The sequence below is a fragment of the Callospermophilus lateralis genome, chromosome 17, assembly GCF_048772815.1.
Source record: "Callospermophilus lateralis isolate mCalLat2 chromosome 17, mCalLat2.hap1, whole genome shotgun sequence".
Lineage (NCBI taxonomy): Eukaryota > Metazoa > Chordata > Mammalia > Rodentia > Sciuridae > Callospermophilus > Callospermophilus lateralis.
In genome coordinates, this window is record NC_135321.1 from 70,016,134 (window position 1) to 70,141,960 (window position 125,827).

Below are 125,827 nucleotides of genomic sequence, written 5' to 3' on the forward strand. Positions count from 1 at the left end.
TTGTTTTATAAATGTGTAGAACATCCACATAGTTTCAAAGTCAAATTTACTAAGGAAGATGTATTGAGAAAAGTCTTTGAGTTGATCTTAATGCCCTCTATTCTAATTGCTTCCTCTCTCTCAAGGTAACCTCAAACTTTTATTCAGTTTTTATTATTCATCCATTTGTGAATACACATTCATATTTATAAGAACACATATTCATATGCATACACATCTCTATGAATACAGATGAGTCATTCTGTGTAATCCACCCACATGGACATACAAATTTTTACTACTTGTCTATATTTTTAAAAAACATTTAATTAGTTGTTGATGGACGTTTATTTGTTTATATGTGGTGCTCAGGATGGAACCCAGTGCCTCCCACACGCTAGGCAAGCGCTCTGCCCCTGAGCCACACAACCCCTGCCCCTGTATTTTTTTTTTTAATGAACTCCAGCACCACATTCTTTTCTGCACCTTGCTGCTTTTTACCAGTAGATATAGATTTCTTCTTCCCTTTTGGTTATTTTTACACCCTCATAGGACTCTGATGAAGATGCACCATACTCCTGGACACCCCTACACATTCTCTTTGATCGTCCCCAGTCTTTTGCTAATACAAATAGTGCTATGATCAGCGGCTTCGGGCAGTCCCCCTGGGAGGAAAACTGCTGGACCCGAAGGTAAGTTCTTATGTCCTTAAGCTAAATATTCAAATATGTCCAATTTTCCTTCCTGTTGAACTTTGTGTTGCACATGAATATTCACAGCAACTTTACTTATAAAGGCCCCAAATAAAGAATGAGCCAAATATTTTTGAACAGGTGGATGAGTAAACAAAAATAGAATGTGACTTATAATTTAGATAGCAAACTGGGAACACTCCTCAGCGAAAAAAATCAACTACTAGTACACACAACTGCACAAATACCCAGAGCATTATGCTAAGTTGAGAAAGCCAGGCACCAAAGAATGCTCCCTTTATGCTCCCATTTAAGTAAAATTCTAGAACACGCAAAACAGGTCGGGTGATGGGTAACAAAATAATGGAGGCCTGAGAAAGTGGCCAAAGGAACTTCTTGGGGTGACGGAGACTTTCTCTAAGTTGGTCATGATGATGGTCACACACAGGTGAATTCATTTGCCAATATGCACTGGACTTACAATCAGTGCTTTTAGGACACCATTATGCTTGCATTTAATTTATATCCATTTATATTGATTAGCTGAATTATGATTCAAAATCAACAGCGGCATAGGTCATCGTTGCAGAAGTTTAGAAATATTTAGAGGTGAGAGAGTCCGGGAAGGGCTGCAGGTTTCACGGGTAGAGATGCCGCTTCTCTCTGAGTACCGTGGAGAGCAGCTGTCCTGGCCTGGGACCCCTCTCTGAGCTGCTTCCTCTCAGCTGACTCGTACTCAGATTGTAAATGTCTGAAAGATGTTTCTCTGTTGGGCTAGAGGTCAGACGGGAACCAGGAACCGAACAAGAAGAGAACTCGTTGTGTCTGGTCAGAAAGCAACTTAAAGAAGCAACTTTAAAAAACCAAACTTGCTCCTGAGCTGCAATCAGGCTGAATTTTGAATCCTTCCAAACAGTAGAGGAGGGTAATCTATGGCCCTGGCCATAGAGTGTGGTGTGAAGCTGTGGGGTTTTTCTCAAAGGGGAGAAACAGCATACGATGTTATTTTGATTTTAAACTCTTCCTCCGCATCCGCCCCCGGTGATACTGGAGATTGAACCCAGGGGTGCTCTAACACCCCACTCTTTTTATAATCATTGTTTTTAAGAGAGTTTCTCAGGCCAGCCTCAGGCTTCGGTCCTCAGGCCTCTATCCCTGAGTAGCTGGGGCTACAGGTATGGGCCACCTCATTCGACTTAAATTATTTTATTAGTGGAGTGGAAGATATTTTCGTAGGTCTAAGGGCTGTTTGCATTTTTTCTCTGTGTTGTTTTCTTTTTCCTTTCCCCTGGCCATTTCTCTGGGTGGTTTTTGCTATTTTCCTTCTGTGCACAGATTAAGTACTGATTATCCAAAATGCTTGGGACCTGTTTTTCTTTTTTCTTTTTCTTTCAGATTTTGGAAAATCTGCATGTACAGAACCATATATCTTGGGGATGAGACCCAAGGGTAAACATGAAGTCCACCTTTATTTCATATATTCTATGCAGAGCCTGAAACCACTCTACCCAGACCTCCTTAGCACACTCCAGTTAGACTGCCACCGTTCAGAGTCGGGGTGGAATCTACCACTTGTGGTTTCCTGTCCACACTCAGAAATTCGAATTTGGAAGCATTTCTGGTCTGGGAGTTTTGCATTAGGGGTGCTCAACCTGTATTTCTCGTTGTTGTGTTGTTGTTGTGTTGTTGTTGTTGTTGTTGTTCACCTCGGGCTCAAGGCCTCCATATTTCACTATCAGGTCCCTGTTCACTAATTCTCCCTTCAGAGGTGCCTGGTCACTGCTCAATCAGAAATGGTCTCAATTTTGTTTCTGAAAGTTCTTTTTCTGCCTTTTCAAAACTGGCTCTTTTTTAGAGGATGTTGCTTTTTTCCACGGAGGTACATTACTTTTGACTTTCCCTTATTCAGCACAGTTGAATCCTAATCTGGTCTTTCTGCCGTGGTCTCCTGGCTCTTCTGGCTCCCACCCAGGGTGCCCTCTTTCCTGGTGCCCAGATGAACCACCAGTTTGGACCCAATTCAAACTCCATTTGTGGCTTGAAGGCCTGGGTTCTTCTTTCCTGCCTTCCTTCTCGCTCTTTTACCAACTCTGGGAAGTGAATTTGGTCGGCCCAAGACAGCATGGCGGCCTGGGTGGGCAGACCCGCAGATGGCTTCCTGGCCCCCTCCACCCGCGGCTCCGTGCCATTTCCTTACAACCCGCGTCCCTTCTGAGTCGCTCTTAGCCTGAGAGTACGAAAGCCTCTGGGGCCTCAGCCCCTGGAGGGAGGGTCTCACGGTGGCCTCTCCCTGGCCTCAGCTTCGGCCTCCACACCATCAGCAGCACCGAGGCTCCTATTCACCCCCTCGGCAACCGCGGATCTGCCGTGGCCGGGTGCCCCCTCGTCTCCCTGGGTCACCACTTTCCCTCACCCTGGAAATGTTTGCTAGAATCTTCACAGGAAACGAGGCACCAGATCTATGATGTGCCTGGGGGCATCCCAGGAAGGGGATACCCAATAACCCAGTGGGAGTTGGAAGCGCATAGGCCCTCTCCCGGGGAAGGGGGGAGCAGGCAGGTTCAAGGAAGAGTGAAAGATTTTCAGGGGAGATGGATGGACTGGAAAATGGTGATCATTTGGGACAAGGTCTGTCTGGGCTCCGGACACAGGGTCAACTCTTGCTTCTTGGTCTTCCTTCTTGCCACAGGTTTCAGTCTCTTCCCGTTGATGAAATATCTGGGGAGGGATTCCCAGCAGTCAACTATCTGCTGGAGAATCTGGCCTCTAGATCAGTAGAGAACTTCAGAGAAAGGCTCTCCCCATAACTGCTGTTTTTCCAGATTCCCTGTTTGGAGGAATTGGCACACCAGAGTGCCATGTTTAGGGGTCTTGTTTTCGGATCCCCGACAAAGCCAAACACCGAAAAGCACTGCTTTCAATATCTAGGTCGTGTAACAAATCAACCCAAAACGTAATGGCTTAAGAGAAAGCCATTTATCATCTCATGGCTTCTGTGGGTTGGGAACCCAGAAACACAACCCACAGACCAGCTGGTCTCTCTGTGGCCCCAAGTCTTCCAGAGGCGCTGGTAAGGGTGGAGCCAGGGCTGAGGTCTCTTAAAGTTCAGCAGGGGCAAGAGCTCCTCAAAGCTCTCTGAGGTGTTTCCGGCTTGGAGCCAATCCCTCCCCAGGTACTCCCTAGGCCTCTTCATAGAGTAGCTCACAAAATGGCGGTCACCTCATCCCAACAGACAGGTGAGAAGAGTGAGGGAAAGAGAGGGGAAGGACAAGCGCTCCCCTCTCACATTAACCTAATCTTGGAAGGGTCATCTCCTCCCTTGTGCTGTATTCTAGGCCTTAGAAGCAAATTTCTAGGTCCAGCCCACACCCATGGGGTCAGGGTCAGGGTTAGAAAGTGAGGAAGCAGGATCACTGAGCGCTGTTTTAGAAGCTGCCTACCACAGGAACCCACTGCGAACACGTGCAGGCAAATCTGGTCTTCAGCAAAACAAACCAGAACCCTGGTTGCCTGATAGAGGCGCAGAGATTGGAGAGTCTTGAGGACGTATTCCATGTGGATGGAGATGCTCTGCACTGGGTGACTTTGCGGTCGTGGGGTATACCCTCCTCAAAACACATCTCGCTGTACATTTTTCTGCATTTTATGATATCTGTACTTTAAATAAATTTTATCCTGCAGTGATTTGGTGTGGGGGAGTGGGTAGCTTAGACTTCCCTATTACCAGGGTCGGAAGGAGCAACTCACTTGCACGCTGGGTCTCACACCAAGATTTCTCCATCTTCACTTGTCAACACCAAAACACGTATCCAGTCCCATAAAATAGACAAATCCCAAGCAAAGCTTTTGGGTAAGTTTGTACTCCACTACGCACAAGACACAGAGGGTGGAATGTGTCCTCACTCCCCCTAGATTTGTTATGTTGAAGCTCTCACCCTCAACGTGATGGTATTTGGATATGGAGCCCTCAGGAGGCCACTGGGTCCTGAGGCTGGGCCCCTCGTGATGGGTCAGTGCCCTTGAAAGAAGACACACGCCATCTCTCCTCTCCCCTGCCCTCTTCCTCCTCCTTCTCTCCTCCTTTCTTCCTCCCTCTACCACATGAAGACAGAGCAAGAAGACAGCCATCTTCAAGCCAGGAAGAGGACCCGCATGAGGAACCAAATGGGCTGGCACCTGGATCTTGGACTTTCCCGCTGCAGAACTATGAGAGAAAAGAAAGATGAGTCACTCCGGCCACCAGTCCATGGTGTTTTGTACAGCAGCCCCAGCTGGCGCAAGAGGACCTTGACCAACTAAATTAAAACCACACCTTCACTGGGGATACACGTGACTCTGCCAGACAGGGCAACGGCTGTTTTCTTCCCTACTCAAGAAACGCAGCCGGACGGACATCAGCCCCCATGGGAAACTTTCGTTGTTGGAGTTCAATGGATCGTAGTTAAAAATCTCTCCTTGGCATGCATCTGGCCACTCTCCACGGCCTTCTGGAAAGGATGGCAACCTCCTGACCTGCAGTCAAGGACGGCAGGCGCCACGCGAATCCATGAAACAGACCTACGCGGAGCCCCTTCAGTACGGACACACAGTAGGTACACTTGTCACCTCCACAGTCACGCGCATTCTCTCCCGCTCTCCTAGGCTCTCTTGATTATTCAGCTTTTCTTTTCTTCCCGACTCTACTATAAGAAGCACACTGATTGGTGGAGAGTGACGTCGAGCCTGGGCTTCGGGGACACGGAGAGCCGAGCACAGGGGGACCCAAAGGAATCCCTCTCCGCCCCAGCTGGCCTGAGTCCTGTGGAAATTCTAGACCATGAGATAAATCGTGATTTTTTTTTTCTTCTTTTAGGTGATACCAAAAATCCAGGTTTTAAGGTGACATTTCTCAGTCTGTATTAAAATTGCTTCTATTAAAATGACAAGTCTGGCCTAGAAAGCGACAAACCAGTTCCACACCACAGAGGAAATGACAGGGCACATCTGCAGGACTGGAGCGGCTCGTGGAGGCCGAGTAGACTCGAAGCCTCAGATTGGAGGCAGTGGATTCATTCAGCCCCTGCAGCGGGCACGTGTTTGGTGGTGATGGGGAAGAACAGAGGCTGAGGGGAACCATGAGCAGAACTCCATCTCCAAGGCCATGGCGTGGGTGCTGAGCGCCCCCAAAGGCACGCTGTCGGAGGCTTGATTTCCAGGTGGGCACTATTGGGAGGTGGTGGAAATTTTAAGAAGTGGAGCCTGGGCAACAGGTGTAGCTCTCACCTACCATGCAGGAGGCCCTGGGTTTCACCCCAACGCCACAAAAAAAAAAAAAAAAGAAAGAAAGAAATGTGTCCTAGTGGGGGACACCTGGGTCAGTGGGATTGGGGACCCCAGCCTCTTTTCTCTCTTTGACATCTGGTGATGATATGAATGGTTTTGCTCCATCCCATTCCCACCAGGTCCAAAGCAGCACACCAACCAGTCATGGACTGAGACCTCCAAAACTGGGAGCCAAAATAAACCTTTTTTCTTTGCAAGTCGATTATGTCAGGCCTTTGTTACAGTGATGGACAGCTGACTCACACAACCAGGTTCCCCAAGGAGCCTCTCTCCATCACAGGTTGGGAGGAACGGAGGCAGGTATAGATACACACAGAGTAAGTCAGGTAAACCTAGGCAGATATGGGCCCCAAGCAGGGGCCAGATTCAAGACACAATGCACCAACTCTAAGATCAAAAGACATCTGGAAGTAAAAGAAAGCGAAAAGCCAATTAGTGTGCAAATGAGTGGAATATGGGACCTCATGTGTTATTAGAAATGTCAACTGGATGAATAAAATACTACAGACACACAAAGGAGTAAATACAACTGGAAGTTGTTCTTAGTACTCATAAGGATACAATGAAACCCACGTTTGCCTTCACGCCTCTGTGGCGGTACAGTAAACTGAAGTGTCTTTATACGAAGCAGGTTAGCGGTTGCCCAGGGCTGGCTCTGGAGATGAGAACTGACTGCACGTGGGTGGGAGAGGTCTTTGGGCCATGGTGGGAAATGTCCTAAAATTGGGTTGTGGTGAAGGTTGCCCAACTCTATGAATTTTCATACATACACCCCAAAAAATCATTAAATCGTACACTTAGAAATGGCAATTTATTTAAATAATACCCCATTACAATGGCTTTTTTAAATTGTCAGAGGCAGGATGTCAACCCAGGTCTCGGGATTCCAGAAGCCACCATCACACAGCCACGGCTCCCTACATTATCCCCACAGGAGAACATTGTCACACCTGGGAGAGTCCAGTGGTCCAGATGTCGCCAATCCCGCCGTCTGTTTTCTAGACTAAATACACAAGCTCTGGGCCACCTCCTCCACCTGTAACCATGGTAACCTCATCCACCTCCCACTCTCAAAGCCAATGTCCTGCACTGAGACAGAAACGCATGAAAAAACTCAATCTAAAGGAACTGTCCCAAACTAAAGTCCTGAACTGCTCGCGAGTTCCTGAAAACAAGAATACTGGCCACCCTCCAGTTATTTTTAGGATCCCCCGCAAAGCCAAACTTCCAGCACAGTTTTCCAACTCCAAGCCACGAAGGCTAAGAAAGATGCACCCATTCTCCTCGCTTTGGCCTAGAGTTCAATCAAGTCGGTTGGTCGGCAGCGTTACTCTCATGCAGATGAGACGCTCTGATTGGCACGCACACCGTTTTGATAAAGTCCAAAAAGCACATAATAATACTTTATGATGCTTTTGAGTCTAATTTTATTGTTCTTTAATTTTTCAAAGCCTTCAACTGTGGGAGCAACACCTAAGGGATACTTGGGCTGAGGAGTAGCACAGGGCAGGCGCCTGCCCAGCATGTGGGAAGCCCTGGGTTCCATCCCCAGCCCTGAAAAGAAGAAGAGCCGGAAATCAGTGGGAGAAGAGAATGGAGGCATCAACTCCCACAATTTTGTGTTTCCTACAACAGGGAGTAAAGAAATGCTAGTTGTCACTAACAGTGTTACCCTGCCAATGTGATCATTATTAAGGAAACCTGGGAGGGTCATTTACAATGGCAGAAAGGGTGTGCAAGCTCAGACTGCTACCCCCAAGGGCCCCCTCATTAGCAGCTGATCAAGAACACCCTGGGAATACAGGAGATGGGGTAAATACAGGTGTCTCTCTCTACTGGGGATCCTGCATTCACAGAGCCAACCAACCACGAATCAAAAACATTCCCCAAAATGGCACCTGAACTGAACATGTGCAGATTTTCTTTTTCCTATCATGATTTCTAAACAATATAATATAACAAATACTTACATAGCATTTATACTGGACCAGGTATTGTAAGTAGGCTAGAGATGATTTAAGGTGGTCTACAGGAGGCTGTGCACCAGTTATGCGCAGATACTATGCCATTTTATAAAAGGACATGTGTCTCCTTGGATTTGGGTGTCCCCCAGGATTCTAGAAATAATCCCTGTGGATACCAAAGGATGATGGTACTTCTTATTGCTCCTTTCTATTACCTTCCAAGGCCATGTTGGCCTTCTTTCAGCTCACCATGGCCGGTTTTACCTGTCACCTCAAGTCCCCAATTGTCCTGGATATGCACTCTTCCAGGAAACAACCTACAGGCAAACCAAACCCTAGAGAGAACAGAGGGAGGGAGGGAGAGAACAGAGACCCACACCCGGCTGAACAGACTCTTGTGAACGTTCCAAGTTTAATTTATGTTTAATTTACCTGGAAGAGAGAACTCAGCTTCATCTACGTTTTATGGAAGTACATTAGGGAAAATGGATTGGAGAAAAGCAAATGAGACCATCGTTCAGCTTGCCCCCGGATTATATGGTTCGTTCAGATCTGTAGTCAACAATTATGTCTTGAACGCTCCCTATTTACCAGGTCTTCTTCTACTCAATTTAGATTTTTTTTTTTAGACATGGTTCACGGACATAAATTCCACTTTAAGAATCACGGTTTTATTGGGAATGTGGCTAAGTGGTAGAGTGCTTGCCTGGCATGTGTAAGGCACTGGGTTCAATTCCAAGCACCACTTTTTAAAAAAATTTTAGCCAGCATGGGGGGACACAGCTGCAATGCCAGCCGCTCAGGAGAATCATAAGTTCAAAGCCAGCCTCAGCAACATCCTGTCTCCAAATAAATAAATAAATAAATAAAATGAAAAGGGCTGGGGGTGTGGCTCAGTGGTTAAAGCGACCCTGGGTTCAACCCCTGGTACCCAAAAAGTAAATGAGTAAAAATGTGTTTTTAAATCGTTTTTAAAAGAAATCAGGGGCTGGGGCGGTAGCTCAGCGGCAGAGCTCTTGCCTAGCACATGTGAGGCACTGGGTTCGAGCCTCAGCACCACATAAAAATAAACAAATAAAATAAAGGCATGCTGTCCATCTACAACTACAAAAAATTTCTTAAAAATCAGTGCCTTCTATGCTAGACTTGGTAAGAAGCCAATTAGTAACAAGACTTTATGTAGCAAGGGCTGCTGACCTTCCCTCCTCTCTTCTTTCAGGGTGATTCATTCTTATTCATGTTGAAAATGCTCATTAACTAAGGCTTGCAGGCTGAGGAAGACGAGGTCCTGGTTACTTGCAGAGGTCTGTTCCACCCGCTCCCCACCCACTGCTGTTCACGCCCACCAAGGAGCAAGTGGATCAGGAGGCTGCAGACCACCCCTGGAACCAGAGGCAACTCCCTGAATGAGAACCACCTCAGCCAGCTGCACTGTGAAATCCCTGGAGAAGGTGTCTGCCCCCCAGTAGGTGTCACCAACCCATTTTGAGGTTCCAGAACAAAGTCTTTTGCTTATTATTTCAATACTAAAGAATAATAGTAATCATAATTTTGCGAATCATGCTGTTGTAGGCACGGAATGCATGTATTGCTCTAGTACGCTGACTTTAATTCTTTTGGATGAATGTTAAGAAGTGGTACAGCAGGCTCATATGGTAGTTACCTTGCTAGTCTTTTGAGAAGTCTGTACTTGGTGGTGATTCTACCAATTTACAATCCTGCCAACAGTGTAAACGTGTTTCTTCTTTCCTTACATCCTCACCAGCATTTAGTATTTTTTTGTATTTTTAATGACTGCTATTCTGACTGGGGTGAGATCAAATCTCACCATAGTTTTGATTTGCATTTCCCTGATTACTAAAGATGTTGAACATCTTTTCATACATTTGTTGGCCATTTGTATTTCTTCTTTTGCAAAATGTCTATCTAGTTCACTTGCCCATTTATGAATTGGGTTATTTGGGTTTTGGGTATTAGGCTTTTTGTGTTCTTTATATATTCTATTAAACCTCTGTCAAGGGACTAGCTAGCAAAGCTTCCAAGTATGGGATCATAACATCTGAAAATAGAGATGACGTGACTCTTTGTATCCCTTTTATTTCCTTCTCTTGCCTAATTGGTCTGGCTAAAATTTCAAGTAGTATATTGAAGAGGCTCAGTGAGTGTAGAATCTTGTCTTGTTCTTAATTTTAAAGCAAATGCTTTCACTATGATGTTGGCCTTGGGTTTGTCATACAGAACCTTAATGAAGTTGAGATACTCTCTTTCTGTCCCTAATCTCTTCAGTGGTTTTAAGATGAAATGGTGTTGAATTTTTCAGAGGTTCTTTCTGCGTCTATTGAGACGATGATGATTCTGTCTTTAATTCTTCTTATGTGATGAATCATGTTTATTGATTTGCATATGTTGAACCATCCTTGAATTCCTGAATGAAACCAATTTGATCATGATGTACATTCTTCTTAATGTGTTTTTGGGTAAGAATTGATGATATTTTATTAGGGATTTCTGCATTTATGTCCATTAGAGATAATGGTCTGTAATTTTATTTCCTTAATGAGTCTTTATCTGGTTTTGATATTTGAGATGCTGGCTTCATAGAGTGGACTGAGCAATGTTCCCTCACTTTCTATTCTGTGGAGTAATTTGGTTTGCTTTGGAATTAGTTCCTCTCTTACAGTCTGGTAGAATTTGGCTTGGATCCATCTGGTCCTTTTCTTTGTTGTTATTACTGCTTCCATCTCATTGCTTATTATCAGTCCGTTCTCTATATCCTCTTGATTCGAATTTGGTCAATTGTAACGTAACTACAAATTATCCATTTCTCTTAAATTTTCCAGGTTATTGAAATATTTTTAAAGTAGTCCCCAATGACCCTCTGGGTTTCAGAGTTGTCTCTGAAGATATCTCCTTTTTCATTTCTAATTTTACTAATTTGTCTAGGGTCAGTGACCATAGATGGAACATCCCCAGGGCTCCTGGGTCTCACATGTCCACCAATGCCACCAAGCTGAATCTTACCCTGAACCCACGGCCCACCAAGACCAGCACAACACTGAGGTAGTGAAACCAGAGTTGGAGATCTCGAAACTAGACTCTACTTCTGCTGGTGGGTAGTCTCTGTATGAGCTGCAGGCCTCTGCAGCTGAGGAAGCCTACTGTAGTGTGAGCAGCTAACCAAGGCAGGGGATGCCAGCCGGTGTCAGCTCTGAGGGTCGCAGCTGGCAAACCTTTGAGTGGCATGTTGCAGCTCCTAATGGCAGGCTGTGCCCCCCAGGCCTGCAGCAGACTCCAGAAGCTCACCACCAATTTCCTCCCAGGTTCTTGTTTCATGAATACGAAAATGGAAATAGACAGATGAGGTTGAGTGAGTGTAGGAGCAGGATTTATTCAAGTGTGAATAGAAACAGAACTTCCACCAGGCAAGAGGGGACCCAAGAGGTGTTGCGTTTGAGTGCGCTAGTCTAGGGGTTCATACAGTACTTGGGTCAACGCTATTGGTTGAGATTTATGCTAATTGGGATTTGGAAAAGCACTAATGCAATTGGTCAACGCTTGAGCCTGAACTTCCACTCGGGTCTGCCCTGTTTCCGTTTTCTGGTGCTCACCTGCAATCCCAGCTTCCCAGGGGTTGAGATTGGCAGATGGTGGATGCTCAGAGGTTCAGAGTGAAGGCACTGTGTGGGCAGTGTTCACATCGGGCCCAGGATGGGCTGCCACAATGTGCCTCAGGCCCATGCCAGCCTGGTGGACTCCACATGACCAGGGCATGCTCCAGCCCACCAGGGCCACTGCTCCACCCCTTTGGGACAAGGGCTTTTGTGGACTGCCCATCACGGAAGTGGACTCACAGCCCAAGCTGCTACAACCAGCCACACATGGCACTAGCTAGACTAGAAGTCCAATAGAACGGGCTACATCTGGCACTGGAGCTGTCCCAGAGACTCCTCTGCAGCCAGGTCTAGAGAGGGGGCTCTGGGGCCTGCCCGGTATTGGGTGTCACCAACCCAGATTTAGGTTCCAGAACAAAGTCTTTTGCTTACTGTTCCTTCCTACCCCAGCAAATAAGGCCTTATGCCACACTGTGTTGTGCACTGCCTAAGGTCGGGGCACTGCCTAAGGTCGGGGCAGTGCTGGTGAAGGCGGACCCTTGGCCACCAAGGCTGACACTAAGTTGGCCGTGCTGAATGCACAGCCACAGGGACTTGCAGGGTCTTGGGGTATGCCAGGGCCTTCGGCGGGCAGTGATGCAGGCCCGGACGAGGCCCTCCCACTGGAGTGCAGGTCTCTCTCTGGCACGCAGCAGTTCTAGAACCCTGTCTGTGTGCACTGGCCTGGCAGCAGCTGTACTGCCCAAGGCCAAGGTGGGGGGGGGGGTGGAGATAGTCCCCTGGCTGATGATCATAAGCCGGGTTATGCCTGAGTCTCACAGCTGCAGGGGCCTGCACAGTCCCAGGAGCAGGGTGGGTGTGCCTCAGGCCCACTCCGAGACTGGCACTGATGTGGGCCCAAAGCAGAGTCTGTCTCACTGATGCACAGTCTCCACCTGATGCTGGATGGGCTTAGGCTCCATCAGTGGGCTCTGGCCTGGGTAGGGGCCTTCAGCTTCTCCTGGTTGCAGGTCTCACTGCAGTGGGTCTGGCATTGAGCTCCAAGACAAAACCCAATGCTAACTCTCACGCCGCCCAGTGGGTGGAGTCTGGCTCCCCGCTCTGCTACTCCATGTCAGAGCAGAGGGGTGGATACAGTCAGCACCTGGCCCGGCCGAGTTCCAGTGACTGGGTCCACAGGTATTGACTGGCCTGGAGTAGGGGATGTGGGCTTTGCCCGGCCCTGGGTTTCATCATCCTGGGCCTGGAACGAGGTTTCAACCCTGAGGCCTGGACTTGATTCTGTATGTCCCCACCAAGGGAGAGGGAGCGCCCTCCCTTCTGTCTGTTCAGAATTGGGGAAGGGATGACACGGGCAGTTCTTTCCTTCCTGCATTCTTCAATGTGTCATTTTGTTTTGTCATAGAAAAGAAAAAAAAAAATGAGCAGGCACTTTGGTCTCTCACCTGATTTCCTTGGCTCTGGTGAAGGTGTTTTGGTGGATGAATAGAAGCCCAGCTTGGTGTGTCTGTGGGGAACCGTCGTCAGAGGATCTTAGCTGCCATCTTGCTTCTGAGCTGAGAACGTCTTCATCCAGTCGGAGAAGTTTCTGCTCATGTTTCGTTGGAATTTATTCTGCCCATTTCTCCTTTTTCCTCTCCGGGTGGTGCTTCCTTTGTTCATCTTTCGTCATTGTCTTGGTTCTTGGGATTGTATCACTGATTGCTTTGGAGTTCCCTTAGCCCCTCTTCTGGGAGTCAACATCTACAGTCGAGCCTCTCTAATGAGTGTTTGATTTTGGTTCTGCATTTTCCAACTCCAGAATATCCTCTGGGTCCTTTTTAATACTTCCTCTTGATTGAATCATTTGATGAGACATGGTCTTCAGACTTCATTGACTTCTTTAATCATGTGTCCTTCGGTCCTTTGAACCTATTTACAATGACTACTTTGAAGTCTTGTCTGTTAAATATGATATCTGGTCCTTCTCAAATACTAGGTCTGTTGCCTTCTTTTATGTCACTTTTACGACCCACGCTGTTTCTTTGAATGTCTTGTAATTTTTTTTTTTTTTTGAAAAATTTCCATCTTAGATAATATGGCAACTCTGGACACGGGTTCTCCTCCCTGCTCCCTGGGGCTCACCTCTGTCGCTTGTGGTCTATGTCCTAGCCGGGTCCCGGGCTGCGCAGATGCAGTCTGGCTCTCCTTTGGTGGCGTCCCTCTGAGGGTGAGTCCTCGTGGCACATGTTCACCCCACGGTGTCTGGGTTTCACGGGGCTCCGACTGTCAATGTCCCTGATTTTCATTTGAAGTTGTCCCACCCCCTTGGGCTCCGGCTGACAGTGCTCTGAGGCTCAAATGGCTCCCCGGCCTGATGGGGTCCAGTCAGGTTCTGATGGGGTCGTTTCTGAGGCCAGCTTCTGAAGAGCTCATCTCAGCTGAGCTTTTCCAGGTTCTTCCCGGCAAACTAGTTGATTTAGCTTGTTGCTCTTGATTGAGAAGGCCATTGCTCTCAAGAGTTTATATGTCTGTTTCAATTGAAGCCCCCCACTCCTCCCTTCTCGTGTGCGTTGTGGGGAACTGAGACACCTGAGGTGGGGGAGCCCTCCAGGCAGCCCCCTGCCTTCTGATACCAGCTGCGAGTCTGAGCCGCTCCCCAAACCAGTCTGTTTGGATCCTTTGCTAGGAAGACTCACAGACCCCACGGGGAGCTGCTGCATTTGGGGACACAGTTGACAGAAAGGACACAGATTAACATCAGCCAAGGGAAGAAACGCTCAGGGCAGACTCTGGGTAAGGACCAGATGGGAAGCCAGCACCATGTGACAATGGACATAGAGAATACCAGCCTGGGGAACCCCTGAGCCTCCGTGTGCAGGGTGCTTCGGGGACTTCACTAGATAGGCCCTCGTGGGTGCCCTCAGTATCCTGCACCCCCAGATATCACCTTAACCCCCCTCCTTGAACCGCATTGCTGGTGGTTAGCCCCGACTCAGACACAACCACCCTCCATCCAAAATCACATTTCTAGACCATTCAAGGTGACCCAAGTCCCCAGGTAAATAGAAACCCTGTTAGGCATGATAGTCCAAGACACTGAGGTCAAAGGTCAGACAATTCTGGAGCAAGATTAAGTTCTGCGCAGACTGCTCCTTCCCCTGGGCAAACTGTGAGCTGCTCCTCCATGTGGGTGAGGGCTTGGTAAAGGAGATGAGAAATTCAGAGGAGATGAGAAAGTCTGGTGGCCTAACCCTCCCAATCAGATAAGGTGACCCTGGACTGGAAGCCAAGAACAGAATAAGCCACACTCACCTGGAGTAGAACATGCCCCAGGCTGAGCTGCAGGACCTTTGGAGAGACAGGGAACTGGTCAAGAGTCAATGCCACAGATTCCGACTGTCCTTACCAAGTTTTACTTGGTGTTCTTGAATCAACGTTTCTTCATTTGCCTTATGGCCTTACAATTTCAAGAAACTTTAAGTGCCTTTTAAAATAGCTTTCACCAGGCTGGGGTTGTGGCTCAGCGGTAGAGCACTCGCCTGGTACGTGCGAGGCCCTGGGTTCGATCCTCAGCACCACATAAAAATAAATAAAATGAGGGAATAAAAAATGAGTTTTCACCAGCTTTATTTATTTATTTCACTGTAAAGATCTCTTCACTCTGCCATTCGACCTTTCCCTAGGCTTTTTTTTTTTTGGGGGGGGGGGGTGCGGGGAGGGGTGGTACTGAGGATTGAACCCAGGGGCACTTAACCCCTGACCTAACATGTTAATCTGGAATTTTCTTTATCCATCTAAGTCAGCCAGTAACCACAATGGTAGCCAATTGATGGCTTCTTTCTTTGAATAATGTTTTCAAAATTCATTAAATAAAGTATACAGAATTATAAAGGAAACAAATTACCCCCAAAAGTTGTCACAATATTTCTTAAAGTTCTTATACTAAAAAATATGCTGGGTTTTTTGTTGTTGCTGGTTTTGCTTCTTGTGGTGCTGGGAATCAAACCCAGGGCCTCCCGCATGCTAGGCAAGGGCTTGACCACTGAGCTAAGCTCCCTTCTTTCCCAAATTTTATTTTGAGAAAGGGTCTTACTAAGTTGACACATTGGTCTCAAACCTGTGATCCCCTTGTCTCAGCCTCTCAAGTAACTGGGGTGACAGGTGCACACAAAAGCAAAAATCTGCTTTTTTATAAACATGTTAAATGATAAAAAGTCATGGGAATCTAATAACTACCAGGAGGGTATAAACGGCTTGTTTGTTAAAAAACAAATAAAACTATAACTTGACATAAAAATGTTTTGAATTCTATTTGGTAATGAAGTCACAAGCACTTCCATTCTATGATGGCGTTGCTACATTCACATGGGAAGAAATGCTACATTGTGGTTAAAGGAAGGGAAAATCGAGATGTGTTCTTTCCCCACTAAATTCCACCCATGGGCTCCAAGTTAAGAGCTCTGTTGCTAAAGTGCAGTCTGGACACACAGCTTGGGACAGAGCACCCTCCCACCACCTGGCCTCAGGTGCAGATGCCAGTTCGGTGAGTGCGCCGAGAGTCTGTGTTCTCAGGGAGCCCCCAGCTCACGGTGCTGCTGCTGTGAAGAATCCTCAAGGGAGGCAAGAGGCTCTCACTGGAGTGGAGGCGAGGCCCAGCGTGCACAGAGGCCGCCTTTCCTGACGCTTTGCTATAGTTTGGATAAGTGTTTCCAAAGGCCATGGTTGAAAGCCTGGTCACCAGCCTGTGGGAGGTGGGACACCTTTAGGAGGTGGGGCCTAGGGGGAGGAAGTTAGGTCTTGGGGATGTGTCCTTGAAGGGGATACTGTCTCTTTGCTCACCAGCTGCCATGAGGTGAGCAGCTTTGCTCCACTCTCTACTCTCCTCCATGATGTTCTGCCCAACCACAGGCCAGAAGGCAACAGAACCAAGCAACCATGAAACCATGAGCCAAAATAAACCCTTCCTCTTTGTAAGTTGTTTATCTCAGGTGTTTTGTCACAGTAATGGAAAGCTGACTAGCATACCCTGAAAACCTCCAGGAATGGCTCAGGGCTTCCTGGCTGAATGCTACAGAGGTATGCTTTCCTTTTCTATATGCTTTAGTAACTGACAACAGAAGGAGAACTTAGAGATTCTGAGCTCCTGGGCACCCTGGATACTAAAAGCTCCCACAAAGCACCAGCTAACAGTCAGGTAAGTTTCTGACCCTTGTCAAGTTCCAGCACCCAGAATGTTTGTGCAGATACCCATGTCCATCCACGGGAGACAAAGACTCACAGCCCCGACAACTGACTGTGAAAGTGGAAATGACAATTCAAAACAAAATAAGCAACTGAAGACTTAGAAATTATTGACGAAATCACCTTTGCTATTTTCCTTAAGGCACTGAACATATATTTAAAATGACTCTTCTGTTTTTCCAGCAACTTTGGTTGTCTAAAAGCTCTAGAACCCTGAACTTGAGATACAGTCATAGAAAAAAATTAAAACAGCAGAGAAAAGTCCAAGTCAACAAAAGGTGTAATTACCAATACAATAGCCAGCAGTATACAAAATATCAAGGAAATTAACTTTCTTTGTCCCATCTAAGAGCTGTTTTTATGTTTTTAGTAAGAAAATGATTCTTTTTTTCAGAGACCTAGGTCATTGGGCAACATTTCTTCTTCAGCCTCCTGAGGCTCACAGATCTCTTCTAGAACCACCTCTCAGCATCCAACAAACTTTAATTCAAAAGCTCCCTTCAACCCCACCTCTTGGAAACCGGGATCTTTAAGATATAGGAAAAAAAAAAAAAAAAATCTCAATTTTCACCCCAGCCACGGAGCTGCTGTGCTGCTCTTAGGGTGCCCCCTACTGGCCACATGTGGAAGGAGGCGGCAAAGTCAAACTAGACCATCTCCTTCCAAGGGGAAAGACTGGGAGTGACATGGGCCAAGTCGTGTTGCTGTATGGGAGCAGGTATGAATGTGTCACAGCAAATCCCACCACAACGAACAAGTGCCATGCACCAGTAAAAACAATATGAAAAAATTCCAAGAATAAAAATTAGAGGGCTGGGATTGTCGCTCAGTGGTAGAATGCTCGCCTGGCATGCATGAGGCACTGGGTTTGATCCTCAGCACCACATAAATGTAAAATAAAGATATTGTGTCCACCTAATACTAAAAAATAAATATTTTAAAAGAAATTAGAGGTAAACTCTCTCTCTCTCTCTCTCTCTCTCTCTCTCTCTCACACACACACACACACACACACACACACACACACAATAAGGCAAACGTTAACGTTTCTCTGTTTTTTCTCAGCACTTTTGGTCTCTGTTGATGAACCAAAAGGCAGTAATGTCAACGGTTGGGAAGCCCCAAAGTCATGCTCTAAACACCTTTTAAAAGTAAACGGAAAGAATAAAGAACTCCTACAACTCAACAGCAACCAAACAGCATGATTAAGAAATGAGCACAGGACTTGAACAGACATTTCTCTTAAGATCACAGTGGCCAGAAAACATGTGAAAAAAAAATGTTCCACATCACTGGTGAATCAGGGAATTGCAAATCAGAAACAGGCATCTTTCCTCTTAGGAGCATCATAACCAAAACCCAACAAGACAAAACATGAAATAGAAAATACTTCATTATCAAGGATGGGAAGAAATCAGAGCCTCGTGGGTGAGAGTATAAAGGGGTCAGTCCAGGGCTGCAGCAACGTGGAGGGCACTCGCCTCCCACCTGTGGGGCCCTGGGTTCGATCCCCAGCACCACATTAAAAATAAATAAATTGCTGGGGTTGTGACTCAGTGGTAGAGCGCTCACCTAGAACACACGAGGCCTGGGTTTGATCCTCAGCACCATACAAAAATAAAGAAATAAAGTTATTGTGTCCAACTACAACTAAAAATATTTTTTAAAAGGTAAATGAGTAACAAAGTGGTGTAGACATGAGGGAAAGCAGTTCAGTGTCAGTTTCTCCTCCCCCCCAAAATCAATTAGTGTTAGTTACATTTATGTTGCTGTGCCACCAATTTCCAGAACTTCTTCATTTTGCACAAGGGAAACCCTACTCCTGTCAAACGACTCCCCACTTTCCTTCCCTCTGCTCTGGCAACCTGCATCCGACGGTGTGTCTCTGGGAATTTGCTTCAGACAGCTTATCTCACTTAGCGAAATATCCTCGAGGTTCATCCATGGGGGAGCACCTGTCAGAATTCCCTTCCTCTTTGAGACGGAGTGGACCGTACCTGCAGACTGCGTTCTGCACAGCCATTCGCCTGTTGAGGGACACTTGGTTTGCTTCCACGTTTTGGCTCTTGTGAGTAATGCTGAAGGGACACCTCATCGAGACCTTGCTTTCAAGGATTGTGATTTCATGGCCAAATGCCCAGAAGTGGACTGGCTGGATCACCTCCCCTAAGAGTCCACTACCCTCCAACTGCTACACTCCACTTCCCTCTCCCCGTGAGGGGGGAACTGAACTGGAGCCACCTGGCCCGGGAGGTCCATGCCCTGTGGGGCTGCCACACATGAGCATGTTAGTAAGTGTGCCTGCCTTTCTCCTGCTGCTCTATTTCCGGATCGTTTGGGGCAACAACACAAACCTTTAGAGAGGGAGGGAGAAAGTCTCCTGTCCCCACACCTGCATCACTACGACGGGAACAGCCCGTGTTCTGATGGAGAGGGTAAAGGTGACACTACCCATTCAGGTGCCTTCCCATACTCCAGCCGTCTGGGTGGTAGGGGAGCCTGGGAGGAGACACCCCTTTGCTTAAAGCCCACCTGGTCCGAATTTCAAAGTCCCTTGAACAAACATGGAGGGGGATGTGAAGGAGCAGGCAGAAAAGCCACTTCCATAGTGACGGGTCAGACCCTGTGCCTATTTCTCCACTGAGTTACTCTGTCATTTTCCCAAATGTGCATCCTAAAAGGAGGCCCCATTGTGCCTTTCAAGATAGAGAAACCGACCATTTTCTGTCTACAATAATATCACAGCAGGACACATACATAGAAAATGGCTTTTTATTTTATTTTGATAAGAAGGAAAAGACCCCAGCATAGCTTCAATCAAAGCTAACGATTTTCCTGGCAGTTCATTGGGTAGTTTTATTAAAGCAGATCTGCTTAAACTAAGAGGGAAAAAAAGGTCTCAATGACCCTTGAAATTAAGGCAAAGGTGCTGGTAAGAAAAGTCACCAGCGAGTGTCGCCCTCCCGCCCTCCAATAGCCCAGGGCAGGGAAGGGCAGCCGGCCCCCGCCAGGGAGCGCTGGTGGCCCTGCGCTGGTGGTCGGTCTGAACAGCCCCGCGGCCAGCTGCTCAGGTTCTGTGCAGAGCCCCAGGGCTCCAGGCGCAGTGCGTTGAGGTAGCTGTCTTTGCATTTTGCAGACCTTCCTGTGGGTGCTCTTTGACCACGGGGTGAACGTCCCCCGTAGGAAACTTCTGGTTTCGCTGCCCTGCTAGGAATGCCCTCCCTGTGCCCCCAGTCTGCATTCTGCCCCCGACTCTAAGGCTTCAAATCCAGGGGGCTTGTTTTCTTCATCCACGGGCTGCTTAGGTTTCAACTGGCCGCTGAGTGTCAAGAAGGAGTACCTCAGGCCACCTGCCATGCTGGAGGAGAAACAGTGAGAATAAAAAGCTGGGAAATCCATGGTGCTGCACCAGCGGTCGCTGACACTCTTATAAATAGAGTGAGCTTAATTTGGAGGACTTTACTCAGATCTGGGGGGCGAGAGGCTTCCTTGAGTTTGGGCATTCCTTGATGAGAATTTCTCCTCTTATTTACAAATCTTTGGTAGCAGGGAGTGGAGGGTCAGGGGTCTGATCTGACAGAGAACATCAGAAACAAAATAAATGTGTTTTTTTTTTTAAATAAATAAACTACATTCCCCTGCGTTCCATTATCCTAAGCCAACAGCACCTGTGCCTGGCCCAAAATACCTTTCAAAAGGCAGCTAGTAAATTCTCACAGCATCTTTTGAAGTACAACACTTTGAAGGCACAAGTTCATGAAGCCACTGGGCAGGAGGAAGACAGGTAACTTAGGGGACGTCTCTTTGAGGAAGATACGTGAATCAGATTCAGATCCTGGCCAGGTGAATTTTTTGTGACATATGTCCCCGTGAATCCACACAAGGGATTAACTCATAAAAATAGAGGAACTGGGGCTATAGCTCAGTGGTAGAGCATTTGTCTGCCGTGAAGAAGGTTCTGGGTCTGATCATTAGGGGAGAGAGAGGGAGAAAGAGAGAGAGAAAGAGAGAGAGAAGAAGAAGAAGGAGGAGGACGACGAGGACGAGGAGGAGGAGGAAGAGAAACTGAATGATTCAAGTAAAACTAGTCTAGAAACTGTAATGTTGTATACTTGCTGGCTTAAAATGTAACATCTCTCTTGGATCTTTTGCTTATTACATATCAATCTTTAAAAATGTGATTTTATTGAAATAAGTTCATTTAAAAATATCACTCACCAAATATTTAACCCGATGAAGTTTAATAGGGAGAAAATGTAGTCTCCACCAACTAACATTCCAATGTAGGCGACAGACACGTTCTGCAAGAGGATAGAGAATCTGTCATTCCAAGCGAAGGATGGGGTGGGGGGGATACATAAAACAGGAAAAATCTGAAGCTAGGCAGTCTACTTTTCATAGTTTTGAAGAGAGTAATTTTTCATGAATATCCAATAAATGAATTAAAAAGCATCACAGGTGGTTTTATAAAGAAGTAGAGCACCTGCCTGGCACGCTTGAGGCACTGGGTTCGATTCTCAGCACCACATAAAAATAAAACAAAATAAAGGTATTGTGTCCACCTACAACTAAAAAAATACAAAAAAAGAAAGGAAGTAAAATATGATGTAATAACAGAAAACTGCATTATTCTCTGCCCCTGTCTGAAGAGTTGAATTGTAATCAGCTTGCCAGATCCCATCTTTTGAGTGATGAATTTTAGTCATATTGAACCTAAAATTGAACAGAGTAGAGGCATCTAATAAATTCCAAGCAGCACTCTGTCCACTGTATGTAGGAGGCCTTGGGCAGCTGACAGTCAGGTCTACTGCCCCTCACTCCAGGAAGTCAAATGAATAGAAAACCAAGAACCTGCAGAAGAGAATTCAGAAACTGCAGCCCTGTTCATTCCTGTGTGTGTTCAAATGCGCATGCACACACACACACACACACACACACACACACACACACACGGGCTGATCCACAACTACAACTGAGCACAGACCTGGCTGAACACCGTCCTTCCCAGGGTCCCCTTCTTAGTCGCCAGTTCTTCCAGAAAACTACACTGTAGCTCACTTACAATTCATAGCTTGTTTTCCTTTCTGAATTAGCAAGTCCTCCCTCTGTTGGATGCATTAGGGGATTGGAGAGAGTGAGGCAGGGTCACCCAGACCCAGATGCAAATGGCACAAGAAGCCCTTCTCACTAGCCCTCAAAACCAAGCTCAGCTTCCATGTATGGTTTGGGCTTAGCCCCGCTCCCCACCCCCACCCCACCCCCCGCAGCTGTTCACTGCAAGGCCCCTCCACTCACCTTGATGGCACCAACCACCGCCGTGGTCAGGGCTGAGTTGTAATAGCTGCACAGAACCGTGGAGTACATCAGGAGGAACCTGGGTCAAAGAAAGCAACAGCTGAGTTTGTGCCTGCGCGTGCTGGGGGCCACAGCAGGCCAGGCAGAGAAGGGAAGGACAAGTACCAAGGTCGTACGACCCACGCCCTAAGACACCTCCACCAAAGACATCCGTATCCCAGGAAAATGGCCCAGCTGAACTGCAGCCACACTCCTAACCTGTGTTGTTCTCATGTTCTCCACGCATTTTCCAATAGTCTTTCCACAACATGGAAAGGAGATTTTTTAAAACCACCTGAATCTTTCACTTAGCGGCTACATTACCCCAGTGGTGTGGACCCTCCGGTGGACTCAGAATCACCTGCTGCACTTTGCACACACACCATGATGCCCAGCAGAGGCTTCCATTCCACTGGCCTGAGGTGGAGCCCCAGCCACAGGTGATAGGAAAGTTCCGCAGGTGACTCATGTGTGCAGCCACACTGAGGATGTGGGTGTTAGAAGAGAAAACCAGCTGGAGAGTGCTGGCTTTAGACAAAGAAAATTGGAATTAATAGATTCCACTTGCCATGGTATTCCTGTATCCTCTTACCAAAGTTAATTCAAGCACTTACCACTGCCAGTTAGTACTGGCACTTACTTGTCAGTAAAATGACTGCAGAATTGTGACTAAGTGCCAGACAGGAAAACATATATACACAGCGAAAAAAAAAAAGGCCGAATCCAGCCAGAGGTAAAGAAGTGAGTTGATTCCTATCAAGTACTGAAGGAAATTAGCCAGGACCTAAGTGGGGTGCAAAATTCCGCTCACCCACATCACATGGTTAAATGTTGAAGGGATTGATATCGAAACTAGCTGAGTGGCCAGGTGTGGTAGCGCATGCCTGTAATCCCAGTGGCTCGGGAGGCTGAGACAGAAGAACTGTGAGTTCAAAGCCAGCCTCAGCAACTTTGAGGCACTAAGCAACTCAGTGAGACCCTGTCTCTAAAACAATACAAAATAGGGCTGGGGATGTGGCTCAGTGGTCGAGTGCCTCTGAGTTCAATACTCGTTACCCAAAAAAGAAAACTGGCCAAGTGAAATTTGAAATGTACATGGAATGCATAAGATGCGTGGGGTTGTAAAGATAAACCCCAGGTGGAAGGTAGGAGCTTGGGTCCCCTGCTAACAGAGCAAAGTGAATTTGATTCCAAGAAAGCGCTGATGCACCTGGGGCGGGGAAGCTCTTCCTGCCAGTCTTAAGTGCCGGGCTCAGCCTGCTGCTTGTTACCAACAGAATCAGCGTCACAGACCTTCAACGCTGGAACCCCGCTTGACCTGAGTGTGTTTTCTACTAGGAATGGTAGAGGGAAAAATCTTAGAGCTAAAGCCCATCAAAATCTACAGGAGGAATAAACCACAAACCTGAAGTCTGTGACCTTCAGAGGAACGTGTACGCTGGTTATGAGGTAATGAGAACAAGTGGGCAAGTTCGAGACCCCTGTGGTTTTAACTTGAAATGTGTAACTGATACGAGACTTGCAGTTTTAATTTGAAAGGAATAAGAGTCTGATAAACCTGTACACAGCATTCAAATGTTAGCTTTGAAAGCTGACAGACAGACTGGGGACGTAGCTCGTTGGGAAGAGCGCTGCTTGCCCGGCACACCCAGTCCCTGGGTTCTGTCCCCAGCAGGACAACGATGAAAAACTGATTGGCCACATTTCCAAGTTTGCTTTATTAGATTTCAAAGAGCTGCCTAAGTGCTTAAAGAAACCTATTAGCTCTGACAGCCAGCCTCAGGGGTTGGGGTAGTCGGGAAAAACCCAGCAGATCACAATTGTAAATGCAGTTTAAAACATTTAAAATGGTTGGGGGTTCACTAAGTTGTGAATGGAACGAATTCACAGTAGAATGTCTAGAAGATGTAAGTCAGTTAAACTTGAGTTAATAAGCCACGAATCAAATAATGGAAGCTGATGTCTTTACCGTTATAGAAAAATCACTAACTTTAGGAGCAGTGTATTTAGACGATAAACTGGGAAGATTCAGAAAAACCTGTGTTTTAGACTTGTTACAATTTAATGAATTCAACATTAGTTTAGAGAACTGCAATAATCCTGCTCAAGCCTAAAATGAAAAGATTTAAGAAGTCAACGAGGCACCACCGAGTGCAGATGCACCTTGGCCTTGAAGAAGCTAATCCACAGTGTCAGCCCTGGAGGGACTGGAGTCCAGAAAAATAAGACATGTCCAGTCCAGAGAGGACAGGGCCGGCGGCTTCCTGCAGCCTTCTGAAACCTGAGCACAGCCTTCAACCAAGGAAAACCATGAATGCCCTTGTTTTTATCTTGGCTTTAAAATCCCAATTCTCAAGTTCTAATCATGCAACACAGGAGACCAACTGCACCTTAATGAAAGCAACCTGGCATGCAATCAGAACCTGTGGATGGGATCTAAGACCCCAGTACCCATCTACCAGGAGTGTGGGTGGCTAGAGGAAGGGGATCCCTCTCTGACAGCTGTCTTAGTGACAGAAGACTTCCAGTCACACAGGCTGCATTTCACACTATGGCCACTAGATGTCCCCAGAGAGAGGGCCTATACACCACCAGGATCAAAGTAGAACACAGAAATTATTTTTAAAGACACGGTCTATTTCTATGTGCAAGTAAGTACCTGCACTGCACGTTGGATAAGACCAAAGCTTCGAACTAAAAGAGCCTCTTTTAACTCCACACAAAAGAAACCACACCACTTGTAACATCAAAAACATCAACCTCCATGTCAGCAGTTTTGATTTTTAGATTAACAAAATACAAAGATATTTTAAAACACTGCTGAATTCTAATTTTTTTCCACTTTAAAACATAATATTATCTGTGTACATTTGAAGAATAATGGCACATTGTTATGCACAGTTTTTCTGGTAATAACTACCAGCTGAGTGTTGTGGCTTATGGGGCCCCCAGGAGTAGGGTGCCCAGGTGGAAACCCAAAGGCTTCTTTCTGCTTCTAAAAGTGACCTAAGAAATAACTGATTTACCCGAGGTGAATCTGGCCCAACCACGCCAGTCACCAACAACTCACATGACCTCGCTTACTGTTACTGGTTACCTTTCATGCACCAGCACACACAGAAATTCCACTCAAGTGTTCAGATAATAAAAGATCACTTCTGCATGCCTCCTACCAACCTTGGATGAAAACACCTGTGTTTTCATCCAAGGTTTCGGGTGCAGAGCTCCCTCCCCAGCATCAGCCACGGGCACTAGACTCTATCCTCCCAGGGCAGGCCATCTACTCTAATCTCCCCGACACTTTCCTGTCCTGGAGATGGCCACCAAGGCCCTGCCCCATGTCCAGGGGGAAGGCGGGTTGCACAGAGGCCAAAGGAGCCTGAACCTTGCTGGGTTTCCTAGCTGCCCCATCAGCATTGGATTCTGTCCTCTGCCCAGGCCCATTTCTACAGGGTTACCGTTGTCCACAAATGAAGTCACTGTAAGAATCCAAAAGGACAGGACTCACAGGGCTTCTGCCCACCGGAGCTCATGGAGGCTCACAGAAGGAGACCAAGAACAGACTCGCCCACCTGGCCATACCCCAGCTGCACAGCGACGGGTAGGAGATCCTGCACTGGGGGCCCTTCCAGACCTCACCAGTGTGTCCATCTAGTCTGTCCAGTTGTTTATTTGCATCCTTTAAAATAAGCTGGTCAGTACGCAGAGTTTCCCTGAATTCTGGGAGACATTCTAGTAAATTCCTCAAACTCAAGGAGGGGGTGGTGAGAACCCCAATTTTAGCCAGTTGGAAGGCCTGGGCTTGCTGCCAGTTCAGAAATGGGAGAGATCCTGGGGACGGAGCCTTCAACTTGTCAGAATTTAAGTTAATCAGGGGACACCGGCTGAGGTCCACTGCAGACTCGATGGCTTACTTGCTGGTGAGGAGACACTCCCACACCCTAAGAGACCACAGACCTGTGTTGTGAGGGGACAGTGGGAGAAGCTCAGTGTGAATCTGTTTTTTTCCACCCAGGACCCAGGCACATTTTCTGCTTTAATTCTAGATTTCAAAGAATTTCAAGTTATCCCAGCTTCCTCGTCTCTGGGAAGAGCTGCATCCAACTCAGGACCTTGTCACATGCCAGATGCACACGGTCATGGGGTACAATGAAGCATCTTTCTGAAGCTCAAATCTTCCACTACATCTTCCCAGTTATGAGATGGAAACATTCACACCCAGACGGGTTTCCGTTAGCCCCCTGACCGGGAAACCAGCAGGATCCAACTTTCTCCTGTTCCTACATCTTCAGAAGAATGAGTTGAAAATACAGAAATAGGGCGTTTTGGGGGCTGTGAATAGGCAAAATTTGATACTTTGGGGTTTCAATTAAGGAATCCATTACTGCTTCAATAGAATCAAAGGGCCTGCCTCTGGGGCAGAAACCAATTAGGATAATCCTCTTGGGGCCCAGGGGACAGTGCCAGCCACTGGAAGAAACGAACTGGAAGCTGTAATTTCTCAGCAAGATTCAAAAGACCTGCGGAGCTAGCTTCTCAAACATCTAGTCTGTCGACCTAAATCCCATTCTGTATTTTACCTTAGCACTAAACCATCTTGCTTCTTATAATCCAGTTCACTTTCCTGAAGTAGTTTCACGCCAGGTAACTCCATATGCTATTCTTACAAACCCCTGGTGGCACAGAGTGCTGTTTCTAATACTGAGTCCTCTGCCTGATCACAGAGTGCTGTTTCCTAATACCGAGTCCTCTGCCTGATCACACAGAGTGCTGTTTCCTAATACTGAGTCCTCTGCCTGATCCCAGAGTGCTGTTTCCTAATACCGAGTCCTCTGCCTGATCACACAGAGTGCTGTTTCCTAATACTGAGTCCTCTGCCTGATCACATAGAGTGCTGTTTCCTAATACTGAGTCCCTTGCCACAAATCGAAAGGAAATCAAACATCCATCCTTCTACCATTTTAGCAACTTCTTAGCATACTTTTTTAAAGAGTGTAATAATTTCTTAATTATATTTTCAGCTGAGAACAGAGGTTTGGTTATTTAGGAAGGCAAGTTTGACATGCAAACTTCAAAGCATTGAGATGAACCCAGTCGTTGAGCCCGGATCTCAGGGAGTCCCTCGCTGGACATGCCTGTGACTAGCCCTGAGATGCCTGCTGAGCATCCATCAGGAAAGAAAGGACTGCCCATGCCCAGGGCCAGTCCCCAAACACAAGGATGTGGTCAAAGCTTGCAATGGCTTCCAGGGCTTTGCAAATGCAGATACTTCAGCCCACGGGGTGTCCTTTGAGAATCCACCAGGCCAGAATCAAAACTTCCTTCCACAGCACTTCCAGAGTTAAAAGGTAACCATGAGAGGTAAAGTGTACATAAAAGAAGAAAAACGTTTGAAACCATGGGCGGTATATAGGGAGAGCCAAACCTGCCCGGCTGAAGAGGACACCAGGCTCAACAGGCTGCCTCCAAGAACAGATCATCTAGCTCAGGAGGCTGAGGCAGGAGGGTCGCAGGCTCAAAGCCAGCTTTAGCAACTTAGTGAGGCCCTAAGCAACTCAGCAAGACCCTCTCTCTAAATAAAATACACAAAGGGCTGGGGATGTGTCTCAGTAGTTAAGCACCCTGGGCTCAATCCCAGTACAAAAAAAAAAAACACAAAAAAACAGCATTTCCTATTGCACATGTTCTCTGTGTTTAGCATGTTCTCTTTACTATTAAATTACTCAATTCATATAACTTCATTTCTGTAAATCGTTACTTTAGCTCATTGTTCCCATCTTAAAGATAAGACAACTGAGGCTTGGAAAGGTTATACACCTTGCCCAAGAGCCCACAGCTCACAATGAGTGGTAAAGCTAGAGTGCAAGCTCAGTCATCTGAGTCCACAATTCAGGTCCTCAAATGCTAGGATGGCACCAGGATTTGAGTGTCCCCTTAAGACCCACTTCAAAAACTGGCATCTCCTTAGTTTTTATCCTTAGAATTGGGAGGAAGCTAAATTGTTGATGATTTTATCATGTTCCCTGACTTATTCACCATCCCTTGACCTTGGTGACATTCATGGATAATGACGACTGCTCATAAGTTGACCAGAGTCTACTTGTTTTCCAAGAAGCCCTTTAGTAGACGGGGAGGAAAGGCATGGTCTCGGGCACAGACAGAGTCTAGCCCCTGAGGGACAAGCCCTTGATTGACAGCTCATAGCAGGGGCTGCCACCACATTACCACTGAGGTGGCTGGCTTCAGAGGGTTTACCTCTTGACTGCTTTCATGCCATGTGTTAGGGTTTGGATATGAGGTGTCCCCCAAAGCTCCCGAGTTAAGGCAGGATTTTCAGAGGTGAGATGATTGGACTGTGAGAGCTGGAACCTAATCAGCCCTCCAGTCTGATTGGACTGAGTGGTCACTGTAGGCAGGTGAGGTGTGGCTGGAGGAGGTGGGTCACAGGGGCATGGCCTGGAGGGTCAGCTTCACCCCAGCCCCTGCTTCCTCGCTGCCATGAACGGAGCAGAGGTCCTCCTCCGCCACCTTCCGCCATGATGTTCTACTTCACCTTGGTCCTGAGCAGTGCACCCACCATGGACTGAACCTCTGAGACCAAAATACATTTCTCCTCCTCTAAGCTGTCCTTGTTGGGTATTTGGTCCCAGCACGAAAAGCTGATTGACATGCTGTGACTGGATGGTAAAGGGCCAGGCAGACCACAAAAGCAGATTCTTATCAAGTTTATGATGAGATGAGAAAGACTGAGTCCTCAGCAGGGGAAAGAAGCTGGGCTGAGTTTATGTGTATGACTTGGGTTTTTGGGTTCGTCTGTTTTTGTTTTGTTTTTTTCATCAAAGAGGAAAAACACAGAGGGAGATGGCTTGACAAAGGGTGACTCACAATGTGGCTTTTTTTTTCCTCCCTACGTTAAATGTTCTTCATCAACAACAGGAAAAAATCCACAAATATTTAATTCAACTGATGCTTCCAGCAATGGCTAAGTACCTAAGGACCTTCCCACTACTGAAAATCAATGTCTGGAGAGTACACGTTCTTCAAGATATTGTCGGTCTTGAAAGAGTCACCTCATTATAAAGCAGGCAGTAGGAACAAGGGGGGGACCTTAAGGTGGGGACCATGGTGGAATAGCTCCATCTGGAACCTGATACCAGGTCCAAACCCAGGGGGGAAGGGCCACAGAGCCAGGCCCTCAACATGCTCAGGCAAGTCCAAGGCAACCCCTGGCTACAAGAAGAAGGAAAATCAACTTGTCCCTGTAGAAAAGTTTCTAAAGTTCCCAATTTCAGAACGCAGGGCTGATTAAGATAAAGCAATATGCTCACAATTGCAGGTCACCAAACACAGGAAAGCAAACAACAATGACAGTTACCTAAGAGGAAAACTCATACTGAGTTTCTCAAGAACTGAAGGTATTTATTCTGTGAAGCCAGTATCGCACTCATACAAAACCAGACAAGGTCACATCAAGGAAAGAAAAACTATAGACCAATATCCCTGAGGGACTTAGATGCAAAAATTCTTAATAATATGTTAGCAAATTGAGTTCAACAACATATTAAAATCATATACCACGGCTCAGTTTTATTCCATAGAATGCAAGGAGGGTTTGATATACACAAATCAATAAATATAACTCATCACATTAACAGAATTCAGGACAAGAATCACTTAGTAATCTCAACAGTTGCAGAAAAGGCCTTTGACAAAATTTGAAACCCATTCATAATAGAAACACTGAAGAAACTAGGGATAAAAGGAACCTCGCATAACATCATAAAGACGACATACAGAAAACCCACAGCAAACCTCCTAGCAAATGGGAGAAAACTGAACACATTTCCTCTAAAATCAGGTCAAGACAAGGATGTCCCCCGTTACCACTCCTATTTAACATAGTCCTAGAAATTCTAGCCCCAGCAGTTAGGCAAGACAAGGGAATAAAAGAGATTTAAAAAGGGAAAGTATACCTAGAAGACCCAAAGAACTACACCAAAAGACTGCTAGAAATTACAAACAATTTTGGCAAAGTAGCAGGTTACAAAATCAACATACAAAAATCAATAGCTTTCCTAAACACCAGCAATGAATCTACTGAGAAAGAAACCAGGAAAACAATTCCATTTACAATAGTCTCAAAAAAAAAAAAAAAACAAAACAAAACAACAACCAAACAAACAAACAAACAAACAAAAAAACCTAGGAGTAAATCTAACCAAGGAGGTGAAAGACCTCTACAATGAAAACTATAAAACACAGAAAAAAGAAATTGAAGAAGACACAAGAAGATGGAAAGCCATCCCGTGTTTGTGGATAGGCAGAATTAATATTATTAACATGGCTGTATCACCACAGGCAATCTGCAAATTCAATATAATTCCCATCAAAATACCAATGACATTCTTCACAGAACTATGAAAAAAATAGTCCTAAATCTCATTTGGAAGAATAAAAGACCCAGAATAGCCAAAACCATTCTAAACCAAAAAGCAATGCTGAAGGCATCACAATCCCTGACTGGAAATTATACTACAGAGCTACGGTAACAAAGACTACATGGTACTGACCTAAAAACAGACAGAGAATAATGGTGCAGAATAGAAGTTAAGAGATAAACCCAGACACCTACATTCATCTGATCCTTGACAAAGGTGGCAAATACATACACTGGAGAACAGACAGCCTTTCTAACAAATGGCACTGGGAAAACTGGTTACCCCATGGAGATGAATGAAACTAGACCATTATTTCTCACCCTACAGAAAAGTCAGCTCAAAATGAATCAAAGACCTAGAAATTAGATCAGAAACTATGCAACTCCTAGAATAAAATATAGGATCAACATTCCAACATATAGGCACAGGCGACAAATTTCTTACTAGGACCCCAAAAACTCAGGAAATAATGCCAAGTTAATAAGTGGGATGGCATCAAATTAAAAAGCTTCTGTACAGCAAAGGAAACATTAAAAATTGTGAAGAGAGAACCTACAGAATGGGAGAAAATCTTTGCTAGCTACTCTTCTGACAGAAGATTAATATCTAGAATATATAAAGAAAATTTACACCAAAAAATCAAATAAATGGGCAAATTTAATAGTCACCTATCAAAATAAGAAATACAAATGGCCAACAAATATATGAAAAAGTGTTCAACATCATTAGCAATCAGGGAAATGCAAATCTAAAAACTGCACTGAGATTTCATCTCACACCAGTCAGAATAGCAGTCATCAAAAATATAAATAATAAGAAATGTTGGAGAGTATATAAAGAAAGAGAAACACTTTTATACTGTTGGTGAGACTATAAATTAGTACAACCACTATGGAAATTGGTATAGAGGTTACTCAAAAGGTTAGGAATGGAACCACCATATGAGCCAGCTATACCACTCCTCAGTATGTATCCTGAAGAATTAAAGTCAGCATACATAGAGAGACATGCATAACCATGTTCAAAGCACCACAATTCACAATAGCCGAACTATGGATCCAGATTAGGTGTCCATCAGTAGATGAATGGTATACATACACAAAGGAGTTTTATTCAACCATAAAGAAAAATAAAATTATGTTATTTGCAGGAACATGGGTAGGACTAGAGACCATTATATTAAGCAAAATAAGTCAAACTCAGAAGGTTAAAGGTCATGTTTTCTCTCATATGCAGAAGCTAAAGAGGAAAAAAAAGAAAGATGGGGAGTGGGCCTCATGATAATCAAAGAGGAAAGAGACCAAGGGGCAGGAGGTGGCAAGGGAGGGGGAAATGCTAGGGAATGATAATGGCCAAATTATATTGTTATATTGTGTTGTGTGTGCATAAACAGTTAAGTAAGAACAAATCCCATCAGTATGTACAACTATAATGCAATAATTAAAAAATGGGGAGGAGAAGACCCAACCCAGAACTCCAGATATTGGAATCATTGAACACAGAATATAAAATAATTATGTGTATAACATTTCAAGAAATAAAAGATATAATCACAAAGAGCACTAGTGAATGTTATGAATGCATAGATAAGAAAAAAATCTGTGACACTTTGTATAAATAGAATATAAAATACTTAAAAACTTCAATAACAGGATAAATATTAAATTAGACACAGTTAAAGAGAGAATTAATGGATGGAAGATACACATGAACGATTCTCATACAACTATACTAGAGGTAATTACAGTCAAGTTTGAGAATTAAAATGCTGATCAAAGAAATCATGCATTGTCTTAGTCCGTTTACACATAATGAAAAGGGGCATATTCGTCTTTTTCCATAGGAAAAAAATCTTTTGATGAGTAATCCCTGAGACAGTAATTGAAAGACCCTTTCAATATGGGTTAAGACTTGGATTCCTGTGTACTAGTGGGGCCCAGCTTACTTCTCTCGAGAGGAAAACTGCAGTGCTAGAGAGGGAAAGAAGGCGTACAGCTGATGTTTCCTGTTTATGCTTTTTCACTATTTGAATCATTTACTAATAATTTACTACATCATGCAAAGGAATTTTCCAAGTTTTTAGAAGATCAAAAAGGGCACAAGAGCTCTCAACAGATAAAGACATTTCAATAACAAAACCCTAATTATTGAAAGACCCTGCAGCCTGGACATCTCTCCTCAGAAACTTCCCTGAATCCTGCAGGTACGGCACCAGGGGAAAAGGTTGTCATTGCTATATATTCATGTGAGGAATGAATCTTGGGAAACTAAGGTCATGGTGACAAAGACAAAAACCTGGCACTGAACTCGAGATGTCAGCTGACTTTTTTTTCAGATGAACTTTCGAAAATCAATAGGCAGTGTCATATTTTGGAGTAGAATGTGATATCAGCATCACTTTCAAAGTCAAAACATTTTCGTGCTTCAGACCTTTTGGACTGAGCTCTCAATGTTCTGTCTCAAGGTCAATCCCTTTGCTGCAGGATCCCTCCTATCCCTAGGGGCATTGGTTCCAAGACTCCCATGGACACCAATATCCACAGATGCTAAGTCCCTTATGGAAAATGGTGCAACTTTGTTATAAAACCTGTGCCCATCCTCCTGTACTTTAAAATATCTCTAGGTCACTAATAATGCCTAAGACAATGCAAACTCAATGTGAATATTTATTAAACTGAATTGCCTAGAAAATAATGACAAAAATTAAAAGTTGGTCAGGCTCAGTATAGACTCAGTTCTTTCCGAGTATTTTCTATGCACTTTTCGTTGAATCTGCAAATGCAAAGCCTGTGGAAATGGGGAGCAGAATGGACTTTCTAGAGAAATGTAGATAAACCTGGACAAAGGGACTTGGACAGATCAGGAGAGATGATATTTGACTTGTCAAGAGACCACTGACCAATGCTTCTTCTTATCTATGGTTTCTTACCCCAAAAAACAGGAAAGAAGAAATTGAGTGACAAACAGGACATTCTTCCACTGGTTGAACTCAGTAGCCTATTATTAAAAAGAAAAGAAACAAGTGATTAGATTAATGACATTGCAGTTCAAATCTGTTGCTTTGCCCAGTCTGTGAGTCTGGGTACAAAAACCATCTTTCCAAAAACAAAATCCAATTTTAAAAGTCCTAGGTCACACAAGTTATGTGACAGTGGACAAATTTACTTCCTTCCCAGAATCTCAGATTCGTTGTAAAAAATAGGAAATTGGAGGGAAAAAACCTTCCTGCACAGGCTGATGTGAAGATGAAGTGAAGTTGAACTTCGCAGGTGACAAGCTCAAAAAAATCAGTAACATTGGCAAGGAAAGTTCAAGTTCACAGACTGTTTTCAAGAATTTACATCATAGACAAATGAGCTAGTATTTGCTACTCACATAGCAATCAAATAATTGGGGGTGAAGAAGATGGTAGACAAGTTTAAACAAACCCTCTAGAAATGACAGGTAACTATAAAAAGGAGTATTTTATTAATGATTTTTCTCTTGCCTGCATCCAAAACTGAATTGTCTCTTCCTTCTCCTCCTCCTCCTCCTCCTCCTCCTTCTTTTTGGTAGCAGGGATTAAACCCAGGAGCACTTAACCACTGAGCCACATTCCCCAGCCCCTTTCACTTTTTATTTTGAGGCAGGGTCTTGCTAAGTTGCTCAGGACCTCCCAAATTTGCTGAGGCTGGCTTTGAACTTGTGATCCTCCTGCATCAGCCTCCCAAGTCACTGAGATGTGCCGCTGTATCCCGCTCAAAACTGATTTTAAGGCAACTCAAGACCACTTAAGCAATGTGCTCAATAACACGCTTATATCAAAGTTCTGTACACTTTCTACTGAGCAATACTTTGCTAGCCAAGTTTTAGCAACTGAATCATTTGAAACTATTTAAATTGGTTTTCAAATTGTTATTCAAATTTTAAACAATTAAAAGGGAATTCTCTCCTCCAATTCATACAACCTTGTCCCACTTTGCTGACATTGACTCACTAGTAATACTCTGCCCTGTCTCCTAACAAAAAGATACACAAAAACTCAGAAAGTCAAGGGTCATATGTGGAAGCTAGGTAGGAAAAGGGTAGGGGTGGGGTGGGAAGAAGGGAGACCAGCAGAATGGAGGAAGGGAACCAAAGGAAGGAGGGAACAAAGGAGAGAGAAAATACTGGGGAGAGAATTAGCCAAGTTAAATTGTTATACTGTGTGCCTGTAGGAATATGTAACAAGGAATCTCGTTCAATTATAATGCACCATAAAGACGTTTTAATAAAAACAAAAAGAAAAGATAGACATTAAACGTTGATAATTGTTGAAACAGGGGATGGGCACATGGGGTTTGTTTATTATTCTCTATGCATCTGTATGTGCTTCAAAGTTTCCATCATTAAAAAAAAAAAACTTTTTCATGCATACTTTGGGAGCCTGGGTGTAGCTCAGTGGTAAAGTACGTGCTTAGCATGGGTGAAGCGCTGGGTACATTGACTCTTCACCCAATTTAGTTTTTACAAATTTTAGCTTTGTTTCTTTTTTTTAATATTTTTATTAGTTGCTGATGGACCTTTATTTACTTATTTATATGTGATGCTGAGAATCAAACCCAACGCCTCATACTTGCTAAGCAAGTGCTCCACCACTGAGCCCCAGTATTGCTTTTTTAGTTATAACAAGGCTGACTGGGCATGGAGGCACACGCCTTTAATTCCAGCTACTTGGGAGGCTAAGGCAGGAGGATAATAAATTCAAGGCCAGCCTGGGCAACTTAACAAGATCCTGTCTCAAAAGAAAATAAAAATAAGGGGCTGGGGATGCGGCTCACTGGTAGGGTGCTTGCCTAGCATGCGTGAGGCCCTGGGGTTTTGGGGTTGTTTTTGTTTGGGTAACAGAGATTAAACCCATGAGCCTTAACCACTGAGCAACATCCCCAGCACTTTTTGAATTTTATTTTGAGTCAGGGTCTTACTAAGTTGTTTTAGTACCTAAGTTGCTGAGGCTGGCTTTGAACTTGTAATCCTCCCGAGCTGCTAGGACTAAAGGTGTGCACCACCAGGCCCGGCTGAGGCCCTGGGTTTGATCTCTGGCATCACAAAAGTAAGTAAATAAAGGACTGGGAAAGTAGGTCCATGGTACAACACGAGTCTAGCACCCATGAAGCCCTGGGTTCAATGCCCAGTACACAAAAATAAAATAATAATAATAATAATGTGTACTAGTGGCATTTTGAGAAATAATACAACATAATAAAACAGGAAATAATGAAAGATGAGTAATAATAAAGTAGTTCTTCCTTTAGACTTACTGCTGCAGTCCAAGTATGTTGGAGTATTTCCTTCACATGTAAAAACTATAATAACGCTTATATCTTATAGAGTGCAAGAGGCCTAACACATTCAAATAGTCTTTGTCTTTTATTTTTCATTAAATTCGAGTCATTAATTAATTTTGAGATGGGGTCTTGCTGTGTTGCCCAGACTAGTCTCCGACTCCTGGGCTCAAATGATCCTCCTGCTTCAGCCTCCCGAGAAGCTGGGACTTCAGGTGTGGGCCTCCGTACCCGGCTAGTCCCTGTCTTAATGTGGTTTGATTTTTGTACTTGGCAATCATGTGAAAGTGAGACTCATTCGGGAGGAACCGTCTTCTTCATCGTGCACTTGGGGGTTTGTTAAATGGGAAAAACAGTCCTATCTTTTCACCCTCATTCATCAACTATAATACACTAGATGTACTTTGGACCTATTGCAGGGATTCATGGCTAAGCAAAGTTCACCCACTGAGGATTTTCCAAGGGCCTGATATGTCAACAAGAGGAGCTGTCATCTCCGACCTCATTGTTCAGAGGTAGAACCGAGATACTGTTAAAAGATCTGCCAAGGATGTAGATCCAGAGTCCTGACTGAATTGCCGGGGTGGTGAGTCACGAGCAAGTTTTGCCACTACCTCTCCCTCTCCCTCTTTCCTGCTCCCAGTTAACCAGGAAAAATGACTCAACCAATTTTTCCTTCCATTAAAAAGAACCTTTGTTCTATCCCATCCTTCAGCTTTCAGTACAGTTAACCAGATGTGGACAAGAAGGCGGAGCTTTCTATTGTAGGCTCCCAGATGCTCACAAATTCACAAGCTTATCCTGCATCTTCTGGCATCTCTTATCAGATATTTTAAAATTAAAATATAGTCACATTTTTTACTTTAACTTTGTATTTGAATTAAAAGTTTAAAAACATTTGACATTTTAGAGAAGCCCCGCCCCGGGGTTTTAGTTGTAGATGGACACAATACCTTTATTTTTATTATTTATTTTTATGTAGTTCTAAGGATAGAGGCAAGCACTCTACCACTGAGCTTCTCTTCTGGTTATAAATGTCTTCCATTTATTTCTCTTATAATTTTTATTAATAGTAAGCTTATAAATTGAACTCTTTGATGCACTTGGAGTTTTAGTCAAAACTAAGCACTAAGGTAGGTGAGGCAAGTTCTGTTTGAAATCTTCAGAGTCTGTCAAAGGGAAGAGGCAAGACAGGGTCAATACATGAACAAATATTACTGGGGTTTTCCAACACAAGAAAGAATAGAAGGAGAATATTCTTCCTGAATGTCAGGATTTAACAAATTTCAGCTTCTCCTTGACTACCATAGGATTTCTTCCCAACCCACCCACCACCAGTTGAATATATCATAAGCCAAAAATGCACTAATACCCTAACCTACTGAAAATCAGAGCTTAGCCTGGCCTACCTGCACTTATACTTAGCCAACAGTTGGGCTATATCGTCTGAGCAAACCCTGATCTGTGTGTGTGTGATCACGGGTGTGGCTGGCTGGCAGCCATGGCATCTGGACAGAGGTTCATACCACACCAGCGCTCGCACAGAAGAACAAAACAAAAAATGAAGTAGGGTTCCTCCTGAATGAGCCTCATTTTACATTATTGCCAAGTACAAAAATCAAACCACGTTTAGACGGGGACTAGTCGAGTACGGAGGCCCACACCTGAAGTCCCAGCTTCTCGGGAGGCTGAAGCAGGAGGATCATTTGAGCCCAGGAGTCGGAGACCAGTCTGGGCAACACAGCAAGACCCCATCTCAAAATTAATTAATGACTCGAATTTAATGAAAAATAAAAGACAAAGGCTATTTGAATATGTTAGGCCTCTTGCACTCTATAAGATAGATGTGAAGGAAAGAAACACAAATGCTTTATCTATCCAAATAGAATAACTGCCATTACATACAGCAAAGAATGGGTTTCTAGGGCCAGAGGGCCTAGATCTATCACCTGCTGTTCTTGGAAGTTTCTTAAACACCAAGCCCTAAATTCCTTGCTATAAAATGGGACTGACAGCAGTACTTTCTCTCCCCAGGGTGGTTCCGGGAATGTCATGAGACAGTTTATGAACAACGCTTTGAAACACACCTGATATGACAGTTCCTCAATAAACATTAACTATCACACGAGAAAATAGGAGAACGGCGCATAATCATTGCAAGTCTGGGGCAGCTTCTGAAAACCCCAGGCTACAAGTTCAGAAGTCAATGATTTGGATGTGGGAATACATGTTCCTACAGAAGCGGTATTATAAGCTATGTTCCCAGGCCGTTTTACCCATAAGGTTCCTAATATTCATTTTGTCACTCATCATATTGTTTCTACGGGAAAATATGCTTTTAGTCCCAAGGAGGTATTCTAGGAGTTTGTCAGAATTTCTAAACTTTTTTTATCTCCCATGCAAAGGATCAAACCCAGGCAAGCCTTTTACCACGGAGCCATATCCCCAACTCAAGTTTGTACATTTTTATTCCTAGAATTAAATATATCTCTGAAACAGCTACAAGAGACCAGAATTCCAGAACAGATAAATTCCAGTGATTCAACAGAAAAACTCATTTCTATAATAATGAAACAGACACACCACTAGGGCCACTTTGTTGAGATTCATAATTTTGCGTAAGGTCACTGACACCGACTTGGTTTAAAATGGACTAATGACAGGTGAAAAATAAATATTGTGTTTTCAGACATCTCGTCCGCTGGAGAGATGCTGGGGGAGGAGCTCGCTCCGTCTTCCAACATGAGCTCACAGTGAGTCCCGGGTTCACACAGTGACCCCACTAATCTGAAACGGAGAGCTCTTTATCAAAATTGATGCCTGTTGGCGGTTTTTGATATAAACACATGGACATGGCTGTTCACCCCTGGGGATTTGGCTACTGGGCCCTTCTGTAGCATCCAGCTTCTGGGGGAAGAACTGTGTGGCTGAAGGAAGAACAACGAGCCGGGCCACCTACCCCAGAAGTCCACAGGGACCTGAAGCCTAAAGTCCTTCAGAGCCTGAAAGGGCTGCAGATACGGTCAACTTCAATGACTGTGCTCAGAGTTACAACAGAAGAACTGTCCTGTCAGAAGCCCTCTGAACCGGCCACCCAGTCCAGCAAAGGGAGGGTTAACGCCTGGCCAGAAGGGAGACAGTGAGCAGAGGCACCCTGATGGGATTTCCCCCCCACCCCTCATTTCCTACCCCTCTCAGTACAGGCAGAATTCATAGAAGCTGCCGGAGCGCGGTGGTACACGCCTGTGGTCCCAGCAGCAGGCGCGGGAGGCTGAGGCACGAGGATCACAGGTTCAGAGCCAGCCTCAGTAGCTCAGCGAGGTCCTGAGCAACTCAGCCAGACCCTGTTTCTAAATGAACTATAAAAAGGCTGGGATGTGGCTCAGTGGTTACACGATCCTGGGTTCAATCCCTCGTACAAAACAAAAAATCATCATAGAAGCTGTGGGGCTTCCAACTTAGAGGAGTCGGGGCGTGTATCCTGGAAGCCGTCATGATGAACCTTAACATGGGGAGTGGTCATTCCCTGGCAGACCTGTCCTCCTCTCCCTCCCACCGGGCCTGATACCTATGACTGGCTGAGTATCCCTCATCTGCAATGCTTGGGACCAGAAGTGCTTCAGATTTCTGATATATTTTTTTTAAATATGTAATGTGTGCAAAAAATGATAAGACATCTTGGAAATGGAACCCAGGTCTGAACATGAAATTCACATGTGTTTTATATACACCGTAATCACATGTAGCCTGAAGGTGATTGTATGCAATATTCTTAGTGTGCTTCCATTTTTACTGTGACCCACCGCAAACAATTCAGGTGTGGAGTTTTCCATTCGTGGTGTGGCAGTTGGCACTCGGGAAGCTTTACATCTGGGAGTAGACAGAAATGTGGAGCCTAATTGACCATCTCATCTGTCTTTCATGAACAAGCATTGGCTCAGTTAAGCAGGGCAAATTCAGAAGGAACAATACCTTTTCAACAGTCAAAGGCAGACCCCGGAATGTTTAGATGTACAAATGGTACGATGTCTGGGGTCTCTTAAAATACTGCAGAAGCGGGAAGAGGTGAGGCTGGGTGGGAACAGATAAAGTCAGCACAGCGAAATGCCAAGAAGCTGGGGACCGAGAGACGACAGTTCATGGAATTATTCTCTCTACTTTGCAAATGTTTCAAAATGTCTATAATAAAAATAACAAAGAAACCCATTTTTAAACTATCAAAATTTCTTTCCCAAGAAAGTAGTTTTCCCAGGGTCCCCACATCAACAAAGAAGGACAGTGGGACTCAGAATCAGATTTTGATTGTTGCTTTCCAAAAACTTGCAAGTCCTGAGTTCCTGTCAACTAGATCCTGCTGCCTCCGTGTATCTAAGGGTGTTAAACACCAGGCACATCAAACACCTTTCTCTTTTTTAATGTGGTGCTGAGGATGGAACCCAGTGCCTACCACTGAGCTACAACCACAGCCCTCAAACAGCTTTTGATTTTCTTTTTGAAATGGAATCTCATTCTGTTGCCCAGGCTGGTCTTGAACTATTCTTCCCACCTCAGCCTCCAGAGTATCTGGGACCAGGGTACATGACACCATGCCCAGCTCCCAGACATAACATTTTATGTACCTTCCCGGTAATCCTATATACATATGGATCTGAGATGTGTGTGTGTGTGTGTGTGTGTGTGATCCTATATACTATATATAAGATATACATGTATGCATTTTATTTCAGTGAGTACCAAATGTTAAATATTGAAATTTTTAAAGATGGCTAAGGAAAGTTGTATTGACCATTTTATCCACTTACCTGCTGAAGGTCTCCGGTAGAGACACTAATAATAAGAGTCGGAATAATCATGAAGCAGGCATTATAGAAAAGCACCCCATATTTCCCTAGTTCCTACAAAAACAAAGAAAACCCCACTGAATTTTAGAATACAAGCATTAAATTTCTTGGAGCTATTTTTTCAACTACAAATCTACACAACGTTAGAACATGTATTCTCACCGACTCTTTACTGGAATATTTTATAACAAATTCCCAACAGAAAATGCTTCATTTCAATTGTATTTTGGTTTCAGAATAAATATTTATTTTACACCAAAAACTACAGACAAAATGGATGAAATGAAAAGGCGGCCAAGTTTCCACCCCCTTGGACATTCTGACTATGTGAGCTTTTCTTTTGTTTTAAAGAAATCTGGAACACAGTAAAGGAGATAAAAACTGTTAACATAAACAACTCCTTAAAACATCTGCCGTCCGCACTGAGGAAGAGCCCTGCGGTATTCACTTCCACAGAGGAGGCCACACCACCTCTCCACCAAACAAGGCTGACCTATTGTGGTTTTTCAAAAGGCAACAAACATGTTTTTGTAAAACCGCCACCAATAAAAGAAACAAATGGCCATACAGATTAAGAAAAAAAAAAAAAAGGCCTGGTAGGGCGAACTCCCCCCTTCTACACAAAGAACCAGGAACAAAGAGCCATATGGCCGGCTCATCCTCCACAGCTTCCTGGAACAGCTGGGGCCTCCACTGCGGCAGGCCCAGGCCAGAGAGCTCCCGGCCAGCCCCTGGGGATCAGCGGAGGCAGGTCCTGCTGGAGGACCCACCAGGGATGCTTCCCAGGCTACTCGCGCCATGGGTGGGAAACTGAGGTTCAGAGTCACCATGGCCAGGGAGAGCCGGGGTCTGTCCCGCCCGCAGACTCCACACTCTCCAAACAAGTGTCCTGCCCAGGACTTTGCGGTGGACACTAATTGGCCGTGCTGACAGAGCCACGATGTGCTCTGCTGTTGTCGGTACACTGGGACTGTGACAACTTCACCCCTCCTATCTAATTTCCACCCCAAATTTTCCAAGACTAAGAGTAACAAGAACATACACAGATAGTTAGGATGAAATGAGTGACTGATCAATCGTATTACATAAATTAAATTATGTGCCAACTGTAGAAATCCATTTCCATTTTTCGCATCATCTTGGGGGCAGATGGTAAAGCCTAAAGCCACAGGAGGGAAGACCGGGTACCTTTGGGTCCATTTTCTGCTTGGTGTAGACTCCATTGGCTGCCGTGAAGATATCGTTTAGGAATACAATGACGTAGCCTTCCAGGTTAAAAGCAAGGTCAGACCTGGAAGGAGAACAAAAGACAAGGGGGTTGTTCAGGACTCCTCCTCCCTTGGCCTCAAAGCCTGCCTGCTTCTCTGCCTGCTTCTCCTGATCAAATCCACGCCCATCGCCAGTAACAACCTAGCAACACTTCTACGGCATATTTTCCCTTCTCTGCTGGAGAATGGTTAATTTTGCCTCCAGACAAAAAGAAAACCAGCCAATCGGGTGGCTTCAACTTAATTACACAGAGCTCACGACCCAGGGACTGTGCCCATCCCCTCAAAGCCCTGTCTTGCTATCTGGAAGTCAGCGTGATCACTGGGGAACCCTGACTCTCCCAAGGGAGACCCACCAATGCCTTTGCTTATTGCAGTGAATAGGGCCATCCCCAGGGTGCAGCCCTTGTGGGACAGCAGGGGAGTGACTGGGTAAGAGGGCCATATGAGGAAGTGATACCTCCATCTGCTGCCGAAACAGTGCCCTGTCCATCTAAAGGGCAAGGCAGACACCCCCAGGGTCTATAAAACTCTTCCCAAGCCATCTATTCCTGTGGGTTTGAAACAATCTTTAAAAAAAATAATGCCAATATAAAAATTGGGGGGGGGGGATATGACATAGGTGTTAGAGAACAGTAATTGATATATGATGGGATTCACACACTTGCACTTCATCCTTATAGACAATACCAGACTCACAACCATGTCAGAACTCACAACCATCAACTTCCAGGGAAGATAAACTTTCCCCTCTACCCTGTTAGGTTCAGTACCTGGGGGCCTGTGAATGAAGGAATGTACGGATGTGTGAATTAACATTTGTATGTATGGATGAATGGATGGATGCATTGACAGGATTTCACCAAGTTGCCCAGCTAGCCTCCCACTCCTAGCCTCAAGCAATCCTCCGGCCTCAGTCTCCTAGAGGTGTGGCCACCACAGCCAGCTGGGTCTGACTAACTGACAAAAGATAGATGAACAGGAAAAAAGGAACACCAACCTTATTCGTATTTTACATGAACAGGAATTCACAGAAAAGTAAAACCCAAAGAAAGAGCTTGACAGGGGGACTCACGTGACATTTCAACAAAGGATAGAGGGTTGGACATCAAGGGACAAATAAATTGTGGGAAGTGACTAGGAAACAAGTAAGGGGAATAACGGAGAGAAAGGTTGTTGGGGTTTAAGGACGTGGATTCATCTCGCTGCTGCCTGGGCTCTCCCTTCACTGAGAAGAGCTGCCCTCCTCCTCTCTCGGCTGCAGAAGGGGCCACCTGCAAAAGGCACTTATGCCCGACTCTGAGGCCTCCGTTGCTTCTCAGTTGCCTTTAGCCCAGAATGACCTTTATCCCAAGGGGGCATGTTGTGTGGTGGCGTATTTGGACGCCCCCGCAACGTCGAAATAAGATCATCTCCAACCAAAGGGAACACGACAGAGAGGCCAAAACTGCATCAAAATCCGCATGGCGATGAAGTCGTAGTCTTGATTGAGACTTCCACTGGTTTTACCACCTACAGATATCTTTGTGAGAATGCAGATCGCTTTCAGGTTGTTCTCGTACACCAGAATTCTCCAGTTCCATCACAATAAGGGGATTTTCCTCAAAGCAAGGGTCTTCACATCTCTTGCCCACTCACGCTTGACTCATCATGGAGAGGCGTCTGCGCTCCACAACACAGCAGAGTCGTGTCAGAACAGAGGAGGCTGGGGTGCAGCTCAATGGTGGAGCACCTGCTCGGTGCACGTGAGTCCCCAGGGTCCATCCCCAGCACTGCACAAAGGAACTGACCCGACTCTGGCTTGAGGGCATCTCCACAGGAGAGCCCTCACACGATGCACCACGACCCAGCTCGGCACCTAGGCTGAATGGATGAAAGCTGAGGCGGACCCTTTGACAACCCACAGCTGAGTCTCGGCCCATCACCCAGCTTGAGTCGGTGGCAGGTGGTCAATTCCTGAGACAGTGCTCAGATAAGGCGAACGCTCAGTCCATCTGCTCCTGTGCCTCACTTCCATTTTCCGTCCATAAGGCTGCCTGGTGCGCTGCTGGACGGAGCTCTCTGAGTCTACGCTGGCTCTGAGAGTCACAGAATTTCCAGACTGTTCCTTTGCTCCAATACACTCTGCTAAATTTGTCTAAAGTGTTTCTGTTAACAGCTGGATAAGAAGGAAAAGTCAGGAGTCTAGAGGCCTGGAGAGAAGAGGCCTGGAGAGGCTGAAGGGAATTCCCAGAGTCCTCAGCCTCCCCATGCTGGGGGGCCAGGCGTTCCCAACAGCCATGCTCCACACCCGGCAGGGTGACCTGGTCTCAGGTGTCTTACTCATCAGTCATTTAGGCCAGTACTGAGTGCACAGAAGTGTGTGAGTGATTTACTTGCTATATAAATCAGAGCAGATTCATTGTTGTCATCTAGAGTCATCTGAAGACGATTCCACTTCAATTTTTTTCTGGCCATGTGACTTGCTTTGAAAAAAAAAAAATGTAGGGGGAGGAGGTAACACTTAGAACTTCTGGACAAAAGCTTGTGAGCCAGTGCACAACTCCCCACATGCTCTTTTCCTGCCTAGATGACTCAGGACGTCCCCTCCAAAGCAGGGATTCTGTGGGCCAGGTCCCTGAGCTACAGGAGCACAGCCCTCCCACAAGCACTGACTGCAGGTGGTCTTCATGCAGTCTACCCAGAAGACGCGTGGTGAGTTCAACCAGCGAGACGTGGGGGCTTTTTGTTTTAGCAGCGTTAACCAGCTCATCCACCTAAGCTGGATCCACATCACTGCATTGGGATGAACTCACTTCAGTGAGGGGACCAAAGGCTGGGGTCACAGCTGGCACGCAGCTCAGCACAGTGAATGTCACCCACCAAGAGGGGATCCCTTCTGTGTTGTGAGCCATTTTATGTAAAAGTCTTCAACCGGCTCCAAGTCAATGGTTTTCAAAGTAAGCCTGAGGAACCCAGAAAGAGGGCGACCCGGTGGCCCTGCAGAGAAGGCTGCTTCCACAGAGCCCCCTCTCCAGGCCCCTTCACTCACATGATGTCATTTGAACAGAGTCTCCATGGTGACGCGGGCTCTGAGAGCTGCTGCTTAGCGTCTATGGTGGCCCCAACGCAGGGGCCATGGAGCAGAGCCCAGAACCAGGGCACCGGCCTGCCAGGGCCAACCTCAGCCCACAGCTGGGACCGGGGAGGCAGAAGGCACAAAGGAAAACACAGATAACAACCCTCCGTCTTCACAGTGACCACCATGACTGACCCTCGTGTCGCTGCGATGATACCTGTCACCAACTAGCCTTCTGGGTCTTCTCACCCATTTCCTGTGCTTATTGTACAACTGGACCGGAAGCTTCTTGTCTACTTGACCGTTGAACTCCCAACCCTTAGAAGGGTGCCTGGTGAACAGAACATGCTCAATACGTTTGCGTTGAACTTGGCCATGAACTTGGTCGAAGTTCTGTGTGAATTATGTCATTAAATTCTCACCGTGACCTCACGAGGTGGATGTTATTCTAACCTCCGTTTTACAGAAGTAACTGAAGCACGAGGCGGTTTCAGAGCCTTCTATCACTGCAGGAAGAGAGTGAGGAGACGCGGTCCCAGGCCTCCTGGCTCTGCAGCCCACTCCCTTGTTCAACATGCACTGAATGATCGGGAGCCCTTGGGTCTAAAGGAGTTTGCAAAATGCGTTTAATTAAAATTCTTCCAACCTTTTCTTTCCTTCATTCAGGTAGGTGCATTTTCTATTTTCACCTTTACTTTGCACATAAGAACGGTGCAAGTAGGATTTTTCAATCGAAGACATTTGGAAATAAAAGTAAGTAATTCACTACTTTTCTGAAAGAGAAAATGGCTGTGCTAATGCTAATGTTCGGCGAAGCTTGCTGTATTTATTCTCAGAAATATTCTGGCCACTGAGGGAGCCCGCTGGACACTCACAGGAACACTCACAGGACAGCATGGGGATCCCACTGAACTCAACAGCTTTGCCTCCGAGCTCGTCAATTCAACTGCAGCCAGGTGGAAAATGGCAAGCTGAGGAGGGGCTGGGCCTATTGTCAGAGGCACAAGGAAAGAGTCTTACCCAGCTGCTATGAAAGCCCCCAGGATGATGGCAAAGACACTGGCCACGATGCCCAACGAGTACTGTTTCCTGTGGAAAATAAATAAGCAGAAGAGGAGGGGGCAGGGTAAATGTGGATTCTATTTTTGAAACAAACTGAACCGAGGTATTAGCCGATTTACCCCCCAAATCTGACAATGTTTCATGTAGAAAAAGTTCTAAAGTGTTTATAATTCAGACCAAAATTAATTCTTAAACCGTTTTCTTAATTTAATTATAAACTGGTATCTCTGGTCACAAGGTTGTTGCTGGGACAAAATAGGGGCGAGCCTGCTGCTAGGTCCGGTTTGCAGGGATTTGGATGGGGCTTTCGAAGGTCAAGATAAAATTCAATATTAAGGCTTAACACACTGAACCATCCACTAAATTTCATTCAGATAACCTTCACAACAAAATTAAAAATTGCCCTTCTGAATGCCGGCCTGAATATCCTCATGAGAAACTTTTATACCAACGTTATAAAAATTAATTTATTCTGATGTTCTATTACAGTCACTGCATCAGAACTGGTTTCCCTGATATCCCGCCCCCCTGTGCTCCACGGAACACCCTCCCTCTCTATTCCCTCTGCCTCCCGGACCTCTAACTGTGTGAGGGCGATCGATTTTTCCTTTATAATTTTCCACCATGAACACGTGTTATTTGTCTAATGTAAAATGAAAGACTTAAGTCGGCCACTTGGAAAGAGGACTGGACGGCTAGAATCTGCCGGGTAAAAATACTGCAGGGGACAGGGAACACAGGGGAGGAGCAGAGGAAAAACACAGTCACCCACCCGAGGACGATGGTCTCCAGGAGCAGGGTGAGCGGGATGGTGAACTTCCTGAGCACCGTGAACATGGGCAGGCTGTCGGGAAGAGGGCAGGCAGGCGTCAGACTCCCAGGGCTGTTCTCCTTGTTGCTTTAAACAGGTTTTCAACTTTCAATTAAGCCCATTCATTTCTCAGCTTACATATATCGACCTTAATTCTCTTGTCGACCTTTAATAAATCATCCTAAGTAATAAAAGCCAACAGATGAAAGAATTTCATGCCCCTTTCACATGCAGACTCAACACAGATCCTAAGAAGGTCTCAACTGGCTTCCTTTTCCTTTTCCTTTGGACAAACGGACAAGCAGATTCCAAAATTCACATGGAAGCTCAAGGGACCCCGGAAGTGGAACAGGAGCAAGGCACCTTCCCATTTCAAAACTCACCACAAGGCTGTGATGACCCAGCCACCAGCACTGCTTTCAAGGTCACACAGTCTGCTTCATATGGTCACATATGTCATCAGTGAAACAGAATTAAGGGTCAAGAAACAAATCTCTATAACTGCGGCCAACCAATTTTCAACACAATGGAAATCGTACCAAGATAATACAACAGAAAAGGAAAGAAGAGTGCTTTCCGCAAGGTCTGAAAGGTTGGCTGGGACAAACACACACCCACGTGCAAAAGAACGAAATCCGAGTCCTACCTCACACCATACACTAAAAATTACTTCGAAATGTACCAAGGGCCTGAATATAGGAACTAGAACTATAAGACTCTTAGAAGAAAGCAGAGCAGATCTTTATGACCTGGGGTCAAGCAAAATCTTCTCAAATACAACATTAAAATCACAATCAACAAAAGAACACATCAGTAAATTGATAACAGAAAAAAGAAAAAAATAGATACATTGGACCTCATCAAAATCAAAAGCTTTCACAAATGGATGCTGAAATGACACAGATGTATAGGCAGTGGAGGATTATTCAGTCTTCAAAAGGAATGAAATTCCAATATGTGCTACCACATGGATGAACCTTGGAAACGTCACTCTATGTGAATAACCACACCAGAAAAGGACAGATATTGTGTGATCCCAGCGAAGGGCAGCAAATTCAGAGACAGAAAGTAGAACAGAGATAACCAGGAGCTAGGGGATGAGGGAAAGAAGGAATTACAGTTTAATCAACAGAGTTTCATCATGGGATGCTGAAAACGTTCTGGGAACAGATCACAGCTGCAACTGCACAACACTGTGAATATATTTAATGCAACTGATCTCTATCCTTAAAATGTAACCTTTGCAGCTCAGGAGGCTGAGGCAGGAGGATTGCGAGTTCAAAGCCAGCCTCAGCAACTTAGCAAGGCTCTAAGCAATTCAGTGAGACCTTGTCTGAAAATAAAAAATAAAAGAGGGCCGGGCATGGTGGCAATGCCTATAATCCCATCAGCTTGGGAGGCTGAGACAGGAGGATCATAAATTCAAAACCAGCCTCAGCAAATTAGTGAGGCCTAAGTAACTCAGTGAGACCCCGTCTCTAAATAAAATACAAAAAAGGGCTGCGGATGTGGCCCAGTGGTTGAGTGGTCCTGAGTTCTATCCCTGGGAGGGAGGGAGGGAGGGAAGGAGGGAAGGAAGGAAGGAAGGAAGGAGGGAGGGAGGGAGGAAGAGATCCTACAGAAAAGGATAGACTTTTGCAAATCATCAGCAACCAGAGACTGGAGCACAGGAAGCTAAGATGTGAGGCAATTAGGGCAAGGTGACTGCTCTGTCCCCAGAAGGAAGCGTGATCCCCAGAGACCTTCACGGGGGCTGCTCCACCTGGGAGTGAAGCAGCCCCACGGTGGCCTCCCCCGGCCTCCTCCCACCTTCCTCCCACCCTCCTGCACAAATGCCCCTCTGCTTCTGCCACCCTTTGCACAGATGTCTCTTCTCGTCCTTGGGTCTTCCTCCATGTGTGTTCAACGAGACTACGCATGTCACACCACATTTTCTGGTTGACAGATGGCTTTGTCTTTCCCAGCCCTCATTTTTACTTTTTTACAGTGCTTTTTTTGTTTTGTTTTTGTTTTGGTACCCAGGATTGAACCCAGGGGCGCTTAACCACTGAGCCACATCCCCAACCCTTTCTTTTTTTTTTTTTTTATTTTGAACAGAGTCTCGCTAAATTGCTTAGAGCCTTGCTAAATTGCTGAGGCTGGCTTTGAACTCACCATCCTCCTGCCTCAGCCTCCTGAGCTGCTGGGATTACAGGTGTGCACCTGTAATCCATGTGAGGCTTTTACATTGGATTTTTTAGCAAAAGTAATCAAGGGATGCTGAAATCAATGCAGTGGGAATGTGAGAAGTAGACAGTACACAACTGAATGTGTCTGTTGTTTATTCCCCGACCAAACCCGACAAAACGTTCCTGCTTTTATATGAAACCAAAAGTTATATACAACCATATTCACATAAACAAATCTACCCAGAAAAATCAGGGCTTCTTTAGCTTGATGTCTACAGAGCTCATGTTCTACACTGAAATGTAAATATATGAATACAAGCTTTTTAACATTCCCAAAGGGGCTGGGGTTGTGGCTCAAGTGGTAGCGTGCTCGCCTGGCATGCGCGAGGCACTGGGTTCAATCCTCAGCACCACATAAAAATAAAATAAAGATACTGTGTCCACCTAAAATAAAACTGAAAAGTAAATATTAAAAAAAAAACATTCCCAAAAACATTGGCAAATTCAACTCAAAACTACAGCTTTCTTTCTTAAATTACTAAGTAACATTGCCTTCTCTATGTGGCCCAAGGGAACCAGGGCTTCCTGCAAAATCAAACTTAGTTTTGCAACCACTGGAAGAACACCCGCCGCCCGTCTCCCTCTCCGTACCTTAATTTACTTGTGCCTGATAATCCACTGAGGTGGTTTCCGACGTAGAGAAGAGGCAAAGGGAACAGCTTCAAATAAAATTAGAAAGAGACAGAAAGAAAATTTGGTTAGAAATCCAACAGATATCTTCCTCTGCATATAAAAATGATAACACTCATTTTGAGCAGCAGGCAAATCAATGTGGGTTCCTCCGTCTGCTCAATGGTGGGTTTTCCAGAATCTAAAATATAGTCAGGGGTTTCTCAGTAGATAGGAGAGCAGTGACATCGTTATCCAGGGTGGGCCAGGGGGCAGAGGTAAAGAAACTGAAACCTTGACCTTGCCCATTTTAACAGAATATTTACCTAAAGGATGTGAACAAGGAACTCTCTTGCAGGGAGACCCAGATTGGACTGGTGAGTTGAAGATGGCTATCTGTACTTTGTGGTTAGCAAAGGCCAGAGATAAGGTGTGCCGATTCTATCTGTGCCTATATTTACTCCTCTGGACCAAGACATAGCCTCCTATCTCTTACTGAAAGGTCACCAGGTTAGTGACCCTTTCAGGGTGCATGCTGGCCCCATTACTTTGGAGTTACTTTATCTGTTTTAAAGGTCTACAGTGATTAAACATCTACTAAGGTCAAACAGTGTAACCTTTGTATTTGAATTGAGTTCACCACGCACTGAGCTCCTGAGCTATTTTCCGATTGTCAAGAGAAATACTATATCAAATATAATGAAGAAACCAACAGAATGTACGATCCAGTCTTGTACCCGGAAAAGAAAGTATCCTTTCATAAGATCCTATGATAACTCAGCACTTATTAACTGATCTAATAGTCCACAGCTATCAAGGTGAGGCCAACATTGCTTTTTCTGCTAATAGGACCTTAAGCACACCACTCAGATAAGATATACTTTGAACGGTTTTGCAATACTGCCATCTACCAAAAATTGTTATAAAATTTTATGAGCAGATTTGACCAAGAAAGAGAATATAAGGAAGGTGGGATCATGGATCTAGAAAGTTCCCCTTTACTAGTTAAAATTCTGGCTAACAGCCTACAAATTACTCAACAAGAACAAAGCTGGCAGGATCACAATCTAGAGATCTGGGTACCAAAAAGGACCAGTGAGTCTTATTCCATAGATAATTCAAAATAAAAACAATACTGACTTCTAGGTTAGATCATTTATGCTAAGATTCCTGGCTGAGAACAATTTTTTTTTAAATGCTAGATTAAATAATTTAAAATCTTCATAAAAGAGCTGGAAAGACAGAGAGGAACCCCTTGGCCAAAGATAAAAGGAAAAACAGAACCCAGAGACACAAGGTCAGCCAGAGGGCGGCAGAATTCTATCTCCACTGTTGAGCCGTGCTGGAATTCTTCCCCTTTCAAAAACAAAGGTGAAATTTAGACTTCTCCAGATGTTAAAAGAATTACAACAAATCTAGTTTTGTAGCTCTTAATTGGCTTTATTTCAATTTTAGAATTGGGAAGCCATCTAGACCAAAGACGGTTCAGAATGCCGGGCCCCACCGTGGGCAGGCCCCATGTGGAAGATGGAAGTGAGGCCCAGCGAGGCGCCAGTTGGTTACAGTTCAACTGGTTACAGCTCCCAGCTGTCCTGTTTGGATGCTCTGAACCTTTGGCCACTTGTAACTGGTGAGACTCAGCTCCTTATTACAAGAGAGGTTACAGTCCACTTACACACCAAGTTAGTTTATAGGTCACTATATACAAAGAAATCTTTAGGCCAAACTTAAAATATATACAGAAGCAGCTTCAGGCCAAACTTAACCCATTTAACACAGACCAAGGAAAACCACGGTAATCCACAGGTCACTAACGTAAATTCTACAGGAAGCACTCAATCAGTAAGAAAAAGCCAAGTGTGAGATGCACCAAGAATAGAAAAGGAAGCAGTAAATACATGGGTAGATATAAATAGATATTTATTTTTTAAAAAAGAGGAGATAAAAACATATTGCAAATTCCAAGGTAACTACACTAAAAGAGCAGGAACAGAAAAGTTCTACCCTCTTCATATTATTAAACATTTTTATTCACCAGGAAGATTTACCAATTTAAAATTTTAAGCATCTAGTGATATAGACTCAAAATTAAAAAAAAAAAAAATGAAAACAATTCTAAAAACCCTGACAGAAAAGCCAAGAAAAAAGTCAAGTCCACACTCTCACAGGTGACAGGATAGTCTCTCCTATCCCATGTGCTCTTCTTTTTTTTTTTCATCTCATATAAAAATGATTACATTTTTAATAGTTGAAAGCTATTTGACAGAACTTTCTTTTTTTATTCTAAATTGTTATATGTGATAGCAGAATACATTACAATTCATATTATACATATAGAGCACAATTTTTCATATCTCTGGTTGTATATGAAGTATATTCACACCATTCGTATCTTCATATATATACTTAGGGTAATAACGTTCATTTCATCCCACCATATTTTTTACCCCCAAGTCCCCTCTCTTCCCCTCAAAATGTGAGCCAGATTCAATACTTTAAAGATGTCAATCCTGCTCAAATTGATTTATACTTGCAATGAAATCCCTTCCATCCAGAAGTAGAGCTTATGTCCCTTCTTAAATTTGGGTGTAACTGTTATGACTGATACAGATGATATGTGATCTATGAGAACAGATCATAAAAGGCAATGCAGTTGGGGTCTTGCTTGCCAGAACTGTCACCCTTAAAGCCTGTGGCCTCCAGATAAACATTCTTAACCCCTTGCCCACCATCTTGTAAGGAAGCCCAACTAGCCTACACTGGTGACCATAAGGTGAAACTAGGAGATAACAGTAAGAGAGATTGAATGACCAGCCTCCAGCTGCACTAATCAATTCCTTAATTAATTCAGTTCTAGCCACTGTCTGTCTACAACTATATGGGAGCCCTAAACCAAAACTGCCCAATGGAGCCTTTCTGAAACTCTTTAATTACTATAAGAGATAATACAATGACTATTGTTTGAGTCACTAAGTTATAAAGTCAAAATAAGTGGAAAGTATCTACCAAAAACCCCATTTATTGATAAACTAGTAAAAGCTTTCCCTTTGAGATCAAAGAAGCCCATTGTTACCATTCCTATCAACAAATACTATATAGTAAAGCAAGTAAAAGAAATAAAAATTAAAGGTTGAAATAAAACTGTAATTTTTGTTGTTTACATAAAAACTCAAAGGAAGCTACAATAAATCATGATTAATATTCCACATTTTTCAATTCCAAAACAGTATAGAAAAGTTATTATATAGTATGTACCTCTAACTTGCCAAATAATATATTTTTTAAAGATGTGTGTTTCCTATATCGGAGAGCCTTGCTCTCCCGGATATCAACACTTTCCAAAAGCTACAGTAATTAAGAAAGTGTGATGATGGTGCAGAAAACACAGACAACGGAAAGTGCGAAGGCGGTCCAGAAACAGACCCATTCTCATGTGATCGATGGTGCTGTGATATAAATGACACAACAGAGAGGACACATTTTTCAATAATCTGTGACAACTGAGTATCCACAGGTGGGGGATGGAACTGGACCTTCACCTCACACCATATGCAAAAACCAATCCCAAGTGCATTGAAAACCTAACTCTGAAAAACCACATGCCTCTTATCTAAAAAAAAAAAAAAAAAAAAAAAACAACGAACCTTGTGATTTTGATGAGGGTAGGGAAGGATTTCCTAAGTAAGAAAATTAATGATTAATCAAAAAGACTGATAAAACTGAACAGCATTAAAATTAACAATTCCTCTTCATTAAGATGCATGATTAACAAAATAAAAATATAAGGCACAGAGAGGAAAAATGCATCCTGGAGTACCGTATGCAACTAAAAGAACTCTCCTCAGTATTTTTTAAAACACATACACCAATCAGAAAAAAACATAAACTCAAGAGGAAAATGGACAAAAGTCTTGCAGAGCCCTTCACCAAAGAGGACACTCAGTGGCCACTGAACAATGAAAAGGTGCTCAGCCTCCTCAGAGAACAGGGACATGCAAATTAAATCCCACCAGATCAGCAAAATCTAAAACAATTAGCAAACCAAAGATTAGCAACAGGGACTCTTATGCCTGCTCATCAGGGTGTGAGCTGGTGCCTCTCTGGAAAGCAGTCTGACCCTGCTGGCCACATTTAAAGACATGGGGAGGAGCCAGCAGTTGCACTCCTTGATGTACCCACAGAGAAACTGGTGCTCTTATGACCCGAACCTGCTGTCCCTTCAAAGTGACGGTATTGGAAATAGGGCCATGAAGGAGATGATCAAGTTCATATGGGTGGGGCTTTTATCCAGTAGGACTGGTGTCCTAACAACAAATGAATAGACAGCAACCATGGGCGCGCACACACACACAGAAAAGACCATATAAGGCTGAGAGAGAAGGCAGCTCTCTACAAGCCAAAAAGTGAGACTGAACCAAAAATTAACCCTGCCAGAATCTTCTTCTTGGATTTCCTGGTGAGAAAATACATTTCTGCTGTTTAAGCCACCCAGTCTGTGGCATTTTGTTTTAGTAGCCTTAGCTGATTAACACATGTTCACTGAGTTTCGACCTGAAGCATGTTCAGAGAAGTACTTTTTATTTTTCCTAGCCCCTAAACTGGAAATAGCTCAAATTATCACAAACAATAGAAAAGATAAGTAAATGAAAATAAAAGATACAGCATGGATAAATCTAATCACAATATCAAGTGAAAAAAAGTAAGATACTAAGAAATAGAGTTTGATTTCCTTTACATAAAGGGCAAAAACAGGTAAAACTATACTATAGGATTTAGGGAATGTATAAAATTTTACAAAGAAAGCAAGTTATTATATGCCTGGGGATGTGTCTCAGTGGTAAGCTTTTGCGTGGCATGCTAAAGGCCCTGGCTCCCTCCCTAACAACACACACACACACACACACACACACACACACACACACTCACACACTCACACAGTTATTACTTATAACATTCAGAATAGTGGGTAATTTGCAGTTCCACTTCATGAGCTAAGTAATCATTCTCAAGGGTAATTATTCACTCAATTATCCATTCAAGCATGATGACTTATTCTCTATGTATAGTACATGTATGAAAACAACTTTTAATTCTGAAAATGTTTAAGCTTTATCCTGCATCATAGAGTAAGTACAAGCAAGCCAACGACACTCTGGTTTCATTCATGCTGGTTAGGCTGATCTATATCCTGTGCCTTAACATTTTATTTTTCTCCTTTTGCAGAAACCCCTAATCACCGCTGTCATAATCATGTGCTATCTGGTGACTCACCTGGTACCAAGGATGCCAGCTTGTCTCAGGCCTTAAAGACACAGGAGTAAACTAAACACATGCCATCCACCCTCAAGGGACTGCTGTCTGATTATATCTCCTCAAAGCCAAATGCTGTCATCGTCATTTAATGTCACCTGATATATGGAATTGCCTGTGGAACTAAATGCCCACCTAATGTCTGGCACTCTGCAACTGTTCAATTAAAATGTGTTCATTTCATAATCCCAGAAGAAATAGTGGACCTCATGATTCTAATTCCACATGGAAAAAAAAAATCTCCTTTTTTTTTTTCAACATTTATCCAGCTGTATTCTCCATTCTATCAACAGAGTCTATAACTGAGAACAGGGAACAGTAGACTAGAACCAAGGGCCAAGTCCAGCCTCTTGTACGTGTAAATAAAGTTTTATTGGAACACCACTGCACCGACTCATTTGCATATTATCTAGCGCTGCCTGTGGTTGCAATAGAGATGATCCAGCCCATAACCAAAACAGTTTGCCAATTCCTGGTTTAGAATTTGGTCGTTTCGGAAGACACATAGTATTAATATTAGGTGCTAAACACATACTTTAACTGTTACTGCATTACCTAAATGGACAACTGAAGGGTGCATATCTTTATTAAGACCTTTCCACCTGGTCTAAACAGGGTACATAGAATCAGGCTGCTCTCTCAGGTCAATTTATAATTCTAAATTATTTCCACATCTTCCATCACTGCTTCCATCACCTACCTTTACCGGAATTTTCTTGTCAAAATCAGGGAAATGAATTATTTTATTTAGCTTGGACACATACAATATCATTATGGTGGCTGCCATCTAAAGGAAAGAAGAGAAACTTTAGCAAAACTCTTGGAAAGACTGCTTGAGGTACAATGACATTATCAGAAGAAAACATACAAAAAAAAAAAAAAAAACCCACAAAAAATTCACTCTCCAGGTTCCAGGAAGAATAAGTAAATAAATAACCATTTCACAGAATGCTAAAACTGCTTGTCTTGCTGCTAGACAGATTCCACCAGACTACAGGCAAAATGTCGCTCATGGAGTAGACACACACACACACACACACACACACACACACACTCTCTCAGAGATCCAGGAACAGTGGCAGTGGAGAAAGGGTATGTTGTCCCTGACACTGACCACAGTTGGGGAGGCCACACATTGATCCTGGACCTCATTTCCCATGTCTATGCACATGCACCTTCCCCCAATACCGGCCAGTTCAGGGGAGAGAGGAAAAAAAAAATTTTTAGAAGAGTTACACACATAAACACACTTTTTTAAAAATCCTATTTTTTTCTATAATACAGAAGAAAAACTTAGAACACATGAACAGGAAAAAAAAATTTAATGGGTTTCTTTTTCTCCTCAGGCTAGTTGGCATAGCAAAAATATCTCATTCACATCCTGTAAATATGGAACACATGTAATTGGAAATCTTCCATATTGTTATTTTGAGATAAAAGAAAAAATTATAAAACTTTTATTATCATTTTTCTATGCAAATTTTAAAACTTATTCCATTTTCTTCATATTAGGTTGCAGAAATTTAAGAAATGCTTTAACATGACTGTAATTCAAAGGTTTTTAAAATTTTTTGTTGTGGTAGATGGACACAATGCCTTTATTTTATTTATTTATTTTTAGGTGGTCCCGAGGATCGAACCCAGGGCCTCACGTGTGCAAGGCAAGCGCTCTGCCACTGAGGTACAACCCCAGCCCCAAAATCTTAATCCTAAGAAGTTTATAAATAATACTTTCATAGATTTGTGTAACTCACACACACAGCCTGAATTATAATTGGACTTCCTATTTAGCTTCACTTCATATTTCTTGAAGAAATTAACAGTTAAATGTGCAATTCAGACTTTTTTCTGGTGGTGGTCCTGGAGGTTGAACCAGGGCCCTGAGCTTACTGAGCTCCATCCCAGCCCTTCCGATTTTTCATTTTGAGATGGGATCTTGCTAATTGCCCCAGCTGGCCTCTAACTTGTAATCCTCTGATGACAGCCTCCCCAAAAGCTGGGATTACGGGCGTGCACCCTCAGGCCCACACATCTTTTTTTTCCCCCCCAGGTCTAATGGTCTCTTCCCATAAGAAGCTGCAAATCAGAAGCTGCAAATCAGAAAGGCATATATACTTGAGCAGAAACTAATGGGCTAAAAAACATTGGATTTTTTTTAAATTTGGGGACTATCCAAGGCTCTACTACATACTCACTGATCTTTTTTTTAAAGTGCTTTTTTTCTACAAGTTATATTTTAGTCAAATGTTTTTGGCTGTAAGGAAATATATCATTTTCTTATGATAATTTTTATCCCTAAAATTATGCTGCACAGTTACTAATTAGCAAGACGTTTAACTGGAATAATGTTTATTCATATAAGTGACAGGCTTTTCTGATTCACAATCAAAAATTTAATTAACAAATATAATTTCCATAATTTTAAGGATTTTTCCCCCTTTAAATTCAAGCAAAATCAAAATAAACAATCAGTCTTTGTTGCCTCTTGTTGCTTGTCTACTGAAAATATGGCCAAAATAGTTATAGGCCACAAAGTCACGTTAATGGGGAATTTTAAAAAGAACCAAACAGACTAGTTTGAAAGCTCATCAAAGACCATGCTGGCACTTGAGAAGAAAAAACACACACTGGAGGAAGAAAATTGTAAATGTGTTTTGTTTGGCCCATAGTTAATAAAAATTTGAATCCACTGTCAGCATTTGTGAGTTTGGAGATGTGATGTAAAAATTCAAATTCGTTCTTTCCCATAAAAAACCCCCCAAAGTCTGAGAATTGGTTATGGTGGCCCCACCACATCTCCCCTACCCCCCAACCCCAAAAAGCGACTCCACCTGGTATCCCGTGCCCACTACAGGCTAGACGAGTATTTCCCCTGTCCATCCTGGGCCCCAGACCACTCTCATCTGACACCCACCAGATTTCGGAGGCCTGGAGTCTTCCAGCCTCTGCTTTAGAGTAATCAAATCCAATTATAACTTAAAATCAGGAGTTGCTTTTCCTACAAATACAATTATTCCTAATTATAGAATAAATAAAATGATCAATGCATGATATATGCATATACAAAAGATTCTAGTGAATCCCACAAGTTGGTACAATTAATAGACGCTAATAATTTATATTTTAAAAAAATTTCCTGCCAGACATGCAGCTTGGGAGGCTGAGACAGGAGGATCGCAAGTGCAAAGCCTGCCTCAGCAACTTAGCAAGGCCCTAGGCGACTTGGGGAGGCCTTAAGCAACTACCAAGACCATGTTTCAAAATAAAATATAAAAAGGGCTGGGGTGGCTGGGGATGTGGCTCAAGCGGTAGTGCGCTCGCCTGGCATGCGTGCGGCCCGGGTTCGATCCTCAGCACCACATACAAAGATGTTGTGTCCCCTGAAAACTAAAAAATAAATATTAAAAAAAATTCTCTCTCTCTCTCTCTCTCTTTAAAAAAAAGGGGGCGGGGGGGCTGGGGATGTAGCTCAGTGGTTACGTCCCCCTGGGTTCAATCCCTGGTACAAAAAAAAAAAAAAAAAAGGATTTTCTTTTAAAGTTTCCTACATGACACTGATGCAGGGACCACATATATAAGAACCAATGCTGTAGGGGAAAAAAAGAAAATTTGTGTCAATATTTCATGTAGTCTCACCAACAATCCCATGATCCTCTGGCCTCACACCAGCTATATAAATTGTTAAATCTTAAGCAAAAGCACTTAAAATATCATCATGTACATAAATGACCTGTTAAGAGGCCGATTTATTTTTTTCACTTACCTGACCAATTCCAAGAACAATTGGTGATGGGAAACTACAAGAAACACAGAATAACAAATCAGTTTAATATCAAAAAAATTTGAAGACAATACAGAAAACATAGTGACAAGAATTACTAAAAAGGCTTAGACAATGGAAACAATACCAGATTTACTCTCTTCTCATTTGTTCATTTTTCTTTCATTTATTAACTGATCATTGTTCAACTTGGAAACTTACTTTTACCCTTGTATGTAAAACGGCCGATATTACTGTTTATGTAGAAAATCTAGAATAGTCTGATGATAAATTTTTCAAATTAATAAAAATAACTTTAGAAAGGGCACTGATTACAAGAAGATCTCTATAAAGAGAAGCATTAAGATGATGTTTAAAAAAAAAAAACTAAAAATCTAAGTAAAGGTCACAGGTTGGAAACTCAACATCATAATGAGGTCCACATTACCTACCAACTGGTCTATAGAATCAATGCAACCTCAGTCAAAATACCAACAGGAAACTGACAGGTTGATCCTGAAACTGAATAGACAGGCAAATAGCAAAGACAATCTTTTTCCATCTTGAAAAAGAACAAAGTTGTAGGTGTGACTCCACTAGCTGTCAGGATTCATTTATAATAAATGAGATCGTGTGACATTTTGGGGTTGAGCCTGGTCCCTACCTCACTCCATACTTAAAGGGCAGCTCACTACCTGAACTGGCCCATCCACTTTCTCTGGCTCCCAGACATTCTCTCAGAGCACTAAGAAAGCTAAGATCTCCCCCAAAACACTTGGTCCTCAATCTGTTCAAAGAGAAAACACACCTGAATCAGGCAGGGTCAGAAAAGAGCAGAGCACCAATCTACCCCATCAGAGAAAATGGAAGGAATGGCTGAACAGAACCTCCGAGAGAATAAAGTGAACTCCAGCGGAAGCTGGGTAGTGCCACCAGGTATCCCCTTTCCAGACAGAAGCACTCATTCCTTGGATGGTGAAGAAAGCTCCTGTCAAAAGCACCCCACCCCTCCCACCCCCAAGCGACCTGCGTTCCAATGGCCAGTCTGTTGGGAGTCACCCCGGCTCCAAAGACTAACTTCCCCATCCCCCAGGAAGAGCCATCCAATGGTGAGCGCTGCTGGCTCACATGATCCTTACCCACCAATCAGACTAGCCCTGCTGCTCACCTGATCCTTACCCACCAATCAAAAAGCACCCCATGCCAATTGTCAGACCACCCCCGGCTCTATAAATATGCAGAGCTGCCTCAATAAAGGGGCATTTTCTCCGATGGCAAGCCTTGATCGTTCTTTCACAGTCTATGCAGGGATCCAAAGGCCGGGGCCTCACCCCAATTCCAGACAACCCTGCAGAGTCATCCCAGCGCAGAGCCCCTGAGATCAGGCCTTCCTGTGACTAGGCCACCACCCAGCTTCTCCCTCTGCCTGTGCCTGTGTCCCAGGAACATCCTCCAGGACACTTCCTAGCATCCCAGAGAACAAACCTACAACACAGAGCAAGGATAGCAGGCGGTAAAACAGTAAAAACAACAAAACTGAGAAGATGGACAAAGAGCCCAGCTAGGAGAAAACTCAACCTGGCAATGAGGACGCTTCCTAGTCCCCCCAGGCTATAGAACCCTTAGTAAGAATAAGTAAGCAAGAGCGCAACCCTGAAACGTGAAACAGCCAAAGGAGATGAAAAGAGGGCACTGAGACCTCAGGAATCCAGGTAAGGACCAAACAGCCAGACTGCCACGTGAAAAAACACCTACACCACACCAGGAACCCGACAGCCACTGCTGGAAACAACGGCCAGCTCCCGCAGGTTCACAATGCAGGCCAGGGAAAAAGACACACTCTGCAAAGTTAGCAGGCAGGGGAGACAGGCAGACACGGCCAGCCAGGGCTAATTGCTGGGCCTGGTGCAAAGAACTCAGTAAGGAGGAGATGATTCAAAGGTAAATGAGAAATTAGTCTTCTTTTCATGAAGGGAAAAATACATACTGAATCTTCATGTCTAAAAGCCCAAGGAATTTCAGAAAATCTGGGAAAGCGTGCTCAACATCCATACCTGTGATTTCCCCATCAAATACTTTGTGCATAAAATATTTTAGGGAAAAAAAAATGAATCTGCACTAAATATGCACAAACTGTTTTCCTTGTCATTATTCCCTAAATGATACAGTATAACAACTATTTACACAGCATGTACATTGTATTAGGTATTCTAAGGTGGTTTAAAGTATACAGGAAGATATGTATAGGTTATATGCAAATACTGCCACATTTTTGTAAGGACCTGAGCATCTAGGAATAAGGTATGCTTGGGAGTCCTGAATCAATCCCCTACAAACACTGAGAGATAAAAATATTTGAAAATCAATAGTTCTTTGAATTGAACTGCAATTTCTCATTTCTCCATTGAATGCAGTTAAAGTAAAATTTCATACATGAGCTCTCTCCTGGGGGCCGTGTCCTGAGATGCTTTCCTCTGCCATGCCCTTCCATCATGATATTCTGCCTCATCTCAAGTCCAGAACAATGGAGTCAGTCATTTACAGACTGAGACCTTTACACTTAGGAGCCTCAAATAAACTAGTTTGTTCTTGGCAAGTCTTTTGGTCACAGCAACAACAATAGCAACAAATGATTAAAATGGAAATTGGTATGGAGAAGTGGGGTAGTTGCTGTGACTCACCTGATCATGTGGTTCAGAGCTTTTAAAGCTTTTTGGAATTTGTGAGAGCAATTTTGAAAAGTTGAGAGATTCAAGCTGGAAAAGTTTTAGATTGTTGTAAGTGGAGTTTAAAAATGGGCAATTCTGGTGGGAGCTCAAAAGACCAGAGTGTTGATAGGGCTGTGGACAGTAAAGACTGAGCTCATGCGATTTCAGAAGAGAAAGATTCTATTGGAAATTGGACTAGGGGTCATTCATGTCATATTCAGGCAAAAAAAAAAAAAAAAAAAAAATTGTCAACATTTTGCCCATGTCCTGAGACTTTCTGTGAGGCTGAATTTAAAGGTGACAGACTACTTAATCTGGTGGAAGAAATTTCAAAGCAGCACAGCAGTCAGGTAGTGGCCTGGATAGTGCTGGCAGTTTTTAGATAAGTTTACTGTGATAATAATTAAGAGCAGAAAGCAGAACAGAAAGATTTGAGAAACTTGCAGTTTATCTAGAAAAGTGAGAGTAAATCTGAGGTAGGGAAGTTGTGGTTGTTAAAGACATTACAGCCACTAGAGAGATACTAAATAGTTTATCCAGAGATAATAGGAAAAGTGGCTTGAGGGCATCTCAAGAATGGACAAGATCACACACATGTCAGGCTCAAGAGTGTAAAAGTAAAAGTTCCATTGAGAAGAGACCATTGGGAAACTTGCTTGCACACGGGCTGCTACCTATAGCCATGGTCCCAGGAGACTTGGCTACTTCTTGAGATGGTAGCAGACCTTCGCATCAACCATGCAGTGCTGGGTCTGCAGGATTGTAAGATGCTGAAGTTAGAGATCAGTCCAGGCAAAGTGCAGGGCAGTCAGAGCCCTTCAGGTCGCCCCTGAGCAAACAATGCTTGAAGAAGTAAGAGGAAGTCAAAGTTGCAGTGGAGACCCCCCGAGATCAAGAGATGCCCATAACATGGCACATCAGCATGTCTGCTGAGAAAAGCTGAAACGAGCCAAGAGAGACCATGCAGGCTGCGACCAGCAAAGCCATGGGGCAGAACAACACAAGTCCTTGGGAAAGAATATCATGGTGCCAGGTGCCCCAGACACCGGACATGGACGTGTCTGCCTGGGGAGGCACTGGATCTTGTTTTGGTTCCATCCTTCCTCTCTGTACCCTTATTGCTCCCTTACTGGAGTGGAAACTTTTATTCTGTCACATATTGGATATATGTAACTTGCTTTTGATTTTTAGAGGGGCTCATTCTGAGAGTTTGCCTTGAGCCTCAAGGAGATTTTGGACTTAAGACTTTTGGGTAATGCTGGAACTCTTAAGACTATAGGGATTCTTGGAAATGGATTAAATATATTTTGAATAGTGAGATTGGGGGCTAGGACAGAATGTTTTGACTTAGGTATGAGGTATCCCCAAGAGCTTCTGTGTGAGGCAATGCAAGAATTGTTCAAAGGTAGAATGGTTGGATTGTGAGTTGTAACCTAATCAATGGACTAATGCATTGATATGGATTAACTGGGTGGTATCTGTAGGCAAGTGGGAAGTGAGTAGAGGCGGTAGGTCACTGGGGGCGTGCCCTAGGGGTGGGTCGGTCTCCTGTCTCTCTCTCTCTGTGTCTCTCTCCTTTCCATTGCTATGTCCTGAGCTGCTTTCCTTCACTATGCCCTTCTGCTGTGACATTTTTCATCACTTTGGGCCCAGAGGTACGGACTTGACCAACCACACACTAAATCTCTGAAACCATGAGCCAAAATAAACTTTTCTTCCTCTAAAAAAAGAAAGAAGGAAAAGAAAAGAAAATTTCACAAGTGCAACTTGAGATCCCCGACTGAGATAACCTTCCAATACCACCCACATGAACAGTGGAGGCTGATCGCTGATCTCTGACAGGGTGTGATCTGAAGTCCACGGGGTAGGCTGTGAAGTCCTCCTGCCAAAAACGTTTGTATGGAATGAAATCAAGCCTCCAACTTAACTTTCAAAGGATCGAAGAAAAGTAAGTGGACCGAGACTTCGAAACATAATTCATGTTCCATAATGTGAGATATTTTACCAAACAACTGACCTGATTTTTTTCCAAGACCATATGAAAAATGGGGTGGTATTTAATTTTCAGACTAAAATAAACTGAAAAGGCATAACTACATGCTTTGCATAAGCCTTTTGTTTCAAGTGGTTTTTAAAAATCCATGAAAACAAGCTGGGTACAGTGGTGCATGCCTGATATCCCAGTGGCTTGAGAGGCTGAGGCAGGAGTTTCGCAAGTTCAAAGCCAGCCTCAGCAATGGTGAGGTGCTTAGTAACTCAGTGAGACCTTGTCTCTAAATATAATACAAAATAGGGCTGGGCATGTGGCTCAGTGGTCAAGCGCCCCTGAGTTCAATCCCTGGTACCCCCCCCCAAAAAGAAAGCCAAGGAAACATCTGGAGACAAATAGGATGATTATAGATGAGGTGTTAGATTAGTTTAGGACAGTGTTTTATTTGTGAAAATGGTACAGTGCAGAGCATCCACGGGTTAGGAGAGGACAGTACACATCCCCAGGCCTGCAACCTGCCTTCAGTGGTCTCGGGGGAGGGAGTACTTTGCTCTAGGGCCATGCATGCGGGGGGCCCATTGTACTTTGCTTTCTATGTCTCCGTATGCTTGAAACTTCTCATTACAAAAGGCAAAGACCTGTTCATCCTACAAACAGCTAAATAATTAAATAAAGGCTGACTTTTTCTGATTCTTTTTTGGATTAAAGAAAACAATTTAGAAATAAATGAGCAAACAAATAACATCTGTAACATAGATCCATTCTTATCAAAAGAAATTCAAGGGCTGAGGCTACAGGTCAGCAGTATAGTGTTTGTCTAGCATGCAAGAGGACTGGGGTTCCATCACCAGACACCACACACGCACACACACATGCAATCTATGTGTCCTTGTCTCTATGTCTCCATCTGTGTATCTATATGTACATTCATCCATCTAAAAAGATGTCTGGAATTATTGCCTAATATTAATCATAATACATTTTTAAAATTTCAACTTAATATTTCTTTTAATTTCTTATAAAGATGACAACAGAATGACTTTTTTGTCCTTCAATGCAGGGATGGAACCCAGGACCTGCAGCATGCTAGGGAAGTGCTCTACCACTGAGCTACACTCCTCAGGCCCAGAATGGGTTTCCTTAAAAAAAAAAAAAAAAAAAAAAAAAGGACAGAAGAGAGATATTTCAATATATTTATTCCAGATTGTGGGAATATGGATCATTATTATCCGCCTCTGCCCTGTTGGGGTCATGGGCACATACCACTGCATCCAGCTCTCTCGAATTTTTGAACTGAATTCTTGTAGGAGTGGATGAAGTGGAAATGGAATGGACATGACTCTGAAAGGTAGGGAGACACAGGGCAGGCGTGGGGTCAGGAGGGTGTGTGTGCGAGGAGCATCGTTTTCAAGCTGGTAGAAGGGAAGACACCAGCACAGAGGAGAGGGGGGGGTGGAAGAGGGGCTCGACCTTCCTCCCACAAGAAGACAAGGCCACACTTCAGCAGGAAGGAGATGGAGGGGTCTCATCTGCCAGTTTCTATTTCCTCGATGAAGGGTCGGAGGAGAAGGGAGGAGGGGTGGCACGTGGTGGGTTTCAGCATGAATCAGGATGCGTGAAAGAGCATTCTAAGACAAGAAAAGCAATCTGCAGGTCATCAGGATGTCCCATCGAGGGCTGTGACCACAATCTAAAGTGGAACCTATCAACACAGATGTGGCTTTCCACCCAGGACGCTCAGAGCCACTCCAGCATTAAAGGAGGAGGGTAGGTGACAAGGACATCCACGAACAGAGAGAAGGGATGCTCCCTCGCCCCTCCAAGAACAGTTCCCAGAGGGACCAGAGAAGTGACACCAGGAGAGACAGAGAGGGCAAGAAATGAGGCAGGAGGAGGCACAGCAGGGTCAGGGAGGGCACACCTGCAGCAGATGTCCTGGAGAAGGCAGGGTTCTGGGAGCAGCTGTGGGAAGTGCTGGGGATGAGTTCAGAATGGGCCAGCACGTGGATTTTGAAGTCTGGGGAAGGCCGACCAGGGTCCAGGTGGAGAGGAAGAAGACTCCTGGGATCGGTCACCAGAAGGCACTCAGGAGCCATCACAGAGGGGACGAAAGGCAGTGGAAAATCCAGTCTCAACAGATCATGAGCCATGGGGAGCCAAGAGGACCCACCTCCAAGGGCGGCTCCCCCTCTGGGTATCAGAGATCCAGCTTCTCCTGGGTGGGCAGAAGTGGGCAGCGTCTCCAGGAAAAAACCAGGTTTTTACACAATTAAGAGAAAATCAGGTGTTGGTTTGTGCTTTTTAATATAGCCCTGTAAATTCCCACAGCTGGAGACTCCCATTCAGTAACTTTTATAAAAACCTCTCCAAGTGATTCAGGCACCCAAACGGGTTTGGAAGCCACTGTGTTAAAGGGGATCAAAGCCCTGCGGTGAATCATGAAGCAAACACAGCAAATACTGAGAAAATGTTTGTTAGACTGTGTTTTGGTCAGCTTTTTCACTGCTGTGACTAAAAGGCCTAATAAGAACAATTTTAGAAGAAGAAAAGTTTATGGGGGGCGGGGCTTGTGTTTTCAGAGGTCTCAGTCCATTGATGGCCAACTCCATTGCTCAGGAGCAGAACATCATGGCAGAAGAGTGTGGAGGAGGAACGTGGCACCAGGAAGCAGAGAGAGCTCTGCTCAACAATTTGACAAAATATATACCCCAAAGGCAAGCCCCCAAGGACCCACTTCCTCCAGCCACCCCCTACCTGCCTACAAGTACCACCCGGTATACCACTCAGATTAATTCATGGTGGGGAAAGGATTCGTAACCCAACTATTTCACTTCTAAACCTTCTTGCAAGGTCTCACACATGAGTTGCTGGGGGACACATACCTAAACCCTAACAGACTGAGTACAATTAAGTTCCATATTTTTTAGTAAGTATCATTAGTGAATTCTCTCATGGCACAGACCATAGCATTAAAAATAGAGAAAAAAAAACACACAACTGCAATTATAAATCACCTGCATGGTCCTCAAGAACCTGATCCAAAGAAGCATGAGCAAAACCACTGGCTCAGACTCTCAGGTGACCTTGCTTTTTTCCCCAGTCCCATCAGGGTCTCATAGTTCACATCCTTCCAAAGCCACCTTTTCCAGCCAGATAAATCTAGCATGACAATGAACTAAAACTAATAACTAGGGACACCCGTCAGTTCCGGACCCTAATCGGAATCAATCTGCCCAAAATGAAGAGGGGGGGGATCCCCGAAACTACATTCCCACGACCCTGTGGATGAGGGAACTAGCAAAAGATCCTTCCTTCTGTCCTCCACACAAGATTCTCCCCTCAAATAGCTCATGCTGGGATCAGATTCCCACCATTTATTGTTGAAACAAGTCACCACAGCCTTCCTCCCCTCAAAAACATGTGCCTTGCGCATTTTGAAAGAAGAGAACTATGTTGTTTGAACAGAGCTCTCCCACTGTATAACATATTGCATTACAGAAATGTGAAAGATGTTTACTTACAAAGGTTACAAGGGCTCTCGCCTTCCTGGGGCAAAAACTCCATTTGCTTTTTTTTTTTTTTTTTTTTTTTTAGTGCTGGGAATGGAACCTGGGGGTTTTAGTGCATGCTGGACAAATGTTCTACCCCTGAGCAAGGGTCCCAGCCCTGGCTCTCAATATTTTAAAGTGTGAAAAGGCTGCAGCATGAATGTCTCATCACGGTTCTTTCTGGAGGAATGTTGTCCTGCATCTTCAAAGCGTTGACCAGGGTTTACAGGCCCCTCCTTCCAATAAGAGGACTGTTTCTAGAAGCCCTAACCCCTTGGCCAGTCAGCACCCACTCAGGCCAGGACACAGGTGGGGACTTATTCCCAGCCTACTTAGGTCAATGAAGCCATTAACAACATTCTCTTGTTTTAATCTTGTAGATGTGAGGATTTCTTTTATCCTTCCTTAGCTTGCACTCTGTGTGTGAAATGATCCAGGTTTAGGTTCGTTTTGATTTCTTTGAGGCAGGGTTGGTGTTTTCTGTGGACACCAGGGAGCAACCTGCAGCAACAGCCTGTTGTGATGTGGATCTGAAATGTTCCCCAGAAGCTCTGTGTTGGAGGCCTAGTCCCCAGCGCAGCAGTGCTCAGAGGTGGGGCCTTGGAGAGGTGCCTGGTGGGTCGGGAGGGCTCTGAGCCCATCTGTGGATCCATCCATTCACAGGGGCAGATGCAATGGGTTTGGGGAAAGGCTCGGTCATCAAGGAAACTCTCTGCTTCCTGGTCAGCATGAGGTGGGCAGCTTTGTCCACAACAGGCTCCTCACCATGATGCTCTGCTCACCACAGGCCCAGAAACAATGGCCAGGTGACCGTGGACTGAAAGTGTGAGCCAAAATAAATCTTTCCTCCTCCAAATTATTTAGTCTCAAGTATTTTGTCACAGAGACAGAACGCTAAGTAGCACAAGGCCTGGTAAAGAATATCTACAACTAGGCCAGGGCTGCATCACAAGACCACCAAAAAGAGACAGCCACAGGGTCACCCAAAGGTGCCCTACCTCTATCCCTCCCCTCCAGTCAGCTGTCCCCCGGACGTTCACCTACGACACTGCAACAGCCTCCTCCCCTGATCAGGGGATCACCCCCTGCAGCCTGTAACCCTTTTTATCACACAGATTATACCATGGCATTCCAAGGTTAAAGGAACCCCCACCTGTATTTAGACTAAAATTCAAACTATCACTGTCTCCCTCTTCACCCTGGTCCCCCAATATCTGGTGTGAATGTGGCAGCCTGGGTGACTAAGACTGCTCTGCTTGACACTCCTCCGGCCTCCCATCTCACACAGGCAGCGTCCTACACTGTCTGCCTGACCATCCCTCTCAGAGGTTCTTCCCCCACCTCCCAGAGTGGCTCCCTCACTCCACTGAGGTCTAGGCTAAAGGTCACCTCCAGAGCCCCAGCAGCCAATGATCCCATCAATCACACCTCCCTAGGAAGCCTCCATACACACTCCCTAACTTACTTTCTGCAGTATTTTCTCTCCAGAACCCTGGCCACACCTGACATCTTAGAAAGGTACAGTTTATTGGGGGTCCACTGGGGTCTCAGCTCCATGGGAGATTAGCGACCTGCACCTGAGGTTCACGTGCACTCCGGGCCTGGCGCGCAGCCTGGTGCAGGTGCACGTTAACATTACTCCACAGACCTGGCCGCAGTCCCTCACTCCTGGCCCTGGTGGCCTTCTCCCGCAGCAGCCGATCAAGTCCATGGCCACTTCTGCACACTGCACCTGCTGCCCCCTCTGCTCGGGACATCCCAGCACCAACCTCTGGGGTCATGTCTGAAATCGCCTGGTTTATTCTTAAAGCTGCTTGTTTACTTTGAGATATTGCTCAGTAAATATCTGTTGGAGGCACAACCTGGGAGCTCAGGGGCCTTGGTTTTCCCAACTTTAAAACAAGAAAGCCCAAGGGGCTCTTAGGTCTCTTAAATTCTCAAAGCACCGGATAGTTTACAGACTCCACTTGTGACAAGCCGTGCCAAGCCCGGGACGTCATTAACCTTGGTCGTCATCTGAGCGAACTGCTGACTGGCCCTTGTCCGAGGTTTAAGTCCACAGCCCTTTCGGACAGCGGCCGCCGCCAGCCGCCTCGCGGGACGTCGGTGCTGGCAAAGGGCTCAGGGACACAATGTGCGGGTTTACTTCACACTAATCCAAAAAGTGACATCACGGCGACTTCTGGTGGTTTCCGCGTTTCCAGGAACGTGCTGGCGGGAAGGAGAGGTCGGCCCTGGGCGCCCATCTCAGGACGGCGACAGGGACAGGGACAGGGACGGGTCTCCCGGCTCCCGCAGACCTGCTCGCCGCTGTGGGCAGCGCGGGCCTCCGCTCCTGGGCTCCCGGGCTCCCGGGCTCCCGCAGCACCGGGCGGGCCCGTCCCCAAGACGGCGAGCGGGCCCCTCCGCTGGGCGGCGACCTCGGGCCGGAGAAGGCCGGTCCCTGCGCGGGGTCCCCCCGCCCGCCCGCCCGCCGCGGCGCCTCGCGGACCCGCCGGCCTCACCCGTAGGCGGTCAGCAGCGCCTTGTTGACCAGCACCAGGAGGAAGGAGCAGGCGCCGTAGAAGAGCGCCGACAGCACCCGGGCGCCCCGCGAGGCCGGCCGCGCCGTGTTGGGCTCCGCGCCCTCGGCCCGGCCGCCCGCCGTCATGGCCCGCGGACCCGGCTCGGCCCGCCCGGCCGGCGGCGCCAAGGGGAGGGCGCGGCAGGAACAGGAGGAGCCGCGGCGCGTCCCGCCCGCCAGGCCCAGCCGGGCGCCTGGCCTCGCCCGCCCGGGGAGCCCCCGCGCTGCCCGGCTCGGCCCCGGCGGCGCGGGGGCAGCGCTCCGTGAGCCCGGCGTCGGGGCCTCTCCTGCGGCACCTGTGGGCGGCTCACAGCGTGCCCCCGCTGCCTGGCCTTGGAAGCCCCCACTTCGTCCCCATTCCGCGCGGTCCCTGGCTTTCCTGGAACCCCACGAAAACGGACGCCCTTCTAGAGGTGGGCGAAGTGGACGCCACCGGAAGGCTGGTCACCTGCCGGGACACTTGGTTCCAGTTCAGGGCCATCAGGAACAATGCTTCAGTGCCTGGTGGGCAGGCGCTTGTGGGCACCGGGCTTGGGCCTTTGGCAGGTGGTAGGGAGGAGGGAGACAGGCTCAGCGCACTTTGTGGTGGGTTCTGGCCCCACCTGGGGCTGTTCTTTCCCAAGAGGAAAGCGATTGCACATCAGAGGTTCTGGTTAACTGAAGGAAATCCTCCCAGAACTGGTCATGCCAGCCAGCCTACCTGTCCTGGCTTTGAGTGTCCCAGGTTTTCATTCTAAATAGTTAACTTTAAAAACCTGTGAAAGTTTAGATTTTTGGAAATGCTAAAGATTAGCAGCTCAGTTGGTAGAGCGCTTGCCTGGCATGCACAAGGCCCTGGGTTCAATCCCCAGAACCACACACACACACACACACAAAGCCGTGGTACAGGCCTGTGATCCCAGCCACTCCGGAGGCTGAGGCTGTAGCAAGTTCAAGGCCAGCCTCAGCAACCTGGGGAGACTATCTCAAGATAAAGAAAAGGACTGGAGGTGTGTAGTTCAGTGGTAGAGGAAACCTAACAATTTTCAGTTAAATTCTCGAAGCCTAACTGTATAATGACAGAACAATTGTTACAGCTATGCAAAAAAGATGCCTGGGACAGAACTGGAATGTAATATACAATGCACCCAAACACTTTTGATGGAAGAATGTAGAGTTGTCGATCATGTTTTAAGACTTTTATATTGTGATTATATTTATGAGGAAAAATCATAAAAACTTCAAGGATAACCATATACTCATTAAGCTTTAAATTAAAATAAAATTTTATTCAAAGCATCTTTTAAAATTACAGCATGTGTATTCATATGCTGTTAAATCTGCCAAACTACAACTTAGCCACGTGAAGCATAAAACACTTCAAAAGTTTGAATGTAAACCACATTTTTAAAACAAAAAGCAGTCTTGACACACCTCAAATTTTAGATGCCAATGTATTTCCAAGGATATAGCTTATATCAAAAAAAAATCTCTGAACTGTTTCTAGAGCTGTAATAATTTCTTAAACTATTCCAATTATACAAATAAAAAAATGTTTGTGAATATAACTACTGTGGTTGACAAAAGCTGACTGGAAAAACAAACAAATAAAAACCCCTACTTTTTTTGAAGCCCTTAAATTTTATCATCTGTGAGTTGGCAAGTATTTGTATTTTTTAAATTTGTACTGCCTTTCCTTCTCTGATAAGTTTATCAGATTTTAAATTTCAAGACTAATGAGTGTTGCTTTACAATTCATATAAATCATATTTGAAAGGAAAAATTCTAGAGTAAATGTTGAAACCTAAACCAAGAAAATTCAGATGCTATGGTCTCTGACCATGCTTGTAAGTGCTCAAAGTTAAAATTCTATATACCAGATTACAAACAAAATTCTTAGACCATTACAAATATAAATTCTCTTATTACAAAAAAAAAAAAATCCCTAAAGATTTGTAATTTACTGTACAGAGGAATTACATTTTTAAAGTATGTCCTCATCATACACATTATTGGTAACTATCATTTTTCTTTCACACTTCTGCTCCTCCTCAAGACATTTACAGACCTCCCCTTCCCAAGGCTGTGACCTGGGCACTGCCACACACTGGGATGTTTGGATAAAAAAGCCTACCTTCTGGATAAGGTGTGAACTGCACTTCAACTCAAGAAAAAAAAGGTGCTGAAGAGCCCATCTTTCCCTCTACTACTCTTGAGATTCACTCCAATTAAGCAACCTGTAAATTACCATGCTATGCATGTCATTTAGTTCAGCCCAAAACAAAAGCTAAAACCATGGAGGTTTTTGCCTAGGTAAAGGAGGTGGACTGCTCAGCTCTTGATTTTCCTGTTCATGCTTCAGTACATAAAGTGGTGTTTAATAACTTCATCTATTTGGAAAAAACCACCACACAAGTTAACACACTTGCAGTTTAAAACTAGTCCAGAAGCCTACATATTTGAGTAGCTAATATTTTCTGCAGTGTTTAACTCATAGCTAAATTTAGTGAACACAAAATAGCTTGGCATGTTATTCTGAAGTAAAGCAAGAAGGTGGCTTTATGCACTGAAAATATAAATACGGAGGCTTCCACTTGCTAATAATCCTAAAAAGCAGTACAACTAAAATTTAGTGTTTGCTAACAAAAGATCTAAAACATTTCACTACAAAACAACCCTGTAGATGTCCCTTTTATTAATAAAAATCCAAGTGCCAAATCTCATTACAGGGCCCATTGTATATAAAAAAAAATTACCAATTACCATGTTACCTAGACTTTGCAAGATTAATCACTCAATTTCAGCAAATGTGAAATGTGCAAAAGTTCCCCAGTTAACATGCTAGGAATGACAAGTGCTTCTCAAACTTAAACATTATAGTGAGTTAGAAAGCCCAGAAAGATAAGAATAAGACTGATTTTACTCCAATTTTGAAAATTATGAACTACTGTGCATCTTACCAAGATCCTCAAATATCTGTTTTCTTCCAAGTCCATAACTTAGAACATCATCCCAAATAGTAAGCTTCCCATTTCTCAAGCCCTTATTGGACACGCTATTTTGTAATTTAAAATATATATCTTACATATTTCATACTTTCTTGCTTCAGTGTTTACAGTATTGTTAAACATATTAATATACATTGTTAAAAATGATCTTATAAATAGTCTCTTTCAACCTTCTTTGGCTATTTGTACCATTCTGTTTTTTTCACAAGTGTCTTATTCAGAAAGTGCTTCCTGTGAGAACTGCTTCCAATGAATGCATTAAACTTGCAAAATCTAGCTTCCCACAATATGTAGTTTTCTACCCTGTACTGTGCAGTCCATATTTACAAAATATTTTAAACTTTACATCCAATCCATTTCCATATAAAAAAAGTGCAATTCTCTCTCACCCCATACTCTGGGGCAATGACATTCTTCATGAATTTCTACAGAATAGCAGCCTATGATAAGCAAATAAGGTGCTTAGCTTATGCCCAAGGATCTACTTTGTAAGTACATGGGCAGTACTTCTGTACAGTGGAGAGTCTGTGCAGGCTACTGGCGGAGCGGTGCCCCAGTCAGGTTGGCCAGCTCGATGAGCGCCAGGGCCCCGTGCAGGCGCTCCCGCTGTTCCTGCAGCCGGCGCTGGGCGCCACTCTTCTCATCATCCTCCTCATCAGACTGGAGGAACTCCAGAGGGTCCTGCTGCTCCTGGTCAGCCTTCTGAGCCAGCTTGCCCTTCAGGGCGGGGGCGCGCTGCTCTCTCATCTCCCAGTACCTGGGTAAAGAGCAGGCACGTCAGCTCTGTGGTTGACAAATTCCCAAAAGAGTTACTTCTGGTTAAACAAAGTTCTTTAACACAGTATTGCTTTTCTGTGTTCCAGTTACTAAAGTGAGTTCACATATATACTTTCCATTTACAAAGGGAAAATAACTCAGAAGTGAAGACTCTGGCTCATGCTTCTGTAATCAAAACCCGGCAGTTCCAGATTTTATGCTGGACTCTCTAATCATGAGTTTTTACCATTAAACCACAACTGCTCTCGAGCTGGGGATGTAGCTGAGTGGTAGAGCACCTGCCTAGCCTGTATAAGTTCCTGGATTTGATCTAATACTAGAGATAAAAAAACACACACAAAAAAAACTGCCTTAAATCTCATGAGAAATGGACTAGAGTAATACAGAAATATTAGGGGGAAAGTCATTAGAAACCTCACTAGAAACCTGTCTAGCTGAGAGCAGTAGCACCCACCTATAATGCCTGCAACTTGGGAGACTGAAGCAGAAGGATAAAGTTTGAGGTCAGCCTCAGTAACTTAAAGAGTACTGGGTTCAATCCCCAGTACCAAAAAAGTACCAAAAAAATAGTCCACAGAAGGATGGCCACTTCTGACAGAGTTGACTATGTAAAATATTAAATTTCCAAAATATGACAGAAGGATTAATATCTGTAACATACAGTTTCAAAAACTTAACAATACTACCCTTATTCAACTATATGAATGACTGATATTCACAAGAGAAAATTGATATTTAAATGACAGCACCATTATATACAAAAACGTCCATACAAAGTCTTGTGTATTAGTGTTCATAATAACTTTATCTGTAACAGCTAAAAACAACCCAAAATGTCAACAGGCAAATGAATACACAAGTTGAGATGTATCCACACAATGGATTACTAGTCAGCAACAAAAGGAATGAACTGTTGACACACTCAATGTGGATCCATCTCAGAATACTTAAGTCAGAAGCAAGACAAACAGGACATACGCTGACTACATTTGTATAAAATTCTAGAAAATGCAAACCAGAAGTGACAGTAGGTCAGTGTTTGGGGGCTAGGGTGGGGGAGTTACAGAGGGGCTTGAGGAAACTGGGAAGTAAAGTTCAAGTCCATCATCTGGACTCTGGTGATGGTCTCAGGTGCAGACATATGTCAAGATGTATCAAGTTGAACATTTCAATTATATACAATTTATTATATGTCAATTATACCACAACAAAGCTGTTTGAAAATCACATACAAAAAGTAATTACCAGATTTCAGAAAATCTAAACTACTCAATCTAGGAAAGTACTGGTAATACCTATAAGAGGTATATAGGAAATTCAGTGACTTCAGTGTGACTTGAAGGACGACTAGGAAGTTTAGAAAGGTCAGCAGGGACCAGGTCCTAAAGGGCTTTAAATGCCACAGGAGGTTTAGGCTTCAGCCCGAGGGTAATATTGGCATTTTAGAGACCTCCCTCTGGTAACAGAACAGAGAATGGATTGTGAGAGTTCAAGTAGCTAAACTTGAGCTAGCCAGGAGGCAGAGTCACTGATAGGACAACACGGAAGACCAGTAAGTTTCTGGCTTGGGAAAAATTAGAATCAGGAGAAAGAAGAGTGCTATGGTTTGGGTAGATATCCCAAAAGGTTTCATGTGTGGGACACTTGGTCCCCAGTATGGTGATGTTGAGAGGTACAAGAAGTAAGTTTTAAGAGCTGAGACCCAATACAAGGTAATTAGGCCATGGATTTGCTGCCTTAGAAGGTATTAATATAGCTCTCTCGCAGGACCTGAGTTAGTCCCCTAAGAGAGTGGATTGTTATAAAAACAAAGAACTTGGCTCCTGAATCTCTCTGGCTTCCTATCTGGCCACAGGTGTTTCCACTGTTATGATTCCATCTGCCATGGAGCCCTCACCAAGAACAAACAGATGGGGCTGCCTGACCTTGAATTTTCAACCTCCAACATGTACACTAAATAAACCTCTTTCATTTAAAATAGCCAGTCTCAGGTATTTTGTTATAGTAAGAGAAAATGGACTAATAAGGGAAGGGAGGCAGTGATGGAAAATTTTAGTTTAAGGGCCTCAGGGATATCACATTTATATAGAAAATTTCTCTGCATTTGAGTAATCAAATTGTATTTTCAGATTCCATTATTTGATTCTTATATAATTTATCCTCACAAAACATGCAGTTTATCCATTCAACTACTGATTAACATCCATAAACTGTGGTAGGCCCTAAGGATACCCCAGGGACAACACAAACATTCTTGTCCTCATGGACCTTCTAGTCCAGCAGGGAAAGTAGGCAATAAACAAATGTGTGATGGATGCTTTGAAAGGGAAAATAGTGTGTTATATAAACATCTATTAAATGGGTTCAAGCCTGTTTGTTTTGGGAGCTATTTCAAGTTATTTCATAAGGTGTACAGAAGCAATATTTGAAATAAGAACATTCTCTAACCCAGACCCAAGCCCAACAGGCCCACTCCCAGGGACTAAGCATGGATGCCTTACTTTGCCAGCCACTCGGCAGCAGCCTTGTTGTCTGCAGCCTGGTGCTTGCTCAGTGTGTCCGTAGGCTCCTCTCGCTTCAGTCTGGCATAAGGGTGCTTTGGACAGTGGCGGTTTGCATGGGTGAATCTGCTCAGGCAGCCTTTAAAACACCAACGGAACCACTTGTTAGAACTTGGACATCCAACAGACATATTGAAAATGTTCCACCTCATTGGTATCCAAGCAAGGTTACCTTTAATTAAATGAAGACGGTGAGCTTCAACAGACTAGAACCAAACAAGCCTCTGAATGGTCTTAGCAATGCCAGTGGGGGGACAGGAAGACAGCTCTAATACAACTTAGTCATCGCCATGTACATGTGCCAAGCCCCACGAGAAATGCAAGTCATAAACACTGAACACCTCAGAGCTGAGAATTCCATTCTTGGAGTCTATCACAGGAAACATCTCAAAAGATGCTCAAAGCTATAAGTATAAAAACATTCCCTCAACTTTGCTAGTGACAAGCAAATTTTAAAAACTGGTCAAATAGATATTGGATGTGTAACCCTGAGGTCATCATTGTGCATAAAACTATAGTATTCTATGTAAAACTATAGTTATAGCAATAGGGTAGAACCATGCTGAATTTCAAATACAACCATAAAAATGTGCATAAGAAAAAAATCTTTAAAAATTGTGATTAAAAAATTATGCAAGAAAATATGCTTTCTTCACATAATAGTTAAAGAGTTTAAAACCAACATAAAGGCAAGCTCTACACTTACTTTTAAAGATTTTCTACTCCCTACAACTAAATGTGGTATTTTTAATTGCCTTTTAAGGTCTTCATCTGTAAAGAATACTTTATTTAAAAATCAGTCATTTCCAAGATTTTCAGCATGGGTCACAATTAACAAAAAAAGCTTTATAATATAGTTTTAAAAAATTTATGTCAAAAATTTCTCCATAGGGCTAGGGTTGTGGCTCAGTGGTAGACCGCTCACCTAGCATGTGCAAGGCCCTGGATTCAATCCTCAGCATCACATAAAAATAAATAAATAAAATAAAGGTACTGTGTCCAATTACAACTAAAAAATAAATATTAAAAAAATAAAAAATAAATTTAAAAAATTTCTCCATAGACTCCGCTGCTGAGCTTAGCCACAACCCATTCAAGAGACAGCAGACCTTGCTCTACACACACAAACCCTGCTCAAACTTCCACAGTACTTCAACACTGAGAGTAAGGGAGACAAAAAAAAATCCCAAACCGACAAGCAGACCCCACACAGGAACCACCTGGGGAGGGAGGCACCTAAGGTTCCACTCATGGACATTTGTTCCCACAGCAAAACAGAGAAAGCCTCCAATATGGAGGCTCAGAGGAATCCAGAGTTGAGCAGCTCTCCAGAATGACCTAAATCAGCAGCTCTACAGTGGCAAACAGAGAGGCACTGGAGCTTGAACTTCGCACTTGGATAACACTGAGCCTGTATGTTGAAGCTAATATATAACAACAGCACAGGACAACCACTCACCAAAGAATCCTTGATGGAAGAAGACTCCATCAAAACATGCCAGTCTAAGACCTCTGAAAACTTGAGTAAACAGTCTCCCCCTTAAATTTACAATTCCCTAAGGAACCCACAGATATTGAAAGAATGAAATTCCAGAGAAAGACTATAAAAAATTGATTATTAAAAGACCTAAGGAATGAATTAAGAGAGCACATATAGAAAATGAAATACAATTTTAGTAAAATGCTACAGATTCTGAACAGAAACTAATCAGAACACCCGGAAGTGAAAGATACAATAAAATTAAAAATTCACTTGAAAGTATCATAAAAGTTGGATTATGGTGCTGGGGTTGTGGCTCAGTGGTAGAGCACTTGCCTTGCATGTGTGAGGCACTGGGTTCGATCCTCAGCACCGCATAATAAATAAATAAAATAAATAAACAAAGAAATAAAGGTATATTTTTTAAAAAGTTGGATTACATAGAAAACAGAACATCAGCCAGGCGTAGTGGCACATGCCTGTAATCCCAGCAACTTGGGAGGCCAAGGCAGGAGAACCACAAGTTCAAAGCCAGCCTCAGCAATTTAGTGAGAACCTGTCTCAAAATAAAAATAAAAAAGAGCTGGGGATGTGGCTCAGTGTTTAAGCATACCTAGTTCAATCCCTGATATCAGAAAAAAAAAAAAAAGGAAAACAGGACTTCAAACCTCAAAGACAGGATATATGAACTTTAATACTCAGTAAGTGGTTAAGAAAAAGAAAATGGGGAGACCATGATTAGAGTATACAAGAACTCGGGAACAATATTAAGAGACACTGGAATTGCAGAGAGAGTAGACACAGACTAATGGCATTAGAAACCTTTTCAGTGAAATAATAGCAGGAAATTTTCTAAACCCTAGGAATGAAAGTGACATCCCTATATAAGAGGCATCTAGAATCCCAAATAAATAAAATCAAAAAGACTCTCTAAGATACATCATAGGGGCTGGGGATGTGGCTCAAGCGGTAGCGCGCTCGCCTGGCATGCGTGCGGCCTGGGTTCGATCCTCAGCACCACATACCAATGAAGATGTTGTGTCTGCCGAGAACTAAAAATAAATAAATAAATATTAAAAAAAAAAAAAAAGATACATCATAATCAAAATTCCAAACAGAAAAAACAAGGATAGAATATTAAGTCACAAGAGAAAAAAACATCAGGTCACATTTAGAGATAAACCAATAAGGTTTACTTCCGACTTCTCAGCTCAGACGCTAAAATCCAGAAGGGCAAATAAGTAAATATAAAGAAATAAAATCCAGAAGGGCACGTAATGAGATAATAATCTAAGCTCGATGGAAAACAATTACCAAGATTGCTATATCTAGCAAAGTGAGCATTGAGAATTATAGGGAAATAAAAATATTCTAAGATAAGAATAAACTGAAAAAAATCATGAGCCACTAAGCCACTACCCACAGGAAATACTTAAAAACATACTAGAGAACTCCCAAATACATGAAGCTCATTAGAAGAGCAATTAAGCAAAAGAAAATTAAAACCGAATTAAATAAATTTAAAAAATCAAAATGGGAGGCAACAATAAATATATCTCCATAATAATTGAACATAAATGGTCTCAACTCTCTGAAAGACAGAAACTGGCAGAGTGGATTAAAAAAAAAAGACCCAGGGGGCTGGGGTTGTAGCCCAGTGGTAGAATACTTGCGTAGCACATATGAGGCTCTGGGTTCCATCCGTAGCAGCTCATAAAAATAAATAAATAAAGGCATGTATCTATCTAAAACTAAAAATATTAGAAAAAAAAAAAAAAAAAACACCATGCTGTTTGTAAGAGACTTATAGGCAGGTATCCACAGCATGAAAATAAGTAGAAAAAGACATTCCAAGCAAATTGAGTCCAAAAACAAGCAGGAATGGCTACTGTCATATTCAACAAAGTGATTTCAAGCAAAAATCAGAAGCAGCAAGAAAGGCCACTAAATACTGGTAAAAGGAACAATCTAACACCTCTTGACATTAGGTTTCAGATAAACCCCAAAACAATAATAACAGAGGACCACAATACATCCCTCTCACCAATAGACAGGTAGGTCATCCAGGCATAAAATAGACACTTCTGACCTAAATAATACTATAAATTCAAATGGACCTAAGAGACATCTTAGAATATTTCATCCAACAACAGCTAAATTCACTTTCTTCTCAGAAGCTCATGTAATCTTCTCCAAAATAGGTCATATTAAAGATCAAAAAGCAAATCTTAACACAAAACAAAGGGGGAAAAATTAATAGGACTGCAAATTTTGGAAAGCAGTATGAAAATTCCTCAAAAAACTAGGAATGGAACCACCATGTGATCCAGCTATCCCAGTCCTTGGTATTTATCCAAACAAACTAAAATCAGTATATTATAGTGATACATGAATATCAATAAATGTAAGTGCACAATTCACAATAGCCAAGTTTATAAAACCTACCTAGGTGCCTCTGAACACAAAAATGAATAAAGTAAATGTCTGTATTTGCACAATGGAGTTCTACTCAATCATAAAGGAGAATGAAATTAAATGGTAAATGGATGGAGCTGGAGAAAATCATGCTAAGTGAAATAAGCCAGAAAGTTAAGGGTCAAATGTTTTCTCTCATATGTGGAAGTGGGTGGTGTGGAGTTGGGGGATAGAGGGGAAAGGAATTCAAAAAGAAGAAGGAATCTCACCAAAATAGATGGGAGACCAGTGAAATAGAGGAAGGGGTTCAAGAGGGAGGGAGAAAGGGAAGACATGGAAAAGTACTAGGGAAAAAAGATCTACCAAATTTAGCTGTGCCCATTTACTGTTATACCACAATAAATCCTGTGGTACTTAGGTTTTCCATACATATATGGAATGCACTAATTAAAATAATAGAAGGGAATTAATAGAGTAGAGCAAGTCCTGGGGAAGGACACTGAGCGAAGTATGCATGTACAAATATGGCATAATAAGCCATCTGTGAGGTATCATTATAGTGCACCAATGAAAAATATATTGTAAAAGGAGAAAAAAATCTCTCCCTCCAAAAAAGCAGAGGTAAAACATATTTTAACTATTAACTAGTATCTATTCTATAAATTTAATTTCTAACACCATACCATTTTCCGAACAAACAAAAGGCTTCTCTCCAGTATGAAGACGCTGATGTGTTTTGAGCTGTCCACTTTGAACAAAGGCTTTCCCACAGTCTGGGTAGTCACACAGATAGGGCCTCTCACCTAAGAGAATATATTACATGAGGCAGTGAGTGAGAAGAGGAAGAGTCAGAGAAAAATCAACCTGGTGTATGTAGATCATGACTCCAACCAACAATAAAACACAGGTCATAGCCCACGCAGACCAGCAAGCACTTAGATGGTATCAGCAGCTCTCCTCTGGGGAGCACAGTGTTTCCTTAGGTCTTGGGCTTTTGGGAACCCAAGTTCAAGTCCTTGAAGTTACCACTTCAGCTTATCTATCCTATACTTTTAGCCCCATAGTCCAGTCACTAGCTCTTACTGATTCTTTACGATGTCTCCCACTCCTGCTTCCCAGGGGCATTTTCCCTGGTCAGGCTGGCATCCCCCACTGACCCAGAAAAGACCCTCCAGCAGTCTGCTAGTGGCCTCTAGACACTTCCCTGCACAGGATACCAGACTAGCTGTCATGGAACTCTGCTTTTTTGATACCCACAACCCATAAATCACCCCCAGCCTCGGACAACTAAAAATTGCCTGCTGACTATTCAGTGGTATCCTAATATCTGCACTGTAGCAGCCTCACCAACCTCACTGGCCACAGGTGAGGGACAGGGTTGAATCCTGACTTCCCTTTTGGAGAATCATTCGGTCAGGAGGCAATTCCTCCTCACCTTGTGCTAATCCTCGAAAATCCTATATTCCCAGCCTCACAATCTTCCCAATTCTGTGGGTTCTCAATCACTCTTCCTACCTGCCTTGGTTTCCAAATTCTTGAACTTTGTATGCCTTCATGAACTTTATGTCCTGTGTTGTTTATGTATCATAAAAGCCTTCTTCCAAAAATTCATACTACCTTATACTTCATTTAAATTCCTATAAATAACCCAATGCTAGGCTCACACAAAGTGCTCAAAAATGTTGTTTAAGCCAGGCACAGCTGTGCACACCTGTAATCCCAGCAATTCAGGAGGCTGAGGCAAGAGGATGGCAAGTTTGAAGGGAGCCTCCAAAACTTAGCAAGGCCCTAAGCAACTGAGCAAGAGCAAGATCCTGTCTCAAAATTAAAAATAAAAAGGACTGGGGATATGGTTAAGTGGCTAAGCACTCCTGGGTTTAGTCCCCAGTACCAAAAAATAATTGTTCAATCTTAATTACAATTGTTATTTCTTGAAAAAAAAAAAAAAAGATCATTTAACCAATATATTACACACTGGTTCTTCTTAACCTGACTCAGAACAATAACAGATCGCCCCCTAAATTTTTCATTATATAGAAAGTGGTCATGATAGTTGGATATATCTTAATAAAACACAGGATGCAGGGGCATTATTTGAAATAGGAAGAGAAAAACTTTTTGCAAAGTACATGCTATTAGAGCTTAACTACTTGTCAGGCATGTCGGTCTTAGCTTCCCGGCGAAGTATCAGGTGACACCCAGCGGAGCAGGGGTAAGTCAGGACTGGGCCTTGGGCCTCTCCTCACGAGGCTACAGAGTCTTCATTCTTACCCACACTGGCAGCAAGCATTCTATGACTTGCAAACCAGTTTTTTAGGTATATTTCAAACTAATAAAGTTAAAAAATATATACATAAAAATTCTCAAAAGTAACTATTTCATTAAGTAAATTTTTACTAATGGAATCTAAATTTAGATTCCATTAGTAAAAATTATAACTTTACCCATTTTTCAGGGATTTAATGAAGAAAACATTATCATATTAAAATTTATCTCTTCAACAAACATAAAAAAATACGAAACAGACAATTACCATAATGGGAAAAATAAAGGACCGAAGATTAAAAGGCCAATTTTAGACCAGAACAGCCCAATAGACATATATTTTGAACTGCCTATAGAAGCCACTTTAGACAAGATAAAAAGAAACAGGTGAAATTAATGTTTTACTTAATCTAGTTTCTCTAAAATATTTTATTTCAACACCTAAAAATGCATTTGTGGATTATTTATTCCTCTTTTTTCATACAAAGTGTACTCTTACCTACCATCTCAATTCAGACTGCTCACATTTCAAGTGCCCAACAGTCACATGTGCTAGCAACTGCAGTATTGGGCAACACCACTCTGTACTTAAGATAATGACAGTCTATAAACCAGCGGCAATTGGGTTTTTGACACTTCAGCTTCCTCGTCTTTAAATTATTAGATGAACTATAAGGTAAATCATTCCTATGAGGCCAACTTTATAGAAAGAACAGGATCCTCGATAAATTACTTTTTTGGCTCTGTACATGGTATTTAAAATGTAAGCGTATAAGTTCTATGTACAAATAAAGATGTATGAGAATCTTGGGGATACCTACTTACCATTTATTTCAAAAAAAGAAAGAAGAAAAATCAGTTCACTATAGAGTTAATGGTTAGGTCAAACTGAAAAAAACTCTACAAATTCTATTAAAATATTGACCATTGCTGTTTTAGTATTTGGCCTACAAATTAACTTTAACAATTACAAAGATAATATTAAGTAAAATTCAGAAGGAAGAACTAAATTTAATAAAATATGACTGTGACATCTAAATCACTATAACTTTAATAGTTACACGGAACAGTGTTCTTAAAAACACCAATCCCCATCTACAGGAAACTGAGTACACAGTGCCTGTTTTTAAAAACTTCATAAATGATACTAGTAATGTAAAGTAACTACAATTTATAAGTACAAACACCGGATCAGTTTTCCAGGTAAGAATTACTTCTAGCATTCTCTAAAATGTGTTCAGCTCACCTGTGTGAGTTCTTTTGTGAGCCTGGAGCGACTTCTCCCTTGGAAACACCCTGTTACAGATGTTACATCGGATCCTGCTTGAGGAATGTTCTCCTTCATTTATTAAATCCCGGACAGTATCTGCTCTGGGTCTACCACGTCGGATTCCATCCTGTGGATAATTTGTATAAACCTTATTAAAATTTCTTGAACTCTACTCAGTAAAGTCATGTATCATAAAAGATATCAATCTTTCTTGTGTGATATTAGCAAAAATGGTGAAGTACGTGGATACAACAGGCCATCCACTACAGATCACTGGAAAAATCCAGGAAAAACTATCTCAATCACCTTTGTCACAAGCCCAGAAATAGAAATTTACAGCAACTTGGTAAACACTAAGTCAAGAAAATGCCCACTTAAAACAGGAGGAAAGCTGTGCAGCACTTGTACTTGCCCTTTCTTTCTCCCTTCCCCAGAGGTGGTCCTGCAGACCACAGGCTGAAAGCTCAGTGTGGGAACTTAATCCCTGCTTCCAAAGGGAGCAGAGAATACCTTCTTCTGAAAAAACTGTCTGATTTGACCTCCATGGGGGACCCGATGAACTGATGGTAAGACATTTGTTTTTGTTCTGGAACTGTCTTTGTTCTGGAACTTTGTTCTTGGAACTCTCTTGGGGCAGAAAATTGGCTATTCAGAGGGCACTTCTCAAAAACCTTAAGACAAATAATAACCTACTGCCATCTGGAGCAAGAGACTTCAAACCCATGAAAAGCCTGGGAGAAAAAGCTGGGAGAGAGTTTCTTTGGAAAATTAGGGCATTGAAAAGTACTCAGGTATTGGGAATCCAGAAAATGACCCAAGCACCCAGGGCATGTGTCAGAAGCAGGCTTAAAAAAAAAAAAAACTGTATAGACCCTAACATTTCACTTCTGACTGATTATCAGGCTCAGCACAAGCAGGAAATGAAGCACATTTTCAGTGTGAGCTGTGGATGAAGCTCAGTGGTAGAATACTTGTCCAGCAAGGCCCTGGGAGGGAGGGAAGTCCAACACAAAGCTATTCTGCATTTCTTTTCCTTTTGTGGGGAGTGGGAGAAAGAGGGGAGAGGAGCTCTAGGCATTCAAGGAAATCTCTTTCAAAATACTAGCTGGCTACATGCTAAAGTAACACAGCTTAGAGAATGCAACAATGAATACAAAGTTTAGAAAACTAGTTCAGAAAAATCACAACAACCACAACCCACAACACACAATAAAAGCAATCACTGAGGAGGAAGAATGTGAATTCCAGAGTTACCATTCAGATATTTTTAACAAATGTTACAAAACATGCTAAGAAATAAAGTATGGTACATATGCAAGAGAAATTAACAGGAACAGACCAAGAAGAAGCACATACATTAAACTTAACAGAGAAAGACTTCAAATCAACTGTCAAATAAGCTCAGTGAGCTAAAAGAAACCATGAACAAAGACTGAAAAGAAACCAGAACAATCTCTCAACAAAAAGAATGCCAATAGGGCTTGGGTTGTGGCACAGAGGCGGAGCGCGTGAGGGTTCCATCCTCAGCACCACACAAAAACAAACAAATAAAATGAAGGTATGCTGTCCATCTGCAACTACAAAAAAAAAAAAAAAAAAAAAAAAAAAAGAAAAGAAAAGGAATGCCAATAATGAGATAGGAATTATCAAAAGGAACCAAATAGGTATTATGGAGCTGAAAACTAAAAATTTAAAGTGAAAAAAAATCCACTAAAGGGTTTATGTGGCACAGTTGAGCTGGCAGAAGAATCAGCAAATTTGAAAATGCTAGCTGCAATTATTCATTCTGAAGAACAGAAGAAAAAATAAGAATAAAGAAAAATAAAAAGAACATAAGACACTGGTAAGACACCATCGAGGATGCCAATATACACATAAATGGAGTGCTAGAGGTAAGAGAAAAGGACAAAATGAATGTTTGAAGGAATAGTGCCTGAAAATGTCCCAAATCTGGTAATACACAAATCTAAACATCTGAGAAGCTCAAAAGATAAACCACAAGAGATCCACAGTGAGACACACTGAATCATACTGTCAGAAGACAGACTCTTGAAAGCAGGGAGAGAGAAGTGACTTGTCATGCACAAAGGGGTCCCAAGTGAGATTAATGCTGATTTCCTAGGAAAGCAGTGAATTGACACATTTAAGACACTAAAAGAAGAAAAATGAATAATTCTATATCCAGCAAAACTATCCTTCAAAACATGAAATTAAGCTGGGAGCACCTAAATCCCAGCAGCCCGGGAGGCTGAGCCAGGTGGCTCACAAGTTCAAAGCCAGCTTCAGCAAAAGTGAGGTGCTAAGCAATTCAGTGAAACCCTGTCTTTAAATAAAATACAAAAAAGGGCTGGGGATGTGGCTCAGTGGTCAAGTGCCCCTGAGTTCAATCCCCAGCACCAAAAAAAAAAAAAAGAAAGAAATTAAAGCCATTCCCAGGAAAACAAAAATTCATTGCTAGCATAGCTGCCTTACAAGAGATAAAGGGAGTTCTTCAGGTAAAAATGAAATGATGCCAAGGGCTGTGACTGTAGCTCAGCGGCAGAGCGCTTGCCTAGCATGCCTGAGGAACTGGGTTTAATCCTCAGCACCACATAAAAATAAACAAAATAAAGGCATTGTGTCCATCTACGACTACATAATTTTTTTTAAATGAAATGATACTAGATAATAATTCACAGCCTGATTAAGAAATACAGAACACTGGGATGGGTAACAATGTAAATATAAAAGCCAGAATTATTGTATTTTTAGCTTTTAACTCCTTTTTACTTTTCTTTATAAAAGGCATATGTCATACTTAAAAAACAATAATTATACATCCATGTTAATAGAATCTCAATGTATAAAGATATAATTTAATCTCTGTGTGTGTGTGTGTATACCAGGGATTGAATTCAGCTTAACCACTGAGCCACATCCCCAGCCCTTTTAATTTTTTTGAGACAGGGTATCATTAAATTGCTTAGGGCCTCACTAAGTTGCTGAAGTTGGCTTTGAACTTGCAATCTTCCTGTCTCAGTCTTCCTAGTCACTGGAATTAGAGGAGGCTTGTGCTGCCACCCCCAGCTAAAGATGTAATTTGTGACAATGTAAGGGGGGATGGACAAAGCTGTATAGGAGTAGAGCGTTTGTATACTACTGAAGCTATAATCATATTGATTCAAAATAGATTATCATAAGTTTAAAAGATTAATAAAAATTCTCAGGGTAACCACTAACAAATTTAAAAAAAAAAAAAAAAGAAAGAAAAGAATTAAAACAGTACACTACATTAAAAAAAAAAGTCAATTGAGCACATAAGGCATTAATGGAGAAACAGAAATAAAACAAACATAAGCCATAAAAATCAAATAAGATGGCAGAAGTCCTTCTTCATCAGTAATTACTTCAAAAATGAACAGGTTAAACTCTCAATTAAAAAGCAGAGATTGATAGAAATGTATTTTTTTTAATGATCCAGCTATATGCTGTCCAAAAAGAGTCTCACATTAAATTCAAAACCACAAGTAGATTATAAACAAAAGGATAGAAAAAGATACAATTTATAAATATATACACAAAAACAACAGTTCCCCAAAAATATATGGAACAAAAATTGGCACAGTTAAAGAGAGATCAAAATTATCCAGAAACTTCAAAAACCTCATAGTATATAAGGTAACTAAGCAGAAGATCCACAAGAGATATTTTCCAGAACAGACCATGTTGGGCCACAAAACAATCCTCAACAAATTTTAAAAGACTGAAAGTATACAAACTATCTTCTCTGACCACATAGAATGAAACTATAAGTCAACAGGAGGAAAACAGAAACAAACAAGTGAGAATTAAAAAATACACTTAATCAGCCAGTGGATCAAAGAGAAATCACAATGGAAAAGAAAATATTTTGACACAAATGGAAATGAAAACACATGAAAATTTCAATTTAGGATTGGAAGACTTAATATTGATACTACCTAAAGTGAGCTTGTAGATTTAATACAATCCCAATTAAAACTCCAGCACCCTTTTCTGCTTAAAGGGAAAAGGTAATCTGCATGTTCAGTGGGGGATGGAGACTCACTGTTTAATGGATAGCTTTCTTTGAAGTGATAAATGTCTTGAAACTCTGCACAACATTGAATATAGTAAATGTCACTGAACTGTACATTTTTAATAGTTAATGCTGTAAAATTTCACCTTAATTTAAAAACAATTAAAATCTGAATATACAATGGACCTCAGTTAATAACATCAATATTGTTCTTTTATTGTAATTAAAGTACCACCCTAATGTAACACATTGGCAACAGGGGAAAGGGTGCAGTTCCTGGGAACATTTTCTATATATCTTTTTAAATATTTTTAGTTGTAGATGAACACAATACATTCAAAATACATTTATTTATTTATGTGGTGCTAAGAATCGAACCTAGTACCTCACACATGCTAGGCAAGTGCTCTACCACCAGGCCACAGTTCCAGCCCACATTTTCTGTATACTTAAAACTACTATAAAGTAAACATTTAAAATGTTTTTTTATTTCCCAGGTAAGTTAACTTTTAACATGCCAGTTAAAGGAAAAACATATATTTTTAAAAAGCATCATGTACAACTTTTTTTTTTTTTTTTTTGGGGGGTAACAGGGAATTTGTTTTTATATTTATTTATTTATTTATTTATTTTTAACCCTCAGGGCACTCAACCACTGACCAGCATCCCCAGCCCTTTTTACCTTTGAGGCAGGGTCTCACTTAATTGCTAAGGGGAGTCTCAAACTGGTGATCCTACTGCATCCCCCACCACAGCTGCTGGGATTACAGGTGTGTACCATCACAGCTGGAGCTTTTACTGCTTTTAATATAAAAACCTGAATGAAAACTTCCAAAAGCTTAAATATCAGCTTAAACATGAAGCCTAATAAGCTACAGCAAATTTCACTTTGAAAAGCTCAATCCTTACATTCTAGGACAATCTATGCATTAAAAATCCTTAGATTTTAAAATTTACTTTCAGTACAAGTTAATGACCTGATTTTATTCTTATACCATGGAAATCCTAACTGGTTATACATTTATTTACTATTTTTATTCTAAAAGTCAACAAAGTGTTTAAGAGTTAATGAAATCCTTACCTATATTTTCATTTGGTCTTTAGATATGGACTATGTATTAAACAGAAACCCCCCAAAATATTGATAATTGAAAAGATGTTTTCTGTTGGTAGAATAAATTTTCATTAGTTCAATAGTTCTTTATTTTTTAAATAATTAATAATGTGAGAACACTACATATCCAAAAGAACTGAAAACAGGATCTCAAAGAGATATTTGTGTACCTGTGTCCTTTGCATCAGTATTCACAATACCCAAGATATGGTGAGAACTCAAATATCTACTGACTGATAAATGAATAAAGAAAATGTGGTATGGATGGATTATAAAGTGGGATATTACTCCACCTTTAAAAAGGGATCCTATCAGGGCTGGGGATGTGGCTCAAGTGGAGTGCGCTTGCCTGGCATGCCGTGCAACCTGGGTTCGATCCTCAGCACCACATACAAACAAAGATGTTGTGTCCACCGAAAATTTAAAAAATAAATAAATAAATAAATAAAATTCTCTCTCTCCCTTTAAAAAAAAAGGGGGGGAGATCCTATCATGCCATAGCATGGATGGACTTTAAGGACATTAGGCCAAGTGAAACAAGCTAGTCACAGAAAGACAAATTTTGCATACTTCCATTTATATGAGGTATCTGAAGTAGTCAAATTCTTAGAAACAAGAAGTAAAATGGTAGTTGTCAGGGACTGAGGGGAGCAAGAAAAGGTAAGTTCAATGTGTACGAAGTTTCAGTTTTGTAAGATTATTAAATGCTGGAGATCTTGCATGTAGTTGGCACTAAAGTACTGGATACTTAAAATGGTCCAAGTGATAAATGTTTTGGGTTTTACCACAATTTTTTTTAAAAGAATATGAGAAGACACATTATCACAATTTTAATATTGTAAAAATATTCACCCCTCTCGCTGTGGGTCTAGAGAACAACATGGCCATATCACTTGCTGGTCAGTAAAATGTGAATGAAAACAACATGTGCGACTTCTGAGCAAAACCTTTGGAAAACATCACTTGGTTCTACCATCTCTCTTCCCTGTCTTGAGACCCATCTACCCCAGGTAGGGGATTTCTTCTGGGACCTAGAATGAACAGGACGTGGAATACATGTGTATTAGCCATCACAGACATATACCAAGAATCATGCTGAGTCTGAGACAGATTTGGAGGTTGCATTCTGCAACTTGCTTTAGCCTACTAAGTGATTCATGCATGCCATTAATAATAACTATTGTTGATGGAACAAAGAGCTCATCAATTCTTCATTGACACTAAGACTGCAGAAGGAGGTATATAATAAAGGTCTTTCCCCAGTCTTAGGCTAGGAATTGGCATGATACTTGACCTACTTGTCCACATTAGCAAATCAACTTTGGGAAATTATTGGTGGTTATCAGATTCTTTAACCTTTTTTGGTTACGATCTTCAACTAGCCACATTTAGCTCTAGTCTTGCTTGCTAAAATTGTTAACCCAGAGCCACCAATAGAGAGATCAAGCAGGAGTAAAATCAGAGAATCTACTGCCATCATTTATTGAGCTATGATAGTCATATGCATTGTTGCTGGTCATATGTATATCAGGGACTGAACCCAGGGGTGCTTAACCACCAAGCCACATCCCCATCCCTTTTTATTTTGAGACAGGATCTCACTGGGTTGCTTACAGCCTGGCTAAACTGTTGAAGCTGGCTTCAAACCTGTGATCCTCCTCCTCAGCCTTCTGAGCCACTGGGATTACAGGCATGTGCCACCACATCTGGCAAATCTTGCTTAAAAAAACAAAATAGGAACTGAGAGTGTAGTTCAGACATAGGGTGCTTGTCTAGCATGCTTTTCAGGCCCTGAGTTTGAAAGTAGGGGTGGGAGTGGTGGGGAGAGCAAAATAATAACAACTATAAGACAGCATCTATGATAAACAAATAATAGGTGATGCTCTTAAGAAATGAACTTGAAATCCAGTTAATTAAAAACCTGAGTGATACAACTCCTTTGCCATAAAAGGATTTTTTTTTTTAAACCAGGGATTAAACTCAGGGGTACTTAACCACTGAGCCACATCTCTAGCCCATTTTTTTATTTTATTTAGTGATGGGGTTTCCTGAGTTGCTAAGCACCTCACTAAGTTGTGAGGCTGGCTTTGAACTTGCTATCCACCTGCCTCAGCCTCCTAAGCCGCTGGGATTATAGGCATGCACTACTGCGCCCAGCATAGAAGGATTCTAATATTTTCAAATACATAAAAACATTTACTCTACTATAATTTGAATCAACTGATTCATTAATATCAAAAACTTAAGTTTAAATTTAGCTATCATTATCTCTGCTTCTAGCCTTAATAAAAAGACAAGCATGTCTAACAGGGAGGGAGACAAAGTTAACCATAGAGCTGTTTTCTAGCAACTTTTAAGGAACATTGTTTCCTCCACAAGCAAATGTCTACATTTTCCAAGTGAGAAGTAAAATATACACAACATTGGCCATATACAGGTAAGGGTTCACTAAATGTATTCTTTTAGCTGAGAAAATAATAAGGGAAATTAACCATCTGATGGCCTAAATAAATGAATAAAGAGCATCTTTTAGCAACACAAATTAAAATAAGTAATATGAAAGAGAACCATTTTTCATTCTGGCTGTGACAACACAATAAAAACATGTTTCTGGGTATGTTGTGGCAATGACAGGAACTCATCCACAGCCAAGGGAGATTATTTGTGGAGCCTGTTGATGAGTCAAATGAAAAAAAGCAACACTAGCATGAAATTCTAAGAAGGAAAATGATTCCACTGCCCAAAATTGTTACATACTTTAGTAAATATAATTGAAGAACAGAATTGCAATAACTCCAGAAGGCAGGTTAGTGATTTTGAAAGTGTTTAGTCACGTGATGACTACAAGACCTAAAAGTCCTTGACACAATCTTACATAAATAAAATCCAAATAAAGGGAAAACACAACCTAGAAGGGAAAGAAAAACAGGTCTTAGAGGGAGGCATGTGTATCTTGATGAGAAAGTGTAACTGATCCTACTTCTCTTACTTCCACATCTAGATCCAAATTTCCTGCATATCTGTTCCTAACTCTTATCTCCCACTTTGACCTATCTCTCAATTTTCCAAGTCTCAATTCCAATTCATCCAATCATTATATACCCTTACCTAAAACATCTGAAATGATAGAGATGAACTATAAATAGTATTTCAGAAGTCTACTTACATAGGCTTAATATTAAAAAACAATAAGTCACTATAGTCAGCTTATAGGTGATATATTCATGAGCAATATGGTACAGGGATTAAAACAAGGGAAAGTCCCCATCAGTTCTGCCACCTACCATATAATCTTAACAAGCTTGGTGATTCTTCTTTAATTTCTCCTTCCTTATCAAGTAGGCCGGATTAAATGAATTGTAATTCAGACTGTTCAACAGAGCCTAGCAGTTTGTTGTTAACATTATGAAGTGCTTACTTCATGGCAGACAATAAATGATGCTGCTATGCTAACATATTAGATTTAACATGGAGTGATCAAAAATTACTGTGTAACAATCAACTGTTGTAAGACTACAATCTAGATGTTTGGACATAGAAGGGGGGATGAAGGATGGGCAGTGGCAGGTCTTGAGGGATGAATGGTATTTGAGAAACCATGTCCCTCCAGTCTCATGGTGGAGCTGTAACATCATGAATGCCATCCGAGTTGAGGGCAGAGGCACAAGCTGAGGCAGCAGAGGGAAGTTATACCTGCCTCTTCCCTCCCAGAATTCTACAACTTAGAAGATAACATTAATATATAATTATATACCAACAGTGCTAAGCGATCTCATGATGAGAAATAAATTGGCAGATGAAGGATGTTCTTTTCCCAGGCAAGAGAGGCAGTGTCTGGCAAGAAAAAACAAAAGAACAAGAAGAGCAGACACTGGGTGTTCAGAACTCAGATGTGAACACCTCCCCTGGGAGCAGAGGCAACAGACAGACATTAAATGAACACAAATGCTCTCAAGTCCACAGCTGTTAGTGCCTCAGAGTAGCATTCTGCTGGGTTGGAGAGAGCATGTTCCCAGCACTGGCTATATTGCAAAAACAGTGTCACCCATCTTCCCAAAAAGTGAACTGACTCAATCACTACTGAGTAATTTAGAGAAGCAAAACAAAGTAAAAGGGGTCAGGACTTCCTGTCTTTAGTCCAATTTGCTGGCCACAAATCAAACTAGGTATATACCAGACCCGTCTTTCTTAAATTGGGGAAGTTAAATGAATTTTTGAGTTGAATTTGGATTGCTTCATCAATAAAGGAGCAATATAAAATCAGCTTATCAAATAATTTATAAAAGTTAAAATATGGAAGATTGTGTAAGAAAGGAACAAAGAGAACTATAAAACAGCCTTTTCACTTCTACATGTTCTTCATAACTTCCAATATATTTTACCTCTGGATAAAAGGTGGACAATGTAAAAGTCAAACCTAGGCATTTTGTTAACGATTTTTATAAAAGGTTTCCGTGACAGTCTGTTTCAGACCAAAAAGTTAATTCATTTATCTATGACAATACTAATCTTGGATAATGCAAAATTAATTACTGAATAATAAATAATCCTCCACCAACATTCAGACATCTATGCCCTTCTTTTAACTATATAATAGAATCAAATGTGTACTTTAAAGGATTAAAACATGCAAATATGTTAGCAGAAAAATATGCCTACATGCCTAAAAATAGCTAAGATGGGTGGATCCAAGCCACCTTATTAGGGCTACCTAGAGTCAACCAACAGTAACAGTCCCCTTCATTAATATCCCCCACTACTAGCATTTCTACTCTTTCAAATTTCTACTGAAGTGTCGTCTCAAGATTTAAAATATCAAAGCACCATCTTAGAACTTTGTAGTATTTTAATAACAATGTGAGGAGTAACAAATTGTATCAATTTCCTCAGCAAAAACGATAGTTTCGGGATTCTTGCTTCTCATTTGATGACCAAACTTGTTTCAATTTGTAAATAAAGTATCTGCCAACAGATTCACTGTATCCAGTCGGTGATTTACCTCTTTAGCAAATTACTTATCTCATATAGAGATAAACGGAATCTGGTATCAACCTTTTATGGTATCATAATGGTATCAGCACCATCTATTCATCATGCTAATATTTAGGGAGTGCCTTTATTGAGCACCGACAGAATGGAAGGCCTTCAAGTAGCACAGTCCACTAGATAGGAAAGGCCGCCCTGCCAGCGCTCGGGGTCTAGGAAGGAAGGCACGGCCACAGAAAGGCAGCAAGACCAGGGCCCCAGAACCCTGGCCAGCTCCGGGCTGTCCCGCTGCTTGGTCGTGTGCTCGGGAGGTCATCCACCATCCTCCAGCCTCCACTGGCTGGTCTGCAGGATGTAGGTGCGCACCAGGTGGGCACACCCTCCAGCGCTATGGTGACAGCGAGCCACTAGCAGTCAGCGCCCAGGTACCACTGTCCAGTGAGCTTCCCAGAGAGCAACAGGCTGGATGGATGAAAGGCAGCAAGGGCTCAACTTCCGCTGGGAGGATGCCCCGAAGTCCCCTCCCGGCCTCGGTCGTCTCCACAGGACACCTCTAGCAGAGCGCGGCGACCTCAGTGACAGCGCAGTAACCGCGCGCTGCGCTCCTTCCCGCACCCCGGCGCACCGCTGCGCGCTCCCGGCCCTCGTCTCGCTCCGGGCCGGAGGACGCAGCGACCGCTAACCTGGCGTCCGGCGCGCCCCGAGCGCGCCGCACCTGCCGGCGGGGCGCCGCGGGTCCCCGCCGCCGGCCGCCCACGTGACGCTGCCCCCCCGCGGGCGGGTTTTGGCGCGCGGCAGTGACGTCAGGGCCTGTCAGCCGCCGCCCCCGCCGCGGCCAGAGCGACCCGCGTTGCCTCTCCGCCCGGCCCCGCCCCGCCCGTCCGCGGGGCAGCCGGCAGCCGGCGCGCCGTTAACGGGCCGCGGCCCCGCGCTCACCTTGAGGGGGCCGCCGTCCGGGCTGCTCGCCTCCTCCTCGTCCTCGCCCCCCGAGGCAGCGGCGGAGGCGGCGGGCGGGGGCGCGCCCCGACCCCGAGGCCCGGGGCGCTCGGCGGCGGCGGGCGGAGCCGCCGAGGCGGCTCCCGCAGCCCCCGGGCTGAGCGTCACGTTGTGCGCGTTCTCGCCCCAGCGCCACGGGTACACCATGAAGTCGCTGAAGCCGGGGCTGGTGGGCACGAGCGGCGGCGGCGGCTCCGGCTCGCCCCCGCCGCTACACACGGGCTTGATCGGGGTCGTCCTGATGACCGACACCAGCACCCGCTTCGGGGACTCGTGGCAGAAGACGACGGGCGGCGGCGGCGGCGGGTGCTCTGCCATCGGCGCCTCCCCGCCGCGGATCATCGCCGGCCGCGTCGCGCTCTCGACCCGGTCCGGCCCTAGCTCGCCCGCCCGCGCTGCTCGGCGTCGCCAGCTCAGGCCCGCCGGCTCATGGCAGGCGGACACGGAGGAGCGGAGCGGCGCGGCGGGCCCGTCCGGGCAGGAAGGCTGGGCCCGGCCCGGCCACGCCGCCCTCCGCTCTCTGTAATCCCGAATGCAGGTAGCGGCGGCGCGAAGCGAAGGGCGGCCTGGTCTTGCGGTGACAGGAAAGCAGGACGCGCGGTGCCGAGCCCCGAAAATAACAACCTGCGCCGCGGTCCCCGCTTGGGCTTTTCCCGCGTTACATTTCGCGCCTGGGCGGAACCAGCCACCGCTAGACGCCTGCCCGCTGGCCGCCGCGGCGAGTGACAGGCCGCGCGAGCCAATGGCCGGACTCGGGCTTCTTTCTAGCGGAACGGGGCGGGGCCGGACCTGCGCGCGGGTCCCTACTGCCTCGCCATTGGCTGCCGCGCTCCTATTTTTTCTGCCGCGAGGGCCAACAGCGTTCGAAACTCCGAGGGCGCGCGCGACGTCGGCACCCGCCCAGACACGCCCGCCAGGAGCCCCGCCCCACCGCCCTCCGTGGGTCGGCCGGGACCTGGACGCGGGGGCGGGCCGGGGAGGATTCAAGGGAGATACTGATTGGCAAGGCCTTGGAAGGGGGCGGGGCCGAGGGCGGTCGTTGGTCGGCCGCAGCGCGCGCCCCGCCCCGCCTCGCTCGGCCCCGCCCGCCCGTGTCTGTTGGGCCGCGTTTCCCGCGCACAGAAGTTTAAAGGGCTGGGCAGCGCCGCCCGCCCCGCCCTCGGCTCCAGCCACCCGGGTCCCGCGGTCCTGCCCCTCCCGCGACACCACCTCCTAGCAGGCACGGAAGACGCTAGGGTTTTCCGTCGAGTTCTCCGCCCAGTTGCGCTCGCCGCGCGCCAGCCTGTTAGCGTCCCTGACTCGCGGAGCTGGCTGTGAGCGCGGCTCCGCGTCCCTGTACGAACGCACTCAGGCCGGGGTCCCCGAGTCCTCGCGGCCGCCGCCGCGCCGCGGGCACAGACCCAGCAGGTGTCGGCCCTCGCATCCTGGCGGGCACACCGCCACCTGGAGGGTCTTCCCTCTCTGCCGCGCGCGGAGCAGCCGCCAGCCGGCCTCCCCCTGCCCTGGTCCTCGGTCCGCGCGGACGCGCCCGCCTCGGGGGCCGGCCCTGCCCACACCGTAAGAGGGGCCATCTGGCGTGCCCAGGGCCAGCGAGGGCTCGCACGGTTAGCACAGGACGCCCAGCCTCCTGTTCGGTGCCGTGTCCCCGGGGCCATTTGTTGGCTGAATGAGCGAATACCCGTGGTTCAGGGCTGGAACCGGTCATCGGAGCACAACTGCACGGTAGTCGGTGGCTCGCTCCCCTCGCTGTCACAGCCCTGCCCGATGTAGCCACTCTTGTTTAAAAGGAGAAACCGTGGGAGACTGAGGCAGAAGGATCCCAAGTTCAAGGCCAGCCTCAGCAAATTAGCGACCCCTAAGCAACTTAGTGAAACCCTGTTTCAAAAAAACGAAAAAGTGCTGGTTAAGCGCCCCTGGGTTCAATCCTCAGTACCAAGAAATAAATAAGTAAACTACTGAAATGGACAATTTTCATGCTTAAAAGGAAAGCAAAATATGCAATAGCATGATACTATTTATGCAAATTCTTTAAAAGTGGGGAAAATATACTTTTTTCTTTTACAAAAGACATCTGGAAAGATACACAAGAAACATCTTGGTTGACTTCATGGAGACAATTTTTTAAAATATTGTTTAGTTGTGAAAAGACCTTTATTTTATATGTGGTGCTGAGAATCAAACTCAGTGCCTCACACATGCTAGGCAAGTGCTCTACCACTGAGCCATAGCTCCAGACCCATGGAGGGAAGTTTTTAAGTGGCTGGGGAACAGAAGGGAAAGATTTTAAAAGATACAACATATAGTGCTTTGTATCTATATAACTTTGACCCAAGAAAAAGTATCTTTTCAAGAAATAAAACAGCACATAACTCCATTTCCCAGAGGCTTAATGGGATCATAACTTCTGTCTACTGATACACAATGTGTGTGGTCACTTCCCTTAAATTCTGCTCTATGATTCTGAGTTAAATATTATTATTACCATCTTACAAATGAGGAAACTTGAGGCTTGTCCAAGAACATAACTCAATAATAAATCCCTCAAGATGGCTCTGAAAACAACTTTAGGATTATATCTCAGTCTACCAAGCACACAGAGGAAAGGGCTGATAAACAGGCTACATAGATTTCTGAGTCCCATCCCATGTTTCAAAACTTTCTCAAGTTTTAGAGGCAAATCCAATTTGATACTTTAATAAGAGATCTAGAGAGCTGAAAGTTCAATTCTTCTCCATTAAGTAAATATTCATTTTGTGTTTATGATTTGCTGTTTCATAATTGTACCATATTCTTCTGAATCCATTGGAAAGAAAATACAAACCATCTATTTAATATTTGAAAGGAGTGGGGGGAAAAAAGTGATACCCATCATGGACACTCAACTTAAAGCAAGAGCCAGAGAATAAACACCACCCAATGGTTACTGTTTAACATTCACAATGTGCCCAGAGTGCAGGATACTGACTTAATGCTTCTAAAAATTGTCCTTCGTCAGCAGTAACCTGGCAACCCCACTTCACTCTCTGCCATCAGAGATGAAAGGCATGCCAGGAAAGTGTGAACTGGACTGAGGGTGATTCCAGGAGCAGAGCTGAGCTCATGCAAGATCTTTGCCTGTTTGGCTCCACTTTCTTGCAACTAGGAAGCTACCTGAAAAGTTACACTAACTCTGCAGAATATTAAAACCCATCTCAGGGTACTTATTATTACAGTAGTCTTTCCAAGTACTAGAACAGAGCGAGATTTTTTTTCACCTTAAACATGTAATATCAATAGGAGTACTTGAGCTGGGCAAAGTGGTGCAAATCTGTTATCCCAGCAGTTTGGAAGGCTGAAGCAAGAAGATCGTGAGTTCAAAGCCAGCTTCAACAACTAAAGGCCTCAGCGAGACCCTGTCTTTATATAAAATATAAAAAGGGGCTGGAGATGTGGCTCAGTGGTTAAGAGCCCCTGGGTTCAATCCCTGGTGCCAAAAAAAAAAAAAAAAACGCACTTGAAACTACCATAATAAGTATGGGACCCTTTACATAAATCCTTTTAAATGATTTGCTATTACAGCTAAAACTGCAAATAAAACAGCTTTACAAATGGTGATAAAAACGGCATAAAATACTTTATTGCTGATTTAGGAATTAAGATATTTTACCTTAGAATTTCTCCAAATTAATATCTGCTATATTCTACTTGGCAGCAGATTCAAATTTTAGTTCCTCTTACAAAGGAATCTAGACAAATGATTTCTCATGAGCTTCCAATGAGATTTTACCTCTAACAGCAGGGAAATATCTGTGTAGACCAATCAGATACAGTTTTCATCCAAAGTGCTTCTTCAAAATATTTTCTGAGGGGCTGGGGTTATATGTCAGTTGGTAGAATGCTTGCACAAGGCCCTGGGTTCAATCCCCAGCACTGCCAAATATACATATATTCTGAGAACTTTACCCATGGAAGTTTCATCAAGCCAAGATGAATACAGAATCACTTTCCTCGTCAGTTTGCCACATATGCTGTAACCAAGTGCAATGGTGAAGAGAGTTAAATAAGGTTTATTATTTACAGGGAGATAAAACAGTGCAATAAGGTTTATTATTTGCAGCAGATAGGAAGAGCACTTGAGATAATTTCCAAAGCACTGCCTCTACCCACACAAAGTAAGGGGAGGTCTGAGGTTGTAGCTCAGTGGTAGTGTACTTGCCTAGCACGCGTGAGGCCCTGGGTTCGATCCACAGCACCACATTTAAAAAAACAAAAACATAGTGTGTCCATCTACAACCAAAAAAAATTTTTTAAAGAAAGGGGATTTTATTGGGGAAACATCATCATTGCATGTAGAAGTGAGCATGTTACTGAGCATGAAGTTCAAGACCATCCTTCTCCATAAGTCTCATGTTCAAAAAATGGCTGACTGAGGTGGGCTAGGGTTGTGGCTCAGCGGTAGAGCACTCACCTAGCACATTCGAGGCCCTGGGTTTGATTCTCAGCACCACATAAAAATAAATAAAATAAAGATATTGTGTCCAATTACAACTAAAAAGTAAATATTCAAAAAAAAAATGGCTGACTGGGGAAGGCCTAATGGGCAGGGAACTCAGCTTTATGATGAGATTATAATGAGTAAAGTTTATTCTAGGTCACCTACAAGAGGGGCTGGGAGGCCTTGACTGGTTTTAACTGGTTCCTTGTGGTTTTCTCTGGAGGGTCTTACCTGAAACAAAAGAACAACTTGAGAGATTATCCATCATTTAAAGGGACAGCAGCTTTTCCCTGTTAATTATAGGAGCTTACCCCTAAAAGTACCTCCCTGGCAGCTAATACTGCCACAAACGGCTGAATAATATCTCCTAATGAGCAAGGATTGTATTGCTACTTTTCATAGAAATAGCTCTTTGGGTTTCAATTGGGAGCTCTAACTTGGGTCAGATCAAGGAAGTGTGAACCTGCTAGGCCAGGTTAGAGACAAAGATGGGATTATTAAAAGGAAATAGGTTTCTCATGGATTCTAAAATCAGGTTTAGAACTGGGCACCACACTGTCATGGATGGTTTCTGGTTTTCGTCTATGTTGGTGTTCTTCATTCTTTTTTCTTTGTAAGCACATTTCTTTGATTCTCTATATACATAGCTAAGCAGTACACAACCATCTGCTCAATCCCTTAATTATGTCACCAACAACAGACTGGTCTTTGCAAATCTCAATTTCAAATTACTAAAACACAGAATTTGACTGGTCCTGGGGCTGGGGCTGTGGCTCAAGCGGTAGGGCACTTGCCTGGCATGCGTGCGGCCCAGGTTCGATCCTCAGCACCACATACAAAGATGTTGTGTCTGCCAAATACTAAAAATAAATAAATAAATATTAAAAAAAAAAAAAAAAAGAATTTGACTGGTCCATCTTAAGTAGGATGGTTCAATCAGCAGACATCATCCAGTAATAAAAAGGTGGACTGAAATCTTCTTATATCCAAAGAATGGTTCTCAGAAAAGAGTAGATGGCTTGTAGACAGCACTGAGAATGCCAAAAGCCATATATTTTCTACTTAATGACAAATGATGAACATTATTGACGTGTCATTACTATTCTTTCTTGGTTAGTTTAGGTGACCTGACTCTATTTGGTTGCATAAGAAAACAGTAACTTCTTGAATAAATCCTGTTTGAAATTTTAAAATACTGCTATTTGTTTTAGTTTGCTTTAATGAACATCCAAAGAGTTAAATCTTTTCATGAACCCTGGATAATTTTCTCAGATTGTATTTTTCTATGTAGAATTGATAGGTCAAAAAGTTTGCCATCCTTAAGCTTTTCATGTGTATTAGAATATTATTTGACTTTATTTGTCCAATTTGATGGTCCCTGAACTCAATGGACTTAGGTCTTGTGTCTCTTCTTCATCCTCTCCAGCAGCTTTCAAATAGCAAAGAACCACATACAGGCTAAATTAACATGCGCTAGTTCACCGACTGACTTCATAAATGAATAGATGAGATGCAACTGGGAAAACATTAGACGGAAGCATGTGAAACTTGTCAAACACATAAACAGGGATGACAACTGGTGATCATTTAAACTGTTAGAAATTGGAAAAAGAAGCCAGGCGCAGTGGCGCACACCTGTAATCCCAGCAACTCGGGAAACTGTGGCAGTAGGATCTCGAGTCCAAAGCCAGCCTCAGCAAAGGTGAGGCACTAAGCAACTCAGTGAGACCCTGTCTCTAAAATACAAAAGCAGGCTGGGGAGGTGACTCCGTGTTCCGGTACTCTTGCGTTCAATCCCTGTTTGCCCACCCCCCCCAAAAAAAAAAAAAGAAATTGGAAAAAGAACAGTCCCTAAAATTTTTGTAGTCTATTCATTTATGTAATCAATATGACTAATCAGAGGGAATAAATGTGCCATATCAAACCTTTACCACCTTGAAATGTGGTAGGAAGCAGTAGATTCCTCCTTTCCACACTCAGAGCAACCCTGTGGCCCTGTAGACTCCCCAGACATCCATTCACCCCTTCTCTCCCCTTGATAAAATCACTCTGCTATTGGTATGGCATTGCATTCAGCTAAAATTGTACTTCTACCCCCCTCGGTTGACACTAGATGTGGTCACAGTCAAGGAAGTACCAGGTGACATGTTTAGGTGGAATTTTAGGGAACCTTTTTAAAAGAAAGCTCATTAATCTTTTCTTCCCCCTTCTAGCCTGTAAGGTGAACATGGCTACAGATCTAGCAGTCATTTTGAAAGACAAAAGGAATCTAAGTCTTCGATAGCTTGATCTAACAGCACAACCTGCCCAACCACTCAGTTCTGGATAACGTTTATGTGAGAAATAAATGTTGATCTTGTTCAAGACACTCTTATTTCTGGAATACATTATTAAGAGTCAGCTTTCAACTGGATGACTGTAATGATAGGGAGGTCTGATGTGGCACACACCCAGATGTCCACCAAGCTTTGTGCTTCCTTTCCACATGTGATGCTTTGCCACAAAGGGACCTTCCAGGTAGAGCCCCCTGCCTGTGTACTCTGCACATCTGGATATGGCCACAGGACTGGTTCTTAGCAAGGAAATGTGAGCTTGCCCACTCCTCCTCTCCTTACTCCATACCTTAGCATGACTTTTCCACTTGATGGTCTTGGTTACTTTTCTGGGATTTTCTTCATTACTTTATTGGGATGAGAGCAAAGATTGGAGAGATCACTACAGGAACTTCCCAAAGACCCATTCCCACTTCGAAGGAAGGAAGACATCCACAGCTTGTGCCCGAGAGTCACCGAACCCAGGCCTCAATGCTGTCCCGTGTGTCCACCGTGCTGAACTGATCTGCCTGATGCTTACCCAATAGTAGTGAGCCTGGACCCGCAGAGAATAAGCAGTGTGCTCCATCAACTCCCATGGAGAAACTTCAACAGAACCAAGTTTTGAGGACCTACAGCTGCTCTAAATTGCTTCTTGAAACTTGGAACACCCAAGCCTGCGCCCATTCCCACCCCCAACTCTGCTGTGGAAGGGGAAAACCACACCTGAGCCCCTGTCCCTGGGGTCTCATGTCGCTGGCAGCCAGCACCCTGCCAGAAGGTGTGTCCACCTGAGAAAAAGAAAGTCTGAAATAACTAGTAGAGAATACGAGACAAGGGCTGGGGTCGAGCACTTGCCTCGCACCACCATCCTCAGCACCACATAAAAATAAATAAAATTATTTAAAAAAAAAAAAAGAATAAGAGAGAGAGCCAGATCTTAAATCGAAGAGGAGCATCTGACACATTGTCCCGTCCTGCTGGGAGCTGGAACTGAACAACCAGAAAACGGTTCGGCCCTTTAGTTAAGGGGCAGTACATCAAAGGTCAGGACAAGGTTTCAGCAGGAGGGGTCTTGTTTCTGGGTGTGGCAAGGGAGCTGCCGTCCACAGGTTGATTGGCATCTTGGCCAACCACCATCTCTGAGAGGCTGTGTGGCTGTGCGGCTCGCGGCTCCCGTGGGTCACTCCATCTGCGGTGCTGCTGGACCTGTGACAGAGCTGGGTACCGGGGAGTCCCAAACCAGCAGGTTGCCGCTGGGAGTTCCCAGATACCAGACTTTCCTATCCAATGGCCTCCGTGTGGATCTGGTTCCTGCAGCTGTCTTAATCTAATGGAGACTGGTGAACTCAGAGCTGAGGGTTTTCAGGAGAAGCACAGATCCCGGACAAACCCAATCCCCTTGTGTAGGGATCTTGGTCATGTGAGACGCAGGACCTGTGAGACACTTCCACGGTGGGGTCTAGAAGGTGGGGCTTCCACAGGGATGGAGACACTGTGGGGCCTCCACAAACTGAAAAAAAAAAATTGTATGAAATCACACTTTCACAAGTCTAGCAGTCATTTTGAAAGACAGAAGGAATCTATGTCTTTGATAGCTTGATCTAACAGCACAACCTGCCAGATCGCTCAATTCTGGATTAATTGGAAAAAGAACAGACCCTAAAATTTGTGTAGTCTTTTCATTTATGCAATCAACATGACTGATCATAGGGAATAATGTGCCACATCAAACCATTATCACCTTGAAATGTGGTAGAAGCAGTAGATTCCTCCTTTCCATACTCCGAGCGACCCTGAGCCATCTTTCCTATAGAGAGGAAAACAAATGAGTGGCTGCCTTGGGCCACAGGTCGGAAGAGCACTGAACTCTGATTGGGCAGAGGTATCTTTTACGGGTGAAGGAAAAGCTCAAAACCTGCATTGAGTGGTGGTATACCATTGTGTAAGTTTATTAAACTGAATTTTATACTTGAAACAGAAGTCTGTGTGATATACATCATGCCTCAACAAAGCTGTTCTTAACAAAACCCCAAATTACCCTTTTTCATTTAAAAAAAAAAGTTTTTTAAAATGCACATATCATTGATGGAACCCTCATATGAACAAGCATCCCAAGGTACTGCCTCTGCCCCTGTGTTAGTCAGTTTTCTGTTACTAAAACCAAATACCTGAGGCCATCAATTTATAGAACAGTTTTGGAAGTTCCAGTCCATGATTAGTTGACCCTGTTGCTTTGGGCCTGTGGTGAGGCAGCACAGGGTGGTGGAGAGCATGTGGTGGAGCAAACTGTTTACCTCATTACCAGATATGAAAGAGAAGGAAAGAGACCTGGGTCCCCCAGTCCCCTTCAAAGGCACACACCAATGACCTAAGCTCTCCTGCTAGACCCCACCCCTTAAAGGTTCCACCATCTCCCAGTAGCACCGAGGACTGGGGCCCAAGCCCTCAACACATGGGACTCAGGGGGACCCCTATGCAAACCACAGCAGCTTCCTTTAGAGAAGAAACAGAAAAAAAAAAAAAAATCACTCCAGAGCATTTCAACTGAAGTGCCAAATAGGTGACTGAATTGAGGACATGATCATATGGTACAGTTGGGATGCTGAATGTCCCCGAAGGCCCACGAATTCAAAGAGTTGAGCCTTATGGGCTTTCTCATCTTTTAATATTAACGTATGATTCCTTCCTTTCCTCTCCTTACTCTTTGGTTTCACTTGTTTTTGTTTTGGTTTAGTTTGGTTTGGATTTTTGGTTTTTTATGTAGTTTTTAATGTAATCCTGAACCTGAGGTTATACAGGTCCAGGACCCAAATATAGAATTTAAAAACCTAGTATTTGATAATCAGACGAGTTCTCTTATTAACAACATTGTGTGTGTGTCTGTGTGGGGTGGGCATGTGCCAAGTGATCACACCCCTTGCTCACCTTCCTTCTTTTCATGGGTTTTGGAGGAGGACAGGTGGTATTTTGGAAAGTGGAGTAATGTGCTTCCCTGCCAGTCTGCCTCTGTGACACGAGGTCTTGATAGGAGATTTATGCTGACTCTCCGTCACACGGCCGGCATTTGGGTAGTTTCTCCTTTGGGGCTGCCATCAACACTCACACCCGAGTGTTTGTGTGAGCATATGTCTCCAGCTCTCTTGGATACGAGCCTCGAGGAAGAATTATGGGTCACGTGGTAGCCCCATGTTTCAGTTTCTGAGGTCCTGCCAAGCTGCTTTCCACAGAGACTACACCTCCTTACATTCCCATCAGCAGCGTGTGAACATTCTAGTTTATCTGTTCTCGCACCAACACATGTCAAGTTCCTTTTTTAAAATGATAGCCGTCCTAGTGGGGGTGATGTGCCATCTCACTGTGGTTTTGGTTTGCCTTTCCGGGAGTCTCCCGCTGCTGGACATCTTTCCCTGTGTTTATTGGCCACGGCTGGATCCTCTTGGTGTGCCACAGTCATCCGGAAGGCTGGGTCTCACCCTTGGAATGCCTCAAGTAAGAAACATCTAGGGATGAAAAGACCCTTACCGTAACCTCAGACCCCCCCAAAAATATTTTTGCTGAGCTGGAAGTAAGAAGAAGCTGCATGGTAAACATTTTACTTGGCACATAGAAACAAGACCCGTTACAAGGTGAAAAATGATTATATCAGATTCTGAAGCTTCTTGCAAATCAATTCCAAATGGTTCCAACAAGACTCTCCAGAGGGCAAAGGTGAGAACACAGGTGAGCGGAGCTCAGTGGGAGGCCTGGGCCCTACAGGGACCCCAGCAGATCAGCTCAGCTCAGCAGAGGAGGGCCCGCTGTGGGGCAGGAGTGAGAGCGGGAGCGGGCTGTCCTCGGCCAGCTACTCCTGGGAGGGGAACTAGCTAGAGAACTAGGATGCCCTTGTCACCTGCGTGTGCACCGACTTGTTTATTCATCCCTCTCCAAAAGGAATCATCTCAGGTAGGCTACCAAAGTCGGCGGGTAAGGACACAAGCTTCCTAAACCAAACGCCATCAGCAGGGGTTTGTAACTATTTTATTCCTTCCAAATCTGGGGACTCGGGTGGGTGACATTTGCCGTGGAGACTCCCCCGCTTTCTCCTGGGCATTCACCCTAACAACAGAGACGGAGTCAGCCCCGGACCCCACTCCGGCCCCTCTGCCCGCAGCACTCCAACGCACAGCCGACTTCAGAGCAGCCAAGGGCGCTCCCGACCTCACCCCGAATCCTGACGGGGACCCCATTCAGGATTCCCTTTATCTCAAATGTCACCAAGGGGTCTGCTAACCTTGCCACGAGCCCTCCTGCTCAGCCTCCTGTGCCTTGCACATTTCTGTTCCCTCTTGAGACGCGGCATCTGGGTCTTTCTTCCTGTGTCACTCGTTCATTTCCTCAGTTTTACTTCAGGTCCACCTGCTCATAAGACCCCGTCCTCAGAACTCATCAATGATGTCCCAACAGCAAGAACCAAGGGCTTCTTTCAAATCCATTCCCCATAACCCTCCCCAGACAAGGTTTAGAGTGTCTTTCAGGCCTTTCTAAATGAGTGTATACCAACACATGATATATACTATGGCTTTTTTCTGTTTCACCTCTAAATTTTTTATTTTGTGGCTTTAAAATACACATTAGAGTAACATCAAAGTATTTCTCTTGCTCCGTAACTTGCTTTTTTATTTAGAAAAAAAAAAAATGTCTTGGGGCTCTTTCCATGTTGTGTGCTGAACTCTGCGTCTTCCTTTTTATTCACTACCTAGTATTCTATACTATGTACTGAACAGCATGGTCCACTTAACAGTATTATTCCCATAACATTTATATGGCCTAAATTTTTCTATATTTTAAACAACAATTCAATGAATAGTCTTAGTTACTCCACCTCTTATACATGTGGAAAATCTTTCTAGATTGAGGGTTGGGGATTTAGCTCCGCGGTAGAGCGCGTGTCTGGAGCACAAGGCCCTGGTGCCATGCCCAGCACAAAACAAATTGCTAGGTTGAAAAATTACTGTGTGGTAAGCTACAGAAAAAAACTAACTGACAGAATCAAGTTGCCCTCCTAAAGTGCTATGACGACTTACACTCCTACCAGGATAATAAAAAGAGTGCCTATTTCCTAACTTTCACTTTAATACTGAACATTAAAAATATTTTCTATTGTTGCCAAACGGATAGGCAAAAAAATATTGAAGTTTCTTTTATTGTTCAGATATTTTGAAATTATACGTAGTTAAATCTGTCAGTCTTTTCTTTTATAGTTCCTGGGTTCTGTGACATTTTTAGTTTTTCTAAACCCAAAATTTTTTAAAAAATGTTTTATTTTTGATCTAATGCTTTATGATGAAGTTTGGTGTTAGTTTACTAATTTATTATTATTATTATTATTAATTTAGTTGCAGTCAGACACAATACATTTATTTATTTACTTTTATGTGGTGCTGAGGATCAAACCCAGGGCCTTGCACATGCTAGGCAAGCACTCTACCGCTGAACCACACCCCAGCCCTAGCTTACTAGTTTATATTAAATTTTTATATAATTTGTCATTATGAATTTAATATGAACTTCAATTCTAGCTTTTTTCCCCCAGTCCCAATGGATAGCTGTGGCAGAAAATGCTAAATACCCACAAAACCATTTCTTCTTCTCTCCCTCACCCCGCCCTCCTGGAGCTGGGATTGAACTCAGGCCTTGCACACGCTAGGCAAGCGCTCTACCTCCGAGGATGGACCTTCCCAGCCTGGAGCCATTTCTTCCTCCCCGGCCCACCACGGCCCGAGACTCAGGTATTCGCACTCTCAGCCTCCTTTGTGGTGTGACCTTGTGAGTCAGTTCATGCCAATGAAATGTGGACACAAACGTTAGTCCTGATCTAGAACTGGTGCACCCCAACTTCCCACCCTCATCCCCCTGTGCTCTTCCCTCCTGCCCAGTGCAGATGAACTTATATTCTGAGAAGTTTGGAAATGGAAGTGTCCTAAGGCAGAAGTCTCCATGCCTCACTCACTGCTGCCAAGAGGTCATCTGACATCCAGGAATGCACATTTTACAATCTGGAGGACAGAGAACCGGTCTTTTATGGTGTTGAACTCCTGCAGCTAGTGTAGCTAGCAACTGCCAGCACTGTTTATGGAAAGGTTCATTCCTTCCCCTCTGACTTGAAGGCTGTTCCCTCTATCAAAGAGCAGCACAGCATTCTGTGTGAGCTTTGGCACGGGGCTCACACTCCCTGAATCTTAGTTTCCCTGTAAGTAAAACAGAGTCCATGAGAACGTATTGGTCAGCTTTCCGTCACTGTGACAAAATGCCCAAAGATAATCAATTTAAAGAGGAAAGATTTATTTGACTCGCAGTTTCAGGAGTTTCAGCAGATGGTAGCTTGGTCCTGCTGCCTTCGAGCCTGTGGCAAGACAGAACATTGTGACAGAAAAATAGGCAAGAGAAGCTCTTCAAGAATCAAAGAAAGCCAGGTGCCTGCGTGTAATCCCAACAACTCCGGAGACTGAGCCTGGAGGATTGAAAATTCAAAGCTCAGCAAAAGTGAGGTGCTAAGCGACTCAGTGAGACTCTGTCTCTAAATAAACACAAAATCAGGCTGGGGAGCTCCCTCAGTGGTTGAGTGCCCCTGAGTTCAATCCCTAGTACCCCCCCCCCAAAAAAAAGAACCCTAGAGAGAGGACCAGGCTCCCAATATTTCCTTCAACCGCATACTTGACCTTATTTCCTCCCATTCAGTCCCAACCCCTAGAGATCCCACCACCTCCCAGAAGCAACACAGGCTGGTGATCAAGCCCTAGACACCTGGACCCTCGGGGACCATGTAAGACCCTGGAGCAGGGAACATGGTGCAAAGTTAGTCTTCAGCAAATGTGAGCTGCTGTCGATGTCATTCTGATCATTTATGCTGAAGCCCACGAGTCTACTCTGTTCCACAGTATAGCTCTCTATTCCTGGTTGGTTTATTGTAGCCTATGACTTCTTTGGGACTCAATTCCCATTTGTTGGACTTAGTGTTGCCCCTACCCCTGGGCAGATGGGGCTCTGCTGTGGGTCCCTTCTACTCTCACAGCCAAGCGCCTCCCCAGAGAGTGGAGAGTACCAGAGGCCTACCCAGGTCCATGACCCTGCCTTCCAGCACCCCCTCTGAGAACCTGGGATTCCAGATCCCCTTTCCATGGTCCCAAGGCCACTTCCATGTGTCTGCAGCCCTCTTCTCCCGGCCTTACCTCCAAGAGCGGAACACACTTCCCACTAGACCTGAGGCCCGCTGGTGAGAGGCTGCTCCAGGTGGGGGGGGGGTGTCTTGGACTTGCTGGGATTCTGTCCTCATGATGAGCTGGGAGATGGAGCCCAGGGTAGGAGGGAAGGTGGGGAAGGGTCACGATTCAGAAATCTTCATTTATATTCACATCTGAGCTCTACGAAGGTCGAGGAAGCCCCTGGTTGGACTATATCCTCTGGGGTTACTTTTTCAGTGAGGATTTGTGTCAGGAGGTACCGGGGTGACTTGAGAGAGCTCACACTCAACAAGACTTGATCTTGTCATCGAATCTGAGAGCAAGCTGGGCTGGGACTAGAGTTTTATTTTCAATGTAGCTTTGCACTAGTGATTTCCAGCATGTGGCTTTTCTGATGAGAGGTATGAAGCCATCTAATTCTTACCCCTCCTGCTCCCGAGGCCTTTAGGATTCCTTCCAAATCCTTGGTGTTTTGAAATTTCACCATAATAAACCTGAGCATACCTTTTTTCATTTATCTTGTTAGGCACTGGTGGACGTGCTTTTTTGTTTGTTTTTAGTGATGCAGGGGACTGGACCCAGGGCCTTGTGCATTCGAGGTAAGCAGGTACCAACTGAGCTACATCCCAGCCCCTTGTGGGCATGTTCAATCTGCAGACTCCTACCTGGATTCAAAGATACAAGTGTTCAAATTTTGCTCCAGATCCTGAAGTTCTGTCTCTGGCATGCCAGTTGCTACAGGTTCAATGTGGAATGTCTCCCAAAGGTGCTGAAGGCTTGGTCCCCATCTTGAGCACCATTGGGAGGGGTGGAGCCTCTAGGAGGTGGGGCCTAGAGAGAGGAAGTGAGGTCACTGAAGCAGGTATTGGCAGCCCCGCCCTGTCCTGTCTCTCTGTTCCCTGCTCCACAGGCTCCTGACATGCTGGGCTGCCTTGCCACAGGTCCAACAGCTCATTGCATTGACTGAAACCTCTGAAACTCTTCTTAAGTTGATAAACGTGGGTATTTTGTCACAGTAATGTAACCACACACCAGTTTTAAGAATTTGGACCTTCTAGACAGTTCTTCCCGCCATTCCCCTTCTCTCTGAGTGCCCTGAAGGGTGAGTGTCCTGTCCACTGTCCACTACGAAGTTCTTATATATTCTTGCAGTTACTTGGTATGTGTATCAATCATCTAGTACCAAATAGCAGTGTCATAACCCCCAAACCTCAGGACATTAAGCAACAGTAAGCTTAAAACCTACTGCCTCTGCAGCTGCCTGGGAGCTCTTCTCTAACCGGGCTTTCACTGGGGCAATTCGGTCCCACCAACTTCTCATCCCCTGGAGGAGCGCTCTCCCGGGGTCAGGGAGACCCAGGAGTGGCAGGCCTGATGGTGCTCGCCCCACAGCTGCTGACGACCCTTCAGCCAGAGCAGGACACGTGGCTGGGCCCCAGGTGGGAGAATCACACCTGACCTGGGAGGGCACGGCAGAATGCACGGCTGAGGACGGGGACAGGGATGGGGACAGACAGGCCCTGACGTCAGCGCAGGCTGGCTGTGGGGCCTTCCTGTGGCACCTGGAGTCAACTCCAGCTCCACAGTGGAAACAGTGTTGAAGTAATGGCCTCCCCTGGTGCAGTGGCCCAAGCCTGTAATCCCCGTGGCTCATGAGGCTGAGGCAGGAGGATCCTGAGTTCACGGACAGCCTCAACTTAGTGAGACCCTGAGCAACTTTGTGAGATCCTGTCTCAAGATAAGATTAAAAAATGTGGCTCAGTGGTCAAATGTCCCTGGGTTCAATCCTGGTACCAAATAAATAAATAAATAAATAAGAAGTGTTCTCCAGGGCACAGCTGCAACTCTGTGCCTCTGCAGATGCCTTGGTGGATGACTCAATCCCACAAAAGACATTTCGTAATAAGAGGGCTCCAGGGTCGGCTTTGATCACTGTAAGACCATAGCCAGCCGGCGCCGTGGCGCACGCCTGTAATCCCAGGGGCTCGGGAGGCAGAGGCAGGAGGACCACAGTTCAAAGCCAGCCTCAGCAACGGTGAGGCACTTAGCAACTCAGGAGACCCTGTCTCTAAAAGAATGCAAAACAGGGCTGGGGAGGTGGCTCAGGTCTAGTGCCCCCGAGTTCAATCCCTGGTCCAAAAGAAAATACCGGAGGTAAGCAACTTAGAAAGAGAGGAGGCCTGTTTGGCTCACGGTTTTGGAGGAGCCAGTTTATGACAGGCTAGGAAGTGGAAGAGGAGGCCGAGGTCCTGCAATCCCCCAGGACCTGAGGACCTCCTAGGGGGCCCCGCCGCCTGCCCCTTGGCGGACCACGTTTTTAATGGTGGCCCTCTGGCTGCTCCAGATGCAAACTGTACAACGGACTTTTTCTTTTTTGGATGGGGACTGAACCCAGGGGCTTAACCACTAGCCACATCCACAACCCTTTTAGTTTGAGACAGGACCTCACCAACTGCTGAGACTGACCTTGAATCTGCGACCCTCCTGCCTCAGCCTCCAATGGCTGGGACTCCAGATGAGCACCAGGCGCGGCTACGACAGATAAGTTTGAGGGCTTAACCTCGCAGTCAGGGGGCTCTGCGTGGAAACGCCGTGGACTCAGCCACATTCAGAGTAAGTGGGCACAGCGCAAGCTGCACGTGGATCTAAACTAGGAAGGAAGTTCACACGATGGACACGAGGTTGACAAAGTCTCAGTTACTCCAGCAAATGAATTCCACGGACGTCTAGAGGGCTCCCTGTGACAAAGGGGGCCACTCGGGATGTCCACTGTCAGAGAGACTCGGCTGTCCCTCTAAACGTGCTAATCTGACTGGTTTAGAATAAAATCCAAAATAGATTTAGATGAAGTAGTCTAATTAGGGCAGCTGATGAGCAGAACTTTCAAGAATCACCTAAATCTTGTAAGAGGTCACTGAACTGACTCTTGGGACAGTTTCCCTTGTTATCATACCTAGGCTCTGCAGGTACCCTGAGTGCCCTAGTTGTACGCATGCGCCGAGGTAGTGAGTACGCTTCGCATCTTTGGAGACTTTCCAGTGTGACACCCATCATGATTGTGGTCATGTAATGAAGGTAAGTAAGAATGGACAAATTTTTAATTTTGAATTCTATTTCTCTTCCTGTGTCAGAGAATAACTTTATGATTTGGGGTTGACAGAAAAATTGCACAGGTAGTGCAGTTTCATTTATATCCTTCACTCGTCTTCCCCTAATTCCATTTTAATATTACCATAGCCAACTACCCAAACCAAGAAATTAGCTGAGCATGGTGGTGCACACCTGTGATCCCAGCAGCTCTGGAGGCTGAGAGGGGAGGATTGTGAGTTCCAAGCCAGCCTCAGCAAGTTAGCAAGAGGCTCTAAGCAATAAACGAGACCCTTTCTCTAAATAAATAAATTTTTTAAAAAAGGGATGGGGATGTGGCTCAGTAATTAAGCAGCTCTGAGTTCAATCCCCAATCAAAAAAAAAAAAAAGAGAGAGAAATTAACACGTGTACTATATTATTTGCCAAGCTACCATGCTTATTGTAATTCCACTGATTTTCCCACACATGTCCTTTCAGTGTTCCGAAACCCTGCACAGAATGTCACACAGCATTCTGTTACTATTTGTCCTTTGTTGCTTGCAGTGAGCACCAGTGTTTCTCTATTTTTCATAATTCCGACAGGTTTTTTGGGGGGGTAATCAGGGATTAAACTCAGGGTCACTCAACCACTGAGCCACCTCCCAGCCCTATTTTGCGTTTTATTTAGAGACAGGGTCTCACTGAGTTGCCTTTTTGCTGAAGCTGGCTTTGAACTCTCAATCCTCCTGCCTCAGCCTACAAGCTGCAGGGATTACAGGCGAGTGCCACTGTGCCCGGCAATTCTGACAGTCTTGAGGACAATCTATCTATTACCTTGTGGAAATGCCCTAAGCTTGAATTTGTGACTGGCTTTCCTTTCCCTTAGCACGTTTTCTGGGTTTCCCTGTGTCATTGTGTAATCCATGATTTCATTCCTTTTTATGAGTGAATGGTATTCCATTGTGTACCATGTCTGTTTGTCCCTTCACCTGCTGATGAATGTTTAAGCCTCCACTTTGGGGCTGTGTTGACAGCAGGTGCTCTGAGCACCCACGTGAGCTCTTACGTGGCCATCTTTTCTATTTCCCTTCAGTTATGTGTAGGAGTAGAATTCCAGCTGTGTGTGTTCACCATTTTCAGGCTCTTTCTGTTTTCCCGGGAAGCTGTGCTATTTTGAATTCCCACCAGCACTCTCCAATTTCTTCACATTCCTGCCAACGCCTGTTCCCCTCCCTGGTTGCGGTCGTGGTCACCTGGTGATCGTGACGTCCCTTAACTTGTACGTTCTCTATATCCTGGAGTCTGTGGCGAACCTGCTGACGTCTCCCTGGAGCTGTTGATGGAACTGTCGTCAAAACTCATGAACTATGTCCTGTTTACGCTTGTGATCCGAGGGGCCACCCTGTCGTGTACTGTATTCACGTGGATCTGGGCCTGATTCTTTATAACTTTACGTTCTCTTCCACTGGTCTATCTGCCCGTTGGTTCACCAGCACCACACAGCTCTCACCGGAGTGAGAAATGCTTCAATTATAGTGGCTCACAGGTATTGATGTCTCAGAGAGCCGGGGGTCTCACACAGTTTCCCTTTTTTGGTATTTTCTTAGTCATTTCTGCAGGATTTGTTTTTCTGTGTGACCTCAGTATCGATTTAGTTAACTCTACAAAGTCCCTTGTTGGAATTTGGGGATGCGTTTACAGATGATCAGGGAGCTCACATCTTTACAGAATTCAGTCATCCTCTCGAAGGACGGGTCACGTCTTCCCACGTCTTCTCTTCCCGTCTTACAGTATTTTAACATTTTCCTCATACAGCTCTTTCACTATTCAAAAATCGTATTTATTTTTTATTTAGGCAGGGGGCTGAACCCGGGGTGCTTCACCACTAAGCCACAGGGTGCCACTGAGCTGCTCCCGGGAGGCCGTTACTTCCCGGAGGCCGTTTCCACTGTGGAGCTGGAGTTGACTCCAGGTGCCACAGGAAGGCCCCACAGCCAGCCTGCGCTGACGTCAGGGCCTGTCTGTCCCCATCCCTGTCCCCGTCCTCAGCCGTGCATTCTGCCGTGCCCTCCCACGTCAGGCGTGATTCTCCCACCTGGGGCCCAGCCACGTGTCCTGCTCTGGCTGAAGGGTCGTCAGCAGCTGTGGGGCGAGCACCATCAGGCCTGCCACTCCTGGGTCTCCCTAACCCCGGGAGAGCACTCCTCCAGGGGATGAGAAGGTGGTGGGACCAAATTGCCCCAGCCAAGGCCACATTAGGTCACATGCACATATACCACACACGCGCATTTCTTCTTGTTGTCGATCTTAGTCCTAAATACTTAATTTTGTTTGCTATTAGAGCAAATGGGATTGTCAGTAACAGCTCGCCATCTGGGTTTTGCTCATCTGTGGAAGGGTTATTGATTTCTGTATGTTAATTTCATATCCTGCTACTGTCCTTATTTTTTTTTAAATATTTATTTTTTTGTAGTTGTACACAATGACTTTTATTTATTTATTTATTTATTATGTGGTGCTGAGGATCAAATCCAGGACCTCGCATGTGTGAGGTAAGCGCTCTACCACTGAGCCATAATCCCAGCCCCTGTCCTTAATTTTTTATTTTTTTTTATTCATTGGTTATTCAAAACATTACAAAGATTGCAGAATCACATCGGTTACACATCCACATTTTTACATAATACCATATTAGTAACTGTTGTATTCTGCTACCTTTCCTATCCTCTACTATCCCCCCTCCCCTCCCCTCCCATCTTCTCTCTCTACCCCATCTACTGTAATTCATTTCTCTCCTTATTTTTTTCCCATTCCCCTCATAACCTCTTATATGTAATTTTGTATAACAATGAGGGTCTCCTTCCATTTCCATGCAATTTCCCTTTTCTCTCCCTTTCCCTCCCACTTCATGACTCTGTTTAATGTTAATCTTTTCCTCCTGCTCTTCCTCCCTGCTCTGTTCTTAGTTGCGCTCAAATTAACTTTATTATTGACTTTTTGGGGGTTCCTAGGTGCACTATCATGTCATCTGCAATCTTTGTTCTGTATCCTCTTCATCCATTGTTAGCCCTATATGTGATTTCCCCCATCTGACTGTACTGGCTGACACCTTAATATCATGCTCAACAGTAGCCCCATGCTTGTACTCCTAGATACCTGGGAGGCTGAGGCAGGAGGGTGACAAGTTCAAGTCCAGCCTGGGCTACATAGTGAGCACCTTACCTTAAAATAAAAATAAAAGGGGGGGCTGGGATATAGCTCAGTTGATAAAGAGTGTTGGCTTCACATGCACAAGGTCCTGGGTTCAATCCCCAGCACCAATTTTAAAAAAAAAATGAGTGTATTTTAAGAGATGCTTAATATGAGGAATAAAGACAGGGAAAGGACTTTCTTCATTTTGGGGTTTGGTTTTTTTTTTCTTTTTTGTATTCTGGGGGTTTTTGTTTTGGTGGTATTTTTTTTTTTTTTGCTATGTTTTCATATTATTTGAATATTGTAAGGTGGAAATATTCATTACGACGGGGATTGAACCCAGAGGTCTTTAACCACTGAGCCACATCTCCAGTCCTTTTTTGTCTTTCATTTAGAGACAGGTCTCACTGAGTTGCTGAGGGCCTCACTAAGTAAATGAGGCTGGCTTTGAATTTGTGATCCTCCTGCCTCAGCCTCCTGAGCTGCTGGGATCACAGCCTGCATCACCACCCCTGGCGATAGACTTTTTAATAAAACAATATGAGCAAAAGAATAAGGCCCCCAAAGGGACACAGACACAGACAGGGTGGTTCCTAACCTCCAGGTGGCGATTCTGTGGAGTCGGTGGCTCCATCAGCACCCTGTGATATTCATCAGCCTGTCAAGATGCAACTGCAGTCAACGAATTTTTTTCGAAGCTTCCAAGGGCATCTGAGGTCCAGTGTAGAGACGCTGCATCCTCGGGTGAGCAGTGTCTTCATGCACCCGCTGTCCCCACCCCTGGACTGCCGAGGTCGCTCTAGCAGCTCAGATGTAGGCTTCGAAGGTTGCACCAGGTCTCCAGAGCAGACGGGCGATGACTGCTTTACGTGCTCACAACTCCTAACACTTTCACGAGGCTTTTTGGGCGTTTAAGCACTTCTGTTTTCTATCTGACCCTCTCACCATCCCTGACAGGCAGACTTGGTGCTGTGTTTGCACTTTATAACTAAAGAAAAAGATTTTTTCAAAGAGATGAAATGGCTTCGCTGCAGCTGTGTAGCCCATATGAGGTGAGTCTAGCACTGGTTCGAAGTTCCTTCCTCTTCATTTTGTGCCACAGAACTGGCCCGAGCCTGAACTTTCCTGTGAGAGGTTTTGGCAGCATGCCTCATCAGAGTGTGCGATATTGGACACAGACGTTATGTGAGTGAAAACAATCCAGTGTTGGGTTTGTTTGTACTGGAGACTTAACCCCAAGGCGCTGGACCACTGAGCTCCATCCTTGAACCTTTTTATTTATTTTGAGATGGGGTCTCATTAAGTTGCTGAATGCATCCCTAATTTGCTGAGGCTGGTGTCTACTTGTAATCCTCCTGGCCCAGCCTCCAGAGTCACCAGGATAACAGGCATGCACCACCACACCCAGCAAATCTAGCCACTTTTAAAGGCTTAGCCCTAACAACAGAAATGATCTTTGATGCTGAGGAGACACTGCATTGCTTAACATTTCCACCCACGCCTCCACTCATCCAGTCTGGACCAGTCTGCTGTCAGCCCTGAGAGTGTTGCAGTGAACCAAGTGGCCTCTGCTCTCAGAGAGCTCCCTCTAGTGGAGGGGAAGAGACAACAAGCACAAATATGCACAGTGGACAATGGACATAGAGGAAGAATGGGACATGGGGTGTGTCTTTAAATAGGATGGACAAGGTAAGTCTCTCTGATAAGGAGATGTCTGAGAAGAATCTAGAAGAATCTAAGAGGATTTAGAGATTGAGCCATATTATGGAAGCTTTGGCTCCAAGTAGAGCAAACAGTAGGTAGAAAGGCCCCGGGGCAGGAAAGAGAATCCTCTGTCATTTTTGAAAGTGTAAAAGAGAAAACAAATTCCCTCATCCTCAAATGATCCACAGGATGGCTGACAGATCTCAGCATTTCCCCCAGATCTGAGAGCTAGTAAAAAGGGTGTTTTGTATTTCTAAAACTAATTTTAATCAAATTTAATTAAAATTAACTAACAAATAGTTAAGTCTGCTATGTCTCCCTTGCCTAACCAAGGTCAAATATTGTTTAAAAATAAAATATTATTTTATTTATTCATCCTATTACATCTTCCTCACATAGATGCTTTCATTTTTGCTATTTAATAAATTGGATTTTTACCTCTAGGGCTTATTAAACTACACATCATGAGAGCCTTGAAATTTTTAATTGGCAAGAGAACAACAATCAGCAGAGATGTCTTTTCAGCTGAACATTTGTTTTAGCTTATTTGCTAATGGGACCCAAAGACCTGACTAGAACAGTGGAGGAAAAGTTCATTTTAGGGCTCACGGTTTCAGAGGTCTCAGTCCACAGATGGCCGACTCCATTCCTCAGGGACCAAGATGAGGCAGAACATCATGGCGGAAGGGTGTGATAAAACAGCTGGAGACATGGCCCCAGGAAGCAGAGGGAGAAAGAACTCTGTCTCCCCAAAAGCACAGCCCCAGGGACCACCTCCCCCAGCCACACCCCACCTGCCCTCCAGTTACCACCCAGCTCACCCTATCAGGGGATCAATGCACTGAGTAGGTTAGGGCTCTCCTAACCCAATCATTTCACCTCTGAACTTCCTTGCGTGGTCTCACACCTGAGCTTTTGGAAGACAACTCATAGCAAAACCATAACAGCATTTGTTGAGCTGAGATGCTGTTTGTGATAAGGAGAGCATATTTCTTGTTTACAATGTTCATCTACTTTCCTCTTGTATTATTGTCTGTGCTATGGGAATAGATAGCCAAGGCAATGAGGATCTTTGTGTGTGGGGGCGGGGGGTACTGGGGATTGAATCCAGGGGTGCTCTACTGCTGGGCCACATTCCAACCCCTTTTTATTTTTTGATACAAGGTCTCACTGAGTTGCTAAGGCTAGCCTGGAACTTGTGATACTCCTGCCTCAGCTTCCTGAGTCACTGGGTTTACAAGTGTGTGCCACCATACCCAGAAATACCGACTATTTTTATGTGGATGACTTACCCACCTAATGGGCTCCAAACCCATACCTCAGTGGCTTAAAACAACCACCATGTCATCATCCTGTGATCCTCAGGGTTGATTTGCTGGTCTTGTGTGTCACGGGCAGTTGCAGACAGATGGCAGGAGGGGCTGACGTCATCTGGAAGCTTTCCAGTGAGGAGGAAGGAACCTCTAAACGCCTCTCCCTTCCAGAGAGCCTGGGCTTTCTCTCTCCACATGGTCTCTCCACAGGGCTGCCTGGGCTTCCTTACAGCATGGCAGCTGGGTGCCAAGGACAAGTCCAAGAAAATGAAGCAGAGGCTGGCATCCCTCTTAATTGGTGGCCCTAGAATTGGCACATTATTTCCACTATGTTCTATTGGTTGACACAAGTCACGGCAGTCCCTCATGACAGTGGGGACTGCACATACACAGATGGCCCCCGTTATGATGGTCTGAGAGGATTGTTTGACTTCATGGTGATGCAGAGCATATCCATACAACCATTCTGCTTTTCTCTCTCAGTACAATATTCAACAAGTTGCATGAGATATTCAATACTTTCTTATAAAATGGGCTTTGTGTTACATGATTCTGTCCAACAGTAGGTGGTTGTAAGCATTCTGAGCACATCTGATGTAGGCTTGGCTATGGTTGTAGAAGGCTGGGTGTATTCAATGCATTCATATTTTTCAATTTACAAGACTTTATTGGGGCGTAAAGACATTGCAAGTCAAGGAGCACCTGCACATGGGTACGGTGGGACGTGGTCAGTTGATCACCTTCTCGTTCTGCATCGATAGGGAGTATTTGCTCCTGTTAGATAAATGCGCTAGTCAGCTTTTCATCACTGTGACCACAATCTCTGACAAGAACAACTTAGAGGAAGATTTCCTGTGGCTCATGATTTCAGAGGACACAGTCCATGGTTGCCAGCTCTGTGTCTGGTCAGAACATCATGGCAGAAAACTCTCAACTCATGGCAGTCAGGAATCAGAGAAGGAGATAGAAAGGGCAGATATGGTCCCCAAGGCCACATGCCCCCCATGTCCCACTTCCTGCCATGCCCCACCTGACTATCCTTTTTACCACCATCATTCAAAACTGCTAAGCCATCAGGTGGATTGATCCACTGCTGAGGCTGAGCCCTAGTGACCTAATCCCCTCATCTCTGAACCCAGCTGCACTGCCTGACACCTGGGCTGTAGGGGATACTCCAGATCCAATAACCAAACAGAAAGGCCACAACACACGCTGGTACAAAGCACTATGCAGTCGCAGGTGGAAGGGAGGAACTAAGGAACGCCGAGCGGTGGAGGAAAGAGCAACCTTGGGTGAAGGAAACTTCCAAGATAATCAGGAATGATGAGCAGTCACCTTGAGCAGCCCAGGAAAACCAAGTTACACAAAAGAAATGGCATGTGTGAGGTCGCTGAGCCGTGAAGGAGCCAGGGGCGTCCAAGAGACACAGTACTTTAGGGAGCATCTGATGGGGCTAAGAGTGAGCGGGAAAAACCAGAGAGTAAAGCTGGAGACTCAGCAAGAAATGTGAGTTGGGCCAGCTCAAGGTTAAGGGCAAAGTCCCCCAGACAGCCTGGCGTGCCAAGACTTCTGACACTAAGCACAATGAGTTTGCAAGATTTCAAGGTCAAAGGCACCAAGACCATCTTTATTTCAGATATCAGCCATAATGCGGGGATTTTCAGGGGCCCCTTCAATACCAGTGACTACAGACCAGGGGTTCCTGACGACTGCCCTCAGGTTTGACTATTCACTAAAGTGACTCCCCGGGCCTCGGGAAGGTGTTGTGCACAGGATGATCGTTTTCTTATAGTGGCAGGACACCAGTGAGCACCAGGGAGGGGAAGAGATGCATAAAGAAGAATCTAGAATGGGCATCGGTGTGAACCTCACCTACCCACGTCCCTCCTCTGCCCTGTGTGGTGCCACGTGCTGTTCACGATGGCATGTCCCAGTCCTCTTCCTCTGGGCAGATGGCGGGCTGTGCACACCTTCATGAGACGTGGGGCCTTATGACCTGCGGTCAGCGGGGTGACTAAGTGGAGTGATGGGCAGGCCAATGCGAGGTCCTCCGCCTGGGGACATGGAAGCTGTTGGTGTGGCGCTCCCCCAGCCTGCACCGGAGGGACTCTGAAGAACACATGCCCTGGCCCAGCCGGCTGCACTGCGAGGACCAGAACCGTGACTTAGTCTCTCCTGCTGTGATAGCATGGGAGACCTGGGACGTTCTCTAGTCTCTCGTGCCTGGCTCCTCCTGGAAACAGGGACCAGAGTTCCTCCCTGTTGAAGTTGAGCTGAGAACACGGGTTACACATTTATATTCATCTTCTAGAGACTCCAGAGCCAAGTCAAGACTGGGAGGCTTGAACATCAGCCTCCCAGTTTGGAGGCTGGCGGTCTCCATGGGCGCGGGCAGGGCTGTTTCTCCTGAGGCCGTGGCTTGCACAGTCACCTTCTCCCTGTCTTCACGTGACCTTTGCTTTGTGTAGGTCTCTGTCTACACTCCCGTCCTCTCACAAGAACGCCGGTCACATGGATTCCAGGTCACCACACTGACATCATCACCTCTCCAAGGCTCCCTCTCCCCCTGCACTCTGAAACCCTCAGCATAGGAAGTTTAGGGGGACCCAGCTCAGCCCACATCACACATGGAGATCACTTACAGCAGAAAGCACAAGGCACATAGTACATGTTCAATGGTTAGCTGTTACTGCTGCTACCATTATTATCTCTTATATACACTGACAAGAAAATACACCAAGATTTACACAGCGTCAGCTTAAGAAAACTACTGAACAGTCGGGATGGTGAGGCACGCCTGTAACCCCAGCAACTCAGCAGGCAGGTTGAGGCAGGGAGTTCAAGGCCTAACTGGGCAGCTTAAAGGCCCTGTCTCAAACAATAAAAAGGGCTGGGGATGTGGCTCAGTGGTCGAGCACTCCTGAGCACCCCAGTACACAAAAATGAACAAGCCTGTTAAACAATATGTTCGCTATTTTCCTTATCTAATTAATTAATACTCATCAAATACCAGGTGTACTTAGGGACAAAAAATTCTAAGAATGATAAAAATAATGTCAATCTGAAAAGGCTGCATTGTGTATGAGCTCAACTGTATGACAAACTGGAGAAGGTCACACTACAGTGACAGTGAGAACGCGGTTGCCGGGGCAGACAGGGATGCAGGGGGCAGCACAGAGGGTTTTCAGGGCAGCGAAGATCCTGTACGTGACATTGTGATGGTGGATGGGTGTTACCACACATCTGTCCAAACCCGAACACCAAGTGCGAGTCCTAAAGGAGACCACGGCCATGTGTGAGTGTAGGTGCCCCTGGGGACAACACGCACCACCCTGGGGGTGCGGAGCTGTTGGTGGTGTGGAGGCTGCTCCTGTCTGGGTGGGAGTGCATGGGAACTCCATTTTCTGCTTAATTTTGCTGTGAATTAGAAACTGCTCTTAAAAAAAGTCCATTAGTTATTTTTGTTTGTTTTTGGTACCAGGGATTGAACCCAGGGGCGCTAAACCACTGAGCCACATCCTCAGGCCTTTTTTTTTTATATTTTATGTTGAGACAAGGTCTTGCTAAGTTGCTTAGGGCCTTGCTAACTTGCTGACCCTGGATTGGAGCTAGCTGTCCTCGCACCTCGGCCTCCTAAGCCACTGGGATTACAGGCATGTGCCACTGCACCCAGCAGCATTAGTTTTGTTTTAATAAAAAAATAACATGTCAGGGCCTGGGGCTGAGGCTCAGTGGTAAAGCATTTGCCCCGCATGCGTGAGGCCCTGGGTTCAATTCTCAGCACCACATAAAAATAAAATAAAGGTATTGTGTCCGACTACAGCTAAAAAAAAAAAAAGAATACAAAAAAAGGAAGTAAAATGATATCACAGAAAATGCATTATTCTCTGCCCTCTGTCTAAAAAGTTGAATTGTAAATAAAATAAATAAACATATTGGGTCCATCTACAACTAAAATAAATAAATAGTCAAACTGTTAGTGATCATTGGGGGTGCATTCTATGAGGATTTTCTTGTTACATATTTTGATGATGCTTGAGGTTCTTCATAAGTAGTACACACACGTGTGTGCGTCTTTCTGTAAAACTGTAATAATAATAAAAAAAATCATGTAAGCAAGCAAAAGGGTAGGCAGCTCCTGCTAGGGACCCATAGTCAGAGGGAAGGTGGTCATCCACATCCTGTGCCTCTGTGTCACACCTGCAGCTAGTACCTGGGAAGGTGGGATCTCCTGAGGGATGCTCTGGGAAGAGCAGCTCATCCCTTCAGAGCACCCACTGCTCTTCCCTGGTTACCTCCAACAGGGGGAGCAATGCCTTCAGGAGACAGGGCTTAGGAGGGAGCCTCGGAGCAGGTAGAGAGGAGTCGGATGCCCAGGACAAGGGCCCCAGCAAGGCCAGCCAGCAGGGCCTGAACACACAGGGACTTACAAGGGGCCTTCGGGGATTCCGGGGCATGACGAGGCCCTCTCAGCCAACACAGAGCAGCAAGCCTACTGGGCGCTCCTCCTCTTAAGTTACATGTTTTTCTATAACATGATGGTTCCTGCAGATTGGACTTGAGGAACCTGGTCTCAGATTCCAGTGTACTGCTTGTTGCCTCTGTGGCCTCAGACAAAGCAGGCAGCTTTTAGCCGTGGATTCCTTGTGTATAAATGGTCATAAGGTTATCCTTTAGGATTCTTGTGAGGTTTGCGTGGCATAATGTTCGTGCCCAGTTAATTAATGGATTGAGGTAGATCTTCAATTTACTTCAGGGTACAGGGCGAATGTGAAAGATTCCTAGATCACAACTAGGAATGGGGAAGGGGAAGACAAACTTTCTGTGCAGAAAGCAGGGTCCCCTAGAGGTTTTTTTGTTGTTGTTGTTTATAAACATTTACCTGTACTGGGTCATTTTTTTGATACCAGGGATTGAATCCAGGGGTGCTTAACCACTGAGCCACATCACCAGCCCGTCTTGTATTTTATTTTGAGACAGGGTCTCACTGAGTTGCTTAGGGCCTCACTGAGTTGCTGAGTCTAGCTTTGAACTCACCATCCTCCTGCCTCAGCCTCCGGAGCCACTGGGATTACAGGTGTGCGCCACCACACCTGGCTGAATACTGGGTCTTATCTAGCAATACAGATTTTAAAATATTCCCAAGGGAAATAAATTTATCTCCCAAGGAGAAAGACAGGATCCTCAGATGCCAAATAAAGAAGTTCAAAGAGCAAGGATGGTCCCCAGGGTGAGGGGAGGGGAGGTTGCCCTGGTGGAGGCCTGAATGGCAGGAGTTTGGGCTTCAAAGACGTTCACATGGGAGATGAAGCTTCAGGCCTCTGAAGACTTCTTAAACAGAAGTTCTCCTGGTTCTGCAGATTATTAAGGAAGCAGCGGAGGCCACCTATAAATAAAGCCCTTGGCCCTCTCCAAGTAATTCAGACAGCCACTGATGTCCACATTTTACCCAGAAGACTTCAGCCCAAGACTTACTTTGATTGATTAACCCAAGAATGGAATACAGATCCCTTCATGTTCCTTTCCTCAACTGAAAATTCTCTTGAGATAATCCTCCAAGTGTGACAATACATGTGCTTAGGGTCGTCCTAAGAAGTTTTGTTGAGAAAAGTGAAAAATGGGACATGCCATGATGTCCATTAATAGGAAACTGGTAAAATACACTGTGATGTGCCCTTATTGAGATTTCAGTGGCGCAGTCACTGATATCTTTTTTTTTTTTAAAGAGAGAGAGAATTTTTAATATTTTTTTTTAAAGAGAGAGAGAATTTTTTAATATTTATTTTTTAGTTTTCGGCGGACACAACATCTTTCTTTATATGTGGTGCTGAGGATCAAACCCGGGCCGCACACCTGCCAGGCGAGCGCGCTACCGCTTGAGCCACATCCCCAGCCCCCAGCCCCCAGCCTGCGCAACTTAGCAAGACCCTATCTCAAATAAAATTCACAAACAGGAGGCGCTGGGATGTAGCTCAGTAGTAGAGCACTTAACCATGCTTAAGACCCTAGGATCAATCCGTAGCCCATCCCCGAAGCTCCAAATGAGAAAAAGATATCCCCTGACCGTCCACCCTTCATTGCCTGCTCTGTGAAAAGGGTCTGAACCTTTTAAATAGTTTCCTTTGCCAGTAGAGGGAGCTAGGGAAAGAGCCGCTCCCTCCTGGTTCTGGGGAGGCTTGCTTGCTTTTCCCTCCACTGTCTAGCTCCAGGTGTTCCGCTGTGTTTTGTTTACCTTACTGGCTGCTAGGCTTTGGCTTTTTCTAGCTCTCAACTTGAGAAGTGGCAGGATAGCCAGGAGCCCCAGAACACATGGGCCTGTGCTCCAGCCAAAGACTCTCTGTCCCTCTTGGTTGGCTGGACTCTTTAATCATGTGCTACTCCCCTGGCTGAACACGTCAAACGTTCCAGGTACCAGATAAGGTAACCTGCCTCAGCCATGGATGAGCAAGCTTCCATCGCATGGCACCCACAGACCCAATGGCTGACTCTGTTTTCACATTAGTTCAGAGTTTCTCAACTTTTCCTCTGCACAGGCATCTCCTAGGAATGTCGTAAGGTGCAAATGTTGATCGTGTAGCTCTAATGGGCCTGAAATTCTGCATTTCTAACAAGCTCTGGGTGGGAGGGACCTGCTGGCCCACAGAACATACTTAGGGGAAAAAAATGTTAGCTTACTTTGGAACACATTTCTGAAATATAAGTAGAAGAGCAGCCTTATTTTGACATCTTAGTCCAGTCTTAGCATGGACGCAATTTAGCTTTCACTCTGCAGAACGATACTTTGGGACATCTAAGTATACCGCCTGCCCCAACTAGGGCCTAAGTGATCCCTCGTGTGATTCTGATTAGTGAGATAACTGTGGATCCTCACATAACCCCCACCCCTTAGGGCTTATATTGGTCTTTAAGGAGAGTGATTATGGCCTATTAAAATCCCAGAGCTCAGCACAGTGAATATTAGCAGCGAAGCATTATGAGAGCTGACTCAAGCCAGGATGCCTGCGCCCCTGAGCCCACTTAAAGAGGCACTCATCCCCTATGTCATCAGGTTGGTCTGAGGACTAAACAGAGAGCAAATGTGTGGGAGGCCATCCCCGCATGTGATTTGAGTCACCTCTCTGGCTGGGTGAGAGGCGCTTAGACGCAGCTGTGGCAGAGCTTTCCCCACCCTTCTCCAGGTCCAAGGGCTTGTCCCTGCAGAGGCCTGTCTGGCCTCTGGCCCAAAGACCCAATCGTCGCCCCTGACCTTCAGATGCTGCCCCGCCTTAATCTTCATTGGACAGGATTTTCCCCAGCATTTTTTGTTTCCCAATAAAAGCCCACTCCCTGGCGTGTTCTCTCTCTCACTAGCCTCTTCAGTAAACCTCTGGTACCACTTTTGGTGGCTTGAGGCTGGAGCTGGGAGGAGCCATCCTGGAGCTGGTTTTAAAGGTAAATAGAGTCTTGTCTCTTTAATTTAAAACTCCCTAGCGTTTTCTCACAATTCGAACCTTTTTTCATGAAGCCAGCGCTGGTCACAGGCTAGACAAATGCTTAGAATGACGGCTGGCACCTAGTAAGTGGTAAGATTCAGCTGTGATTACTAGCAAATGTAATCAGAAAAATTAAATAGTATCAAATCCACTTGATTCGGTGACTTGTATTTCTCAACTTCTCATCAATTCATCTGTTGCACTTTGACTTCATTTTTTAAAATTTTTTTTAGTTGTTGATACACCTTTATTTATTTATTTATATGTGGTGCAGAGAATCGAACCCAGTGCCTCACACATGCCAGGCAAGCATGCTACAGCTGAGCCCCAGCCCCAGCCCCAGCCCTTGACTTCATTTTTAACACATGCAAAATTATTTACTGTGAGTACATGTATACAAACAAGAAACTTGTTCATCCAAGCAACAGATCGTTACTGAATGAAAGGTGTCTGTCCTGGAACTGCAGATGAAGCCAGGAAGAAGGGAAGCAAGGGATTCAGAAATGAGCTAGTGATTTCTGACCTTAGAGAAGAGAAAGGAGAATTATAACAGGGTCATG

The 125,827-nt window shown here is 44.3% G+C and overlaps 2 protein-coding genes across 7 annotated transcripts; both read right to left on the bottom strand.

The window, feature by feature from the left end:
* Positions 1–19,545: 19,545 nt before the first annotated feature.
* Positions 19,546–69,730, bottom strand: Slc35d2 (solute carrier family 35 member D2). Of its 5 annotated transcripts, none has more exons than XM_076836595.2 (12): positions 69,564–69,730; positions 58,817–58,850; positions 55,754–55,840; positions 49,726–49,793; positions 46,868–46,939; positions 46,054–46,122; positions 41,896–41,998; positions 40,669–40,761; positions 33,493–33,560; positions 22,087–22,165; positions 21,010–21,092; positions 19,546–20,149 (listed from the first exon to the last, which is right to left on the bottom strand). In XM_076836595.2, the coding sequence occupies exons 1-12, from the start codon at positions 69,707–69,709 to the stop codon at positions 19,999–20,001; spliced, it is 1,053 nt and encodes a 350-aa protein (XP_076692710.2). In that variant the 5' UTR covers positions 69,710–69,730; the 3' UTR covers positions 19,546–19,998. The 5 variants fall into 5 exon arrangements, with proteins under 5 accessions (XP_076692710.2, XP_076692709.2, XP_076961708.1 ...); XM_076836594.2 differs by having other exon boundaries at positions 46,868–46,993; XM_077105593.1 differs by lacking the exon at positions 69,564–69,730 and adding an exon at positions 65,433–67,017 and having other exon boundaries at positions 46,868–46,993.
* A 1,139-nt stretch (positions 69,731–70,869) lies between these two features.
* Positions 70,870–94,851, bottom strand: Znf367 (zinc finger protein 367). 2 transcript variants are annotated; one of them, XM_076836681.2, is made up of 6 exons: positions 90,142–90,225; positions 89,380–89,558; positions 83,354–83,504; positions 80,526–80,645; positions 75,888–76,026; positions 70,870–73,366 (listed from the first exon to the last, which is right to left on the bottom strand). In XM_076836681.2, the coding sequence occupies exons 2-6, from the start codon at positions 89,413–89,415 to the stop codon at positions 73,144–73,146; spliced, it is 669 nt and encodes a 222-aa protein (XP_076692796.1). In that variant the 5' UTR covers positions 89,416–89,558; positions 90,142–90,225; the 3' UTR covers positions 70,870–73,143. The 2 variants fall into 2 exon arrangements, with proteins under 2 accessions (XP_076692796.1, XP_076692795.1); XM_076836680.2 differs by lacking the exons at positions 89,380–89,558; positions 90,142–90,225 and adding an exon at positions 94,450–94,851.
* Positions 94,852–125,827: the final 30,976 nt, after the last annotated feature.

Bases quoted from the DNA above. Each gene is read 5' to 3' on its own strand.
- Slc35d2 (XM_076836594.2), bottom strand. From the start codon at position 69,709: ATGACGGCGGGCGGCCGGGCCGAGGGCGCGGAGCCCAACACGGCGCGG. The intron at 58,851-69,563 runs GTGAGGCCGGCG...TGTTTCTTGTAG, and splicing joins GCGCTGCTGACCGCCTACGG to TTTCCCATCACCAATTGTTC. The intron at 41,999-46,053 runs GTAAGACTCTTT...TTCTCCTTCCAG, and splicing joins GGGGCTTTCATAGCAGCTGG to GTCTGACCTTGCTTTTAACC.
- Znf367 (XM_076836680.2), bottom strand. From the start codon at position 94,851: ATGATCCGCGGCGGGGAGGCGCCGATGGCAGAGCACCCGCCGCCGCCG. The intron at 83,505-94,449 runs GTGAGCGCGGGG...AATTATCCACAG, and splicing joins CGGACGGCGGCCCCCTCAAG to GATGGAATCCGACGTGGTAG. The intron at 80,646-83,353 runs GTGAGCTGAACA...ATATTCTCTTAG, and splicing joins TCACAAAAGAACTCACACAG to GTGAGAGGCCCTATCTGTGT.